We start from the raw sequence: 144179 nt of genomic DNA, 5'->3' as shown, positions 1-144179 counted from the left end.
GAGGTGTCATACTGATTTCTAATCCTAAAGTTCATACTGCTAACAATGTAGTAGTATGTAGTAATGTAGTAGCCTGCAATTGACATCAAGATGAAGGTCATGTTTGACTATGGGAACAGTCTGAGCCTAATTATCGAAATCCTGTCCAACACTACAAAGCACTACAGAGCGCTACATACACTACAAAGTAGTGTATCTTTATCTAATGTTTAAATATAATTTTTTTTAAAAAGTATTGTATGAGAACTCACTGGTGTCCTCACTCGCTTCTAGTTATTCTAACTTTCTGATTGTATATTACCAAAACCAGGTGTTTCTTCTTTTATTCCAAATGCCCGTCGAGACAGACAGCCTCCCATCCTGAGTCTACTTCAGTTTGAGGTTTCTGCTTACTGAGAGCGAGTTTTTCCTTCCTGTTGTTGCCAAGCGCTTGTTTGCACAAGGAGACATTGTTGGGTTTCTCCAAATAATTCTGTAAGGTCTTGACCTTACTATGCATGCATCATACCCTGAGATGACTTATGGTTTAGCACTACATAAATAAAGCAGAATTGAATTATTTATAGCAGCCGGGGGAATTTGAAGCAAGGAAAATGGTGGAAAATAAATACTGAAATAAAATGTAGCCGGCATGGTACTTTTGCTGTGTAAATGTTAAAGCTGCGGTGCTCCTCATGACTATCAGTTTCACTCTCACGTTGGAACTAGATGCCTTAGCGATTTGTGTGCAGGAGACGAGGAATCTGTCCACTGGCAGCAGACAGATGTAGAGTACGTGGCTGTAACAACTGAACAAAACTGCAGATGAATTATTAATGCACATTTGTAAGCTTGGATAGGCAATGTTTATGTGGTCACATCAAATGCACGTCAGCTCTGATGCCTTTCGAACACGGTGCCAGTTCATAGGTTGTGTTTTCATGAACTGTCTGACGTTTTGTGTATGTTACCCATGGTATGGTTTACACTCTCATTTTACACGGCAGACGCGTGCACTGATGTGGGTTCAATGTCCACACAAGTTGTGGCCCGTCCTCACGGCAGAGCACTGATGAAGGTGGTCAGGTGGAGGCCGACCTGTCAAACACAGAAACAGTTTAGAGGCTACATCTGTCACACTTGTGTCAGAGCACTCAATGCGCAGCGGGCGAGAGGGAAATAAGGGCGAGAAGCCATTTTACAGCACAATGCCCCGCTGTTTATACACCACTCAGAAGCTGTTCAGCTGGATTGTGACTGGATTTTGACAAAATTATCAAGGACCAATGGCTACAGCTCTGAACATTTATTTTAACCCCCCCATGCTTTGTTCAGTGCCAGAAGCCACCGAGCTGAAAAGGAGAATCATAAATCACAGGCTACTGAGGTGAGATGTTAGCTAAGAAAACCCAAGAGTAACAAATGAGGAAGATATTAAATGTCAGCTGGTGTCTTGAAAAAACACGAATGCTGGAAAATCCCCTCAGTTTACACATCAAAGTCTGTATAAAAGCTTTCAATGACACTACTGTATATCTGATAGTAAATACTCTAGTGCATCTGACAATATATATATACACACACATACATATAAAGCGCCTTGAGGCGACTTTTGTTGTGATTTGGCGCTATTTAAATAAAATTGAATTGAATTGAATTGAATTACACTCGTACACGTGAGCACATGAATTTCCCAATGCATCTCTTACACTTGTTGCCATGTTTTTTCCCCCAAAACTGAACTGATTAAAAAAATGAAATTAAACTGAATTGAAATAATTATAATTAATTAATAATATAATTATTTTTTTAAACACACACATAGTCTTCTGTACCTGAAAGTATTTCCTAAGATACAAGAAAGACATTCCCCTGTCTTACTAGTTAGTAGTTAGTTACTAGCACTTTTAGTAATGGTTAGGGTTTAGAAACTGTTTCCAAAACTCCAGCAGATTCAGGAGGTGTGTGAATTTATTTATTTTTGTTATATATTTGAGGTTTTATGTCCAGGAAACAGCAGTTGTGAGAGTTACAAGCTAATAGACGGCCATGAGATCTTGCAAAATACTTTGAAATGCCAAAGTGATTATTTATTATTGTTTTTAAATATCACGAGAATCATCAAATTTTAATAAAAATATGCAATATGAATTTTCATTTAAATCTTTACATGTTTATAAACTCTTTGTATAAACTAATATCTAGGAGTGCGTTCTAACACCCCGTGTGTCAAATAGAGTTCATACCGACTGCACAGTGACAGCATTCTCTGTGATTCAGTGTTTTTGTCTGTGTTTTAATAAAACTCATCTTGTGATGTTTTATTCTAAGAACACTGATGTGCTGTTAAAATCTAAAGCCTTGTTATGTTTTTATTCCCCCTACACTGGATTGATATGAAACTTTAATGATCTCTGTGTCGGAAACTGGGTCATTGCAGCAACTGTGACTGCACTATAGAAACCGGCAATCAGAGTACTGTGAATAGTGTGAAAGTAAAACCTGAACATATAGCAATGTACATAATGAGCAAGATACGTATTAATTAACGTAGACTGTGTAGTATGTGCAAATCATGTGTTAATTCCCATTTAGCCTGTTACAGATTGTACAATTAGTAAGTGGATTTTTTTGTTCTTGTTCATTGTTTGTATTTATTTATATTTTCTTTCTCTTCTGTATTCAGACTTTTGCTGTCTCAAACATTCACATCTTTTCCACCTCTGCCTCTCTCAGATCTGCATGAGATGTCAACCCTCCCACAAGCTGTGAGGTGCTCTCTATCGGTCTTTCTTTTTGGCTTGTTACTTCTTTTCTTTTGATTTGGCTAATCTCTTTCATATGGCTTAATGAATTCATTGCTGCTGAATATGGATCCATGACCGCCCCGACATGTGCTGTCAAACTACATTTTATTGCCAAAAGTATTCACTTGTCTGCCTTTACATGCCTATGAACTTGAATGACATCTCATTCTTAATCCATAGGCGTTAATATCATGCTGGCCTACTCTTCTGCAGCTATAACAGCTTCAACTCTTCTGTTAAGGATTTCCACAAGGTTTAGGAGTGTTTATGGGATTCTTATTATTTTGGCCATTCTTCCAGAAGCGCATTTCTCACTCAGGTCAGATACTCAGTCTCTGCTCCAATTCATCCCAAAGGTGTTATACTGGGTTTAGGTCAGGACTCTGTGCAGGCCAATCAAGTTCTTCTATACCCAACTTGATTATGCATGTCTTGTCTGTCCATGACGTGTGTCTGGGACACACTAATGTTGGAACATGAAGGGGCCATGCCCAAAACTGTTCCCACAAAGTTGGAAGCATGAAATCGTCCAAAATGTTTTGGTATTCTGAAGAATTAAGAGTTTCTTTCTCTGGAACTAAGAAACCAAACCAGCTCTTGAAAAACACGCCCACTCCACCAAACTTTACACTTGGCACAATGCAGTCAAATAAGTACTGTTCTCCTGGCAACCACCAAATCCAGACTCATCTATCAGATTGCCAGATGGAGCAGTGCGATTCGTGACTCCAGAGAACACATTTCCACTGCTCTGCTCGAGATTCCAGTGGCAGTGTGCTTTACACCACTGCACCCAACTTTGCATTGCACTTGATGATGTAATGCTTGGATGCTGCTGCTTGGACAGAAACCCACAGAAACCCATTCCATGAAGCTTTCTATGGTCTTTAGAGATTGACTGCAGAAAGCTGGCAACCTCTGGGGCACTATACGCATCAGCATCTGCTGAAGCCACTCTATGATTCTATGTGGTCTACGACTTTGTGGTGGAGTTTCTGTTATTCCCAATTGCTTCCACTTTTTTATAATACCACTAACAGTTGACTGTAGAATACTTGGAAGGAAATGTCACAATTAAACTTGTTGGAGGTGGGATCCTACCACACTGGAACTCCTGAGAGCAACACATTATTTCACAAATGTTTGTAGAGGAGTCTGCATGCCTAAATGCTTGATTTTATACACCTGTGGTCATGAAAGTGATTAGATTAGTGAATATTTATGTGATGAGTGAATATTTCTGTCAGTATAGTATATATAAAATCAGGGCTTGACCATCTTGCTAGATGCTTAGAGATAAGTAACTATATTTTAGGTCTTGTATCAGAATCCTGAACAGCCTTTGGACAGGTGCTGCATTTTGGATGGCTGTGTGTCAGGAGATAGAGTGGATCATCTGTGAGTGTATGAAAAGCATGATGAATGATGCATGCAGTGATAAAGCACTTTAGAACTCAAACTGAATAGAACAGCACTGTATAAGTAACAGTTCCTTCACCATTTTGTGGACTATATGAAAGCACGCCTGACTGTGAATTACCCACTATTTTGTGGACCACCGTTATAAAGCTTCAATATTTTTGACCATAGCATCATGTTTTTCTTTTAAAGATAGGTCACAAGCAAACAGTGGATTTGAAACAACACAGAGAACACTGCACTTCATTTCATTCACTCTGGGCCTCAGTCACAGAGGCCTAAACCAAATCAATTCGGTTTCAATTCACTTTTATTTATACGCATCAAATCAGAACAACAGTCACCTCAAGGCACTTTATATTGTAAGTCAGACCCTACAATAATACATAGAGAGAAAAATCCAACAATCATATGTCCCCCTATGAGCAAGCACTTTGGTGACAGTGGGAAGGAAAAACTCTCTTTTAACAGGAAGAAGCCTCCAGCAGAACCAGGCAGAGGGAGGGGCGGGGCCATCTGCCACGACCGGTTGGGGTAAGGACAAAAGACAGGCCACAGGACATGCTGTGGAAGAGAGCCAGAGATTAATAACAAGTAATGATTCAATGCAGAGAGGTCTATTAACACATAGTGAGTGAGAAAAGTGACTGAGTTAGAAATACTCAGTGCATCATGGGAATCCCCCAGCAGCCTAGACCTATTGCAGCATTACTAAGGGAGGATTCAGGCTCACCTGATTCAGCCCTAACTATATGTTAAGCAAAAAGGAAAGTTTTAGGCCTAATCTTAAAAGTAGAGAGGCTGTCTGTCTCCTGAATCCAAACTGGAAGCTGGTTCCACAGAAGAGGGGCCTGAAAACTGAAGGCTCTGCCTCCCATTCTACTTTTAAATACTTCAGACATAGCCAGTGATCTCCTGGCAAACATCTGTCGCTAAGAAAAAATGTGTATTCCTAAAAAGTTTGGCGACCGGTTGCTGAAGGGTGTTGTCAGTTGCTAGGTGAAACTGGTCACAAAGAGCTATACATACAAAAGACATCTTTGAGATTGCTTTGACGACTAGTAGACTGACATAGTCGCCCACAGTTTGCATGGAAGACACCAACTTATCTGCAAACACTTGCCAACTGAATGGTAGTGAAACTCTGAAGAGTACTATTCAAACTATTCAGTCTAATAGATTAGATCATAAAATCTTTAGGAAAGTGTTTGCTGAGCTATTAAATCAATTGAGAAATCTTTTGGCCACCAGAAGATTCGTCCCTTGCTGTCCATTAGAAAAACGCTTGTTTAAGGGAATTCTTGATTGGCTACTTCCATCTTTTATGCACAGGCTTCAGTGGCAAAACTGAAATGGAGCAACAAAACCCAGTAGACATAGACAGTAGTTCAGTTAGCTGCGCAGTTTTCTTCAAATAGAACTTTGAATTATCTTTCCATTGTTACAAACCAGACAGAATGGAAATCACAAAGAGGTAAGAGACAGAATATGGCAAGCTGTAAAGAGATGTTTCTACATGCCTTCCCCTGCTGATTTTTGAATGATTATTGTGGATTCTGTTTTATTTCTTTTTTGTGAATAAGAAATATAAGCACAGGCAGTTGCAGGTAGCACAGTGTGTTCCAGCATCCATATTTTTTAAATGTATTCCATGGCCTTTTCTCTCCCTCGACATGCCAGAGCTGCATCCCATTTGTGCTCCGGGACTTCCCTATTGACAAAATAAAGATTAGGTACTGATTTCAGGCTTGGATTTCATTCAGACCCAGGTCAACTGGTTCAAGATCCCACTGGTATAAGGAAAAACAAAAACAGAAAAACACTCGATAGCCTTCCAGGACAAATGGATTATTTTTGCCAAAAAGAGGAGCAAACTACCTGTTAGAATTTGAAATGGTTTTTTTTTACTCATCCTTTTCTCGTTATTTAAACTTATTTAAGGGTTATAAGCCCAACAGGAGAAATATGCTGTGATCAGCTGAACTCAGGGTAAAAGAAGTGAAGGGTCCGACCTTCTGTGGGAAAAAGAACATGGAATGATAGACAGGTTTTTTCCCCTCCTGTAGGCTGATTGTAATGACTGCAGAGTTTCCTCAGAATATTAACCCAGTCAACAAAGATATGACCTTTTGCAAAACTTCAACAGCAACTGGATTTCCTGTTGGCAGTTCAAAGCAAAGGTATAGCTGCTGATGTTTCCTAGCAACCATTTTTTCAATGTCTCGACTAACTAAGACATTTCGGGTTATAACACTGCAACCCAATTAAGCTGATTGGAAATAGCCATCGCTTAAAACTTAAAAGGACCTAGAAGTTCAAAGTTAGCAATGGATTTGTCAGAGGATGGAACAACTGTTTGGAGAGTTTCTGTCATTAGTGTCGGGCAGCAGCTTAACCGGAAAGGATTTGAAAGTTTGAGGCAGGATTTTTAAAAGCTCGGGAACTGGGTGAGGAGGGGAAAAAGTTATTTGATTGAACTTGAGAAAAGAGAGAATTGCACTGCCTGCTAGATATAAATAATTAAAACTGTCTTTGCAGCAGATATAATATCAGAGCACTCTATTATACACACACAGGCTGCTGCTGGCGCTTTGGCACAAACACCTCAGACATGGTAAATAGTCTGAACTTATACTACACTTCTTATTAGCTTCTAGAAAGCTCTTTACATTGTGCGTCTCAGTCACCCAGGGACAGTTCGGCATGTGGAGGGGATCAGACGGCTAACAATCCAACCCAACACTGAAGCCACAGTTTCTCCATATTGGGTCGCTGTATCACTCTCTCACACACCTTTGCGTTTCCCTGCATCATCTCCTCCTTTTATTGTTTTCTATTCAGTTGTATTTTTATGTAGAGTACTAAGCAAAAGTCTTGACTCACCCTTCATTTCTTTATGTTGGGAAATAGCTCCTGCGATTTATTGAAACATCTGAAAACATAAAAGCAAAGTCAGAGTTTTGGATAATTCTAATGAGTTTTTGACTTTCCTTTCTTGGCAACAGTTTTCTGACAGCCAGCCAGCAGACAACAGATGGATCAACTGAAGGGCCAGATGCATCTCTCAGGCCATTTTTGGATCTATTTCTTAAGGTCATGACTTTTGGATATACTGTTTATCTGCGGTAAACAGTTTTTAAGCTTTACACTTCATATTTGTCCTGCACTTGTCCAGTTTCCTCAGTTTTTTTAATGACACGCTGCACACCATGCTGAGATTAGGCAACCTTTCAGCTAATAGTTGTTTGGGAATCACCTTGTTGGTACAAAAATGCTACGTAACTAGTGATTTAACTAAAGAAATGGGAACAAAAGATTTGCAGTTTCTTTTAACTTGACGAAGCCAAGGCCTATTGACTTCTTGTTAGTTATTATGGTAAACATCAGCCGGGTTTTTCTGTTTGCCATCATGAAAAGAAATTGTTTGACAACACTCAGACCTAAACATTCAGATGGGATGTCATTTGGTAGGATGCTCACTAAGGCTACCAACCACTGAGGCTCAAACCTGCACTGGAGGAGTAAAGGTAAGGCTTTAGATCCTAAGAACAGTGTACTACTTGCTAAGCATGGCGGTGGTAGCATCATGCTCTGGGGCTGTTTTGCTGCCAATGGTACTCATATGTTACACAAAGTGGATGGAATAATAAGCAGGACTACCTCCACATTCTTTAACTTCACCTCAAATCAGCAGCTAGATGGTTGAAACGTGGACTTAATTGGGTGCTCTGACAGAACAATATTCCAAAAAACATCGAAACGTGTTTTGGAGCGGACAAAGCAGCTAACATTACGAAAAAGCCACGACCTAAAGCCTATTTAAAATTTGTGGGCTATGCTAAAAGCTGGGTCCTTACCAGGAAACAAGCCAATTTAAATGAAGCCTACCAATTCTGCCAAGATGAATGGTCACATATCCAGCCAGAATGATGCCAGAAGCTTGTTGATGGTTACCAGAAGTGTCCAGTCAAGGTGCAACGTGTTAAGAGACTTTTAACTAAATATTAGTGGGAATGTATGTATATATTTGAGCCTCTATGTATACTTTTGACCCTGTGTGGTTTAGGAAAAAAAGACAGTCAACTTAAAGGTGCTAAAGTTACTTTACTCACTATTTGAGGCTAGCTGTAAAATGATCCAGTCTCCATAGACTCTAATGTTAAAATGTCATACTTCAGCCATGAAAGTAACGTTTAGAGGGTGTTTTGGGTCTCTGAAGCTAATTTCCTCCTTTATAACAACCCAACTGATCTAGACATGAATATTAAGGCTTCAAATTGAGTTCTTGAACCAATGAGTGATGTTGCACTGGCTGTCTCCATCTTTTACAAGCAGTTTATGATGATTACATTAAACATAGTTCACATAGAACAGCCAACTGAATCCCAAATTTTCCGTGCCCATGGTATAACACGAGTAAGGTTTGTATGACTGGTTTATGGTAATAGCAAGAGCGGATATTTTTCCTTAGCCTGGCACTGCAAGACAAAACAACAAATACAGATTCATCTGCAGATTTGTCTCAAACCTCTGAGTTACGTTTCAATATTCAGCGGGCGTTATCAATGGGTGCAGCTGCTACGGATGCAATAAGAAAGACCTTCAGTCATGACATATGACGTAGCAAGACTGCTGTCAGATTTGTTTGGTTATCAAGCTGCCTGTTCGTTTGAGACTAAGTAAAATATTGCTTTTTTTGTATGTGTTTAAGTTCTATTGTTAAGCTGTAAATCTGAACACAAACACACACACAAAAACAATCTAAATTGCTCATCTTTAAAATGTTACTACAGTCACTTAAAGCCGCTCTAGGACAGCAGTAAGACTTTTTTCCAGTTAAATTTGGCTCTAATACAACTTGTAATTTAATTTCCAGGGAAGCATTGTGTGTTGTCGGCTCTTCGCAGAAAGTGAGCTGATAACAACTTCTCATCAGCCTTTCTTTCTTTCTTGCAAGCTTTATTTGGTTTCTACATCCCACAGCTAAGTGCTTCTGCTGTTAAGATCTCAGACTTGGCCTCGTGTTTCCTGTCATTTCTATAGGATCTCCACTTGCAGCTGTTGCACTGTAGTAATGGAAACGTACTAGTATAGCTGCTCCACTCAGTCCCTGCTGGCTGCAGGCCTCATTAGAGCTATGGAGGGCTCAATGGTCTGTCACACCACATCTCTCTGCCAATTTATCGAGGAGGTAGGGGTGGCCTTTGTTGCATTGTTGTGTGTGAGAGAATGTGTGCTAGGGTATCAGTGGGTCACTGTGTTAGAGATGTTCATTGTCTGCCTCTGTTTACTGTCTTCATTTCATCTTGTATCAGATCCTTTGGCCTTCATTCACACACAGAAGCTCAACAGCATCATCACACTAAATATTTCTGCATGTTCACCAATGTTATGCGAATGCTTTAATGGGGAAAAATAAATTGAAACATGGGATGAAAATGCCAGTAAAGTTTTAACTATGGCAAGCATAGTTTGTTCAGTCTCCCCATCCATGCTCACAATAGATGGTAATTTATGCTGTGGGTAAATAAACTGTTGACTTTTTACTTTCGTCTCTTTTGCAGCCTGTCAGAAAGTCCTTGCATTTTTTGGGGGGCATTTTTTTATCTTATTAGAATTCCCTGCAGGCATAATCCAAGGACGCTCTTGTTCTCCAGGTGGATCATTTCAGCTGTCAGACCACATTCCTGCAGGAAACATTGTAAACAACACGTGAGTGGAGTGACAGAGAGAACTGCTTCCATGACAGTCAGGAAAAGGAGGAGGTGTTTGTTGTTTAAAATTAGAAAAGCCCAGAATGCATAAAGGACAATGCAGCATGCATGCACTGGTATACATATACTATGCTTTGAATTAATATCATCCTACTACTAAACAAATCTCTGAAACTCATGAAATTTTAAGACTACAATGACTGAGATGGCTCCTGACTTCTAGCAAGAGGGTAGATATTTTTAAAGACACAAATGCAAGATGGTGACGCTTGAAACACAACGCATTATCGCACGTTATTAGGGCTCATTTTCACCCCGGTGTGAACTCGATGACTGCTTTTATATGTCTAGACTAGCTTGTTTTGATTACCAAGGATAAAACAGGTCATCATCATCAGCCAGCATGCATTATCTTGTCAACCTATTTAGATCTTTTACCTTACAAATAAGAGAGAGACAGGGCTAAGGCATTATAATGACAGTCATCACAGCCTATGGAACAGGTATCTAACGTGAGAAATCCTTTCATCCTTTGCCTGAGTGTATAACCTCCGAAGAAAGCTGGGGCACTAACATATCTGGTCCAATTGTAAAAAAACAACAGCAAAAAAAACTGTAAACAAAGGACCCAGTACTTTACAAATACTAAAACAGAGAGCTCAACTAGGTTAAGACCTTCGCAAGTGTTAAAATGAAGTAAATACAACCTTAGATGAATTACAAAACATGACGTTTTTACACAGTCTTGTTATTTATTTGACTAAGACTAAGCCTAAGCGAAGCTTGGCCCAAATTGGATCATACAGCAGGACAATGAGGAAACGTACAACATGATGGCTTATGAAAAAAAAGAATCAAAGCTGAGCTATTTTGAGGTACTGCAACTTTCTTTCTCTCGAAATAATGTACAAGTTTGGCCATCATCAGCAAACATCTGTAGAATACTGTTGAATACTATATAAATGGCCAGTGTCACTTTTCATAGAGTGTATTAAGATACAACTAAACAAGCAAACAAAAAACCCAGCCAGGTACAACAGATAGTTTATAGCAGACCTTTTTCTACAGCTACGTCTTTGCTGTATTATTCAGCACAACTAATAAATTGTCAGCCATGTGTAATGTAGTTAGATTCGCCCTTTAATCATTTCATTTTGTTTGTGAAACACTGTTCTGTGTACATATTTCTACTTTAGCTAAAGAGATTTGATGACCCGACGAGCAGTCACGAGATTACAGTGTCACGGTGGTAATGATTTACTTTAATGTGGGGAGTGACAAATCAGAAAAAGCACATTTAAATATTTTTTTCCCTCCCCTCCTCCCGAGTTATTCCTGTAACACAGCAAAACACCCACAGCTGCCTTATAATATCATTTGAAGTGTTCCGTTTATTTCTGAGGAGGAAATCTGTTTTCGTTTTTCATGGTGTTGCCGCTGCTTAAATGTGAAGCAAATGACTGTCACATCCAGCGTTTCTTGATCTTACGTGAATATTTTTATGTTGGTATTCCGTGTTTCAAGTGCAGAAAGCAGAAAATAAATAGAGTGACTCTGGGTAGGAAGTTGTGCATACACTGATGGAGAAAAAAAAGGACAAATACAACCAGGAAATCAGGATTTAATAAAGTGCGTTTAATTGTTTACGGCTATCAGTGAGTTTGCTGGGTGGTAAAAAATGACGTCACTACATTTTGAATACCTGTGTAGGGAAAAACAATAAAAAAAAGAAAAGAAATATATATGTAGTGTATGATTGAATCTAAAAATGATCAAGACTCAATCAACTGTGTACAGCTTGGTGATTATTTAAAGCAATAAAAACACATGAAAGGTTCACCTCTGAAAAGCAGCTACTTTTTTTCTACAATATATATTTATTTTTATAATGGTTACACCCAAACTCCTTTCCACCCAAACCACCAACTTGCCATGAGATCATAAAAGAGATGTTTTCATACCAGAACCTATTAGCCTGTGCATTTCCCTTTAAGTCTTATGTTCAAAAAATAAGTACAGTAAGATTAATATTGCGATCATTCATTAGACAGGAAGGGGGGGATCATATGAGTTTATACTTCTTCCCTTCCTTTTTGAGCATAAAAATTGATTTACTTATATACAGACTGTTAATATATTGGGTACTCTATTATATTGAATGTCTATAAATGTCAACTGTACTTTATTGTTTTAAATGTTTGAAATAGAAAGATGCCTATCCATCTATGTAACTGCAACTATGTAACACACTTGAATCTCCAGCTGAATGTCTGTGGATGAGCTGATTGTGGGAAATGTAGGTATCACATTTTGACACGGAGGAAGAATGTGGAGTTGAAAAAATAAAGAAATAAAAAAAAAAATCAATATTTCTGGTTCTGCTGCATTTATTTATTTTTTCCTTTTTCCACCTGTCGGCCACGAGTCCACTAAGTGCAATGCTAAATTGGTCGAGTGCACCCACACTCACAACAACACCCACAGTTTACAGTGCGATACTACCTTGTCTCATTAAAAAAATATCTTTGCAATAAAGCTATTAGTGGTCGTTCTTTACATAGCGATGAAAATCAGTGGCTTGAGAATATGTGCACACAAATCACAAAAATGAATGCCAGTACTTTCAAAGACATTCTGTTTACATCAGGCAGGATATCAGAATCACGCAGATGCCACTGAGAGCACAAACAGTGTTGTAGCTGAGGTACAAGTCTCTCTGTATGTAGGTCAGAAGTTGAGCACAGTCTGGAGAACAACTACAGCACAGACTTTTTCTGACCTGTGGGGAGTTCCTTCTTTCCAAGATGAATAGAAAAGTGGAGAACAGAAGAGATGGCATGATCAATTATGTATTAAATGCTGATTTACAAGACTGGCTTCAGTAAAAATCTTATTTGAAAACATGCTTTTGTGTTGCTGCAAGGTATGTTCAATAAGGAAGATCTGTAATCAGTCATCTGCCTGCTTTCCTGGGTGTTTGGCTGCTTTTCTGTTCTGTACATCACTGCTGCTTTCCCACACTGTCAATCTCATTACTGACATCATTATTTTAGTCCAATCATCTTTCTGCCTGCCTTCTTTGGGCCAATCAGCCCTCACTTTGCATGATTTAAATCTGTGCTCTCTGGCATGCAACCCACCTCCTCCCCATCTCCACCTCACAGACACCTTAGTCAGTGCTCCATCCAAGCCTTGGTCTTCATCTTCACGACCACTAGCCTCTGGGGGGTCCTATCTTAAATTACCTGAATTACTACCTAAATCATGTTCAGTTCTTTCAAGTGATCTCTCCTTATTGAAATGCCTGGATCATTGTCAGTGTTCAGGTTAGTACAAAAGACTTCAACAGAAGTTTTTTGCTGTCTGAAACAGACATCATGAGGCAGGAGGATTGTAGACGTGTCTCTTGAAAATAGAGGGAAAACTTGTTTTATATGTTCTAACATGTGGTTAATGTACTTAAGGGGTTAACTTAAACCAAGGCATTTTTTCCTTAACCTAACCTGCTAAAATCAAAATGTCTGAAATTAAAGTCTAAAAAATTGCTGTTTAACACAGGACATGAGTGCCTGGTCCTCGTGAGAAAGCTGTAATTTCAAAGTTGAGCCATTGTTGGTAGATAAAGAATGGCTCTGGGTATTGGTTAGATCTTACCCATTTCACAGCAGGCAACTATTTTTGCTCACTCTTTGTCTTTCTTGCTTATCAGCATCCCCTACGAGGCCATAAATTGGTAATAGCAGCAGGTATCCAAGTTGCAGAGAGAAAATTGCTAGCTAAAAAGGAGACATGCTAGTTTCCTTTCAGTCACTGTGCTTATTTCTAAAAGCAGACACAACAGCAAGTAAACCATGTTTTTTTTGTGTGTGTTTTTTAGCAAAGAAAAATTGATGAAATCCACTTGACTATACAGGTAGTCAGGAAAACACTGACAACTTTTTCCCTCCCTTCAGGTCAAGACTCTGGTTTCATCTTTGAAAGTATGCTTTCTTTTCAAGCACACATCAGTAACATCACTAAGTCCTCATACTTCGATCTTTGTAACAATGATTGCCTCAGTCCATCTCTCTCACAGTACTGCCATCCTTGTTCACACCTTGCTTATGTCCTGCTTTGATTACTGTGACTCTCGTCTTTCTGGTCTTCCTCTCGAGTCCATACATAAACTTCAATTGGTCCAGAACTCTGCTGCTGGACCATCACCAGAAGTCCTTCCATTAGTCACATCAAACCTGTCCTTCAGAAGCTTCAGAACTATATTGTACTCATTTAAAGATTCTGCTTATCACCTTTAAGGCAATCCATAACTTTGCAGTGCATTAAATCTCTGAAATGCTGCATGTCAGCGCACTCGCTCGTACTCTCAAGTCTATCCCTTCCCCCTGTTTGACTACCATGAACCACAGACCCTCTCAGCTGCCCTCCCACCAAATATTAGCAACAATCACTCTCTCCATTTTCAAATCCTGTCTCAAAATGTCCCTCTTTAAATTTATTATTATTATTGTTAATATTAAAGGACAATGCATTGTAATATTAATATTGATAATATTATAAGTATTATTATTGCTACATTTATAAGTATAGTCATGACAAACCTTGAACTATATAAAAGCTATATGGGAATATGTTTTGCATGCATGGACACATTATAAGTATTGGTACGTATAAGTACGCTAATGGTATTATTAAAGTCTGGCTCTCTTCCACAGTGTGTCTTTTGTCCTGTTTACCTCTCCTCTTTTCCCCTCCCTCCAGCCCGTAGTGGCAGTTGGCTGCCCCTCCCTGAGCGTGGTTATGCTGGGGATTTCTTCCTGTTAAAAGGGAGTTTTTCTTTCCCGCTGTCGCTGAGTGCAACATGACGCCCCTGAACAAACACAAGGGGTCATCTGATTGTTGGAGTTTTCCCACACAGGATCTTTACTTAACCATGTAAAGTGTCTTGACGTGACCACTGCTGTGATTTATAAATTGAACTGAACTGAAGTAGAATGTGTGCAGTTACTTCCAGTTGCCTCGTGCTTTATATAGTCACTATTTAAACCAGTTTAAAATGCACAGAGAGATTGCTTTTGTGAAATTTATAACTGGCATGTTTCAGTGAAAGGATTTTCTATTTATTTAGCAATAATTCAGCATACGACTGCTGATCCTAACAATTGCCTGCACTGAGGAATGGTAGCCTAGTCAGATCACATGCTGGCAAAAAAACAGTTTGCCTTTTTGCTAGCTGACATCACCTGAAGGAGTCTTCTTCAGTTCAGATGAATGTTTTCCTGCTGTGAATAGAGTTTGCTGTGCCCAGTCTGGATTCTGCTCATTATGCCTTTGTCTCTTCTAATAATCCCTGTGTTTCTTGATTTTAAGCCAATTTTATTTTGTACTCAGTATAAAAGCCTTCATGTTGTACTTTTGTCCCAGTTAAGTTGCCACTGTTTGTTTATCTGTTTCCATTTAATACTTTTTCCTTCTGATACCTGAAGGTGTTCTGCATTTCCCACCTTAAAGCCAAGGCTCAGTTAAAAAAAAAAGGAGCGCCACCTGAGGAATATACTAGGAAGAAAATTCAACATAGCATTGCTTTCAAAGATAATGGCTATCAAGGCAATAGTCAGCTTTCTCTGTCGATGTCCTCTCAATGTACAACCAGGCTTTCTGCTTCAGGCTCTGGTTGCACTCACACAAAAAGGTGTTTGACGCATCATTTCACTCTTCTTTCAGGCAAAATGGACAAAATGAATGCCGCCTACTCCAATCAGCGACATTGTCAGATGAACAGGTGATAGAGATATATAACAAACAAACAAAAAAATTACATCAAAATGAAAGGCTGTTGCTGCAAATGGGACAAGTTAATATATTTATTTCACCAGTCGATACACTCTCAGCACCGCTGTTTATTTGTGATGTGAGAGCTGCACTTGCGAGCTCTGAAGACATTAAAGGATACTGAATGTGTTCAGGTCTGACGCTCTCCCATAGTTTCATGAAGAAGATGTGGAAATCACATTGCTTTGTTGGAAAGATCAAAGTGAAAATAAACTATAAAATATTGTGAGCAGAGTTAAATATCTTTGGTGATAAATAGCCTACAAATGTAAATGATCAATTTGCTAATCTTGTGTTCCAGCAGCTGCAATTCCCCGAGTGTAAGAAAGACTTAGAAGCAGATTAGGACCAAGCAGAAAAATATTTATGCATTTTCTACATCGCCGATTATGCAAATCCCTGTGACAAACTGTTTACAGCAGGGATTCATTCAATGCTTTTCGTAAGATGCAGCTCGACAGGTTGCATATATAAAACATACTCCTTTTGCAGAGAATCTATGCAGCACTTAGAGCAGGCTGTAAATAAAGGAATCAGTGAAAATGTGGCGTTTCCAGTCGGTTTTGAGTCTGAACCTGCTACAAACCAGGTGATGTGTCAACATATGTTAAAACTCTGACATTAAACTCCACAAACCTCGGTAACCCATCATTCTCACTTTGTAGCACATCCTGGTTCCAGAAAGGAGGTTAAAAAAACAAAAACAAAATACCCCGTTGAGTGTAACTATAACGCTTAGATGGAAAACTGTGTGTTCAGTTTCACAATAACTGATCAGAGTTAATTCAATAAACTCTGAGTACTTTTTACTGTGAGTCAAAGAGGAAAACAAAGAGACTTTATTTCAATCCAGTGGGCAGATGAACCTGAATGCCAGTCCCTGTTTGTCAAAAAAACAGATTACCAATATCAGCATCTGGAATCCTGATAAATGTACTTTAGATTTTTAAATCTAATTCTTCAGCTCTAATCTGACAGGGACAAAATGTTGGCAAAGACAGTTTGCTTCTGATCTGTGATATTAATATTGATTTTGGTCATTTGCATTGCCAAAGATGGTGAGGTTTAACTTAAAAAAACAAAACAAACTCCTCCCAAAACAGGTTCAGACTGTCTGCAGCTTGGATTCAAAAACTCACTTTAGTCTATAGTGCTCTTTTAAAACTGTAAAAATGTTTTACACTCACTGAAATATCCACATCATCTCCAACAAGAGGCATTTATCCGATTTCTATGAACTGATCACTGATCAGTGTGTTACGTATGTATCTAAGCTTCATACGGATGTGTTTTATTTCAACAGTGATTGATGCAGTAACATACAGTAAGTGTTTCAGAGGATGGACACTGTAGATCTCACCCTGAGCTCATTATATATCCACAATGATCACTGTTTCTGCCCTCATACTGACGACTGCAGAGAGTCCTGTGTAAAATCAAGTGCACCTCATGATCGAGTAGCCAGTAAAACCAACTTTAGCAGCAAAATCTTGGAGGAATCAGTAGTTACTGTTTTCACTACCTTATCGTGGAGGAATTTTGGCCTGCTCTTTTTCCTGCTTCAGGTCACTGAGGTTTGCAGGCATTCATTATGCCTATAAGATTGTGCATATGCATTATGCACAGCTCTCTTAAGGTCCCACCACAGCATTTCAGTCGGGTTGAGGTGTGGACTTCGTCTGAGCCATTACAATACGTTGATTCTTTTCTTTTTCAGCAATTGTGTAGATTTGATGCTGTGTTTAGGATTGTATGATATAATTTGGCCCAACGGTGACCGAGAGATGGCCTAACATTTGAGTTTAGAATATTTTGGCTTACAGAAGAGTTTATGATAGACTCAATGACTTTAATGTGCCCAGGTATGTGGCTGCAAAACGAGCATAAATCATCACCCCTCCACCACTGTGCTTGCCAGTTTCTATGGGGTGTTTGAGCTAAAACATCTAGTGCTTTTTTCTTTTTTTGGTCAAACATCTCTATTATCCCATCTGTCCAAAGGACATTGTTCCAGAAGTCTTGTGGTTTGTTTAGATGTAAATTTGCACACCTAAGCCATGCTGCCAACAAGCCATACTTGTTCATTCTTTCTCTCATTTATTTAACATTTAACATGCTAAAGTTAGTCTGAGGTGTAGCATTTTGAATTTTTGCATTCTCCCTCAGCATCACATAATCTGAGCATGTGGTGAATTTGCTGGGCTGTTCTCTCCTTGAAGACTGTGGCATTATGTTAACACACACTGGAATGCTCAAGCTCATTGTGCGTGTACTTTGTTTTGACAGGACAGCCATAAATCTTGTGAAAATCTTTCTTTTTCACGTGACTCAAAACACTGAAATCATAGATACAAAGATCTGTGTAAATTTGAGATTTGATGTTAACTGTGTGACTAAGAGGAAACAAAAAGAGAGCTGCTTCAGGTGTGGCAGGAGTGGAGGAGTAGGAGAGAAAGCCTGCCACCTAGCAGGTTAGGTTCGAAGACACTGCTACCATGGTAACTGATGCAGAGGTTAAGTTCACTCTGTGGGAAACAGAAAACCCCCCGAGTTGAGTTTCTCTCATCAGAGAGTTAACAGACTCTTTCTGATAACCTAAACCTGCTTTCTGGAACTGTGTAAAGACCCAAAATAAATAAGAATCAGGTCAAATTGAAAGTCTGTCTGCTCCATCCTACAAACACAGCTGAAGAAAAAAACTGTATTGAGCTAATAACAAAAGAAACATTGGAGACTGTCACAAATAGAACAATAAAACAGATGACATTATGTGGACATCACTCTCCCCAGACCTCATACAATACTGCCTCTGGATATCAAAGCTGCCTGTTAGTTTTTAATAAGCACATTCCTGTCCACGGTGGGTCATTAGGAGCCTGAAAACAATAACAGCAGAGTCCAAAGAGTCCTTCCACATCCGGAGCAAAAGACAGATCCACACATGGAACGAATGTGTGAATATTTCAGTCAGTGCTGACACATGCAGTAGGACTGAAAAGCTGTATGCATAACTAAAAGAAAACCCTGAAGCAAGAAAAAAAAAGAAAAACTTTGGAAAGAAGCCGTTCAGCCTTGATAAAAAGTAAAAGACAATGGTTTGGCAACAATGCAATAAAGAGAAGGTTATTGTGCCACGGTAGGAATGGAGAAAGGCAGGGCAGGTAGCTGTGATGTGACAAAGATGAATATTTCCCAAGTTCCCTAGCTCAGAGTAAATGCGGAGCGCTGACAGGCCCTGAAGCAGCTATGGATCTGAATCTAGTTAACCTCAACAGAGACCTCCTGTCAGAGAAGCAACTGTGGTCGAGATAGCCATGGAGCTGCTGCTGCTGCTGGGCCGAGTACGCCTGTACCAACAATCATCCTGACATCCCCTGGCTGTGTGACCCCTAAGCTGTGAAGGGTCCTTACTGCACACCGATCAGGCTTTCCATATATAGCTCACTGGAGCCCTGACTGACTGTGTCTTCACTGCACATGCATGCTCCATGAGAATCTTCACACAGGTGTAACTTGAAGTCCCCTCATCTGCAAAAGCTTATGAAAATCCCCAAAGATCAACTGTTTTTTTTTCTTTTTAATGTAAGTAAACAATGACAGCAATATTGGGACTAATGTGTTATTACACAGTGTAATCTGTTCAGTGTTTGCTCAGCTCACTATCCATTATTCTTTCTTTCATTACTTCCTTATTAAAACTATGAATAAATAAAGCTGATCGACCTTTTTGTCATGTGGGTTCATTTTGATGACAGATCACAGCAGGATTTACGTGGGCTAGATTTTGCCGTGGCTGCGTCACAATAAAAGCCGCTGCATCATCAGTGTTTCATAAGGCACTGTGACGTTCAGCGTACTGACGGTCACATTATTAAGCCGTGATATGGCGAAAAGAACGCGAACAACAGTGAAGCTGTTATCAGTAAATAGCCTCGCTGTCCCTTTATTCTAGACCAGGGGTGGGCAATCTCAGTCCACGAGGGCCGGTGTCCCTGCAGGTTTTAGATCTCACCTTGGGTCGACACACCTGAATCACATGATTAGTTCGTTACCAGGCCTCTGGAGAACTTCAGGACATGTTGAGGAGCTAATTTAGCCATTTAAATAAGCTGTGTTGGTTCGAGGACACAGCTAAAACCTGCAGGGACACCGGCCCTCGTGGACTGAGATTGCCCACCCCTGTTCTAGACGATCTGAATCAATTTGGAAAAATTGTCGGGTAGTGATAAAAATCAAATGACAATGTTTTTGGTTTTTTTATTTGCCAGCGAATGCAGGGAACAAACAAATAAATAAGTCTGCCATGTGCGGGGAAACACTCATATTTGCTTTCATACTTGAAAGGTCAGACAGCAGCTTAGCTTAGCTTGGAAATTGAATGGGAGGCTTGCTTGACTCCATCCGAAGGTAATAAACGCTCCCTAATTAACGTGCCGCATCTTGTTTGTTTAATCTGTACAAAAACCAAAGTGTAAAATCAACAAGTTTGCACTTTTCTTTGCACCACGCTTTGTAGTTTGGGTGATATTTAGAAGCTCTACTATCCCTGGGACACGGTCACACTTGCTGTTTCCCCTGATTTCCATGCACAGATAAGGGAGTGAGATTTGTCTTCTCACCTATCTCTCACCAAGAAAGCGAAAGAAAAAACATATTTCTCAAAATGTAGATTCCCGTGCTCCGCCTTCTGTGATGCAGTGGGCTTTAATCCATGCTCTCTCATCTTCTTCCCCTTTACGGCTTACCAAAACCTCTCCATGTGTTCCTTTTCCCTCTGCCCATGACTTCTTATAATCTCCCCCATTTTCTTTGCTCTTTGTTTGTCTTCAATCATCCATCCCTGCTTTTTTTTCCTATTCTGGATGGGAGGCTAAATTAGGGTGTAATTATAGTTGCTGTTGGCTGTGTTGCTCTAATGGATCTGAGCCTCTCCATATACTCAGTGATATTCTGGCTGAATCCGAATGAGAGCACTAACTCGATTTCTCTGCAAACACCTTAAACAAATCCAAGACTGGGATTGGTACAAATGAGACACACTAAATATTCCACGGTTGCGACATTTCCAGCGATTGTCAGTGTTGCAGCGGCAGCAGCAGCTGCTGTTGTTACAATCACTTCTGCTGTGATGTTTGCATGCACAGTGCTGTATTTGGTCCCACGGCGCAGCTTTGAATAATGAAGTAGTAAGAAAAGTTCATGATGAATTATTGTCGTCTGCGGAGCGGATTTCGTGTCAGGTCATTAGAAGTACAGTATATTTTCATAAATAATGCCAGTCATGCATTTGCACAGGCACACACACACACAAACACACACACACTGATGCTCATTATCTCCTTAGAGCTGTCCTCGTTTTCATTCCTCTAGCAACAGAGGTTTGTGAAATCTCTCCTGGAAAAGCACAGCTCCACAGAGGGCCCACCGTGACCCAGATTCATTTTCTCAATTGTTCAGAGGCTCGGGCTGATGCTCGGAGCTGCAGGTGAGCTGTAGGTAAACAATTCCTCTTCTTTAAACACACGCTGGCATCTATCTTCTTTGCGCATCTCCTCATCCGGAACGGATGGAACAGGGCCTTTTTGATAAGTGGCATCATTGCGGACAGGGGTGACTTAACATTGCTTTGTCAGGAAATTACAGTGATTGAGCCTAACGAGCTGAAGGCAGGCAGGCAGGTGTGAAGGCATCAGCGGGGGCTGGTTTTGGGTTAAGCGACAGGAAAAGACAGTCACGACTGATGTAAGGTAGAGATGGAGTGAATTCACAAGGGTTTAGCACACAGCCATGAAAACTTTAAGGAGCACGGAAAAATAGTCGTAACCTCGACTGTTCTTACAAATACCCCACTGTCCTCCCCCAAGCAGCCAAATCCCAGGAGTCTCTTTAGTAGCACTGCTATGGAATTGACTTTCTTCTATAGAAAAAAAATAGGAGGGAACAAGAGAGAAAGACAGTAATGCTGGGAAAGACTCACACGGAAAGCAGAACCATAATGCACGCTAATTCTACCATCAAGTGAAACAAATACTGGAAGGATCCAAGCGTGCACTCTGATAATGCCCCTGCTCCGCACTGAGATGGAAAATTATAGTTTTCATTTCCCATATGGCTCTTTGTATCTCCTAAGTGCTGTCCACACCATGTTACAGATGAACTGTTAGTCTGGCTGTTCTTGGCAGCAGTGTGGCAACTAGAGCAGCTTCTGATGGAATATTTAATGCAGGGAGCTCTAAGAACCGACTCCTCACATGTCCTACTACACCACAGCATGCGTGCTATCTTCTTCTTCTTTTTGGTCACTCTCTCCACACTGACTAACATGAGGATAGATCCACATATTTCAAAAGAAAACAGGTCTGGGTGTGTTTTACCAGCAGCATTTCGTATGTGTTGCGTGATGCATAGCGGCGCTCCGAAAATATGCAGCTGTTCGCTGAGATAGAAAGGAAGAGACGGCTTTAAATGAAAGGCTGGAACCGGAGAACCAGAGGGGAGGTGTTATACAGGAGCACGAGCCAGGTCCTGATGAATTATGTACTGCTGAAATGATTTCAATTCCCATTGTTTCCTGAAAAGAGCCACAGCACTGCACAGAAGAGAGACCCTCACTCTCCACTGTCAGATAAAAAGATGCAAAGGTAACGAGACAGACAAGGAAAAGGACAGAGGAATTGAGAGGAAGATGGAAGGCAGTTGGAGAGGAAGGCATGTTAGGTATGTTTATAAACTTAAGGTGTAGACTATGCGTTTAATTGGCAACTGTGCCGGGGATAAGAAGCAAGAAGGGGGGATAAGGTCAAATGAAGGGAGCAGGAGAGCCGAGGACAGGGGTGAATGATACGTGAAGGCTAAAAGGTTTTACTGAAAGCATGTTAGAGACGGAGCGTTGAGGAAAAAAAGATGGATGGTGAGAGAGAGAGAGAAGTCCATTACATTAGAGCAACCTGTTTCCCAAGGGAATGGAATTTTTTTTTCACCAGCTTGAATCCCCGGTCTCCGCCGAGAGGGAAGATGCACCTTCCACAGGAATTTTGCTCAAATATTTTTTAATTTGTTTTTGCTCATTGCAAACATTACAATAAAACACAGCGAAATGAAATCCAAATACTAGACGCGAAGCCTTATTACCAGGAGGCTGTAATCCTAACACTCTCTCCTACAAAACACCTTTATGTGTTGCTCATTTCCAGCACCAGTTTGCTTCAACGACTCATTTGACACAGGATGCAATTTTTGCCTGATTATGGCTACCGGGAATGTTTCAGCAATTCGGGGTGCGTCCTCAAGTACTGCGCAGAAATGAGAAAATGTACAGATGTATAATAGATATCTGATGGCAGCTTAAACTACATTAACTTACATTTTCTTAAATGTTCACTGACAGTGTATTTGATGTTCACCCATTTGAAACAGCTAGAACATGTGCATTTAGAGCACTTGTTTAAAGACCAAAAAAGATCGATGCCCTGGCTACCAACAAAAGTTAAAAGTGACCCCTAAAACCTTAAACTTTCACCAACCAGCTACTGCTAATCATGACTCAGTGTCATGGAAAGAATAATGTGGGTGTTTGGATCGACCCAAAGATGCACTCCCACTTACTTGAGAGAAAATAGTTTGGCCCCACCTGCATGTTCATACACTTTACTTCGGGGTGATGATACACAAACAAAACTAACTTTTCTAGCCGATGCCGAGGTTATCTGAGCATAAAATATTCTAATGCTTCATCATAATGCTCCTCTGTGGATATATGTAATGAATCTTAGAATGAGCGCAATTGCTCTCATTCTAGAAACAGAGACGGCAAGCAAGATTTGTTCTTGCTCACAGCAATTGTGGGTTATTTGTTAATTAGCAGGGCTATAAAAACTGTTCAGAGAGGTAAAGATGTGTGACAAAGTTCTAAGTGTTATCTGCAGTCGTGTTTAGAAGTTTACATACACTCATCGTGGGCATGAATGTCATGGTAATTTGGGGATTTTAATGATTGTGAACCTTTTCCAAACAAAATGACTGTACAGCATACATCTTTAATGACTTTAAAAGTTGGAATTTTAAAAAAATTCTTATACATACACGTACATACATACATTCAGTTTAAGCTTTTAATAAGTGGTGCTGAAAATTCTACAAGGCCAAGGCCTTTAAACTTCTCACTGGTCCTCATGATTGACTCCAGCTGCTAGTTTCTCAAATCCTAAAAAGGATTCGTTTGACAGCAACAATTGGATTGACCAATACAACACTGGGGAAATTCCAAGAAATTCAGTGAAGCGATTCTAAGAAATAGAATTTAAAATCTGCACAAGTTGGGAAGGTTTCTCAACATTTCTAAACAAACAACAGAGTCCTAAATCTTCAGTTAAAATGGGTACTAATTATATCATAATCTGTCACCACTTTGCCAAGGTCTGGAAGAAGGCCCAAAGTGTCAGGAAGAACCCAGGAACTAATAAGCTTGCCATGAATTGGAAACTGCAGCAACACCATTTGCAGTAAAGCGAGTTTTACATCACCATGGACTGAGATGATGTTGACCAAGAAAGAAGCCCATGCTCCAAAACTAACACCTTCAAGCTTGGCTAAAAATTTGCAGCTGCTCACATGGAGAAGCCAAATGCCTTCTGGAGAAAAGTTATATGGTCAGATGAGACAAAGATTGAGCTATTTGGCCACAATGACAAGAAGCATGTTTGAAGGACTGAAGGTGAGGCTTTACTAAGAAAGTTGCACCAGCTGTCAAGCACGGTGGTAACATCATGCATTGGGGCTTTTTCGCTGCCAGTGGTACTGGTACACTGCACAAAGTGTATGGACTAATGAACAAGAGGGACCTCCTAATCTTTTAGCTTTACCCCAAATCAACAGCTAGGTGGTTGAAACTTGGAAACAAGTGGGCGTTCCAACAGGACAATGATCCAAAACATATATCATAACTGCAAACATTAAGCTTCTGGAATTGTCTTTCCAAATCCCTGACCTCAATCATGTTGCAAAATTGTGGGCTATGCTTAAAAGCCAGGTCCATGCCAGGAAACCAACCAATATGAATGAAGCTTAGTAATTTTGCCAAAAAGAGTGTTCAAATATCCAGCTAGAATTATGCCAGAAGCTTGTTGATGGCTACCAAAAGTGTTTGGTCGAGGTGCAAATATTGGGGGTGTATGTACATATTTGAGTCTGTGTGGATTAAATGAAAATCAAAAGTTCAAATTTAAAAAAATAATAGTAATATTGAGCAGGCTAGACAACATCAAGCTGACTAAATACGATAGGCACAGTACCAATATGATAGCAGAAAATGCCTATAGTACGTTCTATAATCTCATCTTATCTTATCTTTGTTTAGTTATGGCCCTATCTAGACCTACTTTGGCTTGAGAGATGAAGGGCTAATTTTATAAAGTACTCTTGGACAGAATAGATAAAATACTAAAATTTTCCTGTAAATCTTTGGCTCCCTTGGGTTGGAAGGCACTTTATGGTGATGAGGAGACTGAGGAAGAACACAGAGGGAGAGGAGGATTCATGGAGAGAGCTGTAAGCATGCTTTCAATATCTCTGATGAGTGCTTTCAGAGCTGCCAAACTGGCAATGCACTCTGGTGCCGTTTTTGGAAAAAAGGTTGCGCGATCTGTCTTCTCACTCCCCCCCTCTTTCAATCACTTCGCCCTGTCTATTCTACTGCTCTCACAACAGCAAAGAAGCTCAATTTTCAGGACTTCATGTGCAATTGGAAGAATCAGTGTGATCACACATCAAGTTAATGCACCGCAGTCGGTAGAAAATAAAATATTAATGCAAAGTTATTTCCAAATTTCTGTTCCTCCCTTCTAACATCAGTTAGATTCATGATTAGTTCGGGTGATCTGTAACAGACGTACATAGCTGCATCGTAAAAAAAGGACTTTATGACTGATGATCCAGTAAAGACAAAAAAGGTCCTATCCATAACTCCACTGTCACTACTAATTTTTTATTTTTTTACTTTACCAGAAATAGAAAAAAAGCTGGGACCTCTGTGATTAAACTGAATTCATTACGACAAGTGTTTTTGAAAGCATTTTTAAAGGTTAATTACTAAAACCAGCCTGTCCTCTCAGCTGTCTCCTGGGCTGATGCAGAGCTATGAAGTAATGTGCGGCTTTTAAATTCCTTGGGAAAACCATTTGAAAATAGGGAGGCTGATGCTGAGCCAAACGTAAAAAACAAAACGCAGCTTTCTTGTTTTATTAAATGGCAAAGCAGATACAGCAATATATCGTGTATTTCATGTGATGTGTTTATCTGCAGAGACTTTTTTCACAGATTTGTTTTCTTGGAGGCTCAGTCATAAATCACCTGCTTATAAAGAGATGCAGTGCAGTGACTTTAAAACAGCCTGGCTAAAAGAATATTTTGTGAGCTGAGAACATCTCTTTAGGGCAATTCACAGCACATCTGAAAATACCACCTCCCAGAATTCTGAACTGCATGAACACAGGAAATGCACTAGCTTAAGGCATTGTTATGTGGAGTGCTGTTCATCTGGGACATAATCACTCTATAACACCGCCACATTGTGTCATCCACTGCATAAACCTTTGGATAAATTCACAATACATTCATATTGACACGGATGGCCTGTGCAAGCAACACCTTTTACCAACTATTTCATTAAAGATTCTATTAGAAGATAATGTTTCAGGTGAAAATGTAGTTTTTCGTCCTAGTTGCCTTTGTGTTAATTTATAACCATTTATACTGAATAGATGGTATGCTACACACATCCCACAGGCCAACGGGAGCCATAATGAAGATGCAAGAAGGTCAACCAAAGCCACAGACTGTACCTTTGGAGGGTGAGACAGGTGCTGAGAAGCAAAGGTAGGAATGAGATCCGAGATATCAATACATATGCCCAACCAGTCAACAGCTGGAATAATAGCTATGATTAATAATAAGGATGATTAATGTTTGTGTGATATTTAACGGTGGAATGGGTGGCAGTGCCAGGTGGCAGAAAGGTTGCCATCTATACTGTTTGATGTGTAATATATGCATGCATCATATGGATCTAAAAATGATTTGTCATTCTTAGATGTATTTAATTATTTTGGCATTTTAACCATTACTGTATTCAAAAGTTGCCATATTTAGAGGAGTAGGTGGAACACTATCTATTTTCTCCTACTGTCATAGTAGCTATCTTGGTTAGCAAGATGCATCCAAATAGGCCTGCTGTATAGCTGCACTGCACAGGCACAATTAGGCTAACCTGTAGGCAAAACTGTAGTAGATTTTTTGGGATAATTAGGGGCAGATGCAAGTACGAGTAAAGTTGAGATGAAGCCTAGCATACAGCTAGCTGCTTTGGCTAGCTGTGTTGGCACACAAGTGGCAGGCTAATGCTGATTTTTAAGCCTATTTTTAATGGATGAGCTATAAAAAAACATCCACCATACAGTTAACTTAAAGTAGGCAATTAGTCCAAGATCTTTAAACCATTTTCAATATTGAACTTCTAGTCTGAAACTGTGCATGTGCTTGACTTGGACTTCCATGTTAGCTTATTTTTCAGCCCTGGATGTTTGTGCTTGGGGAGAGCAGTGGCTTACAAACTGGCAAAACATGGCAACTTGTATTTTCATGCAGTAAACTAAACCTTAAAAAATGTAGCACAGACTCTCTACTAACGCTGTATAAATGAGGTCGTAAAGGTTCAACTAAACCAACTGCAAAACCGATACAGGAGTTAGAGGTTCAGCCTTAATAATATACAGCTAGAGCTCCAAATCAATATGGCTGTCAGCTGGCAAGGATAAATATAGATATATCGCCTGATTGATACACATCAGGTCTACTATTATTTCATTTTACAGATTTCTAAATTACAAACTGTGCCACTCTTATGCACTAATGCCAAATAGTAGCAGCTGCGTGCCTTTCTCCTTTTGTTCTGTTAGACCAGCTGTGTGAGAAATAATATTTATACATACCACTGCTGAAAAACACACCCCAACTCAAAATCGCACTTGTACGTCTCAGTTTTAATGAAGGCACACAGCCGCAACAGCTGTTGCAGCTGCACTACGTAACCCCCTTTTTCCCTGCCACCTTAAACTTTTCCTTCCAACCTGTAGAGGTCCGACAAATGAATATCTGCCTGCATTTAGATGCTCTTACAAAAGCAGATACTAAATAGTAGCAGCGCTGATTCATTTGTGTGTTTGTGAGTATGTTTGGTTAATGTGCTTCATGCAGAGATACCACGAACCATCACCAATCATATCAGTCTGTTTGTTAATTTGTTTTCCTGGTTTTTATGGAGGGTTTTTGTTATTGTGATTATTATTAAATGATAATTGGAATGTACGGCTTATAATTAACTGATGTTGGAGGCAGCGTTACACCTTCTGTTTGTAAGAACATTTTACAAATTTATTCATTTAAAAAAAGTTGCATGTAGTTGTCCTGCTCACTTTTTCCGTGTCTTTGTTTCTGTTTCTGAAATTGACCATGTTAACAGTGTCTCTATGAACTGTGCCAGCATTGCCTGCTACAGGAATTAAATCCGTATTGGTCAATATGAGATATGCATTTTATTTAGCTAAATACACGATGTAAATGTGGTTTGTTTGTGCAAGAAATGCAGCATTTTTGTGAGTCCTCAATAGATCATTGCATACCGACAGTCACTTTTTTTCTTGCTGCACAGAAGGAGCAGATGCTTTGGGACTTCAGGACATTACACTGACTTTAGGCCACATAAAGTGTATCTAAAAATCTATTAAAAAGAAAAATCTTTGTCAGTACAATAATCTGATCTCTTAAGCCGTCAGTAATATGCTGGACCCCCGAGCTGTGTCAGAAAAATTGACCAGTGCTTGTTCTGCTTCATGCTAGCTCTCCCCTGGAGAAACAGGCTGTTTGCAGACATCCACAATCTGATGTGCCACATTGTGAGTGACATGCTGTGCAGTGGAGACCAAGCTAACAGGACACAACCAGACAGGATAGTGTATTTGCTAGTCAGTACAGATAAATCAGGACCTGTTGCTGCTGCAGATTCTCTGTGTGTGCTTTAGATATGAGGCTATCCAATACGTACTGGGATTTATATTGTTTTTTCTATGCTTATTGAGTACTCAAAGTGCTTTTTACACTACAAGTGGCATTCATGTATTCATGCAGTGCTTTATTCTATGCAGTTTAAGCATCTTTTATCTAAAATAATCACTTATGAGAATGGATGCATCAGCATCTGTGTCTTGCCCAGGAGACATGTGGGCTGGAGGAGCAGTGCTGACCCATGAGGCAACAATATGAGCAACAATATGCAAGATATGGTACCCTATTTATCCTTGTTGCCATGAGAAAACCCAGACAAATAGGCTACATGCACGTGGGAAAATACAGGCTACTGGCCTAATATATCATATTACACCGATCAGGCATAAAACTCTGACAGGTGAAGTGAAAAATACTGATGATCTCCCAACTGTTTGTGGGCTGGATATATTAGGCAGCATGTGAACATTTTGTCCTCAGAGTTGATGTGTTCATGCAGGTTCGGATAGAAAAGTGTCAGAATACACAGTCCAGATTCTGTTGATGTGGACGTAGCATTTTCAGCTGGAGAAACGTTTCATTGCAGCTAATTGCAGGATTCTCCAACCTTATAAACAGTATGTTTATATATTGACTTATAACTATGTACACCCTATGATGTAAATGGTATTTCCTGACGGATGTGGACTATTTCAGCAGGATACGATGCCCAAAAATAGTTCAGGAAATATTTGAGAAGCACAACAACGAGTTTGAGGTGTTAATTTGTCCTTGAAATTCTGAAGATCTCAATTCAATTGAGCTTCTCTGGGATGTGCAAACACACGGACGCTTCCCCTCACATCTTACAAGGCTTACGGACCTGTTGCTAACTTCTTGGTGCCAGATACCACAGCACACCTTCAGGGCTCTAGTGGAGTCCATGCTTTTATGTGTCAGGGCTGTTAAAGAGGACCAACACAATATTAATGCGGTGGTCATAATCTTGTGCCGATTGGTATGTGGTTAATTAAGACGTCTGATACGTTGACATGTTTCAAAATAAATGCTAACCTAATTTCCCCAAATTATGCTACGGTTATTTTGTTGTTTGATGATTTCATAGAAAAAAAAATGCTAATGCTAATGCTACCCAAGCTGAGATATTTTTTATTTACTTAATTATTTACATAAGTCAGCCTAACACTAAAGTAACACGAAGAGGAATAAAACAAATTCATAAAGTATAATTTCAGGATAAGCGACTGGGATAATAGATGGATAATAGATATGTACTGAAAATAAATGGCAAAAAAAAAGAAGGCATATGAGCATATGAGTATTGCAAAACCTCCATTGGTGGGGAAAAAAAAGCTCTTTTTGGAGTCCTTGTCTCCTTTTCTTCTGCAGTTGCTTGCTGGAACAGCTCGAATGCTAAAATATGAAATATGTCACTGATTCATCATTTGGATGCAGCACAAATTAAATTATCCAACCGCAAGCCAGAGATGTGAAACGTACCTCCAAGGGCCTGGCTTCATCAGCACGACTAATATAACTTTATAATAAGGTCATATGATGAAATTAGTGTGTGGTTGCCTGGTATATGGAATTATTCACTGGCTCATTTTTGCCTCTCTATCCTCTACTTAAGTACACTACTACTATTAATGGTTTATATTTGTATCTTGCAGGCTGATTAGCTCTCTGCAGCCCTCTACGTTACACTTTAATTATACCTAAGGTCTACCAAACTGTGCAGACAAAGGTCAGATGCACACACACTCACCATTCTGACATTACTGAAGCATAAAACGAATTACATCCTACATGTGCTCACTGACACAGGTGGAGGGAGTATTTTCTTTTCCTTCCTTCCCTCTTTTCATCTCTCATTTGCTTTTATTCTCTCTACTAGAGTAACACACGTTCCCTCTCTCCGCCTCCATCTTCTTCCGTCTCATTCGCGATCGTTTTTACTCTCTCGCTCCCTCCCTCTCATGTTTATTTCATAGAACCCTCCAGCATCTCAGAATAAATAAATTATACATTTCATTATGCACTCATTTCAAAGCTCCTTTCAGGAAAGCGACTAAGCTCATTTGTCCCTGAGCTTCTGTTTATCCTAAATGACTGCATCAGACATGATCATGAGCATCTGGGAGCCCTGACTGTCCGTGTTCATTTGTCTTGTACTAGACCTAATTCCCATAAAGTTCACATTCCTTTGTGCAATATCGCAGCCTGGTGCTGATCCTGGGATTAGATTCGGCAAGTAGACAGGAGATATGGCATGTGGAAGCTCACACGAGAGGAGCGATCACATAAACCGAGCTCGGTGCAAGTCAAGTTAATGCTTCTACCTGAAGCAGGTAGTTTTTCTGTTTTTTAGGGGTTTTTTCAAAGTAGTCGGTTGAGACTGATTGATAAATATTTCACGACGCTCTCTACCTTCCATTTATTTACATCAGCTCGTTGGAGAACATCCACTTTTTTCTTTTGCTCTTCAGCAGCCTTCGCCGACCCCGCTGGGTCACGCTCCTCTCCAAGTCGTGCTCTTGTGTGTTTTTGTACACTGCTGTGCCACGTTGGTGGACCATGTGTGTCGGTGTACTGCAGCTCACCGACTGACGTTAGCGATGTCGTGTACTTGGCCCTTCTTCTGCTGCTCACGCTGAGGGTCAGTTTGACCTGTGGTGGAGTTAAATCTTAGAGCATTGTCACCCACTCCCCCCAAAAAGACTTTCTCTTTTCATGCATATTAAGAGCTTCATCTCTACACACTTGTGTGCAGCTGCACGAGATACACAGGTGCACATATTGTGTTCTAAATCATGTAGATTTACACACGCGCACGCCTGCATGCATTTGCGTAGACACACACAGACACACACATAAGGTTTGGACACAATCTCCACCCCATATGGACCCTCACGGCCATCTGCCCCAGTGTGTGCGTGCCAGGCGCCATTCGCTGAATCTCCTCTCCCTCTTTCTCTATTGGACACAGTTCTGCCCCACTGCAGTAGGCCTCAACATTTTAGCCCTTTTTTACATGAACTGTGGTAACCCAACATGAGAACTAGCTACACTTCAGCGAACAACCTCCCCGAAGAGCAAGTCCCAAGAGCTGTGGATTTTTAAGCTGCTTCCACTGCAGAGAAATGGCAAAAAGCAAACATGGAATTTATTCTTGGAAGATCTCCCGGTTAGGATTGAGCAATATGGCTGAAATCTGTACTGAAATATTAATAGGAATATTACTGATATGATAGGATATATATAAGTATAGTTTTTGCCAATGGTTTCAAAATATGAGATAATGAGAACCAATGTTTTCTGCATCACAACATCAAAGAAAAAATATCAACCGCACATCACTTACTAACAGAATTTTAGTAAACAGTCACAGCAGGCTCAAACCCTACACACTTTGAAAAAGTGCAACTACATTGCTTGAATTTTTAATCTATTTTATTTTTTTTATTTGTAATTTCAACCTTCTTGGATTGACACAGGTATGACAGTAATAAATATCTGGTATTTGTTAAAGCTCTGTGTTATAAACCAGGGTTATGGGTGTAAATGACAGCCACCCATCCAGATCATTGAATCCAGGTGTTCCAATCACTTCTGTGGCCAAAGGGGTATAAAATCAAGCACCTAGGCATCAGAGTGCTTCTACAAACATTTGTGAATTAATGCGTCAACAACAACAAGTCCAGTTGGGAAATTTCCTCACACAGTCAGCTGTGGCCCTAACATCAAGAACAGTGTGTAGACAGCTTCATGGAATGGGTTTCCATGGCTGAGCAGCTGCACTGCAGCCTTAAATCATCAAGTACAATGCAAAGCGTTGGATGCAGTGATGTAAAGCACACTGCCACTGGACTCTACTGCAGTGGAGATGTGTTCTCTGGAATGACAACATCTCCACCGCACTAAAGTTTCTCCATCCATCGGATTCTCCATCTGGCAATCTGATGGCTGATTCTTGGTCTGGTGGTTGCCAGGAGATCAGTACTTGTCTGACTGCATTGTGCCAAGGGTGCAGGGGTAGGTGCGGGGTTGTTTTCAGGAGTTAAGCTCCACTTCTTAGTTTCAATGAAAGGAACTCTTGCTTCAGCATACCAAGACATTTTGGACAATTCCATGCTCCCAACTTTGTGGAAGCAGGTCCAGCAACCTGTTCCAACATGACTGTGCACCAGTGCACAAAGCAAGGTCCGTAAAGACATGCATGAGGGAGAACTTGACTGGCCTGCACAGTCCACACTGTAGTAAACACCTATAGTTAAAACATCAACATTTTTCTTAATTTTTGAACCTTTATTTTCTTCACCAATAAGTATTATATATAATTATAGTTATAATTATGATTAACCTGCAAATGCTACTACATCTGTCAGAGTCCGTGCCGTAATGAATTGTTCCTGCTCTGTAGCCACATTTCTTTATCCACTGTATTCAGTCAAGACCTTTGTTTGTGATGCCATTTCTGGGTATTTTTGTCTTTTAAGCTTTTCTTTTTTTAATATGTACAGTACCTGATCCCATTCTGACAAAGCCCCAGTCTTCTGGGTGCTGCACCAGTGATTTCTCAGGAAGAGTATGACTCATAGACTCCTGAAGCAGGAACCCCCAGGGGAGCCAGTCTGTTAGGAAGGCTGTTCCAAGGAGCTGATAGGCTCACCTTAAAAGTGTCATGCTATCTTCAGACATGTCACCTCTTCCAGAAAAAGCAACCTTTTCACAGCCTAGTGGCGTCTTTTCAGAGAGAAAACAAGTGCGAAAACCCAGGGTTATTTTCGAGTTATTTGTTCTCTGCCTCTCCTTTGATCACATGTCTCTTTCTTGTGTAAATTACAAACAGACTGGAGTCCTCCTGGGACAGAACAACAGTGGAAATAGTGACGGGGGGATAATATGTGTAAGAGAAAGTTATAAGGTTACTATGACCTCATGGGCTAAATTTTTCATTAGATTTTGATAGTGAATAAGCAGGAAGGTGTCGAATAGGCTCTGGATCTTGCATGAATGGCATTCCAAGACAGCATGAGATGCCTCATAAAGTAGAGAACAGGAGGCATGCAGTGTATGAGGCTACTCTTTATTACACATGTCTCTGGATCTGCTCTCTACCTCCTTGTCCTTTACAGGGCCTCTGGGAGCTAATGCCAGCTGGTAGTAGGCAATATATATTCAATATGATTACTATGTTCAAATGTGCATGAAAAAAAAACCGTCCCCTTTTCCGCCTCAGTCACTTTTGTTACTGTGGACAGGTTCAATCTCAGCTGAGACATTTTTAGAACAACTCGAAGAGTATAGTGTAAAAGCAAAAGAGACAACCAGTGCACATGTATTAGGATTTGAAAATGTGTGAGCAAAAAAAAGGGGATTTCATGGAGCACAAGGTTCAAGGTTGACTGACCCATATATAGACCCCACATTTACCTGAAAGAAACCTATTCAACTCTGTCTCTTTAAGGCCTTCCTTTGTAAAAATCTATGGTGGCTTTGAGAGGTCAAATGCACTGCAACATAAGCAAACACCAGAAAATAGACAAACCCTACAAAAGCACACAAAACACAACGGAAGTTGAATTAAAAAAGAAAAAACGTGTATGTTTTAATCACATGATTCATAAATTATATTCTCTATATGTAGATGCATGTTTGCTATTAGCCGTTTACCGTTAGCTTGTTACTTCTGCATGTGCAGCATCTTTTCTATTCCCATTGTGTTTTGTGTGCGTTTGCAGCCATTTCTTTTTAATTTGCTGGTGTGGTAGTTTTCTTAAAATGCTGTGTGTTTGACCTCCAGCACTACTTTACCCGCCTCCCTCTTTCACTTGTCCACACATGGAAGTCTGTGCCAGGATGATGTGAACTGACCATTTAGAACAGTTGGAAACCTGAGCTTTAGTCTCTCAGAGATTACTTCAGCGAAAACTGATTTCACATCAGTCAATGTGAGCATCTAACAATATTACAGTATATAACAAAATTAAGTCCCACTTGTTTTGCACATGCAGCCTAAAGGCTTGTATTTCTTTATAAAAAAAAAAAACTTTCCATGGGTAATTTTAGTTGTGTGCCATTGTTCCTCAAATGCATCTTGCAGTTAGTGAACTTATTGGGGGAAAGCAGTATAATGATTGAAAGCAGCACCAAGCCAGAATATACACGTGTGATAAATCTTTGGCTTTCATGCCAGCACTAGATCAACTGCATATTTCACAAAGATAAGTTTCCCGAAATGCTCGTGTGCCTTAAAATTGAAAAGACGATTCCTTCCCCAGCACACCACTGACCTCAAACATGCTTCAAAGATAAATCTGAACTGTTTGAAGTCCAAGAAACAGCAACCAGTATTGCCTCAGAGGCTTTCCCTCCACAGTCACCAGGCACCCTCTCTTTCTCCTTCATCATAGTGTCTCGTTCAGGACAAAATTCAAAGATTATTCAATGAGAATTTGAGAAAAATTTCTACAACCGTCCCGCAGACAAGCGCACAAAGAGAACTTTGCTTCCTGTACTCTGAAAACACCCTTCCAAGTTCCACACTAATGATCTCAGTCATCAGCCAGACACTTGATTTTTCGAACTCCTCTACTTTCGAGGGAGATTCTTCTGAGAGGAGTCAACCCACTGTTTTCTGGCACAGCAGTGTGGCAATAAAGGGGATAACCCTCTAATGAACTATTATTTTACACTTGCAGCAGGTTACAGCTCAGTGAATCCGGCAGACTCTCGTTTTCATTATCAGATACCACAGCCTTGATAACAGGATTTTTAACTCGCTACTTTTAGAAGCCCTTTAAATGCAGCAGCTCAATTTATGGGCAGCTATGCATCTCTTTAGTGAAATAAAATCAATATGCGGCAGATGAACTCCTCCACATTCTGTTTCCTGCATCTGACTGGGGTTCATCTGTGGTGAATTGATTTTAAATCACTGGACATGATTTACAAAGGTGCTCAGCTTCCCATTAAAATCTTTTTGTGGCTCATACTGTCTTGTGTAAATCCAAAGAACTCAAAGATATTTTTGATATTCTTGTGAACGAACCTTAAACGCTTCAAAAGTTTCAAAAGTAGGCTGCATACACAGCTATCTAGCCAAATACAAAATGGAAAAAAAGAGCACCCTAAATGTCTTTTAAACAAAGCTCTCTGTGTTGTCCAGGAACAGATGCAAAAAGGGCAAATTTGACTTGCTGTATGCCATCAATCACGTCTTTTTTGTTATCAGTGTAAAAGAAAGTTAAGCATACACAGTAAAAAGACACAGAAGCCTGTGATTGCCAAATGCCACTCAAAGCCAGGGACTCCATGCTTCCTTTACCCTTTACGCTTCATTGTTGATACCCTCGCACACTTCCTATCAAATACAGCCAAAAATACAGCCAAAATCTTAAAAAGAAATTGCTGTGTAGCTTTTCTTCTTCTGGTGTGGAGCAGATATTGTCACATCACTACACAGAGAATTGGTTAGGGAGGCGAAGTCCCTTCTGAGCAGCAGGGACTAGAAGGCTGGTGGGGGATAAAGGAAACAGTGACGGGGGGTGGTGTGACAAATTCACAGCAACGTTCGAAGAAATGTTCCACAGCACAAAAGCACAGACAATGCTGGAGTAACAAAAAAAAATCTCTCAGCATTTGTGAGTGGTCTAGCCAAAGCTTGGACTTAAATCTGTGATCTCAGTGAAGATCACAGTTCAGTGAGGTGCCTCATCCATCTGTGAGAGAAAATAGGACAAACGCACAAACTCAGGTGGGCAAAGCTGAGAAAGACAAAGGAGAAAGTGCTCATTTGGTGCTACTGATATGACTATAAAGTACTGGCTAATAAACAGGACCAAATGCTAAGCTAGCAAGTAATAACGGTTAATAACTCAATCCTACATTCAGCATTACTGTCACAAGGCATTTTTGTCTCCATGTTCACATGCAGTATCTGTTTATTTATGCCTTGTTAGACACGTGATAGCTTGTCTCTAAGCTTGTAGCCTTTTGTTTCTGTCACTCCTTTATGCTAGCTATAGAGGAATTGTGGCAGGAAAAAGGTGCAAGACAGAAATATTCTTCATTCAGAGAGGAGTGACAGATCAGCAAATCCCAAACCCACTTACCGACTTGAATCAGACACATTTCCTATATAGTCATGTTCAGACAAGGTAGTCTGCTTTGGTACCTGTCATAGCTCTGCATATCACACAAAACAGGGAAGTGTGTAGGAAGTAGAGCAGATAAAAAAAGAGCGGGGATGATCTTATATACGACTCTTTAAATGTTTGGGCACTAAATCAAACTTTCATCCTCAAACCATTTGGCAACACTATGCAATGTGGCCCCTGACTGAGGGCTAGATTAAAATGGAATTTCAATTGTATTTGACATTACAATGTAATTTTATTTACCTATAAATACTAAATAAAGGTAGACACACTAGAATAAGTGGGTAACAAGTCTGGCTTTTACAGGAAACAAAGAAATATTGATAGTATAAATAAGTACTATGTAATTAATTTTAAGTAGTGTTCAATTTCATGGTAATTTTGCAGAAAAACAAATAATATTTGCAGATCTTACATCGTAAAAACGCTTAATCTCTCTCTCTCTTTTTTTACATCTGGCATCAGCTGCTGCTCACTGGGTATTTTCTCTTATTCTCACCCTTTTCTGTAAACCCTGGAGTTGGTTGTGTTGGAAAATCCCAGTAGACCAGCAGTTTCTGGTGCCTGTATGGCACCAACAACCATGCTACATTCAAGGTCACTGAAATCACCTTTTATCCTGTTGCTCAGTTTGAATTTCAGCAGGTCATCGTAACCATGTCTACATGCCTAAATGCACAGAATTGCTACCATGCGATTGGCTGATTAGATATTTACTTAGAAAAGTCTTTAAAAAATTATACTGTAAATTTGTATCACATTCAGTGACTCTTTGTGTTCATGCTATGATACTCCAGTGGATAGCAGGTGCACTAGACAGATGTACCTTTTTTTAAGAGCTTTTTTTTGAAAGGGAAATAAAATATGAAAGACATTTTGTGGTTATAACATGCACGCAAGCACAAGATTCTGATGGCGTCTATGCTACTTCTCCCACAGCCTGCAGCACCAGTCACACAGGATGAATTTTTCATAAGCTCTGACTAAAGACTGAGACAGATAAAGCGGTATATAACTAAGAAAATGTGTATAAATCGCTTTTTACTCTAGGCCATTTAACTTAATTTGCTCAGGCAACACTAACTTTAATATCAAAATAACAATTAAAAACCCAAAAAACTTATTTAGGCAGACGTGCTGTTGGCCCTGGCTGGCGTTAGGAGTTGAACTGCTGACAGGATGATGAATATTAATGTTCAGTTTGGCAGGTTGAGTCTTAGACTGATGTGGAGGATTAAAGTTTGCCGGGTCCCGACCTCACGACCATGCCTGGCTTGCTTATCTTTGTACACTGACTGTTAAGAAACTTTGGATTCTTGTGCTTGAATTATGTCACTGCTCGGACCTTGGGTAATCCACAGGGAACTCTTTAATTGCGTAGTATTGATTGCTTTATGCAGCTAAATTAAATTACTAATCTGCCTGTTTCGATTAGCTTTTCTTTACTGCTGCTGGTTGGACAGGGGGGGGAAACTAAGCGTTAAAGCTCTTCCTGTGAAAGACTTGCTTATAAATTGTAGCTCTAATTCATGCACATAAAACATAGGCGAAACACAACGTAACTAACGTTCTGACATTTGGTTGATCCTAATCTGTAAAAATGAAATTCCACATCTCCCGAGAGCCTCATTAACACCAAGAAAGAGTTAATGAATTATTACAGTAGCACAGTCCCATAAAGGCCTTGATTAACAGAACAGGTTTAATACTGGTGTATACTCTGATGACTTCTACTCTTCCAATTTACCCATTCTAAAAACCTGTCCACTTTTTATATGAGCACAGATATGAAGCAAGTACTGCTATCAAAGCTGTACTGCAAAGGTAAGATATTGACGTTTTTAATCTGTCGCTGTTGTTTGTGAGTTTTTTTCATGTGAGATACTGGACTGTGTTCAAAGCCTGACTAGAAGCTTTTCTCTTTACAAACAAAACCCAAGGCTATTTCATTGAATTTGGGCTAAGTTTGAAAAAGTATCATGAAAAGGGAGGTGACTATAACCAGATATTGTAGGGAAAGACAAATAAAGTACAATTCACTGAACAATGACTTCTGCCACTCGACTGGCATCTAGAGCCCTTAATCCAGCTATGCTTCTGTGGTTTGGTGAGCTGTTTGAAATTTGAAAATTGTTCAAAGTGTGCTTCTCTTGCTGGCAGAAGGGGTACTGTGTGTTTGTAGTAAGCTTTAAAACTGCTTCTGAGCACTGGGACTCTGGCCCTGTCCCAAGAGACATCCTTTCAGTACTGAACAGCACTGAGTTATAGACTTATTGGCTGATCTGCCCTCTGCCTTCCCTCATGGTGCACGTTGGTCTGTGCTTGTTGCAAGTGCACAGCTTTCACATCTGGACCTTCTATTTCAACCAGTCTGATAGATCAGTTAGGAATAGAAACTCACTTCATGTCATAACCTGCTTTGGTTTACCTGGAAAGTTTTTTCACTATTCTGCAAAATGTTATTTTTTTTTAGTTGTGCATGAAAGTCATAGTTAGATCTAAAAGTATTAGGATTGGACAATTAAATTATTTTGTAATTTTGCATACAACCACAGTGGATTTTAAATCAAATATACAGATTTGACTGAAGTGCGAACATTTCAGAGGCTGAAAAGTATCTGGACAATCCATCCATCAGTTTTCCTTTGTTCCTGTTTATCCACAATTCAGTCACATGGGCAGCAGAGAAGCCCACCTCTTCCAGACTCAGTCACCGAGTCATTCCCAGGCCAACCTGAGAGATATAATATCTCCAGCGAGTCCTAGGTCTGTCCTCTGTTGCTCCTCCTGGTATGGCAGGCCTGAAACACTGTGCCTCAGAAGTGCACAGGTAGCATCAGGCTCCTTATCCTGGGAGCCCGCGCTCCCTGGGTGGGACCAGGATGAGCTGTCGGGCACTGGTCGAGACCTTCCTGCATGTTTCTGGCTCAGCACACTGATGTCCACTGCAGCTCGGTCTTTGCTTTTGGTTGTGGTCACTCTTGCTTTCTGGGCTCATGTGGGTTCTCATCACCACTCTGTACTCTGATGTTTGGTCTCAGGTGGTTCGGGTGACCCTGATTGGAGTGGGGATGTCCTCACATATAAACCACCAGACTACCTATAGTTTCTGCTTGTTTCTTTATCCTGGTTTCTGGATTTCATTGTTGTGGATTTTGCTCTCTTTGAATGGAAATGGATACTGTGGATCTTCTGCACATGTTCACAAAAAAAATGAAGTAATGATGTATCTGAAGAATATACAGTGACAGATGTCAACTTGCTTGCTCTTTCATGTACAGGAGCAGCACACCTGCCAACACTTTACTGAAGCCAACAGGGGAAAAATAAAAGATCCAGAAGTACAAACAGAAAGAAACATTTCACAAAAATATTTTTCTTATGTTTGGACTGAATATTTTGTAAGTACAGTTTTAACAGAGTTACTTAGCAACAGCAAAATAACAGCAGAAGCAGAGGTTTTCCAGTTAAGTCAACATTTCAGTGGATTTTCCTTGGTACGGGCTCTGTGTGAAAGTTTTCTTCAAAAATGGCATTCCATTCAAAATTAATATGTGAATATTTTTTGGACAGTGTGATTAAAGAGTGCAAGTCACAACTATAACGGTGCAGTTAGGCATAAATGCCATGAGAAGATACAATTATTCTATGCCTTGAAAGATGGTCTGATTAGTAACTGCAGGAAAGTACACGTGTTCACAGTGTGCAGACAGGGTTATTATTTGTGTAAATTAACAGTATAATTACAGTAATCTGTTTATACTGACAGATGATTTCAGAAAACTCCATCATCCACTAATTAAACATGAATTATGTAAAGGATACCTGATTAAGTATGATGAACAGTGTGACTGGCGTTGAAAATACGTTTTAATAATACATGCGCACTGTTGCAGCTTCTTGAAAAATTTACCTCGGGTTCCACACTTGCGACTAATTGCTGCTCTCTGGCTTCTGCTTGTTTCTCATGAATTCCCACCTACGGAGGGGCCACACTTACAACAACAAGCATGCTATTCAGTTTGATGACACAGTAAGGATGCTTGCAAGGTGCTGATGCCTCAGTGACATTTGTCTTTGTCCTTGTTACTTGAGTTGATGCATGCTGGACTGCTGGTGTGATTTCCAGTAACATGAAACTCTGTGGTATGGGATTGCTTTCATATCACACAGCCAGCCCTGCTGTCACACAGGATAATTAACCAGTGTTCTCTATAGTCTTGGTTTTTATTCAGTAATATAAAATGTTAGCTCAGCTGTGAAATCACAAATCTTTACAACTTAAAAAGCAGAAACGAAATGCATTTATGGTTGACAGTTTAATACATTAATACTGCTGCAGTAAAAGTAGTAAGGGACAACCATTTGTCATTAAGTAATACTGTCAGAGGTACTAATGCCAGTACCTTTTGGTTGATTGGTTGAGAATTAATGTCAGTTTATTTTGTGTGCACTAAAATAACAGACTGTAGGAATCATGGGATTGGTGCAAGGGCATGAAGTATGAGAACATTGTTAGGCTTAATGAATACTGGAGAATGAGTATTAGTGTTAGGAGGGGAATCCATCATTATCTTTATGGGGGCTTTCTGTGTGGAGTTTGCATGTTCTCCCTGTATCTGTGTGGGTTCTTTCCAGGTACTCTCCACTCCAGGCTTCCTCTAACAGCCCCAAAGACATGCAGGTAGGTGGGTTAGGTTAACTGGTCATTCTAAATTGTCCATGTGATTGTGAATGGTTGTCTGTCTCTCTGTGTTTGCCTGGTGTCTTGCCCTGTGGTAGCTGGAGTTGGCTCCAGCCCACCCGTGACCTTGAAAATGGATGGATGGATAGAGTATCAGTGTTCATACAGTTTTAGAAAACTAATAAAAGAAAAGAAATGTTTTCAAAAAATGTAAATAGACAGATGCTTTCTGTCTACCCGAAACAATTATTACGATTTTTAAGTCCTCAAAGCCAGCTTTGCAGGCCCGGGTTCAGACGTTGCTTTCATCAAGAGGCAGTGTCAAATATATGTGGAGGAATTGGTAATGTAGGCTAATCATGGTTATGTTTGTGCTGTTTTTTACCCTTTCCCTTAGCCCAGGGGTGTCAAACTAATTTTACTTTCTGTCAGTGTAAAGACATTTGACCAAACATTTAATCCCTGACTTTTCTTAAATATAAGAAAAAGAAGAGCAATTTCAACAATAGATCTCAGTTTTCTACATGAAAAATGTTTGAAATAATGGAAAAACTTCTGGTAGCTCATTGCCCAGACTGCCCTGTGTTCATAATAATGTTCTTTTGTACTAGAAAATTTCAATAGCAGATATTGTAGATACTGGAAAAACAGGTATTTATCCATCCATCCATCCATCTTCATCCGCTTTATCCGGGTTGCGGGGGCAGCAGCCTAAGCAGAGAAGCCCAGACCTCCCTCTCCCCAGCCACCTCCTCCAGCTTATCCGGGGGAACACCAAGGCGTTCCCAGGCCAGCCGAGAGATATAATCTCTCCAGCGTGTCCTGGGTCTGCCCCGGGGCCTCCTCCCGATGGGACATGCCCAGAACACCTCACCCAGGAGGCGCCCAGGGGGCATCCTTGTCAAATGCCCGAACCACCTCAACTGGCTCCTTTCGATGTGGAGGAGCAGCGGCTCTACTCTGAGCCCCTCCCGGATGGCCGAACTTCTCACCCTATCTCTAAGGGAGAGGCCAGCCACCCTTCGGAGGAAGCTCATTTCTGCCGCTTGTATCCGCGATCTCGTTCTTTCGGTCACTACCCACAGCTCGTGGCCATAGGTGAGGGTAGGGACGTAGATCGACCGGTAAATTGAGAGCTTCGCTTTTACACTCAGCTCCCTCTTCACCACGACGGACCGGTGCAGCGTCCGCATCACTGCAGCCGCAGCACCAATCCGTCTGTCGATCTCCGGCTCCCTTCTCCCATCACTCGCGAACAAGACCCCGAGATACTTGAACTCCTCCACGTGGGGCAGGAACTCATCCCCGACCCGGAGTGGGCACTCCTCCCTTTTCCGGCTGAGAACCATGGCCTCAGATTAAAAAAACAGGTATTTATTATATAACTATTTGGTGTTGGGTTTTATTAATATAAAATCTGTAAAATGTATCAAAATACAATTAAAAGTTCAAAATCTTTACATTTCACATTTTTAAAGGTCTTCCACTAGGCTGTATTGGAGTCACTGTTTCTAGCAGGGGGAGTTGATTCTAGCAGGTCTTGTGTTTGACACCCATGAATTAGCGCCTACCGGTCACAGTCGACAACTTCTTCGTAAGAAAGTAAATCTAGTTGCTGAAAACAAAGCCATTATCTCTGCTTCTCAAGCAACTTTCTTAATCATTTTGGGTTTTCTTTGTTTTGTTTTTTGTTTCACTTTTGTTATTCAAGATAACAAAGGACCATACATCCTCCACAAAACTACAAGTAATAAGGTAATAACTGGGTAGCAAGATACTGAAAACTTACACTGACTGGGCTGCATGAAGTTCACTGTTTGCTGTTTTGATAGTGGAAAGTCTAGAAGCACTGACTGGGCCAAAGTTTCGGATGAAACAAAACGCAGGATCTTGCTTAAAGCAATGAGCTTACCATGTTAAAAAAAAAATCTTCTTTATCTACTAGAGCAGAGGTGGGTAATTAATTTTCCCAAGGGGGTACATGACAAACCGGGGATGTTATGGAGAGCTGCACCACTAAGCTGAACTAAACTGTGCTCAATATTATATTTATCTCTTTATAGGCCTATTGGTGCAGCCCTCTACACCAGTCCCAGTTTTTCTTGTGGTGCCTTGGGAAAATTAATTGCCTAGAGCATTGATCATGAAGTTTTCATCTTTACATATAAAGTTTGTTAGATTAAACCTACAAAGATAAAGTGCTATGTATGAAAAAAAAAAAAAGTTCAGTTCTTGTGTAACCTGGCATACCTCGGACTTTTCTCCACCTTTTCTTTCCATAGGAATGGCCTCTTGGGCATGCACCCATTTTTTTCTATTTCTTAAAGACACGATTTTTACATACTGCTGTAGAGAATTTATTATTATTATTATTATTGTTATATTATTGTCATTTTATTTTTTTAGGCCTGATATGTCATCCTCTACCTTGGTTTTTAGCTAATAGCAGTTTAAAGATCACATTCTTGGTGTAAAAATATTCCAAAAAAATTCCAAAACTGTCAAACTGTGCTACCTGTGGTATTTTTATAGATGCAACTATATAAATGGGAATGTGTTTTTGCAACAGAGTGCTGCAAAGTGCTGAAAGATACAAGTTAAAATTGTTTCTTTGCTAAGTTATCTGTTATATGTAGACACAACACTGTTTCATTCCTCTTTTTTTGGTTGAATAATTCATAGGCTAACATACAAAAAAACTATTCCTATGAAAATTTGCAGGTATCAGAACTGCAGTGAAAATGAGTGACAAAGCAGCCAGTATTGGAGAACTATTGCCCATGAACACTTAGAAAAAACAAGGAAATCTTGCTACTCGTTATCCTGGACAAACCCCCAAACTGTTACACCCCAAACAAAGGGGAGGAGCAAAAATAATAAAATCCGGGAAAAGAAAGAAGTCAAACAGGGTAGTGTGTATGAAATATATGCTTTTATTACAAAGGTGCCAACAAAAAAGATGGATATATAAAAATACAAAGATCTAAAGTAATCTGTACTATATTGGTTTTGTAACAAATTAGATTGAATAGCTGTGTGAAATGCCTGTGTCTGAATGATCACTGATGGTACAGCTACTTCTTGAGGTTCATGTTCCTTTAAATCATTGCTGCTATCACATTTGGATGTATTTCCACCACTTGAGTGAGTGTCACATCTTATAACAATGTTAAAGTCCCAAAGGTATTGGTTCACCAACTAATTCAACCTCCCTTAAAGACAACACACAAAGTCTTTTACCCTTTATTTGCTCTTTTTCCCTCTTTTCTTCTCTCACTGTCTCCTTCACAGTGACTCATCCTTCTACAGACACATTTTTGCACACCTCTAGCAGTCACAGTTAACAGTGGAGGTGTCAGATTCTTCACTGAAGTTGTTTTTTTTGTGTGTGTGAGAGTTGGCCTCGGTGTAAGTTCCCACTACTGTGAAGGCAGAAGAAAGGAAAACACACTCTGTGCATCTTTCCTATAGAATAAACACACATTGTCAGGTAATGATGATAATGAGAACAATTGACACTTGACTAAGAAGGCAGTCTGATTTACGTCTGGTTTTGTATCTCATCTCTTATTTATTTATTTCAGGATGTGACTGGAGGTTTAAAGACCCCCTCATTTGAAGCAGTTCTTTAGAAGTGTGGGGCCCAGCTTCTGAACAGTCTTATCTCTGGCAGTCAAGACAGCAATGCAGGCAGTTTGCTCATTAGTGCCTCTATCAGAGGGGGAAAAAAGCAAGAGTGATGATGACATTATAGCAATAAGACAGGCAAATGTTTGAGAGAATACTGCGTCATTGACCAGAAAAATGCAAATGTGTTGCACTTACAGCATTGATGGTAAAAACAAAGTATTGGGAAAAAAAACAATGGCTTACTGGCTACATTTTTATCTGTTTTCAGTGAAGAGTGGAAGAGTTCTGGGGAAGTATTGGCATAGTCAGATCGATTTATTTATCCATGTAATCATCTCATAATATAAAACTGTTGCTGTCTCTGAAAAATGTGCTTGTCGAAGGCTTGTTATTTTTGCTGGAAGTAGTAGTTTGACCGTAAAGCCAATTCTTCTGGAGCTCTTAGGGATTTCTTTTTTTATTTAAATGGTGCAGTTGGTCAAATTTGATGGGTCGATTTTGGTCTTAAACATCCACTGACAACTGGTGCTTTTGAATCTTTGATTTTTCACACAAGGACTTTATTTGCATATCCAAGTGCAGTCAAATGAGAGACTGGACAAAACTGTGTATTCTTAACCCTATTTGTCTGATTCACTGTGCCTTTGGTAACAGGTATGCACATGGGATTTCATTCAGCCTAATTTGTTTCAAGCAGTGCTGAAGTCTTAAAACTGTCAGACGTTTGTAGGAAGATGAACCAGGCATCCTATTGCTTCTCATTTGCTTCTCTTCCTTATCGTCTGTCTGTCTCTGTGTCTGCGCACATTTCCAGATTTGATTTTGTAAAGCGCTTTTATGTGTTTGATTTTTTGTTTGTTTGTTCAAAAATTCCGATTGTCTGTTTTCTAATCAAACAAACACTTCTAAACATATTTTTGAAGCAAATGAGCCCAATATAGAAAAAAAGACGCTAAAAAAATCTTAGAGCTGAAAGTCATTCACAACTGTTTCTTTACAAATGTTTTCCCATCAAAGTAATATTCAAGTGGTTATTGCTGCAGAAGACACTGCCTGGTCTGTGCCTGAATGCCAGCACAGAGCAGAACAAACAATAAAAAAATGAAATCATCCCCTGTGTAAAGACAATGTACTAATAATTTCCAGTCTTGTGTTCTTAGCAGCACTTACTAACAAGCGTAAGTGTTTTAACTATGAGTGTAACGTTATGCTCCGTATGTTATGGGTGCTTGTGATGACAATCAAACAAATTAAAAGGGGAATCTTGCTGACCACCTGGCCTTTCCCAGCAAGATCGAAAACTTGGCAGCAAATCCCGCAGCATAGATGTAAGAAGATGAGAAGTGCCAAGGTTTTATTTATTTATTTATTTATTTTATTTAAGCAGATCAATTAAAATGTAATAAAATGGAATCCAATTTGGAAGAGTCTCTGCAGACCTCTCTAGACAGGTGGTTTCCTTGAGTAAATTCAGCTGCTCATAAGATCAATGATTTGTGTGTGTGTGTGATGTTTCTGCGTCAGTTATGAAGAACGTCTATCTGCCTCTCTCTTCTTCAGTTTTTAATCCGGTGCTATTAAAAGTGCTGCTGCGCACAAAAAGATAACGGATGTGTGACAGGGTACAATAAATGTTTACTACACCGCAGGTCATGCAGAACAGTCAGCAGTCTGATGCTGTAATCGTGCCATGCCTTTCCTCACATAACATTGGTGTTGCACATGACCGCAGTGCCGTGTATTACATATTCGTATATATGAAGTTCATGTCCTTCACCATTCTGTAATAAAGGCTGAGGTTAGGTGGTGTGCTGAGGGCTGTGAGAAATCTGAGAATGTCTCTTGTTTGGTAATGTTAGGGCAGCTAATTTAGTATTATAGAGAGAGTAGTTGTCACCTATTTTCTCATTATAGAAAGTGTTTATTTTTATGTATAGACTGAAATTTCACAGCAACAGTGGTCTTGGGGCACTTTTTGTAACCCTACAATTTCACATACAGAACTCCAACAATCTCATTTCCCTGTGAGCAATTTCTTGGTGGGGAGGAAGAACTTCCTTTTAACAGGAAGAAACCTCCACCAGGATCAGGCTCAGGGAAAGACAGCCATCTGCCACTACCAGTTGGGTGGTGAGGCGAAAGGGAAGGCATAACAGATGAGCACAGAGAGACAGCAGACAGCACAAACTACAGGAAAGAGAAGACACAAATTTAATATTGGGCTTTTCCCTCTCAAATCAGCCAATTTTTGAAACATTTCCTGCTCGACCATCTCCAATTTGCATAAAAATTTGATTGTGCAAAGTTTGAACATATTTAACGAGTCCTGTGAAATTTGAGTTTTGTATACTAAATAGTCTGTAGGAGCACTCGTATGTGGGACATTGGCCTGAAAGTGGGTCACTTTTGTTTTTATTGTGTTTTGAACTTATAGTATATAGGAATTTAGAAAAGCATTTCATATGTGAAGCTAAAATTTCATGGCAAACATTATAAAAGTCCAGACAAAACTTTAGGCAAATCGTAGATGGTTTAACAGAAAACGTTCTAATAATTTTATGATTTGAGATTTGAGTGACTCAGATCTTGAAAATGAAAAAATATGAATATATTTAATTAAATATTTCTAATGTATAATTACAGTACCATCTGAAAAATCCAGTATTTTGCTCTGTTTGGACTGGACCATGTACTATTTTTTCTGTTTTTGTGGTACAACTGAATATGTCATATTTACTGAATTCCACATTAAAGTTGAATGAAAATGGCATTTTCTTCGTTTCTGTGACTGAGAATTTCATAAGACATAGTTGTCTTTTGCTATGGTAAGTTTTTTATTAGTGTGGGCTCAAATATGGGACTTTACACCAGTGCTAATGTAAGTTTGAAGTCTATTCTTGATAGTAGCGCGTGCCTTTCTCTTGAACCCAAACTGGGAGCTGGTTCCACACTAGATCTCGCTGACAGCTGAAGACTCTGCCTCACGTTGTACTTTTGCAAACTCTGGAAACCACAAGAGAACACGAGGAGAAGAAATTTAAATTCAATTCTAAATTTAACAATGAAGAGAAGCTTCATTGGGGAAAATGTGACCAGCTTTTTGGATTAACTGAAGGCTTTTCTGTCTTTAAAATCTATCTGATAATAATAAAGGAAGTAGTAAATGCATGATCTAGTTCTTATTTTTACTCTGAGAAATGATGTTTCTAATTTTTTACAATATTGTGTAGAAAAAAAGTCACTCCCAGAAGTCTATTTCATGTGTGATTGAAAAGCTTTCACTGTTGGAACAGCATGCAGCACTCCATGACTAACTCTGATGTAAGGAAAAGTCCTCGTTTACTTATTCTAACCAGTGCAGTGTGTTTCCTTTAATCCCAGTGATGTATTCTAGTCTCTGCGCTAAAACATTGTGATCAGTTTTATCAAAGGCTGCACAGAGTTAGCAGGACAAAGACAGAGATGAGTTTATTTATCATTAGTAATCTTCACTCATGCCATTTATAAATTCTGCACCTCTACAGCAACTCTGTAAATAAACCATTCCTCTGATAGTGATGAGTCTCCTGTAACCTCCTTTTTATTTCAAGAAGTTTTGAAATTTAAAGTTAGAAATCAGTCCACAATTACATAAACCAGATTAATAATGTACAGGCTTTATAACAAGGTTGAATTAGAGCCAGCTTGAAAGCCTGCAGGGTTTAGCCTATTAATAATGATAAATTGATAATTAATGGTAAGACTTCTTTGAGCAGTCTTATACGGCTGATGTCCAATAGACATGCTGATGGTTTGATGAAGTAATTATTGAGTTTAGCTCAGGGGGATCAATAGGAGAGAAGCATTATACATATACATTAGGACTGTCTAAAAAAGCTGTTGAGTCTTGTTAAAACATCTGACAGCTGTGAGAAGGTTAAGATGATGACACATTTTTTTTTATTATCTAACAATTTTACATTTTATTCATAAAAAAGTTCATAAAGCTATTACTGCTGACAGCTGAAGGAATACAAGTTTCAGTAGAGTCTCTGTCAGCCTGGGATTGTTCTTGTTTTCTTTATCAGTGATGACTTCTAGGAAGTTTTCATTTTACAGCTTTTTATATAGGCTCTTTACAATAGGTTGCCTTTCCAGGAACTTGACTTGGGCCTGCTCTTTAGTGTGTATTTGTACCAGGAATGATACAAGATAACTGACCTGTGGGGGAGTAAAGTTTAGGTATCTGCTCTCCATTGTGTTGCACATGGAATAGTGGAGTAACTTACTTAAACTTGGTCCTAATACACTGCTCAAAAATCAATCAACATAAAGGAACACTTTGAAATCACATCAGATCTCAATGGAAAAACATTATGCTGGATAAATGAAAATGATAATGATGAAACTATGGAGGGTTAAATTAGAAGTAAGTCCATTTTGCTATAATTCCATTGCAGCAACTCACAGTGATACTCAGCAGTTTGTTTGACCCCCACATGCTTGTATGCATGACTGATAATGTCTGGATATGCTCTTAATGAGATGACGGATGATGTCCTGGGGGACATTCACACCAGTGTCCTCCTGGAGGTCATTTTGTAGGACTGTAGCAGCGATCATCCTGTTCCTCCTTAAACAAAGGAGCAGATACTGGTCCTGCTGACGGGTTAAGGACCGGCTGTCCTAGACTAACTGCCAGTGTCCTGGAATCTCCTCGATGATGTTAAAACTGTCCAGGGATTCACAGCAAACCTTCTGGCAATGGCACATATTGATGTGCCATCCTGGAGGAGTTGGACTACCTGTACAACCTCTGTTCGGTCCAGGCATCACCTCATGCTACCAGTAGTGACACTTAAAAAACAGTTAGAAAAGAAAGATGAGAAGGTAAAAAGTTTGTAACCTGTAAAGCCATTCCTGTTTTTTCAGCAATATTACAATATACTTGAGATATTCAATATATACTTGAGGAGCATTGTTTTTATCGTGTCTGAAGACAAACTCTAAAGCACCCTTAACAGTGGTTTATGTCTTAATGCTAAGCTAGTTTAACATGCTATAATCTTAAATAATATAGAGTTATGACAGTGGTATCAAACTCGTTATCTTACCATTAAAATTTTTTAAGCAAAAACAGGAAAAGTATTTAGTCATCACGAAATTTTAGTTGAAATTCAAAGTCATGTATTTTTGTTTGAGAGTGACCATTTGAATGTTTTCTAATTTTGAAATAATCACTGACAGCCGGCCTGATTTGCTTTTCAACTCCTCGCCAAAGAGGTTTATTGTGAGCCATCATGTAAGTCAAGATCAAGAATAATTGGCATCTGGAAATAGCTGGCAATGTCAAACCCATTTTCATTTGCAGATCTCCTGCACTATGAAGTCACTCTGCAGGAGAGTCAGAGTGAGTGAGCTGATAAACGATTGAGTCATAACTATTCAGCTCACAGGCTCAAGCTGGCTTTTCAGCACATCTCCATTTGAACCACCATCTACCAGTCATTCACTTCCCAGCTCTTCATTGATTCTCTGCTGTAGGGCCTAGTGGTCTAGGGGACTAGCTATCATGTCGCTCAGCCTCTAATGAAATGAGATCAGATAATTGATGACAGTCACATCAAGGAAATAAGAGTGTCGCAGACTTTTAAACCGCAATCATTCTTCTATGAGACACGAATGTCTGTCTGTGTGAGTGTGTGAATAAAGAGAAAAGCACGACTGGTCTTTAGCCATTTGAGACGCCTCTGGAGAAATAAAGTTTGTCCAGTTGAAGTATGCAGGTAATTCCAGGTTTAAGTCAAATTCATTCCCACTTGGTTGTTTTGGCCAGCAGTGCTGTTAGCAAAAACAGCATTACATCAAACTAACTAACAGCTGAAACACCAGAAATAGCTAGAGTATTAGTATTAGCTATTAGCAAAGGTAAGAGTGACAAAAGCAGCGAGACATTTACCACTTGAATTGTCAGACTTTTAAAGAAGAGAATTTAAGGCTAAACAATGATCTAAATTGTGTGGTAACATTCAGCTTTGACATCAAGTATAGTGACAGTTGTATTAGCATACAGTGTTCCTACAGATTTGAGGATTTTGGTGCCATTTTAATGGGAACTAAAGTAATCTAAATCAAAAGCTAGCTCTAGTCAGCGGGCTGTGTCTATTGTAAAGTTATAAATATAAAGTTTAATGCAAACAAATATGCATCCTTTTATTTTTTTTATTTTAAAAGACTGAGGGGAACACAATGTTACATTTTTACACATCTCAGTTAAAAAAAAACACATGGACAAAATTCAAAAGGAAATGAGCCACAGCTGGCCATGTAGAAATAGATAATGTTATCCGTCTGTCTGTAATGGTGTTGTGGAAAAGTATACGGTAGCAGAAAAATGCTTCCTACTAAAATATAGTTATTATAAACAAGCAAGTCATGAGCCATCAGCAGGACCAAAATAATGAGTCCAGAAATCTTACCAAGTAAACACCCACAGCTGGTGGGGATCACTGTACGTGTTTGGACCGAGTGTCCAGTGCCCAGTGGAATTTCAAAGGCTGAAGAACCCATAGGGATATTCTTAGTGGGAAGTGGAGACCGTGTGTCTGAGAAGATAACTATTGACCTTGTTGGATTTTTAATTTGGTAATAGCAGGATGAAGAGGAATGCCAGGAAGATGAGGGCGTGGGACATTTGGTCAAATTCCCAAACTGATTCCCTCCAACTGGATGGTGAAAACAATATAAGCTATATAGAACATATATAGCAGAAAAAAACCTCAATCACTGTGATTTGCCGAGTATGATTTTATTATAACAAGAAGAAGTATTTTTGCTAAAACGCACAGACTGTTCAGCATTTATCAGCTGCATCAAACTCTAGACATAACTACTAGTTCAACTACATCTATTTGTAGTCTCTCCCCCAAAAATCGAGACAATTGATTGGCTCAGTGTTGATGCATATTTTATGTGTTGTTTAATGCAAACACAATAAAATCAGTACAGCCTGATATGAGACTATTAATCAAGCTATATCAACTATTCTTACTCTATTGCTAAATGACTTCAGAGGTAGACAAGGCTACTGAACAACTTAGCATTTGTAGTTGTAGCCTTGAGCTAATATTATTACATTATAACCTGTGTATTTCCCTACCAGGCAATAGATAGCTGAACACAGTTCTCTGCCTTGAGCTAATGAGGTCCCACCAGAGTCAGTGTGATCAACATTAAGACATAAAGCAGCAGCATTACAATGCTCTCAGAGGAGGTATAAGCGCACTTCTCTGTCTTTGCTCCCCCCCCCTCTTCTGCTCACTTCAGCTCTCCACCTCCTTCTTTTCCCTTTTTCCTTGTGTCCTCCTTTTTGCTCCTTTTTTTTAGTTCTTAATCAGCAACCCCTTGTTTAGCTCCTCTTGTCATTGTTGCGCTCTGTCTTTGTCATGGGATTCATTTTATGTAGTTAGGCACAATGAGATTCCACTAAATCTGGGTCAATTTTCTGTCTGAAGATTAATTTTACATGAACCTATTTCTAGAGCTCGCCGACACACTCGTCCATGCACGCAAGCACATGTACAGCAGACACACACGCTGCACACTCACCTATTCATCATGCAACCAGTCCTACCATCCCCCCATGAAGGACGCGCACACACACACACATGAACACATAAACGGGGCATCCTTATTTTGCTGTTTTACCATGCAGGCAAGGAAAGAGGCGAAAGGCATCACGGTTATGATCCTCCAGGAGCAGAATAATCTGCTGAGAAGGGGGAAGCGGACGATTTGGATGTGTAGATAATTAAATCCTGGCCTGTGAGAGGACTAATGATGAGATTTTCTCAAAGCTGCTCGACCTTATCGTTTTCATCCGAGCCATGAAAACAGCACCGACTGCGAATCATGTTGGCACTTTTATTCATCACTCAGCAGTTCACTCTTTGAGAGAAACTCTTCTGAGACATGGCAAAGTCTAGATATAGCCCAGCGTGAACCTGATGCTCTGTCCCAGAGCCGAGAATAAATATGGACCAGCTGGAACCGCCACACTCAAATCAGATTGCTTATAGGCACCTTTGACGTTTAGCTTGAGAGTGTGTACAGATGGGAGGCGGGATCTTGCTATAGCTTCTTTTTATCGTGTGCGTATAGTTTGCATTCAGCAACAGGCAAACTAGAAATCAGCATTCAGAAGAATTATGCAGAGATGGTGCCTTTAGTATTTTGTCTTTTGAAACTCATTTTTAAGTGGAACAAATGAAACCTATTGACTCCGCAATAAAAGATTTTGTTGTTATATAAGATTGTCATTGTCGCCTTTTACCCCCTTTTATTCTTTAACTAAAAGAAGGGAACTTTTGCTCAGGTTTTTACACTTTTTCCAAGCAACTCAAAGTCTTATTGGTTATGTAACAATTTTCTTCTAAATCAGCCCTTTTATTAGACTGAATCAAACATAATGCTCAGGTAAAGGCTGGAATTTCTTTTGATCTGATGCCTCAGACATAGTGGTGCAACTGTGTTGTCATTTTGTGGTTTGCTGGAATTGGTTTTCATTTTCCCGTGTGTCTACCACAGGGAATGCTCTGCTTCTATTTTCCTCATGACATTATTTTAGATTTTGTTCGGTATAGACAGTGTGGGCTATTTTTACCTGGTGCCTTGGTGGAGTAGATCTAAAGCTGGTTGATCGATACCATAGAATCAAACCATTCACAGGAAAATGGTTTGTGGGAATCTTTTCTTCTTTCTTTCTCTTTTATTCCCTCACAGGAGGTCCATACAGTACGTGACGAGGTGGGCGTGAGTGACCAGTCTTGCCATAACTCGGCATGCCATGACAACAATGCTGAGTGATACCCAGTATATAAATCATTGAGGAAAAATTGTAGTATTAGACATTAGCCTGTCTGGAGACAGTATTTGTATGTAATGAATTTTAGGTCATCCAAATGTGATAAAATAGCAGCAAACAAAATCGTCAGTCACAATTAACAGTTTATTCTGTCCAAAGTGATCAGTTTTCTTGCTGGTTGGCTGTATTGCACAAACAAACAGTCTAATCCATTACAAATTAGTAAATACATTCTTTTCAAATGAAGTCAATTTCTACAACGCCAAATGGCTATAACAGTCACCACAAGGTGCTTTAAATTGTCAGGTAAAGACCCTAAAACAAAAGAGATAAAATCTCAAGAATCAAATGACCCTCTGTGAGCAAGCACATGGTGGCAGTGGGAACGAAAAACTCACTTTTAAAGGGAAGAAATCTGTGGCAGAACCCGGATCAGAGAGGGACAGTCACCTGCCGCAACCAGTTGGAGGTGAGGGGGGGGAAGACAAGACAAAAGACAAGATGTGGAACAGAGTCAGAGATTAATAATAACTCATTTTTCACATTTACTGCCAAATGAATATGTTCATATTACATGGTCAGTAGTAATCATGGCCATAAAAACCATGCGTGCATGCCAGTTGTGTTGACTATACTATTATTAAGAATAATTATTGTTGATAGGAAGGCCCCAACCATACCTTACTAATGTGGGAGTCAACCACTAGGACCACTCCCTCCACTGACCAATTAGATCATGATCTTCACCATCTAACAGGTTACAGTTATGCATTGGCACGTAACATGTGTGACAAAGCAATATTTCAACTTGTCGCAACATTTTGTTTTGTCTAAAGTTCTTTCTTTATTATTTTGCACATGTAAAATTTATCAACATTAGAATCGTATGTTAATGACGTCCCTGTGGTTCGTAATCAGTCCTAACCTAGCTTAAGGTAGTATACATTGCAGTCCCAACCAGTACTCACTTGAGTAGCGATTCTTCTAGGAATCGAAAAGTGCTCACAAAAGCACAGTTTGGGTGAAGACCCAATAAGTTATCACTATGAGGATGTTTCACTAAAATGGGACCAATATCATAGGACAAATAGCAATTCCTATTAACTGTGGATGGACAGACGGACAGTGGAAGCATCGTGGTTTGGGCTCATCGGTTCTTCGGCCATTTGAGCTAAAACCTTTAACTCAGTCAAAGGATTGTGTCCACCTGCCAGCTGAAAATACCCAGTTGGAAGGGCTTGAAGGCATTATGGAGACTTTTTTAATAGAAATGTTATGAAACAGAACATTGGTTGAAATGATGTCCGTGTTTCAACCTGACAAAATCCACTAAGCATTTTTTTTTTCCATATCTATATTACAGTATCCAGGGATATCATCTGGCAGACTGAGTACTACTATGAGCAGTAGGTCATTTCATTATAGTTCAGTCATTTTTCACTTGTACAAGTAGGATTTAGGGTTTTGTCTCTGCGCCTTCTCTAGCCGGGTAAAAAGTGACAGTAGTAAAAAGTTGAAAAACAGCATTTTCAAGGCTGAGCATCATCAAACTTTCGATGACCAAGAAAAACACCATGGGTACACCTAAAGCAGAATTGACACATAGCACCTGTGAAGCTACTGCTGTTTTAAGTGCAGTGTAAACACATTATGTCAAAACCTCAAAAAAAAAAAAAAAAAAGCGAATCTACCAGAAAGTATGATGCAGAGTGAAATTACAGCAGAAAACATTTTTTGGTAATAAATCAAATCGCGTTAGCGGTGAGAAAACACTCGCTCACACCGAGTAACTGAATAATGTCAGGAAAAAACAGTTCAACAGAGACATTAACTGAGAAAGATGAAGTTCATTAACCCCAATCCAGTAACAGCTGTGGTTTTTAAAAATGAATGATTCTGACTCTAATATGTAGAAGACATCCAGGTTATCCAGACACGTTATTACACCGCTCCATCTGTCAGCCTCAAATGTTGAATAAATAACTTTACCTCGGTTGACCTATGAAATAAGGTTCAGGGTAAAAGTAACAGCATATAAGTCACTCTGAAAATGAAAAACATTATGCATTGTTTAAAGGTTGTATTATAAATGATTTATCAGTCAAAGGCAATTGAGAAAAAAAAAGCACTGTGGTTCAGTGCGGGAAATGGCACATCCTTTGAAACAGAAGGTTGAATTACAAAATTACATGGTACGAACTCGACATCGGAAACTCAAAAGCAAAACTCTCTGCTTTTGTGTGCATCACTATAATTTAAGCAATTTATTGGCGCTCTGCTCTCTGTGAAAGATGAGTCGTCCGCTGCCTGGTGAGACGAGCACATCGGGTGCAGTTTTAAACCTGGTGATAACTGGCCTTTCAGACAAAACTGTGAGAGAAAAACACAGCCCTGCAGTTAAAACCAATAATACGAGGAAATAATCACCTGTTATTAACTTAAAAAAAACCACAACAATAATAATAATAATAATATTAATAATAATAGTAATTAGAATGACAGGATAATGACAGCTTCTTTTTGTACAGTTAGAGTGTCAGCTATTGTAGTGCGAGGAAAATGATTTATAGCTGTCCAGAGAACTATCATCAACTTTTGACGTGGGCACTGAGGGTATGTAATTACTAATGAATACTTCAGCATTTGTTATTTAATGACTTGTTCTAGAAAATACAAATAAACAGAGAAAAATGACCAAAGTGACATCTTTAAATGACATATGTTAAAAAAGTGGCAACTCTAAACACTGTATAGACTTATTAAAGACGGATGGCAGCCGTCATGTACCGAAGCTTTGGGATTTTGGTCCTCACCATCGTTGCAATTACTAGCCTGCAGCGCATTTTCACTTTGCTCTGGTATGGCACAGGCATGGATGTTTAATTTATGCTGTTATTGTTATTTTTAATGTCTTTGTCATACCAGTGTACATAGTCAGATGGTACATCTCTTTTTTTTTTCCTACAGCATATACCAATAATTTAGTTAAAATAAACAAATAATTACAAATACAAATAATATTAATACTGAGAGCAGTTTTAATAAAATAAATACAGTAAAAATGAAAAAATAAAAACAAATAGAACATATGTGACTGAAAATATAAGCTACCTGTCCTACTTGGTGGTTTGAATGCCTTAAAGGTTTACTTTAAAAATATTTACCTGTTGGACTAAACATAATTGGGCTAGCTCTTCCCTTCATCCAGCCTGCATGTGAAGAATTACGTAGCCGGATCAAATAAGTGTAAAAATATGTGCGGTATCAACCTCCTCCTGTAACTTTAGGGGGAAATGAACTGATTCGTTTGGACAAACTCCAAAGCTCATCAATTAGACTCCATAACAAGCCTTATTTTGCTGACCCAATATGCGGTTTAAATTAATTTAATTTGCTGAGGGAAAACAACTGAATGGCAATTATGTTGAACAAATCAACTTTAAACTTTGTTGATGAGAAAAAATAAGTAAATACGAGTTTTGAAGACAGCAAGTGAAAAAATAATTAACTTCAGCCTCTTCAGATATAATCTATGCATAGTAATGAAAAGAAGGCATGTGTTTGCTAAAAACAATTAGGCTATAAGAAAGCACTGAATTCCAGCCTGGGTAGATGCTAAATTTTAAACAGGGACTGTTTACAAGTTAGCGTCTTCATCTTCAAATTTTTTGTAAATTGTGTATAAACTGTATACATAAGTTATGCTATGTAAGCTATGTATACACCTGTGTGCTACATAATGAAGAGTTGAATAACAGTTAAATGGTCTGGTGAAGGTGAGACAGAAAGTTTTATGATTTCATAACATGGCACCCTCTCAAAAATAACCTTCACAGAGGGTGAGGCTACATTATTAGACTAATTACTGCCCAGACACTGTCAGTTATGATATTCATAATGGGTACTGCAGAGAAAAGGGTGTGAGAGGGAGATGAGAGATAAACGGAGGTAGCGAGGTGGTTGCAGCATGGGTAATGAGAAAGCCTTATAACTTAATATCTGTATCACTCTCATGAGGGGAAATAAATCCTTCATGATAGTGACAGACAAACGTCTAATATGCTTTTGTTCATCTGCTGGAGATGAGGTGTGCTCTGTGTGGCAAAGAATCCAGCTTGGACATCCATCAATGACTCTATTAGCATGGAAAAGGAGATGTAGCTGGTACGGGCACGATGAGTGTGATACTGCATATTATTACAGTAACTTTATCAGAGAGGTCTTGTCTTAGATTGCATTCTCATATATATTCCTCCTTAATCTATCTTATTAAAATGAAATAAGAATTAATTTGGAGCTCGGAGGGTAAGATGGGAAGGTGAATCTTATGTGGGAGATGAGGTGGGCTTGGCTTGGATTGGCTAAACAAGAAAGGGGGCACGGCGTCTTGGAGGAATGACACAGGGGAGAAAACTGAGAGGGAGTGTTAAGAGGGCTAGATGAATGCAGGGAGAAGAGGCCATGAAGGAGAAAGCGAGAAGAGGAAAAGATCAGAGGCAGGTTGGGGACATGATTTGTTCCAGCTGCACATGATTGATCCGTTCCAATAACCAGGTGTCTCTGTGCAATCGGGCATGTTAAACCACTGTGCAGTGTTCTTTCCACTGTCTCTGTGAGGCCTGAAAAATGGAAATCTACAGACAGTGCTTCTGCTGTCTCTGCTTTTATACAACTACTGTTCAGAGTTGGCAGTTTTATTAGCTACTCTGTGTTTTCCCCTCAAACTGTTAGCTTGGTGCATCCTCAGACTAACATTAAGGGTTTGTAAGACTCATTGAAGCACATAGCATGAATCAGGGCAGGAGATAAAAGTAGTAACACTGTTAACAAGGCTGATGGAAAGCTAGGCTAATAACTGTCAGCTCAGATGTTGAGACCTTTAGTGGTGAGAGCCCACATTGAACTGGTTTGATTAGGTCTTGGTTCTCAGTCTTCAAGCGAGTCAGTACAGCACTAAATCCTTCCAGTTGCAGAAGATATTTCTTGATAATCATTCTACTGTAATTGCTTCTTCTTGAACTACACCTCATGTTTAATGTCAGCCTCTTTCCACCAACAAAAAGAGTTGCTTAAATCTCCATCATGTTGATATTTTCCAGACAGCAGATGCATGTCCTATAATAATATATGAATTTACAGTAAACTAACATAAAATGTCATGTTGTTATGTTGCCTAGCACTCTCAAAAACAATGGACCAAACAGTACTGTAGCTGCATGAGAAACACACAAATCAAAGAGCGAATAATACTGGTGACTAAGACTCACACCATACTGGAATAACATGAAATCAAAACATGAATCTCACCAGTTCAAATACAAAAATCAATTCGTCAAATTTTTGATCACCAAACATAAACTAAGACCTGAACATATTAATTAAGAATCAAAAAACAAAACCTAAAACTAATGGACTAATACTTGAATCATGAGAAAGACTAGGTGCAGCCATCGGTCACCTTAGCATTTTTATTGCTTGGTGTTAGAATTTAACTTTGTGTTGTCTTGCCAGCTTGCTCGGTAGAAATTGTTTTGCTGTTTTGGAGAAGCAAATGGAGATGAGCGCACACTCTGTCAGTCTAAAATATGCTAGAAGTGGCATCGTTGTCTTAAAATGATATATCAACTAAATTTGGACTCATCAGATTTATAATGTGGGTAGTGTTTCTGGACAGGTAATATGAATGAAAAGCAATTTCCCAGTCTTACATATAGTATCTCTCATTTCGTGGTTGTCATATTGCATCAAGTGTGTTATCATCTTCTCCAAACAGAAGCACTGGGTCTCTTTGCGGTACAAAAAAAAAAAAAAGTCGCAAAAACACCTCAGAAACACCTCATTTCAATAACTAATTACAGCCAAGTCATCCATCAGTTACACAAACAAGCAGGTGTTTCCGATTGAAGATTTATCATAATTACAATAAAATAATGTGGCTGTGGCTGCTGAAGGCTGAAACCTCATCAGTTTCCAACAGCCCTGAACATTTTGAGCCATCAGCACACACATACAAAGAGCCAATGTGTTTGCTGAGAGCATTAGTGTAGGTATGGGTGATTGCCGCCAGCGCACAGCTCCGACGTGATATATTGAATGAGTGATTTTCTGCAGACCCACATGTCAAGAGACGATGCCTTTTGGGGAGTAACACAAAAAATAGCTGACGCACAAGGGCTGTTTCTCATTCAGTCATTCAGAACTGAAGTTTTACATGTTCTGCTTTTGATTCCCGACTGCCAGAAAGACATTTTTCATGTACTGCAGTTCTGTAGCAACAAACAAATGGGATCCGTAGGATCTGCAGCCTATTGAGATTTTGCTGTGAACAGGTTTTGTTGGATCAGCTTTTTTTTTTTTTGCCAATAAGATTAAAGTAAGTACAGTCATACCCACACACTCATTCCCTGAGCCCAGGATTTATTTTGATCATGTTCTTGCTTATATAGTGTAACAGCACCTCTTGACATTAAAATCCACGGTACATTCACGGTTAACAGGCCTTCTTAACCTCCAGACCTCCAGCCGGAGAATGGCACCTCGGGGAGGGGCGCTGAGAAAATACATCGCCCACGGCATTCTCAGCATTGATCAGTGAATAGCTATCAAAAGCTTTCTAAAATATGCTTCTGGCAAGAGAGAATGTGGGGGGGGGAAATTGTTCTATACAGTCGGGAGGTATCTGTAGTCTCTTTCACACACTCACCCCTGTTAATTTGACAGTATCTGATCATGTTGGCTTCTTTTTGAGATGCACAGCCTGGCAACTTTCTTACTAGGTGAGAACTAGTAATGTTTACATATCATTTCAATTTTTCTTTGCGCATTAGCTGCTTTTTCACTCACTATGAGTCTTCGTACCATATACTGACTTTCCAGCTTGCTAGAATTGTATAAACTTTGTTTTTGCCTTATACACTGTATTTCCAGTATATGTGTGTTTCAGTAATCTTTGTCTAGCTAAATTTTAAGACATGAAGGATGACTCGAGAATGTCTACTTATCAAAATAACATCCCAAGCTTACATACAGGTATTAAGAAAACTGACCAATTATGTACATGTCACTTAATGCAATGTCAAAAATATTCTACAAGTACTGTGGCCTGTTCTGTCACTGTTGTGATTATGTTGTAATTGAGGAACATTAATGCAGAAGTGACCTGTTTTTGCATGCCCTCACTTTATCAAATTGCTACTCATCGCATGTCTGGGAAAGGATGAAATTAATGGTAAATGGACCGCTACTTATATAGCACTTTTCTACTCTAACAGAGCACTCAAAGCACTTTTAAATGGCACTGAAGTAAAACAGACACAGTCTTTAGGTTCCTTTACTGCTTTGGCTTCATTGAAATTCTGCAGTGACAAGAAATAATCAGTAAGTAGTCCCTGAATCTGTAAAGGCAAAACTCTCATGTGTTGTGCATGTTAAACAAAGTAAATAGAAACCATAAAACAGACAAAGGCTACATTTAACACCAGCACTGAGAAACAAACAGAACCTACATGACATCAAAATGCATGGGAGGAACCCGCAACGCAATGAGATGCATAAAAATGACAAGGACAATGCATTCAAATATGGTTCCAGTGCAACGGGTGATTTATATGTTTATTGTTAGAGGTTGTGCTTCATATTCATTCTCATTGGTCTGTTATGCATGAACTGCTGCTCGCCTCGTCTTGAGCTTTCAATCAGGCCCGACTGCTCCGGTATGTGGTTTGTCATAATGTTTGCACATAGTATCAAAGAGAAAAGAAAAAAAAGAGTGAGAGCCAGAGAATCCCAGATAGAAACAAAACAAAACAAAACAAAAAAAAAAAAACAGAGACATGTGAAACACGAACATGACGTTAGAGGAACAAAGAGGGTTTGAACCAAACGCAAGTACGCCAAAGCGGTGCATTAAAACAGCACAAAAGGAAAAGACGGAAGTAATAATGCAGCTCGTGGCCTCATAACACAGTAGAGAACAGGCAACTTAGCGAATCACAAAACGAGTATGCACGATAAAACCTTAAGGAACTCATTTAATCTCCTCTGTAATTGTGCTGCAGTTAATTGCATGAGCAAAGCAAAAGAAAGGAAAGAAAACAAAGGAAAGCAAAGGAAATCACAAAATGTAAATAAAGCTTGGAGCGCTGGCGGAAATTGATCAAATTGCTGTGTAGATTCCAGGAACAATCATTATTTTCCATTTAGAAAGAGGAAACTAATGGTCAACTGCTCATTTACTAATGGACCTTACCAACACACAAACAGAAAGGAGGGTGGAGGAACAGATTTTCATTTGTTTCAATGCATTTCTACTGGCCAGCCAACACTGTTTGAAGACACACACCTCCTACTAGATACCTCAGGGTGTTGAATGAGCAGGTTTAATTTCTGATAAAAGGTAACCTTTCTAAAAAAAAAAAAATGTCCATAGGTAAAGAAGGTAGCATGCACAAAGCTACCTGAACTCTCTTTCCAGTGATAACAGAATTGTATTACAGGGAGAACATTTTTCTAACAACAGATGATCTCTCTTTCTACATCCCTCTCTCGCCCATGTCGTGTCGAAACAGCCAATTGTCTAATCAAAGCTGTTTTCCGTGTGACTGAATATGAAATGTGATTATCACTGCTGAGAAAATGTTGTGTTTGTGAATGCATGCCCACGCACTCACCCAGCATGTCCATGTGCTAGCGTTCATGTTTGCTGTTGTCATCAGATGCTGCCCTCATTGGGAATGACGATCAGGGAGGGCTCAACAGCCAACTGGAGGTTTCTTTTTGTGTGTGTGTGTGGTGGGGGGGGGGGGGGGGGGGGGGGGGGGGGGTAAGATCAGGGTTATGGCTGAGAGCACCATCACTGTGCTTACCTTCTATCTTTGTCCTTCATTAATTCAGAGGTTGCTTTAAAAATCCAATGAGTTTGAATGTCTGCAGTAATAGTAGGTGAAGTAAAAACACTGCATGTATCCCACAGTTGATTTGACATGCCAGCGCTATCAAAGGTGACTTAACAACATCTACACCTGAACATACGTAATGTGGAAATACCCTGTGGTTGATCATGTGACCCACGACATGAAGGGATTTGCAGATTACACAGTTGCTAATGATAGCTGCTGTGACTGTACAAAGCTTTCCAAAAGCAACACTTGGCTTTTGTTTTTGTTTTGTTTTTTTAAATCACGACAGCCAACATTAGCAAGTCCACAAAGTACTTCTATTTTTTGAATGACAGATCTTCTCTTTTGGTTACAGCCTAAAGGCTTCCACATCACTTTAGTTTGCCCCAAACCAGAACATCATACTAAGCTACTAACCACAGAAAGACCCATATAAGTTGCCTAAAGCCAGTAAAAAACCCCAACTGCCTCTGAGTGTTAAACTAGCTAACTAACACAGCCATCAGGAAAAATCGCTTCCATGAAACGGTGTACATGGTCTGCAAAAATGCTTTGGTAGATGTTACATGTCGAAGTAAAATCCACATGGATGGTGGATCCAGTGTTTCCCAGCAGAACATTGCCCAAAGCATTACACTTCTTCCCATAGTGCATCCTGGTGCCAGGTGTTCCCCAGGTAAGTGACATATATTCACCCGACCATCCACGTGCTCTAAAAGAAAACATGTTTCATTAGACAGGGCCATGTTCTTCCATTGCTCTGTGGTCCAGTTCTGATGCTTGCATACTCATTGTTGGTGCTTTTACAGCTATGCAGCCCCATACAGCACAAACAGTGAAGCACTGTTTATTCTGACACCTTTCTATCAGAACCAGCATTAACTTTTTTGGGCAATCTGAGCTACAGCAGCTGGTCTGTTGGATCATACCAGACAGGCCAGTCCAACAGATGGGCTCGCCATGTGCATCAGTGAGCCTTAGCCAACCATGACTCTGTCGCTGGTTCACCACTGTTCCTTCCTTGGACCACTTTTGATAGATACTGCAGAGCAGGAACATCCCACAAGAGCTTCGGTTTGCAAGTTTACAATTTGTTCAAATCCTTACACTCGCCTATTTTTCCTGCTTCTAACACAGCAACTTTGACCACAAAATGTTCACTTGCTCTTGAATATTTCCTAATATATCCCACCCACAAACAGGTGCCATGATAAAGAGATAACAAGTGTTATTCACACCACCTATCAGTGATCATCATGTTGTGCCTGATCCCCCTGCCCATTCCCACTCTATTTCATTCAATTTTCAAGTGAACCACAGGAAGACCAGCTGTGTTTTAGGGTAACTATGGGGGTTTTGACAAATGACATTAAAGAGATGAATGAATTACCAGTTTGGTGGTTTCATGCAGTGCACACTATGGTTTCCTCTACAGTGAATAACTACTTAATTTAAATAAAGGCTAAGCCTCACTCTATAGCAGACATACAGGCATTCCCCACTTCAGTGTTTAATTTCAGCGCAGCAGTTTGGTGGTGGCGGCTGCGGTCTGTGTTTTTCTTGGCCAACAGGTGGTCTTCTGGTATGGTGAGGCTTGCTAAGGACAAATGAACACTTACAGACTGGCATCTCCAGATGGAAGTGACGTCTAACAGTCCTTGCTTGATTTGCATTTTCTCACTTCATCCATCTTCTCTTTCTCTGACTGAGTCTGTTAATTAATGCATTTTTCTTGTTTATGTTTTTCTTCTCAGCGACCATCTATATTTAAATAAATAATAATAAATAATATATAAATAATACATTTGCACAAGTCTATAGTACCTCCTATATGTCAGAAAAGAATTATTAATTATTATTTGACACCCAAAATTACTAAGTTATTTAAATACAAGTATTCATACTGCCATTTTTTATAAGTACTTTTCCAATTCAGTGTTCAGGGAGGGTGGGGCCTATGCCAGCTGACACTGGACCAAAGGTGAGGTACAGTCTGTATGAGTTTCCTGTCTATTCAATTTTATTTATATAGCAACAAATTACAACAACAGTTTTCTTAGGGTTTATATTGTAAGGTAGAGACCCTACAATAATACGCACTTGGTGACAGCGGGAAGGAAAAACCTCACTTTTAAGGGGAGGAAATCTCAGAAAGAGTCAGGGAGGAACATCCATCTGCTGTGACCAGTTGGTGGTGAGGGAGGGAGACGGGATAAAAGACAGAAGAAAGCCAGTATCCATCACAGGGCTAAGATAGAGAAAAGCAGACAACCACACACATTCACACTTACAGCCATGTTTGTCTGTGGAGCAGCCTGAGAAAACCAACAAAGGAACAAGTCGGTTCAGGCAACTGCAAGCCAGAACCGTCATGTCGAGCCCTGTCACCTATCACCGAATGCTCTTAAATGATTTCTTCAGAGCTTCCTTATACTTACATGTTCTGGTAGGCTAGTATAGAATGACCCCTAAAAGAACGTGAGTGTTTTTCAGAAATACCACATAAGGTTTTTGCATCTTTAAGTTGAATGAGTCAGCATGAGGCTTGACATAATCCACATGTCGATGTAAAGGCTGGTGGTGATGCATTTCACACACAAGACAGCAGTCATGGAAGTCATGTGTACACCAAATTCATCAAAATCTTGTATTTAATATATAAAAATAATCTGTGGGTAGAAACAATTTTGATCAAGGACAGCTTGGACTCTCTGTGGACTGTTTCTTATTTCATTCTGGTTTGGGGTTTTTTTTTGCTTCCCATCGCTCACTTTTTGTGTCACTTGTTTTCCATCCAATTAGTCCTTATACATTCTGGCATCTCTCACTCTTTGATTTGCCAGATTGTTCAGTCAAGTAGTTTTCCTTTTGCCTGTTCTTGGTCGATGCCTTTTCTATGTCAGCTTTATTTTTGTTTTTGGATTTTTTTTCAGGATTGTGTATTCTGGCTGCTCCTTCTCTGTATCGACTGCTCTGCTAACTTGACATCCACTTTATGACCCTGCGCTGCAATTAAAGTATTTCTTTTCTGGACTTTTCCTATGATCCCTGCATGTGAGCCAATCCCCTAAACTCTGGTTGTCACAGTAAGTGTGAACCAAGCAGTGAAGCTTTGTGATATGAAAAAACACAGAGTTGAAAGATGCTGGGGGGGATAAATCTCTTTGGACTCCTCAATATGAATGAGGTCTTTTATAACACAGTATTTTTTTGTACTACTGTTAAAATAAAAAAAAAAAAATATTGATTAGTGCATGTTTATGGTTATTTTTATTCCCATGGTGTTTCGTCCTCAAGATTTCATCATCTTTTCTCTTCCCTCTCTGCTTCTCCCCACCAAAAAGAGAGAAAAAAAAAGTGTTTTCATTCCCCTCCAGTGATGCTACTGCACTCCCTACTCTAGGGACTGCCTACTAAACTTCGACTCACGATCGATCCCAGATAAACACATTATATTCTATCTCTAGCACAAAATGCGATTCCTAGCCCTTTATAATGACACAGTGCACAGGGACAAAACAAAACTGCCACAGATAACAAAGTGCGCTTGGTGTATATCCAGCAGGTTTACCATTTAGGTCATGATTGTTAACACAGTCTGTGTTTTTCCTTGCCAGGCCAGAGCAAACTGAAATAATGATGCGGACATCGAAGGCAGTCCTAATTTTCTGTTTTTTTCCCCCAGATCTGAGGTGATGTAATGTAGAAGGTGCTTCATGTTAATTACCAAGCATGTGGCTTTAAAGGTTAGCCAAGAAAAGGAAGACCTCCATCCTCAAAGCCAGCTGGAAGTTGGACTCGGATCAAACACTTACTGCCTGCAGACGGTGAAAACATGGCCTGAGCTATTAAGTAATTCCCAAACAAACAGGCAATACGTGGTTGCAGTACCTGTGCGTATTGTGCATGCATGTTTGTGCAATCTTTCAGTTGAACCATTGACAGCACAGTGATTATTGCAGAATTATCTTTGAGCTATAAATTTCAGTTTCATCAGAGTAGAAAGAGCTGCTTGTGTGCAGAGTATCCCAGCGCCATGCCTATGTGTTTGCAGATGAGTGGGCATGTTGTTTTGGTTGGTTTGTGAGCTTGAGGGCTCCAGCCCTTTTTCCACAGTCTGCATCCAGATAGCGTTTGATCTTAATCCAAGGCTGAGAGCTTTCCTGTTGGCCATGAGGATGGAGGTCTCTGCATCCCCAGACCTGTAATTCATTGGGCATACGCACAGATTTTACACAGATAACACAGCTGGTGATTCAGAGCTTTTAAAAGTCAGCCGTAGATTGCTGAAATAGTAATTCAATGCATTCTTGAGTAAATTAGTGTTATTAATAGCACAGTACATTTCCTTCTATGCCTTTGTAGTTGACAGTACGACTCATGTGGCAATATGTAATCTGTAGATTGCTATGAGCAGAGCTTAATGACTGACCTGGATCCACGATTGGAGCTCCCATCAGGCATCATTTCAGTGGCTTAAACCCCATCCCAGCTGCTGCCTCACAGCCTCTGGGCATGGCCATACTCACACTATGAACATAAAGTATATGACTGGATGGGGTTTGGATGATAACAGCCAAGTTAGTGACAGACAATAAATCATGCAGCAGATTTATCTAAAAAATGTTTTTTTTAATTGAATTCACAGTGTTCAGAAACCCATAACAATCAATATGTTTTGCCCTTGCAGGAGGAGCTAAAACACAGAGTGAAAAAGGAGTTATGGCGTGAATTTGTGGCACAGGGTTGACAAGTTAGAAACACACAAAGAAGGTGAAATTTGAAATAGGCCAAGACTGAAAGCAAGTGACTTGTGTGACTCTCACCTGCTGGTGAGTATTTCCAATCTTTTTATAGCATGTACTCAATGGTGTAATTTCCAGGGGGGTTATGACCCCCCCCAATAATCAGACCCAGCCAATATAATCCCCTCCCCAATAAAATTATGAATTATCTTGCATAAATAGGCTGTTGATTTTCTTTACTCATTTCAGTTATTACCAGCAAAATAGTTGCATGTTTAATCATCTGGGAATTTACCCAGATTTACTTATTTATTTAGACAGAGATCTTGACCCCCCCCCCCCGTTCAGCACAAAGTTACACCCATGCATGTACTGTACAACACTTGAAACAATGACATACTAATGATGGTATTATAATAAAGTGAAACCAACATCATGTAGATATATATCTTAATCAGACTGTTAATGATTGACTGCACTTTGTTTTTGCAAAGAAAAGAAATAATGTTGTAACCTCTTAAATACCTGCCCATCATGTACTATATATTTTTGTTTTGCCCTGCGCAGTAGTGAGATGTTGCAATTATATTCACTAAAGTTAATGGCTAAGCAAAGTTATGGGAAAATGTGATTTGCTTATCCAATTAAGACTTACGATGCAGTTCAATTCAGTTCTATTCAATACAGTATTCTTTATCTCCCCTCCCTTGCCACAAGGGGGCAGCACTGCAGGGAGCTCTGTACATTTCAATTGCATGTTTGACAAAACATGTTTGACTTTTCACCCCCCCCCCCCGAGCCTGATTCTGCTGGATGGAGTTTTTCCTTTCCACTCTCACCAAGTGCTTGTACATAGGGGGTTGGTTGACTATTGAGGTTTTCTCTGAGGTTTTCTCATTACAATATAAAGTGCCGTAAGGTGAGTGCCATTGTGAATTAGGGCTATGTGAATACATTTGAATTGAACTGGCTTACATCAAACACCAGCCTTCATGAGACAACGCCAAAGGGGATTTGGGTTTCTGGCTTAACCAATCAGTAAGCTTTTCCTTACCAAGCAAACGTGTTAACCACTACACCATCATCTTCACCAGGTAACAGGTCTTTTTCTGCATAAAGAATGATTTTATAAAGGATCTTTGTGTGCAGTGATGTGGCATGTAGAAAACCACCAGCGACAAAGCAGCTACAGAGTGATACTGACTGGAATGACTAAGTGAATGGAAATCTCACACACACACACACACACACACACACACACACTACCAAACACATATCTGCAGTATCTCACACACACGCGCACACCTTCAGACACCAAGCTACTTTTTGCACAATATTTAATAGTTTTGCACAATACTCAGTATTTTGCACATTTATATTGCACTGTATTGTGTCTGAATTGTCCTGTTCTATCTAGTGTTGCACTGTCTTGTCTTGTTTTTTTTGCAATTTTTGCACATTGAACTTTATGTAGTCCTGTGTTCATCTGTTATATGTAGCACCAGGGTCTTGGAGGAACATTGTCTCGTTTCACTGTACCATCTCTGTACTGTACCATTGTACATGGCTGAAATGACATTAAAAGCCACTTGAATTGACTTGACTATATAGATAACTCTTTGTCTCTGGTTCCATTCTACAGGGATTTTATAGTAGTCAGACATCAGAGCAGGTTTAATGTAAGGACCAAAGTGGAGGAAGAACGATGGTGTTACCTCTCAATTTCCAGCTGCTCTTATTTGTTGCATAGGATAGCAAGGCCAGCTGTGAGAGGAAGGAAGTAATTTAGGCACCTGCAGTGGATTGAGGACCTCCCTCTTCTCTCCCTCTTGTGGCATTGCTTTCTCTCTCTCCCCCTTTCTATTTATCTGATTTTCCCCGCAGTGGTTATTCTCATCCCCAGCTCATCCAACAATCCCCTGTCTCATGAACTAAAATGATATGCGCCCTGTTACATAGTAGAGCATAAGCAAATACAGACTCGGTCCCAAACGTGGACATAAAATGCTACAGTGTAGGCCAGGAAGATTTCCTGCTCTCGTCTGTGGGGAGAATAGGAATAAGAAATGTTTGAGATAAGATCCCTCGCTCTTTCGCTGACTTTAATATCTAGCCCCAAACTTTGCTTTCTGCTTCACTCCGTGTCAGACGAAGGGAAGAGAAGTGTGAGTAGCTGTGAAAGGCTTAAGTGACTGACACAGTGAAAGTGCTGCAGAGTGCTAACGCTTTGGAGGTGATATTGAGAATGTGGGAGTATGAAAGTGAGATTAAATGGAACAGGAGTATTGGAAAAGAAAATGGACAGAGGAAGGAAGAGCAAAAAAAAAAAAAAATGCCCATTTATGTCTTCCTTTATATTTGCCTTCTCTGTGCTCTCATATGTGCTTGAGCACGTACAGTGTGCATATGTGCCCATGAGTCTGCATGTTTTTACGTGTTAATATGCCTGTATGCACAGGCATCTGCACAGACGATTAATGATAAATGCGATCTGTATTTGCAGAGCAACTTCTTAGGAATCTACCCCACAAGATAAATATGGCGTTCTCTTCCACTGTGCACAAATCAATGCAGGAAAGGAACATTAAAATATGGATTAAGGCTTTAAAAAGAATATAAAGACAGATTAGGCTTTAAGGTTCATACCCAAAAGAAGGTAAAACAGATTATACTGGTTGCAATGGAACATAAGAGTTTTATTGCATTTCATAAGCATGTGCTACATTTTAGTCCCTTTTTATGCATGCATAATTCATTTCCCATCCACAAGTTAGAGAAAATAAATGATTAGGTCCATGCGTCATCTCTGCCAGACAGCACCCATCTGTGCTTCGATGGGTAACGTTACATTAGTGAGGGTATGTGACAGTGTGGGCTGGCGTGTCTGTATTTGTGCATGAGGGAGAAAGAAAGAGCAAACGAAAAAGGAAAGCAAGACAGAACACACTGCCAGGGAGCATGCAAAGCTTGAGTGTATTTTTTACTGGCTTTCCCTTAACAGGAGAGATAGTCTGGATGCTGTTGGGTGTAAGTCGTGTCATTAAAAGTTTCGCAGGCACACTGGATAGCTGTCAGAGCCCATGCCAATTAGTGCCACTTTAGGTGTCAGTCTGGTAGGCAGGAGAGACGAAAGGCGAGGAGGCTGAGAGGAGCACTAGGAGAACCCTGCTGACTGAGCGTTCCTGCTCAGCTGAGCATCCTACAAAGCATCGGCTCGACTTGATACAAACAGAATTCGAAGCCTTTGTTTCATCCACATGGCAATTTTCATTTTTATTCATATACTGTACATGTCAATGCTAAAATTAAATTAAAATATAAAAATCTCTCAAAGCTCTTCAGCTTTGAGCTGCTGCTCCTTTTGACTTTAGTATTCAGCTTGAACGAACTGAGGCAAAAGCAACAATGTCCAAGAGTCACAAAAGACAGACGATCCTTTCTTTGTTCTCAAATAAAGCTCGTGGTATATTTTAGCTTATCTTAATTTGTTCAAAGGGCACATGAGAGTCACAGACAGGATTATACCAGTAATACAAGCAAGGACGCTGCAGCCACACTGAGACCTCAGAGTTACAATGTGGTCTGGTGGCTACGCTGTAACATCTGAGTTGTCTTGTTTTTAAGATTAATGCAAAGTATCATGTTACAAGAGAGTAAGCAACAGTAGGCAAGAGTGAACAGAATAAAGAATAAATTAAAATTTTTTTAAAAAAGAGCAAATATGCGTTTTATTTCTGTTGAACCATTTTTTGTGAATGAAATATTTCAACAACTGCTCAGTGCTTGTACGCCAGTTCTGCAACAGATTATATTGTGATTACTTTAGCGACCCACTGACGTTTCATAACCAAAATCATTTCTATCTACAAATCTACTAAACCTAGACAAAACCCTCAAACTATTAAGATTAGAGCAAATGTTCAGTTTGGTAGTCATTTTAGAGAATTTAGGGTATAAGGTCTCTGACCACTTGCAGTCCGTTGCTGTCCTCATTGCAGTGGCATGCAAGTACTTTTACACAAAGGCAAGCAAAGCTCAGAAACACATCCCTGCATCTTGATTTTAAAAAGAAAAGTATATTAAAATATTCAAAGGAGTTTGCAAAGAAAAGCGTCTGGACTTCTTTAAGTTGCTTGAAGACGTTTCACCTCTCATCCGAGAAGCTTCTTCAGTTCTAAGGTCAAATGGCCGAGAGTCCCAGATTTAAACCCAGTGGGAGTATCCCCCCAAGGAGGGACAAAGGACCCCCTGGTGATCCTCTAATCACATGCGCCAAGGTGTGAAAGCGCTTTCACACCTTTCACGCTAATGGGACTCTCGGCCATTTGACCTTAGAACTGAAGAAGCTTCTCGGATGAGAGGTGAAACGTCTTCAAGCAACTTAAAGAAGTCCAGACGCTTTTCTTTGCAAACTCCTTTGACTACGATGACCTGGATGACTGAGAACCTTCACAGACATATATTAAAATATATTAATAATAATAAAAAAATAAAAAAAAATCAGCTGAATTAAAAGGCTTGAGGAGTGCACAGGTTAGCTGTCATTATCTACAAGTGGGATTAAAAAATATGAATGAAAAATTAATGTGGCGTGTTGGCAAAACACCTTGTTAAACATATTACAGTCAGTCAAACAAGTGATTTTTACTTGTAAAAGTGCTGTTGAGCCTGCACCTGGCCAACTTGCTTATTTTATTAGACCAAACATGTTCAGAGCTGCTGTCTCCTCTCCATCATTGTCACAGCTTTTCTTTCTAGTGTTCTAATGGAGTTACTTTTAGCTTTTTCACACTCCATCTTCTCTACCTCACACATGTTGGCCGAGGTGGTTAGCAAGAGGAAATTCATCTGTTACCATGATAAATCACTGCAGCTCATTTACTTGCTAGCTGTGTTTCCAAACAAAAAGGTGGGTCGTTACTGATCTCAGAGCAGTGACAGCAGAGCCAGCAGCAAGTTGTCTTGCATGCCGGTCTCCCATCAGTTTACGATGAAAGACCAGAGGTTTATTCACTATGTAGATGCGGAAGCAGCCAGAGAAAAGCTGCTGGCCTCTCAGCTTGCCCAGCTCAAGTCACTGTTAACAGGGAATGGACACGCCCATAAAATAGAGACAGCTGCATTTTTCTTATGAGCATAAAAGTGCAAAAATGAAAGGAGAGCGGTCGCTTTGCTTGGGGCATTTTAATTTACGTGTATTTTTAAGATTTGACAAAGCAAGCACTGATTGCCTTGCTTGTCCTGATGAAATGCCACAGAGTGACTTTTGTGCAAAATTCAATGCAATTACTGGGCAACCACTAATTTTTCCCTCCTTGCAAGGAGTTTGCTGCCCTATTTTTATTCTAGTGCAAAAATAGTATTCGGATAAGTTATAAATAGTCCACAATTAGATATCAACCAACTAATTTATTAGTTGAATAATTTTGTAATCACAGGGCATCATATTCATATTAACTCATAAGTATAGACAGAGTACAACAAAAATATTCTCACTGATCCTGTCGGTTGCTATATTTTGTTCATTTTTGTGCAATTCAATTCAAAATGTCAAAAACTAACATATCAAGCTTCAATAACAAGCTTGAAGAAAGAAAAACAATGTTTGGGGCATTAGTCAGAGTAAATAGACGGATTTTTTCCCCCTCAAACAAAATAAAAATGGCTCAACAGCTGTGATGAGATTAGTACAACTGTAAAACGCCACTGTTTGTGATGGCTTTCTTGCCATTTTATTTATATTTAAATAAGTAAGACAGTGTTTTTGTGTAATGTTATGTTTGTGCAATGTTTTTATAGCATAGCTGCCAATATAGTATCCTGTAGCATTGAAAACTTTATTAGTAAGTTAGAAATTCTACTATTAGAAATCTATTTTTTCCATTTCATTAACCATATTTTTCCATGACGGAGTACTTAATAATAGAGAGCATTAAAGCTGTGGTTTTAAGCCTAGATGGTGTGTGTTTGTATTATTTGACCCACCAGAAAACTTTTTTTGACTGCTTAGAGAAAACAGTTTTGCTTGCAGCTTCATGGAGATGTTTGGGAAAAGCAAAATTACTGAGACTCACAAAGAACTTGCAGCAACAGATGCTTGAGCAGTATCAATTACATACAGGTTTCTCCCAGAGTATTGATGTAAAAATTGTTTCTGCCTGATGAAAGGTTACAAAATCAAGACAGCACTGGAATCAATTCAGCAGTGTCTTTGTTCTAATTATGCTGAGCCTTCTGCTGGTGTCACACAGATTTGTCCACAGGCTGTGTTAGTTAATTTGTACTCTACAGTATGTCATATGATAAGAGACGGACTGAAACTGTGAGTGGTCCCATTAATTAAACTGCCTTCCAGCTGTCCACTGCTCTCAGAAAAGTTTCAAGTATAGCAATTTAACTCAGAGGGTGCCCCTCTTTCGCTTTTGTAGTTTTGCATTTCCCCATAAATCATCTCATCATTGTGATATGATTTTCTCTTTCATTTAGCACTAATATTTTTTTTCTTTAGACGTAGCCATTTGTCAAATCTATAATGTTTTAAAGATGCAGTGTTGTTTTTACTAACATTTTACATCTCTTATTACTCAGTTCTTTTTTATTACTCGTCGTAACATTCATTCATCAACGAAGGCAGCAGAGAAGAACAGACATCCATCTCCCCGGCCACCTCCTCCATCTCATCCACGTAAACACTGAGGCATTCCCAGGCTAGCTGAGAGACAAATCACTCCATCACATCCTAGGGATTCCTCAGGTTCTCCTCCCAGTACGACATGCCCAGAGTACCTCCAACTGAGGAAATGCCCATGTGGTAACCTAGTCAAATACCCAAACCATGTCAGCTGCCTCTGTCTCTACTCTGAGTGCTACCCAAATAACTGACTTCTTATCACATATGTATTTGCCATGACAGTGGAAAACACCAGGTGATAATATATACAAAGTGCCAGGGCTTCAGGGTCCACAGGCAAATCCAAGTCCTCTCCTCAGCAGCTTCTCTCGTTCACACACTCGTTCAGTTTTTAAAGGGACGGGTCCAGGGGAGATCTATACACACAGAAAGTCAGTAACAAATCACACGGTAACTCACAGATTGAGATTTGCAGACTGCAGGTTGACTGACACTGATGGCTCAACGATCCAGCGAAGAATAACGCAGGTCCGCCATCTTAAGAAGCACTCCTGATTACTGGAATCAAAGGCAGGTGCGATAATGAACACAGGTGTGTGGGCAAGGGGCGGGAGCCCGCAATGAGCACCGCCCCGGCAGAGGAGAGAGAGAGAGTGAAAACAAAAACATGTTTCCTAGAATGAAGTCAGCTGGCGAGGCACACGGACCATGACACAGGGACCGTGACACTCCAAGTCCACAAAACATGGTCGCTAGCAGGTAGCACAGAAGCCAAATAACAGAACACCATTTGGGTTCAGATCATCCAGAATTTTTCTCCCAATCACACACCTCTCATCAATACTTACTGTCATTGCCTACATAAGCACATAGGTCCCCCAATAGGACAATGGAGTAGCCAGATAGGTCACCCTCCACCATCATACCCAAGTACTCCAAGAAGGCTAGGTCATCGGAACTGTTGTTCGGTGAATAAGTGCAAATGATAGTCAGGGTCACATTCCCTTACCCAAAGGCACAAGGAAGTAACCCTCTCGTCCACCAGGAAAAATCCTAATCTACAGCCAGTGAGCTGGGGGTATACAAGAATACCAACTCCTCAGCACCACCAGTTGCCAAGAGAAACTCCAGACTAGAACAGAGTCCAGCCCCTCTATAGGAGACTGGTTCCAGAGCTCAAGACAGGCACTGAAGTGAGTGTGACTATATGTTAGGGTGACCAACCGTCCTCTTTTCCCCGGACATGTCCACTTTTCACGTTCTGTCCGGGGGGATTTTCAAGATTGATAAAAATTTTCCTATATTCCAACAGAGGACCCATGTGTGAGACGTCATCCGCGAACTCCAGTTTTGTGAGCGCTTGTTCTGCGCTCACAGACGGGACTGACAGCGTGCAGCAACGCGTCTAATGATGTTTAAAAGATCCCAAAGCGCAAGTGCATCTTTTCAGACGAACTGCAAAAGAAATTTCCCTCGTACCAACCATAGCTGGACTGGCCATCGGGCATACCGGGCATTTGCCCGGTGGGCCGACGGTGATTTTTTGTTTTTACGGGCCGATGGTTTTGTTGTTGTTGTTCTTGTTGTTGTTGTTTTTGTAACGGTATAAACAATGAAAGGTGGTGGATTGGCCAGATGCTGGCCGATGTGTAAAAATAACTCAGTTACTTGGTGGTGTCTATGGCGGAGCTTCCACAGAGGTCAGCAGGTGGATGAGGGAAAGGGGAGGCAGGAGGAGGAGAGACCCGAGGCAGCCGCCGGTCCGAGTGTCAGGTGAACTGAACTTCAGGTAAGAAGTTATAACCTGCAGTCTATCGGGGTCAGATATAAACCAAGTTTAGGTGTAGTTTATTTTCGTTGTGCTGACATTTTACAGTCACATTTTACAATAACTCGTACTGCGTGCTAGCTAGCATGACGGAGTTTCTATACAGCTGGGCGGGTGCTATGATGTTACTGATAGTGATATGATATCGGTTTGGATATGAGAGGGAAACATGAAGATGAAACCAGGAGATGTCCTTACTGAATCATCAGAGCTGAACAGGTGATGGAGAAACAGGTTTACCTTTAAGGTGGCATGAATGAGTTGAAGGGAAGTTATGAACTGTTTCTGAGAGACAAATAACACCAGGATCCTTTTCTACGTAGCTGACAGCTGGTAACTGTGCAGGGGCGGGTCTAGCAAAGTTTTGCCTGGGGGCAGGTAGGGCATTAACAGGGAAAGGGGGGCTCAAAGAAATACTTTTCTTTCTTATTCTCATTTAAAATGTCTAGCTTTTAATAAATAATTTCCTGAATCTTACAACCAAAGTTTTCATCTGATGTAAAATGTATAGAAATCATACATATACCAACAAGACAGTGCACATCACTGTCACAACAGCGTTTGTTTTCATTCAAAGGCTTTATGGCTTTTCCTATAATACCTGGTGGGCCGGTCTCTAGTCAAAATGCCCTGGTCAATCTTTTGTGCCAGTCCAGCCCTCATACCGACCCAGTACTGGTAATTTTTCTTATGCAGACGAGGCATTATTTCTGTACCATTATTTAATTCCAGAGGTTTTTAAGTTATTTTTTTTTGCTCTAGTTGACTTGTAAAAGCCTATATGACATATTTTATTTCATAATTCATTAACCGCACAGAGAAGGCATCGTTTAAATATGTTAAATATGTTTCTTTAAGCAAGTTCTTCATGACTGAGCTAAGTGTCCTCTTCTTTGGAAATCAAAATATGGTCACCCTACTATACGCACTAGCTTAGGGCTCTTTCCCCGCTGGAACGGTGATGTTCCATATGCCAATAACCAACCTCAACATCTGGGTATTAGATCACCAGGTTCTCCACCCCTGACCGCCATCTGATACACATGACAGCCAATCCCTATAGCATCTCCTGCAGGTGGTGAGAACACAGGAGGGTGGGCATGTTGCCTCTTTGGGTTTGCTAATAACAACCCCTGGTATTACTGGGACTTACAAAACCCTCTACCACACAGTGCCGATTCACTTTGGTTGTAGTAACGTGTATATAGAAAATCTTTGTGTGTGTGTGTGTGTGTGTGTGTGTATGTGCATTTTTGCATTTCGTAAGAGAGACAGATAAGGAAGCAGGGTGAAAATATCATTTAAGCTTGTCTTGCTCTCAATGATCATGATCTCTGTGATCTGTATTTAAATGGAGCCAAATTTCTGATATATTTGTTCTCATTTTACTTATCTGTAAGCGTCACTTGTAAGATAAATAGGCCATTGTGTTAACCAGTCATAATTATTAAAGTGGAGTGCTCAAGTGGCGTCTTTCTTTGCTCTGCATTCTGTACAGTATATTTGAAATAAAACAACTGAGTAATCACCACCACCATCACCACCTTTATACTGTGTCATTTCCAGGGACTCTAGTGTGTTTGGACAATTCACTCTACGTAGTTACGTACAAAGCCAAAATATTCTAATATTTTCGTATCTCACAGTATTTTCAATGGCCTCAGCTTCTTCTGAATCCAGTTTGACAAATTATATGTTGTTTGTAGGCAAACCCTTGATTGTAAACCAGTTCAAAATACCTATAACACAACACTTTGTTAATAATAAGAATGTACTTGCAACCTCTGGTCACTAGGGAAAACAGTGTATTGGCGAATGGTTGCAAACACTGACAAAGTGAAATTAGTTACGAAGAGATTTTGGTGCTGCACAAAGAACCTCCTTGAAATGAGCTGAAATAAGCTTTCTGGCATGCCCTTACCTGGATTATTAAGAGAGTGCTCACAGTTAATTTGGTCACTAGTGGACTTCCTCAGTAGTTTGCATGAAAGATGCCGAATTGTTTGCAAACACTCACCAACTACTCTCTGAACAGTAGTGAAACTGTGAAAAGAGTGACACAAATAAAATAGAGTGTCTCTTTGCCTTCAAAGTAAAAGTTGTGCTTTTGAAAAATGTTGGTTGCAGCGGAGTGATAAAATTTTCACTTTGAAGGTAAACATTTTCTGTTTCTGATTTGACTATTTCAGCTTTACTACTCAGTGGTCGGCTTTCAAGAGTTTGCAGTGTATATGCAAACTACTGGTGTCTTACTAGCAACCGGAACAATTGCAAGGAGGCTTTCGGTGCAGTGTTGTGTACCTCTTTGTGACCAGTTTTACATCCAACATACATTTTTTGTTAGAGACTGGAAGTTTCCAGGGGGTCACTGATTATTCTCTAGGTCTGCTAGACTGATTTCAATCGATTTAACAATGACTGGCATCAACTTCCAGCAACAACTCACCATCTGGTTGAGGACTATATGTTTTTCCCTCAGGACCAGCACTTGCCAGATGTTTGACCAAGCAGATTCGCAACTGTGTGACTAGAGCCTTAGAGGTGTAAAAATGTTTCATTTTCATACAATTAAGAAATACATAAATAAGAAAAATGTGTTCTGAGTATGCTGTAAAAGATACAAAAAGGCAGCAAAAAAAGTAACTAGATATTAAATATGGCTGCCGAGGAACAGCTGCTGCACTACTCAATGATTTCCAGAGTAAATTCAGGAAACAAGCCACCAGTGAGATAGTTTAATTTAGAGCTCTGTTTTGAAGCTACTACAACTTTATTTATTATGAGTTGAAACGTTTTAAATATTTCAAAAGGTTAAATTAGCTAAACACAGCCATCTCCATATCTTCTGAATTGTACTCTCTGGACATGAGGAAGGAATAACGGTGCCCTGGTGGTGCACAGCATATTGCAGTATGTGAGTAGATGGCTTATTGATTTCAAATATTAAATGTCAGGACCTAAAACATCAATTCATTTGGAGCGTGTAGACAATGCACATCGGTACTAGAGCCATCTCTGCACCGAAATTCAGTATTTTGATGTATGTAAATAATAGCATTTCCATGAGCTACCATTATAATATTTTCATTTTTTTTAATGAAGAAATTACTTTAGCAATTTGAAAGAAATGTGCTGCCTTGCTTTTGTATTTGTACACCAGCATTATATTTGAGTGGAATATTGATTAATTTTGCATTTGTGTGTTGTTGCTTTGCCAGCTAAGAGTAAGACTAAACTCTGGTGTTACAACTTTAAATGTCCTCAAAGTGGCTCAAACAACCTGAAGCTGTATTTTCCATTTTTTAAAACTCAGCTGATGTCTTGCTGCAATAATAATAAAGCAGCCCACTCAATGGCACTGATGTGAACTCCTTTGAGACACACTGCAGACATTGTTGACGGCCATTGTGTGCTAGAACAACCTCATTTAAAATAAATGTTTGTTATCATGAATATTGCTCAACTCTTGGGGGTTCCTGATTAAATTTTTAAAAACCATTCTTCTGCCAAAATGCACTGCTCATTATCTGGCATTCCTCAAAAAAATGGCCAGTGTGTGAAAAAGAAATGATTACTGACAACATGCTTCACAGAGAAATTTGGCTTGCCGTCAAAATGATAGCAACGATTAGAAGGTAAGTAAAATAGATGAGATGCATGTACTTGAAATACGACTGTGCTTAAAAAAAAAAGTGTTTAGATGTGGAAGCACTATCCATAAATCTGTTAGAAAGTTCAGGCGTTAAACATGTAAGAATCACTCAAAGAGAATGATTGGGAAGTGTCTTTGAAGTTTGTTATTTTATTTAAATAAATGTTTATTATCCACTTTGTGATTTTCATTTAATTTCCTGGATGATGTGAGGCCAAACTTTTGCTTTGGATTATTAATCAGTATCACAGCTACAATTCAGGCTGTACTGGTAGGCAAAACACAACATAAGGGAGAAGAACAAGTTTGAACATTAGTCAGGAACTTGAGATTATAGCAATGTGAAAGCACTGACATATAAATTAATTGTATTACAGGATGACAGGATTTCAGAGTCATATTGAACACGGAGGACTATAATAAGACAAGTCATCATTCTGGTGCTGAAAGAAGTGTGGTTGTAGAACAACTACACCTAAAGCATCATGGCTTAAGAGCACATTTAATGTAGATTTTTGAATATAGTACATGTAAAGACACTTTACATTGAATGTCCACAATATTCGGTATGTCTGTTCCACTGCTCATTAATGCAAATATCAGATCAGCCAATCAATGCATTTAGACACGTAGACCATGGTTGAGATGACCTGTTGAATTTCAAACTGAGCATCAGAATGGGAATAAAAAATTTGATTTAAGTGATTTTGAACGTGGTTGCATGGTTGTTGGTGACAGACAAGCTGGAATGAGTGTTTCAGAAACTGCTGACCTGCTGGGATTTTCCCACACAAACATCTGGATGGTTTGGTTATGAATGGTCCAAAAAAGAGAAAATGTTAGGGGGTTAGGGTTGTTGATGTCAGAGGTGGGAAGAAAATAGCCAGACTCCTTCAAGCAGATAATAAGGCCACAGTAAGTCAAATAACCTCCCTTTAAAATCAAAGTATGCTGAAGAGCATGAAGAGAACATATGTGAGACTGCAGGAGACATGGGCTCACCAAAATTGGACAAGAGAACGTCTGAAACCTGTTGAATGATCTCATGAGTCTTGATTGTTTTATTGTTTCTTTTGGCTTGGGTAAGAATTTTGTGCACGCAACATGAAAGCATGACTGGTGGTGGTGGTGTGATGGTGCAGAGCAGTTTGATAGAGCCACTTTGGGATCTGGTGGAATGAGAGGTTTTGCATAATGGATGTGCAGCCAACAAATCTGCAGCAACTGTTTGATGCTGTCACGCCAATATATACCAACATCTCTGAATAGTGTTTTCAACATTTCGTGGCATCTAAAAAGGAGTCCGACCCTGTGCTACCAATGTGTACCTAATAAAGTGGTCAGTGAGTGTACAATATACTACAAGATTAAGACCCTAGTAAGAATTCCAAAGATTCCTTATGACCAAGTGCTTGGTGAAGGAGTTCTGAATGGAAAATCAAACATTTCTACTGTAGGTACACTCATGATTTTCGCTTGAAAAATATATTTGCTTTTGAATATATTACAGCAAAGGGGGATTAATGAGTGCCATTTATATGCACAGGTAAACAAAGTAATTCCCCTTTGTCGGCCAATATTAATGTGACACCTGTTAGCACAGCGTACAGGCAGAGAGATGGCATCTGGCTCTGCTTCTCTAGTTATATTTTTTCATTTTTATTTGTTATTGTTTGACATTTATTTCATAGCTGACATTGAAGCCCACACCCTTGAATCCACACCACAAATAACTATGCAGGTCACGTAAGCTCTCCTTGGTTTATGTGTTGCTTTCGCTGAAATTGTGCAGCTGCACCGGCCGGGGCAAAGACAAACCGTGAACTAACGTTCTTAGACGTGGCTTGTGCCATCTATTGTCAGAAAAAGAAAATGAGTGGATTTGAATCACTGTGACAGAATGAAATGCGCACCAGGAGCAGGGATTAAGCTGATCCCCACCAACAAGAAAAAATAATGATCACAGGCATGGAAATCAAATACAGAGCACGAATCTAGTTTTTTTTTCTTCCCTGAGGCAAAATACACACTCTCTCTCTCTCTCTCTCTCTGACACACACACACACACCACTGCCTTATTGGTTACTACTATTAAAGACCACAATGTAGGTGAAGCTACTGTAAGAGGAATGGCGCCCTCTCCGAAGAGGCCATTTTGCTGCTGCCTGCTGTTCATCTTTGCACTTTCGACTCATCCTTAATAACCTCTTAGACGCTATGTAACAGCTCCTCCCTTGGGAAACGTCACCAGTTCTACTCTTGTGTGTTTGTGGGAGGGAGAGCATGTATTCAGAGATGCATATAAACCACTAAAACAAAGCACTTATCTATCTATCCTCGGCAGTCGCTGTGCCAAGTCAATGTAATACTGTATTAATCCAAAAGACAAAAAAAATGCAATTGGTAGATGATAGTTATTGTAAGCCATCCCCGTTTTAGATACACATTGATCATAATGATACAGAAATACTACACTCCAGCTAATGCACACACTTCACCACCACTCCTGACTTCAAAAAGAGCAGCTTCACACCCTCTGCAGCCTCTCTATAATGGACCAGGCCCCCTTAAGTGATCTCTAATGGAAGCTCTTAGGGGAGGAGGCATTCATTCATATTCCATTCTGCAATACCACCACCACCGCAAATGGGTCAAAGAAAATGCCATTGCACACAGGCTTTTCGACTCTCCAGGGAATTGCTATGGTCAAAGAGGATGAGGCTTGCTGGTAATCCAGATTACTCCCCTTCCTAACATCCCCTCCTTTTGCCAATCTACATTAATCCAAAAGAAACACACTATGGCTTAAGAACACGCCAGGCCATATGCAGTGGTGTTGACAAATGCTGCTTACACATCATGCCTGGGCAGGCTGAGAAAATCTGAATAGTTTGACATTTGGAAGTATGTTTCAATTGTACCTCATGTTCATTCATGGCCACTCGCTCTGCCAACTTGAGTCCATTCATCTGGGTGACTCAAAAAGCGCCGTACACTTTGTGCACTATGCAAATGCTTTCCTTGCAAACCTCCACTGTAATTTCTGATGAAATTAATCAACACTGTTAGGGTGTCATTAAAAGGAAGTCATTGAGAATTACGACACGCTGGAATGAGGGATCAGGGAGGGGGAAAAAAAAGAAAAGAGCAAGCCTTGCTCATTAGGCACCTGCAAACGAGCCCACTGATCACCCGCGCTATAGTTTGAACAATGTTGTGATTTGTTTTCTCCATTAACCAGCAAGCAGAACACGACTCAGACCTAATGCCTTGTAACAGACAAAACCACGGTGGCTGTTTGGCTAACGCGACCGCCGTCACCAGTGCCGCAAGAATACAAAATATCAGAAAGGGAGACAAAAGGCACATGAAATATTGATGCTCTTTACAACAACATCTGCTATGTGCCGTTTATGAAATATTCAGGGATGCACGTTGACAACGGGAGACGCGCGGTGGTTTGTCATGGACTTGGGTGCTTCATATTTTACAGTACATGTGCTGAGCTGTGGAACAGTAAACACAGAGCTACTGGAGTAGGAGAAGAAGAACAGGGAGGAGCACTGAAAACTCTCTTATGACACTAAATGCCTGGTTTAAGTGCAGCAACAGAAGCATTAACACTAAACTCTCAGAGGTAATTTACGCTGAGTGGTGCCATTTCATCTGCACTTTAATACAGACTTTGTTTATGGCAGAGTGCTGCAACAGAAAAATTGGCACTCTGAAGAAAAAAAATCTATCTATCTATCTATCTATCTATCTATCTATCTATCTATCTATCTAGCTATCTATCTATCTATCTAGCTATCTATCTAGCTATCTATCTATCTATCTATCTATCTAGCTATCTGACCTGCTGCTTTCCACAGATTCCCTTAACCACCCTTCCAGTTTCTTATGCCACCACACCTCCTTCATTTGGCCTTTCTCTGTCCTCCCTCCGAGTCTGTTCCCGGACCTGCTAATTCAAAGACCAAGCGGCACCTCATATGTGCGATCAGTCGGGTTTAACCAAACTCCCTTAGCCTGTCGACACATCCCAAGTTCAAAGAAGACAAAAGGAAGAGTGGCTGTGGGAAGAGTCAGCCCCCCTCCCTTTCAACTCCCATAAATCTTTTAATCATCACACTGACAGGAAGTGTTTTTTTCCCTTCCATCTCCCTTGATATGCCAGTATTTTCTGTACTCCTTCTCTTTCTTCTTTTGTCTCCAACATCTCCCGTGCTCTCTCTCCTCTCCTCTCCTCTCCTCTCGGCCGTCTTACCAAATAGCCAATCCTTCTTTTTCTCTCCCTCTCCATTTGACAGCGCTCTCCCTCCGTCCCACCCACCCCCTCGTTGTCTGCCTACCGTGGAGGCTTTAATGAGTACACTGGCAAGGTCTGTAAATTATTCAATAACTGGGAGAAGAATCTCTGATTCCCCCCTTCCCCCCCTGTTATTCTAAAAATAGATTTCCTTATGTTGGGAGTGAATCACTGAGAGCTATTAGAAATTAAGACGCTCATTGTTGTCTCCTGATGGGTGGAGATTTGACACCGTATTTTGAAATATTAGTTCTGCTGTGATTTCATTACTTTGCATTTGTCAGTGGCTCTGAAACTGTGAAATCAGGTTAAATATATAAGTTTGAAATCATACATTACATAACCTAGATGGAAGCCAGTTTTTCACATTACATCACCCCCACAGCACTTTATGTACATATAAAACAAAACTTTATATAGTAACTATCTGTGCTGAGTATTGTATTTTGGCTTTGTTGTACACTATTCTCTTAGTTATTAATTGTTTTTTGTAGTAATCTGAAATGAACTATTCTTTCTGTCCCTTGTGCTAACAAGTGAATTTCCCCAATGTGGGATTAAATAAAGTCTAAACCCTGTAAAACTGTATTAAAGAAAATAATAATTATATACAGCTGGCTTATAATTACAGGAAAATTAGTTCATTTTAACCATGATGAAAAAAAGCTGAACTTCTGTCATTATTTAGGAAAAAATCTCAGTGAAACCCACGAACTGAAGAAATGTGTTTTAAATGAAACAATGTCTCCATGTGGAACATTTGAATTACCAACCAGGAAAGTCACCACAACAGAGACTGAGGACCTTTTCTGACAATATGGTGTCCTCTGTTATCTTTGAATATTTAATTCTGTATTCATTTTTTTATTGATTTTGAATATAGTTGTATCTGGACATCTAGACCATGCCATTCTTTCGTAATCTTTCAGTTGAACACCAATTATCAATTTCATGTACTGTAAGTGAAAGACTAAATTAAATCATGACTAGATTGCAGCAGTTACCCACTTGGGAGTATTTTGGTCTCAGCACATTAATACAAATGTTACTTATTAGAAAGCAGGGTAGCACTTGAGTGTATTTGTAGCCTTGAAGATAAACACATGATGCTATAGCTCATTTCACAAATAATAAGTATTTTCAATGCCGCTCCTATGGCATATTTACCTTGTTGTTTATTTAAACTTTGTGGAAATAGTGTTTTTTTCTGAAACTTTTATTTCTCTACACTAAAATAACCACAAACTCTGTTAAAAGCTGTGTAATACGGGCTACTTACCACTTGAAAAGTAATCCATGATGTCCTTTATGGACACTGCAAAGCCTGGTAGTAAAAATGTCAGATTAAAAAAAAAATTAAAAAAAGAGAAGAGAGCTTCTGTCTTAACTGCGATAATTCCTTGGAAATTACAAATCTGTTGCCATCTGCTCCAAACCGTCTACATAGACAGAAATTCACATGAACTACTTACATTTACAGTCCAGCCAGAACCTCACAGAAATTCCTCCACAATGCTTAAACAACAGATCCATGACAGGAACAGTAATTAGCATCTTTGGAGTGGCTGTCTCAATTTGCCTGGAAAAAAAATAATCACATACAAATTTAGATTTTCACATCAATTTCATCAGTGTTCACTTTTGTTAACTAGGGGTTGACTCATAATTAGTGCTGTCAGCGTTAATCTCGTTAAAATGACGTTAACGCCATAACCGCATTAACGCGGCAAATCTCCGTTAGCGAGTTAAGGCGGATCGCCCCATGCAAGGGGCTGCACGGCACTAACACGTTAATGAGCTAACGCGTTGACTCCGTGCAGCCCTTGCACGGGGCGATCCGTATTTTTTTTGTATTTTTCAACATATTATTTCTGTAAATCTTCAAAACTAGAAATTCTTTTGAGGGGGGGGGGAATTATGGAGGCCATGTCATTCAAACAGAGGACATCAACCAACAGTTTAAAAGCATCTGGAATCTTATGGGGCTCCATGAGTGCACATTACATGAGTCACGCACATCTGTGAAGGTCACATTAATGTTGAAAGATACACAGAGATTTTCTAGCACCATAAGAAAATATAACTCAGTGAAACCCAGTGAGCCTTATACAATTTGTAATTAAAATATTGGCACGAAGATCTACACTTACCCATGAGGCCCATGGAATGCATAGAAACTCGTGATCACAGAGCTACGATGCTAATTAATTGTCCAATAGATGTGCTTGAATTTTTTTAATCCTTATTTAAGTCATTCTGGTAATTAGGTGCATGTTATATATATTTTTGTCACAAGAACCTGTATCCACCTACTGTCTGAGTATTTTTTCTTAACATGCCACATGCTACTGTTAGTAGAGAGCTCCAGGTGTGTGAAAAGAAATCCTACTGCTATGCAAAAGAAATGCCAGGATATTAAAGCTCAGCAAGGGAACTGACATTTGTAAGGGCTCAGCATTATCATCTCGGCTATTCACGAGTTATTGTACATACACACACATACACAGACACAGCTCTGTTCGAAAACCAAACACTCCATCATATGAAGCGTCAGAGGAGGATCAAGAGATGATGAAACAGCTTCATGTGCTATATAAGACACCACGCCTTTGATCAGATCCACAACCCCCACCTCGTCTTTCCCTCCTGCTGCTTCGCTCCTATTTCTCAGCTGATATGGGGAGAAAATGAAACACAACAAACAAATGAGATCGGGTGTGTTGACCTCACTTTGTAATCCACCATGAAATATGACTTCTGATGGGGGTGTAGTGTTAAAGTAGATTCTCCCCATGTGCGCAGAAGAGGCTGTGTCTTTGTTCATTTGGGGCCCGAAACTGTTTGGCTTCATTCGGGAAAAAGAGAAAGGAAAAGAATTCATCATTCGTGATTTTCTGACAAAACATGTTACCCTATTAATTTGTGGTTTTGGTGAGAGCTCAGAGGGGAGGAGATGGAAAAGTAGTGGGAGGGTGCCAGTATAACAAATAAGACGGTGGTGCTTGTGCAGAAGATGAAGGAATGCTTATTTTCTGCACTTCTTCCTGTGTCTTAGCAGCATATTTGCACACTTGTGATGTGCATGAATGAGATTAATTAGGTTTTGTCATTAAATAGAGTCTTGAATTCTCTGCATCAGCATGTGCAAATGTGAGTGATAATTGTGATTTCTCATAGAAGACACTTATTTAAGGCAAAGATAATCTAGGGAATTTCTTCATTTGTCAAAGGCATTTCAATTTAAAGAATCTTAAATCTAAAACAACATTTGGTGTCTTTTTATTGCATTCAGTTGAATATAAATGGCTTCCGTCTCAGGTTTTACTAGACTACTCATCATGATGGATGGCTCTCCCTGAGTCTGGTTCTGACAGATGTTTCTTCCTGTTAGAAGAAAGGTTTTCCGTCACACTATCACTAAATACTTGCTTATAGGAGGTTGTTTTATCATTGGGGTTTTCTCTCTATTATTACTGGGTCTTTACCTTGCAATTGAAAGCCCCTTAAAGTGACTGTTGTTGTGATTTGGGTCTATATAAATGAATATGAATAAAACTAAAGATTGATTACCATGAGGGGTGAATGTGATCACCATAAATAACATTTCAATCCCTTTTATTACATTGAGAAACTCTTAAGAAATAGGATGACCAAAGCTGACTGTGTGATTTGAAAAAAAGCTGTTGTTGCTTCAAGGCCTTGAAAAGTTTCATCTGCAAGTGATGGGACCTTTTGTGATGCACTCTAATGAGAAGCAAACAACACTCCTGTAACAGATAGATGTCGGGTTAGTGGCTCACATTTAAGGCTGCTGTCAATGAACCTGACCAAACCAGATCCTTGTAGTACTGAGAGGTCAATAGAGAATACTATCATGACCCACATATTGTTTTAATGGACTTGTATTTTGAAGCCTTGCCTTTAGCTCTGTTGCCATCACCATCTGGGTTTTTTTGGCCATATTTGTTGTGTTATTAGCTAATGCTAGGTAAATATTGGTGCACTCGAATTGGAAGACTTGCACATGCCTAACAATGCAAACTGTGAGGCTCTACCTGCAAACCTATTTTGCCTGCAGACCTACTTATTTCTGCTTTAAAGTTAGGCGTTTTTAAGTAATGAGCTACAACTTGCTTTTGGAGACTGACTCAAGCGGCTACTCAAAGAATGTTATTTTCTAGCCTTTGTTCAGTTGACCTTGTTTTTCAGACAGTCCTTTAAAAACTTGGATTCACTGATTGTTACGCTGGCATTTGTGCTTCATTGCAACTACCAATTTTAATCAGCGTTACTGTCCTCGCAGTAATATCTGACTTTTTGTGACTTTGCCACCTTTGGTTAATATCTCTGTGTTGTGACTGTGTTTCAGGTGACACAGGCAAACCAGTATAGGTGGTTATGTCCAGAACTACCTTTTCCATGAGTAAAGAGACGGATGCGGTTCATTTCCAAAAGGAAAACACAACTTTGTCTTGCCATCACTGTTTGTCAGATTCATTGTGTATATATCATTATCCCTTTCCAGGTCCTTGACTCAGAAACGTGACATTGCAGCAGAGAGGCATATGATTCTGCAGAGTTGCCTTCTGCCAAACTGAAGATTTGCAATTTGCTTGTTAAGGAATCTCGAAGCATGTTTTCATTTCCTCAGTAAGTGGGGCAGAGTTAGAGAGGGTTAACGAAACTGGAACTGCATCTGTTGCTCTCTTTCAGAATTTGAACCGTTCGCTCCGTGCTATCATGTGAGAAATCTCACAATAAATGGGCAATTTAGATTATCCACAGCTCTTTGTTTTTGAATTTGCATAGTAGAGCATTGCTGGGATCTATTAACGGGTAGATGAGGATTTCTAGGTTGCTGATAAAAGAGGATGAAATGAAATGAGAAAATAAGGCAAAGGCAGAAAATTAAAATTGCTCTGCTTTGAAAGCCCCGTCCATTTTTGAACGGTGTCTTCACTTCTGTGGAGTCAACAAAGCCAGTAAATCTGCTTTTTTTGTTTTTCGCTGCTTTTAGTGATAAGATGCATCTTAACTTACGGATGAAACAGAGTTAAATAAGCAGCCGCTTTAGAACACAGTTTTGAAAGTGCTGCTTTACACCCTGATCCTGGCGAGGCCATAAATAGGTGCTGCCAATATCCTGCCCGGGTTCATTGTTTTAGTTTCACTGATGACCTTGGCTCAAAGCAGTGTTTCACATTAAAATGCTCCTTTATTTGAGACAAGATCCGTTTCTTTCCCCGATTCCCCCACAGAGCAAAAGAGAAGGGCACTGATTACAAGTGCTGAGTTTAAAATGAGAAAATACTGAGCTAAAAACCACCAAATGACACCCATTGTCTGGTGCCCATGAAACCTAAAGCCAAAAATTTAATTTGTGCACAATAGCATTCGGGGAAAGTGAGAATTAATTGAAAAGCTGCCAAAGGTTGTGGTGAATCTGTCAGCTCATTTTGCACATTAGTCCTCAGAAGGATGCCTCAATTTTCACATATCAGTCTTGAGCTCTCAGCTCTGCTCTTTCTTTGCAGTGTTATCGTGGTGCTGGTTTGTGGTTAATGTTGGGACCAGACCTGCCAGGCATAAAATAAATAGGAATGTTATCTTCATAACCATTATATATATTAGTTTTAATGCATTTCTGAGGCTTAAATTTTAAGCAATGTATTGCAATATGCAGTAGTATCTTAAATATCATAATTCTTTAGGACTAGAATGAAAGAAGGAAAAGTGCACACACACATACAAATACAGTTTGAAGTGCCCTTTTAAACAGTACACTTCACAGTCAGCCTTTCTTAAATTATTGGAAGATTATTAGGACAGATTTTCATATCACCATTAAAAGTAGGTCAGTGTTTGTTTCATATCTTTCACTTCCAGGTGCTGTTTTTGTTCCTGTTAGTTTTTTCTTACAGGTGCAGCAGTTGGCGTTTTTCTACTGTGCTCTATCCTGTTATTATATTCTCGCTCTTGTTTCTTTTTAGCTTATTGTCTTTGTCATGAAGATTTCCATATATTTAATGTGTTGTTTGATGTGTTGACATGCTGAAAATGAGTTTCCCATTGGGAAAATATTTTGAGCTACAACCCTAATTCAAAAAAAGTTGGCATCATATTTAAAAAATGTAATTGTATTTTCTAATTTTGAACTTAATGGCAGCAACCTGTCTCAAACCAGTTGGGACAGGTTAACAAAAAGCTGGAAAAGTAAGTGATACTAAAAGGAAACTTTTTGAACTTTTTGCAAGTAATTAGGTTCACTGGCAGCAGGTCAGTAATATGATTGGGTTTAAAAAGATCTTAGAGAGGCAGAGTTTCATAGATGTAAAGGTTGGGCAGATATTCACCTACAAATTTTCTTTGTCAATGTAACTTTGAAAATGTCATCATCTACAGTTCATGATGTTATCAAAACACTCAGAGAATCTGGAAAAATCTCTGTCAATACTGAATGCGTGTGACCTTCGGCCCCTCGGGTGGCACTGCTTTAAAAACACGTATGGTTCTGTCATGGAAATCACTGCGTGGGCTCAGGAACACTTCCAGAGATCACTGTCTGTGAACACAGTTCACCGTGCCAACCACAAACGCAGGTGAAAGCTCTGTTATGCAAAAAAGAAGCCATATGTGATCATGATCCAGAAATGCTGCTGTCTTCTCTGGGCCAAAGCTCATTTTAAATGGACTGAGGTAAAGTGGAAAACTGTCCTGCGGTCACACAAATTTAACTTAGAAAACATGATTTTTGGAAAACATGGATGCTGCTTACATTAAGAGAAGGACTCACTGTCAATCAATCTCAGTTTAAATGTTTGACTTGATTTTAGTTTCTATTGTGAATAAAATATAGGTTTGCAAGATTGTACTCTGTTGTTATTTACATTTCACACAATGTCCCAACTTTTTCCCAACTGGGTTAGTACATTAGTATATGTTAAATAACTGTTTCCAGTAAATCATGTTTGCAGTGAGTTCATAATACAGAAATGTCTCATAAGCAATAAACAAAAGACTCCTCCCATCAGCCAGATGAAATGGATGCTGATCTTCACTGGCTAACCTGTCATATTTTTTGTCACAGACTGTCTCCTTCATTATGGCAAGGCTCATTATGAACCAGCCGGAGGGCATATATTACAAAGGAAGAGAAGGTGAGTTGACATCAGCCTGCTGCTTTGTGAGATCATCAGCTGTATTTGGGTTCAGTAGCTGTTCTGCATGTGTTTATTAACGTAGTTAAAGATCAGTGTTGGGAAGAAGATCAGAGTGAAGTGATCCCAACTAGGTGTAGGGAAAAGGGGTGAAATTAAAGGAAGCAGGCTGAGCTCACCCTGCTATTTTTCTTGTTGTAGTCCATTAGTAACTGGCAGAGTTAAGCCCTAGAGGTCTCTCTAAACCGATGAAAAAATATTCAACCAGCACCTTTTTAACCTTATGCTGTCAAACAATGAGCACTGTTTTTAACATTCGCCGAATCACTTTTTCTTTGTCACAAATCTTATTCGGTAATGTGATTTTTTTTTCAAAGGCTTAAACATGAAGGTCTTTCTCATGCCCAACTTTTATTCATACAGTAATATAAATACATACAAGGCAAATCTATTTTCTGGGACATTAGATTATGTGAAGGAAGAGATTAAAGAAAATACCCAAGAGTTACTACCTTGTGCTATCACCCTTGAGGATCTAGTGTGGCGTGTGTGATAGTCTAGAGATAAAAGGCCTCGACCCCTGAGTAGAACAACTCTGCCAAACGTTTTCTTCATAACAGAGGCATTTTTCATTGTTTTAACTGTGACCCTATGGGGAGCAGTGTTTATTATATTTCTGTTTATTTCTAACTACAAACTCGTCTGATGGTCCTGCATGTTTGCCAAAGCAGCAGCAACTGTTCGCTTTGATTGTTTCACTTCAGTTAATTTTACTTTGAAAAAAGGGATAGCAAGACAGAGCAGTTCCAGTGTGGAGTTTGGAAATTGTACATTTTAAGAAAAAAAAAAAGACTAATTAAAACAACCTAACGCCACTGCTGCTATCCTTTTCCTTCTTATACGGAGAGGTCAGTCGTGATGGCAGCTCCTACCCCAGGGAGCAGAGGGAATGTCCCTCGTCTTTCTTTAATTAAACAAGGATAAAAGTAGGAGTGTGGAAGAAAGGGGTTTAAAGACACTGTATATCATCATGTTACGGTGAACGTCACAGAAAGGCTCAGGTCTGCTTCAGTTTATGAACTAAATAAGTTGAAAGTACAGACATGACAGTTTTCACAGGAATCTAAACCAAGAACACATTTAATGAACTGATCATCAGCAAGTGTGAGGAAGCAAGTTTTGCAGTTTGCTGGTCGGGAGTATACAGGTGTGAATACACAAAGCTACATCCTCCACAGATGTGGACGTCCCAGCAAACAGTTATATTTCAAATTCTATTGGCCGGAGTTAGCCAGTTACGAATATAAGGAGACTGACCAAGTAAGCCTTTTCTCTCTAAAAAAGAACATGGTAGCATGGCTTAGGGTGACAAAGTCGCATCTGAACAAACCACAAGCCTTTCTGGAATAATGTCCTTTGGACAAACAAAGTCAAAAGGGCTCCAAGTTTGGCCAGATCTACACACAGCATATCAGCACAAACACCTTGTACCAACTGTCATGGCAGACACTCTGTAACACTCAACACCATGGACTCCTCTGTATACCAAAGTATTGTAGAGCCAAATGCAAAGCCGTCTGTCTGGTAGATAAAACCAAATTAGGTCATGCAACTGGGCAATGATTCAATGATTCTCCAGTAACTCTACGACAGAATGACTGAAAGAGAAAAGAATTAAGTTCAGACCTAAACCAGATTTAAAGAGCTGTGTATAAATGCATGCTTACAATGACCTCAGTGAAATGAAGCAATGCTATAAAGAATGGTGGACCAAAATTCCTCCAGAAATGTCTGAGAGACTGATAAAGTCAAGCAGGAAATGATTACTTCAAGTTATTGCTGCTAAAGGTGTTTCTACAAGCTATTCAATCATTTTGTGTACTTGGTCTTTCACAGAACTGCACAGAGTATTGTGAAAACGCTCTTTTTCAAATGACTGTATATATCAAGTTATTTTGTTGCCTTTGTGGGTGTAACTGGTAGCACATGGTGATGTATTGTTTCTGTGGCTGGTGACATCTACATACGTTTATTCCATAGAAAACATAAGCAATCAGATGGCGAGGGAGCTGGAAACCCTTCCCTTATAATCTAAAGCCAAGAGCCAACGCTGAAATCATTTCAGACCGATGGGACATTTGGGATTAACTAAACACAAAGGACTGTTTTTCTTCTCCTGTCTTGCAGCCATATTGGTTTTGTGTCTGCCAGCCTTTGAGGGGCTGTATGCCAGATCAGCCTGAACAGGCAAATATAGGCACAACTCAGCAGTTTGCCCCGGTGAATTTTAGGGCAAGACAAGTCCCTCTTAGTTTTTTTTTTCCTCTGGAAGTTCTTTCCTTGTGAAAGAGAAGTCCAAGCAGGTCACATAGGTCCACATTTCTATTTTCTGCAGCAGTAATAAAGATGTGCCCTTTACAGTTGGCTGCATTTGCAGTGAAAAACTTGCAATAAATGTTTAGTTTTATTGCCGATTTTTGATAACCAGAAATGATGTCTTCACCTTTTTATATGGCATTGTTTACAAAAAAAAATCCCATTCAATCAAAATTGACCACGGCCAGGTTAATTTACACGACAGTGTTGCAAAAATAGCCTTTCCCTTCCTTTTGGCTGCTTTCATTGTTATCACCTCTGGACAGGAAGGAAACAACCATTAAACTGCGCTCAGTCATTCAAGAAATTAATTAAAGGCAAATCCTTGTCTCTTTGGAATAGTACTTGGCACCAAACAGAAGACTAGCACACAGTCGCGGCTGTGTAAATGACAAGAGGAGCAGCTTTGCCATGTATATCACACACTCAGGAGTCTCTACGGGTCCACCTGTTTGTAGTAACAGTTAATTATAAACTTTCATAATAAAAAATAAGTTAAAAAAGAACAGAAAAACAAGTAATTATTTAATTCCTGGCTACTATAAAGCTTTTTTATTTTAATGGAGAGAGACAGAATATCAAGCAATAATCCAGAAAAAAACACATTACATAAAAGTTCTGAATTGATTTACATGTCATTGAGGGAAAGAAGTTTTTGATCCACAATTAAAACAAGACTTAGCACTTGATGGAGAAAACCCTGTTGGCAATTACAGCAGTAAGATGGTCACCAGCTTTGCACACATCTCAGGGATTTTGGCCAACACCTTTTTACATAAACTCTAAATCTTTTCGGTTTCTTGGCTTCTGCTTGGCATCCTTAATCTTCACCTCCCTCCACAGATTTTCTATAGGATTGAGTCAATAACTGCTCCTTTTTTGTCATGCTGGAAAAAACATTCCATCTTCAATGCTCTGGCTAAGGGAAGGAAGTTTGTAGTTTTGCATTAATCCACCAACTTTGTCATGATGGTCCTTACTCCATGAGCCAAGGTCTCACATGGAGCTCCAGATCACCAGCCTCGTGCAGGTCTGCAATCTTGTCCTTGACAGCCGTTTGGTGTTGTCCATGGTGGTGCAGAGGTTGGAGTGAAAGAAGCTGATATTGTAAGATCAGGATTATCTGTGATTGATTGATTGATTGATTGATTGATTGATTGATTGATTGATTGATTGATTGATTGTAATGTGTGTGCCATATGCACACAGCAACTCTGTTGGAGGCAGAATTCTGGCTGGATTGTAGGAGATCATATACTTTTGGTTGATACTTTGTTTCTTTCCTTTAAAATATAACTACCATAAATATTAGAGACTGTTCATTTCTTTGTAAGTCAGCAAACTTACAAATTCAGCAGTGGATCAAATAATTATTTCCCCCACTGTACATTTCATTAACTACCTTTTAGGATGCTATTTAGAAATCAAAGATCTCTTATAAATTTAAGACACAAGTCTTTTTTAAAAAAAAATGAGGAATATTTTTTTTTACATACGGCAAGGAATAACACTTTTATCTCTTTTAATATAACTTGGCAAGCCAATCGTAAAAAGGTGACTCTGTCATCGCAGAATTTATCATTACTGGATTTTCCAGCTTTTAGGCTAATAAAATTTGACCGTTGCTATCTATCTCAGCTTCCTCGTGTTATACAAGAAGTGCACAGAAATAGTTTCTCTTCTTCTGTCATTTTCATATCATTATGTATATTTTATAAAGCAGAAGGATGCCTAGTCTAGGATTTTCTCAGGATAGGAGCACAGAGGGGAGTTAAAACAAGGCTCTGTGCTATTTTAAGTGAAAATGCACAAAACCTTGAAAAGAGTTTTAGATTTAATAACAGTTTTGCAAAATGGCAAAACGAATATTTTGACCCTTTCTCAGAATTCTATACATTTTAAATTGGATTAGGTATTTACGTAACTTTAAGGCTGCAGCTTGAGCAAACAATTATATGTGGCTTTATCTGTAATAACAGAGTGCATCCAAAATAAAGCAGAATAGAAAAAGAAAGGAGTATGCCACAGAATGCTTAAATGAAGTATAAGTGCATTAAAAGTGCATTTCATCTGATGGAGTAATACATTGTAAGATTAATAGTACTCTAGTCCATTGGCCTTGGTCAGGGGCAATCATATTTTGAGGGGGAGGTCGAGCCCTTTCTTAAAAGTACTTTGCTAGTTGTTTGATTGCCTTTTGCTTTACCGAGCAGAAGATTACATTTAAGAATCCGTGTCTAGTTTCAGACGAGCTTTTACAGGCCATGCATGCGATTCCACGCTGTACCTAAATTATAAAGCCCCTGAGCCCTATTCAACAAACATCCTTGATCCTGCCCTTCAGTGGTGATGATATCACCTTAAAACTGATTTGGGTGCCGAAGCTTGGAATTGAATGACGTGCAGATAAAATCTAAAGGGATAACAGGATGTTTATTCTGGTAAACCTGCCACAAAGGAGATAACAAGCATCAAAGATGTTGCTTGTTTTCAACATGATGATGAATGAATTCATTTGGCATAACACATAAGTAAATTAAGATGCATTTCTCACATAAACTAACACACACACACACACACACACACACACACACACACACACACACACACAAATGGCATGCATTTGAGTATTTGCTGTTAAAATAAGACTTCTTAAAACAGATGGATAGTATAAACTAATATATTATACAGCAAAAGGAAAATTCGGTGTTAATAAAATAGAGGCATGGGGCTGTTCAAAAATGAGTTTATCCATTAGATGTTTTAAAAATTTATGCTAGATGTATTAAATGTCTTTGCCTGAAGTGAGTAGAATTGGATTTTTTGCTATTACTGAATGGTGCACATTGTGTAGTAGACATATGCTCTTTCTTTCTCTCTTTCTTTCTGTAGCGTGACCCTATCCTCTGCTAAAGTCTGTACTTTTCCATAAGATAATATCTGCAGCTTGCAAAGGGTTCATGAGGCTTCTCCACCCCAAACTTATGCAAGCGGCTCTATCTCCTTTCAGTCCAAGCGCAGTTTATCTTTGCATTGTGAAAAGCATTGAAGAAGGAGCTGTTTCTTTATTTCAGCAGCAAAATAAAGGGCTCCAATTTACATGCATTTACATCGGGTTGCCTGGATGACAGATCTCAGCTGTGCTATAGTTTCCCATCCTGGGTCTCCCTCTCTTCATTAGCGAGGGTCCAAAACATATATTTTTCACAATATAAAACAAATTCACACCTGTTTTCTGCAGTATGAAATTAAAGCCGTGCACGCTGACTTGATTAGCTTCCACAAAATTCTCAGCGCACTTTTCTGTGGCTGGCTGAGTGTTCCCTTTAGCCTTGGGGCTAATGAAGCCTTTGCTTGCCTTCCCACATTTTGCACATCTTTCAATTTGAGAGGCTGATTATTCCAACTGGTCTGATATCTTTGGCCATCCCTAATATTCTTTTTCCTGCTGTGCACGTATTCACATTTCCTAGGGTTTTTCTATCTTCTGCTTTGTAACTGTTGATAAAAAAAAGAAAAAAGGGACAAATAACATATAATGAATTAAAACTGCGTCTTATAGAACACCATGAAAACTAATATGAGATCTTGACATGCCGCTACAGCTGAAGAAGAGGACGTTAGGCTTAATGTAGGCTTGTAAAAACAAATACAATTTTAGAGAATGCTATCTAAATCAAAACAGACTCTTTGCTATTGTCTGTTGGCATTACATCCCAAAAGACTTGGCATTCAGCAGTGTGAATCTAGGCATCTTATTGTCAGCAATAGCTTTCTTTTTATTAGTATATGTGTTGTGGGTTTTTTTGTTTTTGAAAATATGATTTTATTTCTGTCAAAGCCTGACAGTATGACTAATGCTCCTAGACAGTTTCTCAAGCTTCCTCAGCAATTTAGAGACAATCCTGAACCTAATCAAATTGGCAGAGATCAAATTTGAGGCTATATCTTCTGGGACACCAGAGAACTGAGAGGACCGCAAAAACCTCCACCTATCATTCCTTCCATTCACACTCACTGGCCACTTCATTAGGTTCACCTGTTCAACAGTTTGTCAGTACTTATGTCAGCCAATCACACAGCAGCGACTCAGTACTTACAGACTGAGCATCAGAATGGGGAAGCAAGGTGATTTTAAGTGACTTTGAATGTGGTTCTTGGTGCCAGACGGGCTGCTCTGAGGACTTCAGAAACTGCTGATCTACTGGGTTTTTCCCACACCACCATCTCTAGGGTTTACAGAGAATGGTCCAAAAAAGAGAAAATATCCAGTGAGCAGCAGTTCTCTGTACAAAAATGCTTTGTTGTTACCAGAGGTCAGAGGAGAATGACTTTGAGCTGGGAGGAAGCAACAGTAAGTCAAACGAGTTACTCAAATGACTTGTTACAACCAAAGTTTGCAGAAAAGCATCTATGAGTGAACAACATGTCAAACTGGGAAGGAGACTGGCTACAGGAGAAGAAGACCACACTGGGCGTCACTCCTGTCAGCTAAGAATAGGAAACAGAGGCTGCACTTCACACACGCATAGCAAAATTGGAGAAGATTGGAAAATTGTTGCCGTATCTGATGAGATTCAAGTTTGGCTGGAACATTCAGGTGGCAGGGACAGCATTTGGCATAAACAACATGAATGCATGGAGCCACCGTGTCACAATACTCCCAGGTAGGAATAGTGGCGTAGGGAAGTAGTAGTGTGTAGGGAATAGTTTCTTCTTAATCTGTGATTCCTTCATTACCAACTGAGCATCATTTAAATGTCACAGAATATTGTTGCTGTCCTTGTCCATCCCTTTATGACCACAGTGTACCCATCTTTTGACAGCTGCTCCCAGCAGGATAATGCACCATGTCACAAAGCTCAAGTCATCTCAAACTGGTTTTTTGAACATGACAGCGCTTCACTGTACTCGAATGACCTCCACAGTCACCAGATCTCAATCCAGTAGAGCACCTTCGGGATCTTGTAGAACAGGAGATTTGCATAATGGATGTGTAGTCGACAAATCTGCAGTAACTGAGTGATGCTATCACGTCAATATGGATCAAACCTTCTGAGGATTGTTTCCAGAACCTTGTTGAGTCGATGCCACGATGAATTAAGGCAGTTTTACAAAAGACCATCCACTGTGTTTATTATGATCAAATCTTACAGGTTAGTTGAAACTATATTCTGCCTGCTATGCGATAGGGTTTTAAAAAAAAAGTCAAATAAATACTTTGCACCATGACCTCCTTTTCTGGCATTTTTTTAATTAATAATGAAGCCTAGTAGCCTACCAGCTGAAAAAAAAAGTGGGATGACGTGGACAACATGATTTTGTAGACCCAGTAGGAGGCATATAAAGGTTCTCACTGTAGGATTTTTGATGTATTGCAAGTTTTTTTTGTTTTTATTGCCAATGTGTGAAAGGATTGTACCAAATAAAAAAAGCTATCTGCCTCTAACAGCCTGTGGACTGATTCTTATGTGAAGGGTTGAATTTGCTGTGAAAATCCAAATATGTGATGTTTATGCTCTCCTCTTATCCCCTTTCCTCAAATCCTACAGCTCCCCTACAGCGCCAGCAGTGAGCAACACTAGCTACAGTTAGCTTAGAAAAGAAATCCACTAATCAATAATGCCACTATTTTTCTTAGCAGCTGCAACCGTTACCTACATATTACACAGAGAAACATCGGTTTTTATAGACATGCTGACCTCTAAAATGCCCATTAAATTCAATTTAACTTTAAAGATAAATAATTTGCCAGATCGTGAGATGCACTTCTGAGCGTGATACAGGTTTTGACAGAGAGAATAAAAAAGGATGGCTGATGTAGGAGGATTTAGGGAGGCTGATGTTAGGACAGCAGTTCTGGATGTACTGCAGGGGATGAAAACAGAGAGGAGTTGTAGACAAAAACAGAAAGCTAATTCTGACTGAAGATTGGGGCACACAAGTCTGCTATCAGACAGGGTCTGATGCAAATGTAAAATGGTAATCTGCCCGTTCACTGAAGGCAGTAGTGCAAGTATTATTGCTTAATTTCTGAAGCTATAAATGAAACCGATAAATTGAAGAAAAAAAATGGAAATGGAGTAGTGAGAGAATCGTGCTGTAGGTCTTAGTAAGTGCGAGAGAAATGAAGTTTTCCCAAACCTTTAGATCAGGATGTCAAACCATGCTGCCTGGGACCCAGTTTGACCAACTGTATGGCTTTGCAAACTGCAGAAATTGCATTGAACTACATTGAACATTAATGACTCCGGAGTGAGTCGATTTGGTTTTGAATCATAGAGACTTCAAATGCTTTTGCTTTTTACTTTGCAAAACTCTACATGTGAAACTTTCATGCCTGCAATCTGTAAATTGTAACGTAAACGTAATGATGCTCTGAATGTGAAAAACTGAGCTGTATTATTTCAGTTATTTGTCTTAACGTCTTTCTGGTGTTTCCATTTTTGTAAACGGCTCGCTGATAATCATTCTTTACACTGAAGAGAAGAGAAATTTAAAGAGGAGATTTTTCCATTTTAGTTACTCAGCAATGGTTTTACTGCTCTGCCCCACCTCAGATCAAATTGAGCTATATGTGGCCCATGAACTAAAATGAGTTTGACACCCCTGCTTTAGATTATATTATTGGAGTACCTCTATAGTATTACGTCTAATAAGCTATTCAGTTACTATAAATCATAAAGGCAAATGTCCTTTGAAGGGCAACAGGTCACATTATTAGCTGAATATGATTTCTACTGCTGAATTCGAATGAGGGGTGCAATGGCTAGCCCTTCACAGAGGCCACTTACTGTAGGTGAGGATGGGGATGAGTTGGGGATGGGTGGAGAACAGGGCGTGGATGCAGATTGAAAAGACAATGAGACAGTGACTGTGTGAATATGTGTGGGAAAAGTGGGGAAAGGAAGGCGAGAGAACAGGTGAAAAACTGAGAGACAGTGAGGGGGATGAATCGAGAAAGGCATCCCGGAGTAAACGATTGGAGCTGTGCTCCCCTGTTGTATGCACCAGATGGTGTTCATTGATTATTCATTGCATGCGATGGATGTCACTGTCACCGCACACGGCTCTGCTCCATTCTGCTCTCTGCCTCAGTGCACCTGAGGGCAGAGATGGGGGTGGGGAGAGCTGTATAGGGGTGCATTAGACAGCATGTGGATGTTGCGTGGTTAGGATTTGAAATGACTGTACAGATTTTCTAAACACAGCACAGACACACACTCACACACACACAGACGCACAAGAATGATTGCCCAAATGTATCCGTGGGTATTTGCAGAAAGACATGATTTGGGATCAGAGGGATTGTGATATTAGTTTATGATTTGTCAGTGTTCAATGCTGATATGGCTGCAGGCATCAACAGATATAAATACTATCCCCATTGCTAAATGTAGTCAGTTTCATATTCATTTACAGTGCATCATGCTTAGTATCATAATGTCGGAATAAGGCATAAAGCTTGTGCCGATTTGAAGCCTATTCTAAGGGTTCAAACTTGTGTTTATAGAGATTTATAGATGACGACCATCACCAGACACACACCCAAAATGACTTTCAACCAGTGACACCAAAGAGTTTAATCACTAACACTCTCTCTCTCTCTCATAGGTCTTGGCCAAGCTGCTTCACTCCACCTCGCAGTGATGGAATTCACGATTGCTCTGTCACTCCCAATTTGCATTCTTGATGACTGAGGACGGGACGGCACAAAGATAAAATGTGGCAGGGAGTTGGCGGTGGAGACAAGTAACACGATAACGATTGTCAGAGAGATGAGAAAGAGCAGCGCGAGGTGTTTATGTGCCTGACGTAACCCTTAGAGCGCAGGTCAGGGACTGTACATGCAATTGAGGTGGACGGGTTGAGCATATAATTATGCATTGATGGGGATGGCGCGGCAAATTGCCTGGAGGTATTGATCTGGTTACATTTAATGCTGTTTTCGCCGCTTGTGTCGGGGCTTGAAGGTGTCAGGTGAAACAGAGTAATCAAGCTGTGCTGACAGGACTCCTGCAGAACAGCTGCTGACTAAAATGGATGGACACAGTGCTGAATTTGTGTCCAAATTGAAGATATTTGACAATAGCTGAGGCATGCTACATGAGCAGGCCCTTACGGTATTAAAGCAATTGCGATATTGACATCAGGATCTCGGCAGACAGCGGCAAAGTAGGGAAGACACAAAATGCTGCGCTGCTGTAATGAGTCTTTCGCAGGTGGCTCCATTTGAAGTCTCTTGTCAGAATCAGGCAGTGATTTAAAAACTATGTGAGTCTGTGAAATTGTACTCTGTCAGCGCCACTCTTAAATTTCAATCACCCACATCGTTGTGGTTTTGTTGGTTTCATTCCAAGTGAACAGCCGATACAGAATAACTCATTGTTCTGACACAAGCTGTCCTCAAATCATCTGGAAGCAGGGATTAGAAATGCCTGTAGTGAATCAGCGCCCGTGAGTCACCACTCTGCTGGATCGTACCTCCTCAAAGACTAATTTAAAGTCACTGAAGACCCTTTAATCACAACAATTTCAGTTGTTTGTCATTTTGTTGCAAAAATCTGACTCTAAATTACAGATCTAAACTATACTCACAATGTTGATACATCACTTTTGCCTGCCATAAAAGAAACACTACATTTCTTGAGTTTAAAGACTAACTCTTATCTTTATATTCAAAAAAACCGAACAGAAACGAGCGTTGTGCACAAATGATCCTGCTGTGCGACACTATATATTATTAAAAATCAGTATGTAACTGGCTAACAGGCTGGAGCTTGTTGCTCTTTGCTTCCCTGTGATGATTGGCCAGTGTCCCCGATGAGAATACTGGCACAACTCAAACATGAACACGAGTGTGAAATCTCCTGTGTGCACAGATGGCACACATTTTGTCGCCACAGCTTGTTAGTAATACATATCCACGCACAAATGCACGCACACATACGTGCAAGCGCGCACAAACACGTACCAGTAAGTAAGGCTTGACCCTTGGCATTAGATCGCCCATATTGTCTAGGCAGAATGCGGTATGTGGCGCAACTGCCGTCGCAACATGTGGCCACTTAAGTGTGAAAGAAACTGTCCTGTATGCTTGGTGAAGCACAGTTATGGTTAGTTGCACACCAGAGTACATTGAGAGAACATTTGCATCTACACACATATCATATACTCGTAAATATACAAACACACACTGGTACACTGCCCAGAGCCTTTTAAGTGGGGTATAGAAACGGTGGGAAATATGAAGAGTGCTTTGCTCATTAGTCCTCAGTAAGCACAGAGGCACTGCGGGGTTTAGAGGCTTCAAAGCAGACTTTTTTTGTGAGATTTGGAAGGATTGAGGAAATGTGATGTACAGACCCTGTGTTCTACTCATGTGCCATGCATGGAGATGTTACTCGTGTCTCAGTTTGGGTACTTCCAGCAGTGCAATTTTATGATGAGCACTAAGTACATAAGACACATATTTGCAAAGTGCATGAATCTAAACAGAGTAGTGCTTTCTCAAATGAACATGGAAAGTTGTGCACTTACTAGAAATAATTACACCAGTTGATGGTGTGCCAGCTGCTGCGCTGAGCCTCTGACTACCTCGAAAGATAGGATAACAGCACAGTCCACCATCAAACAATGCCACAAAACTTTCAGACAGTATAAAAGATAGGCCTAGCTACATTCATTTCAACCATACTCATGTTTACTCTACCTAATATCTATGAAAGAGTGGAGTGCTAAGATGCAAAGTAGTACCAATTAGCTTAGTTAGCAAGCTACATTCATAAACTATATGGGTGCAATGCACAAATACATATATTGGCTAACGAGTAATGGTGTAAAATGCTAGAAGGTCACTCACCGAAGCTGAAACGCAAGGTTCTTGAATGGTCTGTACTGTACAGCAAGCTATTGGTCAGGTGAATATATATTTTAAGACTATTCTGAGAAGCTATTCATACTCTTTCTAGCATCGATAGCATGATTTTTATGGCTATGCTAATTCAAAGCACTTTGTTAAGTTTATGCTTTGATGTCTTGGTTATGATAGTCAATATTTTTATATTCAAAAAAGAGTTTGCCTCTGCAGATTCTCAGGAATTATTGATTTCACAGAGTTTAAGCACGTGGTGGGACTTTTCAGCAACAAATTCAAAACTGCTGTCTTTCTCTGTCTCTCCCTGTTGTCAATTTCAAAGTTTTCTATATTTAACAATTCCCATCCATCACCTGTCTGTGACAGTGTAGTAGTGTAACAGCTCCTGGATTTAAAAAATAGAAAAAATAAGAAAAGGAATGGAAAAAACACGTTGCCGGTGAACATAATCTGGGCAGCATCACTGTTCCTGAAAAATGTTTTGGCACATAAAGAAAATTAAGAAAATTATTTAGAGGGAAACGAGCCTACCAAGCCTGCTTTCATGGTTTGATTTCCATACACTCTCCTCTGTGTGTGCACCCTTATGAGGACAGTGTGTTTAAGAAAATGCTAATCGAGGAGCTTTGTTGCAGAGCAGGTGTTAGAAATGCTGACAAGGACACAAATGTAAATAAAACTGGTGAAGTGAGGATCACAAAAGGGACATCTGAGTTCGTTTTCCTTTGCCTTTTTATTACACCATAATTAAAATGAATTGTCTTTATCGCTGTTGTTTTTTTCCCCTCTGTCTCTGTCCTATTCTTTATGGCTCTATTGATGTATTATTGGCTGTTATTCCAACCCACACCGGGCTTGTAACAAGTTTAGCACAGCGATTGCTCCCAGCTACAATGAAAATGTGAGACTGAGGCTTTATTTTTGTTTTGCTCTTCTGCCTGTGCCATGAATCTGAATAGAACTTTGTTTTTAAAGAAACAATAAGAAAAGGAATCGGTTTGACAAAACATGGGCTCACATGCCTCACAGTGATTACTTGAGTGTGATGCAGGTCCAAGGCCATGGAAATGTTAACAGTATGTTGGCTCCCTTGACAGATGAGGATTAATACATCCTAAAAGAAACTTTAACTATGTTAAACCTCGGTTACCGTGTGACACAGTGATGAAATAAAAGTGCTCTTTGCTGAGAAGCCTTAAATACTTTTTTATAATCCAATAGCTCTGTAAAACTAAGTCTGCAGATATGTCTGACCTTTTCTTTCCAAGTCCAGTTCTTAACACCAACATTCACATGCAGGTTGTGACATGCAGTTATTGCTTCCAACAGCTGGATCTCTACAAAAGGCTATTTCTGTTGTAGACAGTTTAATCTTACATGACCTGGTTCAATATACCATCCAATATGTTTATTCAATACAGTTGCCATTTTGGGTGCAATGTCATTTCAAAGATAAAAGGTCCCTTTGAGCTGCAATGAGGATTATAAAACTCTTCCCAGGATGTGAAAAAGGGCCATTTTTGTCCTCTCACAGACATGCACAAGGTCTCTTTTGCATGTGTGACGTGACATACCGGGTTATGGAAATGATGACATGGGCTTCTCACATATGGATTCATAACAGACCTACTGGCATTACATTTAACTTTTACTTGCTATTTCCAGTGTGTAAACCTAACTTTAAAAAACCTAAATATTTTACTGTTTTAACCAAACCATGAAGTTTTTTGGTGCCTAAACTTAACCTGTGAGTGAAGGTGAAGCAGTATTTGACAGTCTGCTGTGAGAACACGGTGGGATTATCCTTATTGAGCTAAATCAACTTATTTTTGTAATATCACACAGTAACAGGCCAGTGTGTGTGGGTATGACTGTAACACTGAGAGGTGCAGGTGATATCTGTTCAAGTGTTTTTTTCTGTATAAATATGTCAGCTGATGAATGAGTCACTAGTGGTGACGCATGGATTAAGCGTATTCAGTGATGTGCTTCCACTTCCAAATTATCATCTTTTTAAATAAGTTTATAGAATGTTTTCAATAGTTTTTAATCAGCATTCTCAGTTTACAAAGCTGCGTCATTCAGAGGCCATAGAGACAAAGGCCTCAGAGTCAGTTGCAAGGGTAAATTATGTAATGTGAGAATGGGAAAGCTGTACAAGCGCTACAACCTGTCAGAGATGTTTGTGCCACAAAACCAAGTTATTGCAGTGCTCTGCGGTTTTTTTTGTTTTTTTTGCAAGCCTCCTGTTGGCACGCACAGACTATCTTTCTATCACTGATAAGTGGTTTTGTCCTTGGGGGAATAAAACACCTTACAGCTGGCCCAAGCAAGGTCAAACCTCTCACTGTGTCCATCCCTTAGTCCCAAAAGTGCTGCTGCAGTGGTCATGGCATTTAGAGGGCAAGGTATGCAAAAGATAATTAGCCAAGTGCACCTTTTGATATGTCGTGTAAACAAGACATTGCAGTAAAAGTCACCACATGGAAACGTATTTCATTTACGCTGGTGTGGAAATGAAAAGACAGAGCAAATATGCAAAATGATGAAATTGAAGGCAACTGTCAGGTTCACAGGCGTATGTTCTGTTGTTGCTGGTGGGGAACTGGGACTATGTGCAGTACAGCGATGTCTCTTGACACACCAATCGCTGTTTAAAGATGCAAATATATTCATCTCCTGAGTGACAGCTCTTCGTGTCAAACACTGCAAGACCTTCCGCTGAGCATGTTTCTTTTTCTGCCTTTTTTTTTTCTTCTCCCTCTGTCTCCCAAATCCTATCTCTAACTCTTTCAGGGGAACAAAGCAGCTTGTGTTGGCCAAGCACTCGGAGTGAAAATAGAAGCAATCATTTATTCATTGATTGAAACATCAGAGGACTAAGAGGCAGTGGGAGAGTGGGAGCAACAAAGAGCGGGAAAAAGACAGAATGGTTGAAGGACAAGAAGTAAAAAGGAGGATGGGAGTAGCGGTAAGTGAAACTGAGTGGAGATCAAAGAAGGGGAGAAAATTCTTAGCGAACATAAAGTGGACAGTGTTGTTTGAAAAAGAAGACATTCCAACAAATAAAGGAAATGTCAAGTGAATAAAAACAAAACACAGATGGTTGTTATTTGAGCTGACAGTAACTTGTAATTTAAAGGAAATGCATAACTGACAGTGCCTGTTGATGCTACGGCGTGCCTCCCGTCTTGGATGAAGATGATCAATTAATCAAGAGTGAAACTTGCTTTGCTGGGAGCGTTCAGGTATATTGACATAATTAACAATAACCACCCCAAGGTCAAACTGTTTAAAAACCAAGGGCTACATCAGATAGCATGTTAACTGTTGAAGCCTTAACATGCAGGACTTGTTTGGAAGGGTTGCCAGGAGAAGGCCTCTTCTCTCTATAATGGACACAGCTTAGGTTTGGTTAAAACCGAACATCTGAAGCACTGTGGTGGAGTGATGATGGTTTGCACTTGTTTTACAGTGACGGGACTTGAGCACCTTGCAATTGTTGAGCCAACTATGAATTCGTCTGTATACCAAAGTATTCTAGAGTCAAATATAAGGGCATGAGTCCAACAGCTAAAGCTTTGAAATCATCATGCAATAGGATAATAAATCCAAAGCACAGCAGCAAATCTACAATAGAATGACGGCAGAAATGCTGTGGATGAACCTTCAGAGAGCCATGCATAAATGAATGCCCACAAACCCGAATGAACTGAAGCATTTAGTTCTTCACATGACTCTAAGTGACAATCAAACTAAACATGACTGACAATAGTTAATAGTCAGATTGTTTAGCAGCAACAACACACTTGGGTGTATTTATTTGAGCAACCATGAGTTTTATTGCTTGCAAATACCACATTTGATTTGGAAGAGCAAGATTATGGTTTTTTTGTGTGTGTGTGGTTTATTTAGGAGCCTCACTTTACTATTTTTAAGCACGCACCAGGGTCCGTAAATGCTCTTTTCCCACAATCCAAGTAAAGCGGGATTGTGTAATCTATGTAATCTTAATGAAGTAAAACCTACAAGGCAGGAAATAAGAGCATTAGCTGTGATGTAAAAGTTATGTCCATGTGAACGGTCACAGGCTTAAGCACCTTTAAGACATGCACTCTTTTCCATTAATTTGGTGGCATTTGAACATGTCGGCTTCATGTCTGAATGAGCACTCTGGTCTCTTTGCTGTAGTATTTGCATCAGCCGTGTTACTAGAGTTGGACTTCACCCAATGCTGGATTCATGCAGCAACATTAACAGGCACACAAAGACTCAACATAGCTTTTGTGAATCTTTTTGAGTTGCCCAGTTCACTTGAGAACACAATAAAACAGTAATAGCATGTCAATAATTACATTTCATCTCACTGTTTTGTAGGCTGAAACATTTTCCCCTCTTTTAGTAATTTTTGCTATTTTTAAAGGTCAGATCTAAACTATTTTGAAACAGAGTGATGAAACCAGCGATTTTATGTATTCTACGTCTAATAGGGACTTAAACTGTACTGTTACACAGCACCTGGTAGCGTTTAAAGGCAGCAATCCGAGCGTCAGATTTCTCTATTTTATTGACACGAATCATTAACTATCTCATCTCAGATACAACACATGTCCAGCAAAGCGCAAAAAGAGTGAAAAGCTTTTGTCCTCAGCAAGAGTATACATTTAAACAGCATTATCCTTCACTAGCAGTGGGGGGATACATGACATGAGACAGGATTTATCCTCTAAAAAAAACCGACTACATGATGTGAATCGAAAATAGAGGGACCTGGTTTCCAGTATACAATACTAGATACATTCTGTTGTTTCTTTTTTTTTCTTTTACTTCAGAGAGATGTGAGCTAGATAGATTCCTCCTACGCAGTCCAAATAAACAAATAGAGAGGCAAAACCGGTGGCAACAGTTACAGAGATACAAAAACGTTAAAAAAAATGATTGCAAAGAAATTGAAATAAACAGAATGAGAACAAAATCGAAGGAAGCAGGAAAAAGGTAAATATCTCTGCAAACCCCCAAATCCCAAAGGCATACTACCTTGTTCCCCCACCCACCCTACCACCCACCTTTTTTAATAGTATCATACAGCAAAAAAGACATTCAGAAGACCGGAGTGATAGAAAACACTCATGCAAAGAAAGCCTTTTTCACACATAGTCACCAACACAGGGAAATCATCTTAAACAACAGCGCTGTCAACAGTCAGTGCCTTCAGGTCTTTTAGTGGATGTTGTTATTGATGTTTTCTGTTTCTCTACAGACTTCTGATTTGCTACGGTACTTAATAAAAAGAATATGACACACAGCATCCATTAGGCTATCAAGTCTTCTGACTAGAGTGACCTCCCGTTTTTTTGTTTTTTTTTTACATTATGTCCATGGGACACGGGGATCCAACAGTTTATTATAACAGTCTTCGTTTCAGGACCCCCAATGACCAAAAGAAAAGTTCAGCCGGGAGGATTTCTGCAGAAGAACTGGAGCCTCAGGAATGAGCTTAGGTTGATATTCCATGATATAAAAAAAGGCGTGTGTTTTTTTGTTTTGATTTTTTTTTTGGCATCTGTTCTTATTCTTTTAAATCTGATATATTTATATCTACTTTTACAGTCATTTTCTATACGGCAAACAATTAAAGAGTTTCATTCCAAAATAAAAGACCCTTTAACAAAATGATGGCAGCTACTAAAATAAAGTCTACTAAGACTAAGAAGTCATGTTGCGACCTTTTATTTACAAAAATGTTTTGCTTTTGACACAATCATCTGCGATAATAACGGATACGGCTTCTTTTTCTTGTTTGTTATTATCAATTTATCACATTTTGGAATGAAACCCTTCAGTTTTAGATATTTTTTCATATGCACATTCACTCTACTTTGCATTCACTGTTGATACAGTCTTTCAGAAATTCTTTGATATCATAAATAGAATGGTCTTCCCATAGAGTCTCTTGGAGCAGATATATTTTTGTATATAGTGAGATTTCCTTTACAGACAATATGTATTTATGGTGTTCGATCCATGTGCATGGTTACAGTTCCTCTGAGCGGATGACATGGAAAAGTGTAACGTTGTAGAGAACCTGGTGACCATTGTTCCAAGCGTAGAGTGCACGGTCACGTGGGTTATAGTCCAACATGGAGATATGCGAGTACTTATTCTGGAAGGCAATGTCGATGTACTCGTAAGTAGAGGAGTTGGTGGAGTAGGCATAGTAGACTTTGGTGCCTCCCGAGTAGCCATTGGTCACATACAGCGTGCCACAGATCATAAAAGACTCGCCGGCACTCCGTTTGGGGTGGTTGGTGGTCCAGCTCTTGATGATCTGCAACGTGTTGGGGTTCAGCTTGCTGATAACAATATTCCCGGCATTCTGATTGGTGGCGTAGACAGCCCACAGTCCTCCCTCATCCACCATGAGGTCAATGTCAGAATGCCCCCCCCAGGCGTAGTGATACGCATTATTGAAGCCCGCGTAGTCAAGCTGCCGGGACTTGCTGATGGAGGAGGTGCGGAAGTCAAACTTGATGATGACGTGGCTCTGGAATTTGTTGAAGTAGATGGAGCCATTGTAGACTACCTGACCTGTTCCTGACCACGGGTGGGGGAGCCGGTGGGACGTGAAGTTGTCTGACGTCATGAAGTCATGCATAGACTTGTACTCCCGCACGAAGCGGTTGTTATGGTAGCCATCCATGTACCAGACCTAAGCATCAAGACGAGAGAGAGAGAGAGAATTAAAAACGCAGCACTACTTCAAAGCTAGAAATGCCTATCATCATCCTTCCTGCGTGCCTTTGTGAATTCGAGAGTCGAGCATGCACATCACACGCGGAATAAATCAAATCACATCGTGAACAAGCATCCCAATTAAGTTAGTGCTGAGACTTCCTTGAGGAGCAGGCGAAGCTGAAATCCATCTACTTCTGAATGCAAACAGTCAGGATGACAGCCGCAGGGTGGCATGCACCTGGCCCCGCAGGGATAATGCCCATCATTCCAGATAAAAGGCCTGTCTCAGCTGCTATGACCCAGCTTCCTGCTGGCCCCTGTGGAGGTGGGCAGAGAGCTCTCACTCCAGAGCCACTGGAGACTCAAATACTTCCTTGGTTACAGTGGGACTGATACACCTAAAGCCCTTCCTCTACCTGGTTATAGCTGCTGTCGTGATTAACTTAAAAATGATTCACATCAAGAAAGAAAGACTCCGCAGGGCCAAAAAAAAGTACTAAGGAAAGGTAAGAAAACCTTAAGATGAAAAGAATTGGGGCAGGCCTGTCTGCTTCCATCAATTAAACTCTGTTTTCCCTTCTCTGCCCTTTGACAGCGAGGAACATCTTTCATGGGTTCTGTTCAAAATGTATTAGTTTCAACCAAAGGAAGTTGCCTTAAGTCTGCTAAAAATAATCTTAGTCAGCAGTAAGCTTCAACCTTGCTGATAAAGAAGTTTGTACCATCAAAATTCTGTGGCCTGTGTTGTCAGAACTGTTAGCCATCAGAAACTGTAACTGTACAGATGCACAGCCGTGTGCAGCTGAAGTTTTTACTCCCTTTGCTCGTGTGCGTTCCATCTCTTATTGATGCATCTAATAAAGCGGGAGCAGAAAGAGCATCTTCACGCTGAGCAGACAAATAAACTTTCTTTATTTCCAACTTCTTGTCAGCTGAGCATCTTCCTGTTCAAATCATATAGATTTATACTTGGTATTTATTTTTAATGTGTTTTAGTAGTGAAGGCAGACCTATTTATTGAGCAAGCAGAAGATGCACTTTGCAAAGGGAAATCAGATGCAATCGACTGCTAAAGTAATAGAGACCAGGAAACAGACCACACATTTCAAATAATGTGGAGATGGAACTACTTACTTATAAATCACATTAGCTCAAGTTGACATACTGATATTACTATTTTGTTTTATTAACAATAAAAAGCCCAGTAATGTTCAGATTAGTATCAAGACATCTGGAAACATTTTATAACACAGCCCACGACTAAAGACATGATTCCCCTGTAATCAAATTAAATGTTGATGTATTTTATTTGGAACTACACTGTTACTATATTTACATGCAATTAGTTAAAGGTAGGTGCACTAGAATAGGGAGGTTAACAGGTCCGGATTTTACAATAGTACATAAAATTAATTTATTATACAGGAAAATAAAATAAAATATTTAATTATTTTAAAGGAAATGAGAAATAATTACATGCAAGTACATTTTAAGTAGTGCCTAAATTATGAGTTTTTTACAGGAAAGGAAACACAAATTGTGCTAAAAGTCATTTTAAGTACTGCGTAAGTAATTTCACATGAAAGGTTGTCAAGTTTAACCCACTCCAAAATATGGCCCATGCCCTGAAAAGTGCAGTGTACTTCCAATGTAAGGTCGGGAATTATATATATTTTCTTATTTTATTGTTCAGAAAAATTGCCATGAAATTATGATGTCCTTACAGTTACTTACATAATAAATTGTGTCGTAACATTGCTTAAGCATTACTTAAATTTACTTAGTGTATAATTATTTCATTGTATCCTCTGAAAACCTGGATTGCTACCTCCTTATTCTAGTGTACCTATTAAGTATCTGTGGGTAAATATGATATGAATATCAATATCCATTTAATTACAGTAGATTTATGCCTTTAGTTACGGGCTGTAATATAAAGTGTTATCAGATTTTGTTTCTGATGGTAATCTGAACAATACTGGGCTTTTTAGTGTTGGCCAGACAAAAGTAGCAGCAGCTGGATTATAAAGTGTTACTAGAAATCTGAAAATAGGCTTGAGAAACTGGAGCCAGTGGTTTCTTTATCTACTAAAGAAGGAAAAAATAAGAAGTGACTTGATAGTTAATGGACTCGTCTTCCTAAATAACACCTGAGCAGTTATTAGGTAAGTGCAGTTTTGATACCCAGCCCACACTGCGTGACTGTGCGCCACATACCCGAGTATCTCCTTCAGGAGCCAGAGGGTCAGTCATCCAGGAGCCAAACCTGGATCCGGACGTCTTGATGGTGATGGGGTCACTGATGCCCGTCAGTTTGCCGCATGCTGCAAGGAAAAAGCGAGATAGGAAACACCCACAGCAACGCCTATTTACACATTTAGACCGAATCACAATTTCTTGCAAAGAATTCATGTCATTTGCTTTAAATCCTGATGAATTTGCCTAAAGGATTCAAAGGGAGTCAAAGTCCAGCTTGTTGCTACGCCTCTCTCTTTGCGTGATGTACTGCACAAGAGGTGCTTATTATTCAGTTCACACATGCTAAAGCCTGTTTTACTCTCTCCATGTGGATGTGTGAAAAAGTGAGAGAAGGAAAGGATAGGAAAGGGAGAGCCTCTGTGTATTCTGTTCCTGCCTGCTACTTGTAAGCTGCTGTAGTGTTAATTAGTGCTGATTGAGGTGTTAAAGAATTTGACAAAACTAACACCGGGCTCTGTGTCCCTCTTGACTGAGAGTCGGTTCGACTAGCGTACCCCTTCTAATGAACACAGACAGGAATGAGAGACGTGATTTTACTAAACAGCAGCTCTCGCAGTGCATCTCTTCATTTAAGCTGCTTTCACACTATATTTTATAAAGACAAGAGTCAATGAGATGGTCTTGACAAGTTAATTTCATCACATCCCAAGTTCATTTGAACAGCAGGATGCAACGACGCCTTTTGTTACAACTCCATCATCTGTCATGCGCTTCATTGCTGTGAAATGTCATTTTTACTCTGCAGTCAGACGGCATCGATTTCATTTGTGTTTTCTCTGCTTATCTTTCTCCCTCGGTTACCTGCCTCCCTCTATCTCATTTCTATCACCCACATATTGAAACTTGTGGTTTTGTGTTAGTGTTTGTGCGTCTCTATGTGCAGCATATGTCGTGCCTGTGAGAATGCGTCGGCATCGCACCTCAGCGGCGGCTGAGAGACAAACACATGGTCACATGAGCAGCATCTACTATTTCCAGTGGGGGCTTGAGTCCCATTACGTAACCCTCAGTGGGATTAGAGACTGCATTAATACGTTGGCCATTGATTTATTTATTTCTTTTCTCTAATCATGCTTCTGTCTTTAGATGACACTACTATTGCAGTCTGCTGGACGGCCAGCTGATGGATCTGGATTCTGGAGTTGTGCGCAAGGTCTAATCCCCTTTTGGCCTGAATATGCCTGGACCGAAGTACAAGGCAAAGCAAATAGAAAACCTAATGGAAACTGGAGCTGATATAACAACAAAGCCCGCCATCAGCCCCAGAAACTTAATTCTGTTCATCTGGACGTAGCATTTTCAGTGGGAGAAACATTTCTTCAGTGTCAGTTGACTGAAGGTTTCCCCAACCTTATAAACAGTACATTTGCATAACGACTGAAACTAGCACCATAGATTAACAGCCCTTAGCCCAAAATGTGACGATTTAGAATTACTACTAGAGGTACCTACATGAACACACTGCTTCTAAGTCTGAATATTTACAGTTATCTTGTTATTCAAATATATTTGTAGCAGTTAGACCACTACAAGGGTCACTTACTGCCATTATATTCAAAGGGCAGAAATCAAACATTTGGATCAATATTTCTAAATCGGTAACAACTTTGAATGAAGGGTCTATAGAATAGAATAAAATCACCCTTTATTGTCATTGTACATTTACAACAAAATTGCAGTGGCCGGTAAAGAGAGGGAGCCGGCCGATGTGATAGAGAGAAGGAAGGTAGAAACTGCACATTGTGTGTGCAAGACACCAGGTGGAAGGGAAGCAAGGACAGGAGTGTCAGAGGTAGATTAAGCTGTTCTATCGTGGCAACGATAGGAAGCAAAATGGATCAGGGGAAGCCTTGAAGGGAGAGTATGTGAAGAATGTTCTGGAGGTAAAGAGAGTCAGACGGGATCATGGGTTTGAAGCTGGAAATCAAAGAGGTGATGTTGAATGTTGTCAGAGAAAAGGGAGAAAGAGAAATGCTGAAGTTGGATGAAGCTGTAAACGGTGTTCCCAGGGGGGAGAGAGAGGGGTGACAGGAGTAGACTTCAATGGGCATGTAGGTGAAGGGAACAGTGATAAGGAGATGTTAGGTAGATATGGTCTTAGACAGATGGTAGTGGATTTTGCAAAAAAGGCTGCAGTGAACATGTACTTCAACAAGAGGGAGGCGCACAGGTCACATAGGAATGGAGGAAGGTACACACACATGGACTATCTTACACAGAAGGTACTGAAAGAGGAAGTGACTGAAGGTAGAGATAATGATGAAGAAGGAAGAATGTTGTGCAGAGTTCAGGGAGGAGATGTGAGAAGTGAGGCTGGACACTAAGGAAGAGGAAAAGGACTTATATGGTTTGGCAAGGCAGAGAGACTGAGGTGAAAAGGATGTGCAGCATGTTGGGGTGATTAAGGATAGAAATGGAAATGCACAAATGAGCAAAGTGCTGAGAGAGAAAAAGGTGGATGGATGAGGAAAGATGGTTAGTGTTTAGTAAGGAGGAAAAGAGGCCCGATGTGAAGAGTGACATACCTATGAAGCTGTGGAGATGTCTAGGAGAGAGGGCCGTGGACTTTTTAACCAGATAAATATAAGTGCATGAGAGGATGTCTGAGAAATGAAGAAGAAATGTACTGATGCAAGGAGGAAACAAGGAAGACCTCAGAACAGGCTGATGAATGTAGTGAAGGAGGACACGCCGAGGGTTGGTATGACACAGGTGGATGTTATATGGGTATAGTATGTGAAGAAAATTTTTCGTACACATGTTTAGCAGGTATGGCTAAATCATAACACATAACATCTTCCTCCAGGTGTCATAAAGAAGTTATCTTGTTTCACAAGTCTATGAGTTCATTTAGGCTACCTAGCTGTAAAAGGCTAATAACATTGTTATATATATAGTCAGTCAGCTACACTGATCGTAATAATTTTAACCACTAATTAGCTATCCACTTAGTTTTAATGTGTGGAGAGGGAAAGAAGCCCCCACCGCTCTAAATTACAAAAAGATTTCATTGAAGAATTAGTCTTAAGAAAAGGAGGAGGGTTCATTAAGGGAAAGAGAGAAGGTGATTTTGGTGAGCTGTTTAAAATGACAGAAATAGTCTAATTTTGTTCTTTAAAGCTAGAATATAAAGGGAAACCAGTGGCAGCAGAGCAGGTAGCAGAGGGCTCGATGTGCCGGAGTGACCTTCCTGCTTCATTCATCAGCATTTCAGTGTGAAAAGACTGGATTTGCCTGAAGCTCTCAGTGCCTCCACAGTGCTGGGGCACAACACAAGGTGATTTATTTATTTGATTATTGCCCAGCAAGCTGGCATGTCCTCTTGATCGATGGCCATTGTGTCCCGGCAGCCGTTGGGCTGTTACTTTCTCCGGCACAAAACAGCTTGAAGGACAGCTCTGTGGGGACCCTAGTTACTCTCTTTCACTTTTCCCACTCGCCTTCACTTTATCACTCTCTCTCTCTGTCTCCTTCCCAATACCAGCTTCTATTAAATTCTCCTGTCTGTTAAAAACTTTGCTCTATTTTTTTTTCCTCTCCATGTTATTATTCAGATGCAAATGCTGCGAGTGACCTTCGCAAGCTTAATCTAAGTAATGCAAGTGTACCGGACTGTATTTGGTTGCACTACGCATGAGTGCGTCTGCAATCGTGTGAAGATGAAAGGAATAGCCACCCTCTGTTCTGCCTGAGCCAGTCTCTCGCTGGGTGACCTCACCTTTATCTCATCTGATCTTGTGCACGCACACACACACACACACACACACACACTTAGTCATTCCCGCTGGTCCCTGCTCTCCTATCTTTGGCAGCCTGACCATAGATGTGTGAGGGGTGGCATGTTAATTGAACTGGGAGTGAAAACACAGAAAATACTCCAGGCTGGTGGGTAGTGGAAGCAGATGTGGCAAGGAAAAAAAAAGAGCAGTGTATGCTGAGATAAAGAATGGCACGAGAAACAACTGGTGATCTGAGATTAGGTGTGCGTTTTTGTAGTCTCTTTATTCACTCTTAATCCCTTCAGAGCGTGTTGACTATCTGTTTTCATTCCTTTCTTTTTTGAAAAAGGACAGTCGCCAGTATAACCAAAAGCTTTTCTTTCTTTCTGTCATCTTCCGCTGTGCATAATTTGAAACAGGGACACAATATACCCGCGATGTGCCGCGTGCAAGTGTCCCTGCTCTCGTAATATATCTTAGTCAGTGTAGTGTGGGTGTGCATCTATTAGCACTGTGGGATGTGACAGAGGTGTGAAAAGATTCAGACAGGGGGTAAAAGCAAAAAGATAGGATGTGATGAGAAATCGCAGACTAAAAGATGAAGCAGCTCGGTAGCTCTCGTCATCCTTAACCATCCCTGGGTGCGTGCAGGTTGTTTAATTGTGTATTTTTTTAGCATCCTATTTGATTTGATCATCCAAGTAAAAAAGATTGCAGTGTGCCAAAAAAGTGTTAAAAGGTAGGTGTGTTGAAAAGAAGGAATCCAAAATATGAGGAACCCAGAACCCATTCAGGGGTTGTTTCTTTGCAGAAAGGGTGAATAGGATTTATAGACAGTACTAACAGCAGAGAACATGCATAGCCATGTTGTGGACTTCCTTATTGGATTACTTTCATTTTTCAAGAGTAGACCCAAGATAAAGACCCGCATGTACAGATTAGAACCATAAGATGCACTGTTGTTTTAATACCGCTGAATTATGAATTTTAGTGGTAGAGCGTTATAGCCACGTGTGATCTTCTTATCATGTGTTCTGTATCGTGTCAGTATGCCTGAGGATCTCTTTCTAGCCATTCAACGTACTCGTGTATGTCAGTGGGCTTGTTTGTGCATGCATGTGTTTGAAGCAAAGTGTGTGCCAACAGCCAATAACTGTCTGTGCCTACCTAATTTTTGCATGCATGCTCGGAGTCTCTCCTCAAGATTTGACACTCTGTTGTGGAGCTCCTCGTAGTCATAGGCCCCCATCTCCTCCTGAAGTTCGCTTAGAACTGACGTCAGATTCTGGACCTCCTCCTTAAACTGCAATACCAATTTGGCATCGGCTTTGTACTCCTCCAACACTGGTATCAACGGTCTAAGCTCCTCCATTTTCGCTTTTATGGCCTGAAAGGGTTAGAATAAGCTCGGTTGAGTGTCATGCGCGGCAAAAAGGAGAGCCCGCTGTCCATAAAAGAAAAGAAAAGAAGGGGAAAATAAACCAAAACACCTGTCTGAACCTGACTACTCTAACTCTATCCTGCCTCTTCTCTCATCTCGCGACCCCCGCCCCCTGCTTTTGCGTGTTCCGTGTCCTGTGTTCTGTGCGCGTGAGCTGCGGTGTTCTGTCTGTGCAGGTGTGTGTCTGAGCGGACAAACCCAGAAAATACTCTCCACCCGCTGTGACGAGCAGAGCAGGTGGCTCCGTCCCGGAAAGTGACCAGCCGATAAAAAGCAAGCCCTCGGTACACCGACAACAATTGGGAAAGCTCTTTATTGGTCATCATCGTTTAAAATGCAACATCGTATTAAGGGTTACATGCTTTTACATGTCACACACAACAAAGTGTCTCGAATTGTACGTCTATAGTTTTTACGTAAAGATTTGTTGAATAACCAAATATGCATTGACAAAAGCCAAAGGAAAATAAATGAAAAACAGCAATTAATAATAATAATAATAATGATAATAATAATAATAATAATAATAATAATAATGTATTTACGTTTTAAAAAAGCTTTTAGATGGAAAACTTTGACAGCAGTAACATGCAGGAAGAGATCAGTGGTGGGTTGGTTTGGGAGAAGGGTGGGGTTTCTTAGTCTTAATGGTGCTAAAGGTAAATTAACTGTTTGACGCCCAAATGCTCTCAGTACTGTGGCCCAGTTCAGGGGAATCTGGAATTGACCTGCCTCTTCTTCACCTGTGGCTCTCTTTACATGTCTTAAAGTTAGCCCTGCAAGCAAGAAAATGACAAACTGTTGACAGGGGCTAGAGCTTGCTAACCTATCTAACAGACACACAGACAAACACACTTAGTATATGCAATTAAGACATGTTACAGAAAAAAAAAATGCACACATGCACTGAAAGGCGCTGGCAGCACGGGACTGCTGAGCATGCATGATTGACAGGATTGCAGCAGTGCGGGTGGTGATGGTATGAACAGCCGTAGGAACACAGGCACGCTTAAATTAGTCTCAGTAACTGCAAACAGGGCTGGGTGTTAACCATACTCCATAATCAGAGGTGGCACTGAATTTTTTGTGACCTTTTTTTTTAAAAATGTAGACCTGTTATCACTTATGTGTTGCTCAATAGAAAAATAAATGTCAAAACTGTTGATTACTTTACAGTTATGAAGATTCCTCACTCCACAGTCATCAATTATAGTTCAATTCAATCTTATTTATACAGCGCCAATTCACAATAACAGTCACCTCAAGGCGTTTTATATTGTAAGGTAGACACTCTGCAATAATACAGAGAAAACCCAAACATTCAGACTACCCTCTATGAGCAAGCACATGGCAACAGTGGGAAGAAAAAACTCCCTTTTAACAGGAAGAAACCTCCAGCAGATCCAGGGTCAGGGAGGGACAGCCATCTGCTGAGACCGGTTGGGGGTTGAGGGGAGGAAGACAGGACATAAAGACACGATAAATCCCTAAAGCTCTAGTAAAATCTAGTAAACACTCCTGTACCCTGTTTGCAAAAAAGGTTCATTAACATGTGGACACTAAACCCTAAAGAAAATCTCCTTGGAGGGTTTAGTGTATACTAGATGTTGTCAAGGAGGTTTGTCCCAGTGTGCAGAGATCTTTGTGCCCATCGTTCACAGTGACTGTAATTCATGTAAGATATCTTCTTAAATCTCCTCCAAGCCCAGATTCTCTATTTAACGTGATTTTTTTAATGAGTTGAAACAAGAATATGAATTATAGCATTTTGTGTATTGATTTATTTTGCCTCTTTAATTATCCATGCAGATTTCTTGGGATGCAATATGGTGATTTAGGCAATTCTGAGTTCTCTCCACAGTGGAAACACTCACACATGAAATGGGTAAGGCGGCTGGCTTCTAAGTGAGCTAAAGAAGCAGCTATGAAGGAATGGCGCTTGGATCGATGGCTCGAGAAGCGGATCTTTTACCTTGTATTGCTTGGCGATGTTCTGCTTATGGTTCTCCTCCACCTGCCTAAACTTGGTCTCCAGACCACGAAGCTGAACTTCCATCTTCTCTACATACTGCAGGTCCCTCTGGGTGCGCTGGTCCAGCACCTGGATGGACTGGGTCATGTTCTGGACCTGTACGAATGAGCAAGAGTGGTTGAAGAAACAATCTCCGTCTGCATTGTAATTAGAATAGGAGACGCAGAGAAAAGGCAACAGACTTTACAATATGTTGCGTTCGGCTTGGCGTTCGTCTCACAGTGATTCACAAACTCTGACATCAGGCCAACTAGTCAGGGGCCTCAGACACATGGCGCAAGTGTAGGATGCATACTGTTCAGACATTTGTTTTCTCCAGATCTGATGTGGTCCAGAAACATGGCTCATCTTTTATTCATTAGGAGGTATCTGCTGTTGTCAGTAGCTGTAACTGTAGTGCTGGCTGCTTACAGTATATGAATGAGCAACTTAACCTGCAGGTTTTTATGAATGTGCTTCTGTAAAATGGGGGAAGCTCCCAGTGTATGGGCACTCAGCTGACTGCATCATTAGATATCATCTAATTACAAATAAGCTGTCTCTTGTGATGCCTTGGGTTTTCGTGAGCTCATTAGAGCAAGACTCCTATTCTTGTCCAGCAGGCAAAAGACCACAAACATGAGCATATAGATATATATATATACATATATATGTATATATATATGTGTGTGTATGTGTGTGTGTGTGTGTGCGTGTGTGTGTGTGTCTTTGTGTGTGACAAAAGGTCAAAGGAAGTAAAGGTGGGTCCCCTGGGTCACACTGTGTGACTTTTGATGGCTGCAGAGGAGTTAGGTGATAATTACCTTCTCCAGCAGCTGTCTCAGTTGTTTGGTACGGGCATCTCGTGAGCACATGGACTGCTGGGGTGCCACCACAGTGCAGACACACCTTCCCTCGCTATCCTGGGCTGAACTGTACACCTGCCACGACTCCTCTGGGTTTGCTGGCAACACCTGAAAACAAAGGCATATATAAGGGGAAGGGAAACAATAAAAAGACAACAGGGTAATGTTTCTTTTTTTGGGGGGGTGGGGGTTGCCACGCAACAACCTCCTCATGTTTATCCATGAAATGACAAACGTGGAAAATTTACTGCTATTTTTTCTTCTTTTTCTTTTATCGCTTTATTATATTTATCACCATCAGGACGCCACACCTTTAGGCTCCACCCATTCTCGCCACTATCACCTGTGTGTTTTAAAGCAGCCAATGGTTGACAGCTGAAGCCTGTCCAGTCATTCAGGGTTGGGTGTGTGTGAAACCTCAGAGTATAATGTATGACGTCAAGAACATCCCCCCCCTTCGCCTTCCCTCCCCCGCCCCGATAGATAACACTAGTTATTAACCTGCTGACGGGACGACGGCGAGGATGGGGGAAGGGGGGTGACTTTGACAAAGCCATTCATCAATGCATCAGCGAGAAAAGAAAAAAAAAAGATCACTGGAGAGACCTGCTGATTAGTGAGAAGGAGCGACTTCACGTGAAAACCAAAACGGAGCAATCAGCCACTGTCAGTCTGTCAGTCAGCTGCAGTTTTCTAGCAAAGGATGCGCTGACAAAGAGAACCACCAGCAAGCGCCCATCTTTGTAGTACTCAGTGTAGTAATCAGCACTGTTACACAGCTCCCTGTAAGAAAACAACTAATTGTTAACTAAACCCCCCCAACGTGTGATATGTGCAAAAAAAAGAGCCATAAATCATTAAAGCAAAAATGATTACAAAAAATATGACATTCAAGATTAAACTCTGTTCCCCGAGTTTAGTGAATTTAATATTTACACAGAACAGCCTTCAGCGTTCATTGCTCTGAATATCGCTGCAAATCATCCACTTATAATATTACCCTGGCACAAACACAGCTCCGAGAGTGCCAGGAAGCCTGACAGGGAAACGCTTCATTTTGACTCTCATTCACACACACACTCACACACTCACACACACGCACACACAGTGAAGGATAGAAAGAAAGAATGAAGGCTCCTGCTGTTACAGAGCGAATATATAAGACTCCTTTGAAAAAAAAATTTCCACGCCATTCATTTTGCAACACCGCGTCTCTTCACATTTGCATCCACATCAAAACTACCAAATGATAACTTTTCATTAGTGCGGGATGCTCATATCAGCAGTAGCAGAGGGGCAACTGGAGCAACATCAAACGCAAGAAGGAACGAATGTATTACGCTCTCTCCAAGTCTTTTATTTTCTTACTCTTGCAGGCGCGTGAATTTCTGCTCTAAATTAGAAACCAAAGGCACCCACGAGAGAAGCTCTGTGACTATATCTGGACTGGATTTTAATTGCGTTCATCTAGAGAGGAGGGAAATTTATTTCTTAATTATTATTAGGATTTATTTATTTATTTTCCCTTTTTTCCTTTTTAAGCCAGTCACTGGCAGTAAACAGTGAAACTCACTCCTGTGCTCCGGTCTGGGTACCCTCCCTGCGCCGCCGTGAGCCTGGTGGTGTTGAGCCCCACCAAAGAGGGGAGGGTCTGCGACATCCAGTTGGTAATCATCGCCATGGTGCTCAGCACGACGCCGATCTTCAGCAAAGGCACCGACATCTTTTGCGCTCTGCTATTGACTTTTTCTTCTTCTTCTTCTTTTCTATTTAAGTCGTCTTCATTCTACAGACTCCAGGGAGAAACGAGAGAGGCGAGTCGCGGTGCCCAGAGCATCTCCGTGTTTCACCCGGGACTCCGGCTCGGCTGCTCTTTTTTGGACATTTCCACGGAAGCTCCGGTGGCAGAGCGAGACTTGGTGGGTCGGGACGGAGAGCAAAACTGCACGGCGCGATCCGGTGCACGGATAAAGTGAGAGGAGGGGGGCTAAAAGCAGCAGCTGGAGACGTCCTCTGGATAGCTCCTCTGCCCGCGTTGTCCCGCACACTGCCGCCTCTCCGGTTCGCCGTTACTATTTCGTTCACGCCCGACGGTCCGCCTCCTGCCTTGCTGCGCTCTGTGATTAAGTGCCACTGACTACACACACAGGCGGCTCCAAATGGATGTGAGGAGGAAGGAGGAGGTACTACGGATCTATCTATATCACCAGACGCAATGATGTCAGCCAGGTTGGGTCCGTTCGTGGTAATATCTGGGATTGCGCCTGAAGTCGCTCATAGTTGGGTCGACACTAACTTGTCCCCTGAGGGAATGGCAATGAGCAGTGCGACCGAGGTCGGCCCACAATGATGCTGAGGGATTATTTATAGCAGCAAGCAATGTCATTTCTTTCTCCACAGCCCACCCCTCAAAAAAGGAGGATTAAAGGCACTTGGACACAGGCGCAAACATCATCGCATCCTGTAGGGTAACCATTGTTAACTAAAACAACCACTGCAGCAGTAGTCGAGTGTGTCACACTCACACACACGCACACACACACACATAAACGTAGGGTGTCGCACTGCAATGGCAGTGATGTGGCAGGGCTCGGAATATGTTTTATTGATGGGATACTGGAGGCTTCAGCCCAAAACAAAGGATGAGCCTTTGATTCGTGGAACTCTGGCGCCACCGTGCAACAGATTCTGGCATTGCTGAAAAAAAAGATAATAATTTAACTAATAATAATAATAATGATAATACTAAATCTTTAAAATGCAAGCAAGAAAAAAAAGACGTTTACAGGAAAGCGGTTGATTACTACAAAAAGAAAACCATCCTTAGTGTTTTTATTTTTTCCTCATCTATTGATTATTTTTAGGTCTTCAAATATTTTAGGCGTGTTTTCAAAGCCAGTCTGATTTTGTCTTTTTCAGCAGGTGTGTTTTATTTTAACAGCTGGCTATAGCTGCTCAGATAATACCAGGAAACTTCCAGAGCCTGAGTCTACACCAGCAGATCTATGGGGCAATGCTCCAGCCTATGGGCTAAATTGTAGTACTGCATGATACATGAGGTCCCCCGGAATAGCAAAGAGAGGTTTGGGCTATTTCTGTCACCTCCATAATGCATTTCACTGGTGAACTGAAAAGCTGAGAGGAAAGTCTGCGCTCTCTGCACCTCTGTGTTCCTCTTACTCTTTGTCTGTTTCGCTCTCTGGCTGCTCTTAATCTCTCAACACTTCTCCCTGACCTTTGAGGTGAGAACTCAAAAAGAGGCGGCTTCAACGTGTTGCAGGGATCAGCTTCACTCGGGTCCTCACCTTGTGTGTTGCAGTGCAGTTCAGCAAAGCGCAGCAGGGGGTCTCTAACAGCAAAGCTTTGTAAAGCATGGATTTATTTAGGGTTTCAGGCTTCACTAGTGTGGATTCCACATCATTCCAAAGCTAGTGACCCCCACATTTAGTAGGGGCAGTTATTTAATATACAGTGATCGGCACTGAAGCAAGAGGAAGGCCACATGTGCTCTTTTAAACTCACCGATCAGTCGTTGACCTGCCAGAAAGTCAGACAAATCAAAATCTTTTATTAGAACTCCTCAGTAGCCAATCAGTGCTTTACACATGCCTACAAGACCTCAAGTGGATGGATGTACTGGAAGCATTTGCACAGTTTTAGTTATACAGGTTAATGCAATAACCCTACACAAATACAAATTTGATGGAGAGGTGTTACTCGAATTATATATAATCCTTTTTATCTTTACAAGAATGTGGTTTGTGTTTTGTGGGTTTGCCTTCATTAATGTCACTTTGCAATACAAGATGTGTAGATGTACCACGTCAAATAAAGAAGCGCATCCGACCACAACAAAAATCACCAAATTGGAGACCCAGAAGTTACCAGAAAACATTTAAAAGCTGAGCATTAGCAGAAAAGGTGGTCTTCCACAACCACATGCTGCTGTAGTTTGTAGTGAGCTGATGTTTATATTGCATGCCTACAGCAGGATAACCACTCTGTCACATTCAGTATCCAGTTTAATAAAGCAGTGAAGGGGGAAAAAAAATCACATTTCCAGCCTGCAAGTGCACTACAAAATGCACCGTACCTCCACCTACTCTTCTTCTGCTCTCACTCTCTCTCTCCCCTTTGCTTCATCGCTCAGCCAGCCATACTGAATAATAAATAGCTTCAACCCCGGCTGCCAATCACACCACGCATATTGCAATTCAGCTCAACTCCATCTCTGTGTTCTCACATAAAATCTGATTGATTTTTCTTTCTTTCTTTTCCGTACATTAAAAATCCTTAACGGTTTCACAAGGTTTCTTTTGTTGGAGCTTTTTTTTTTTTTTTAGCAGAAAGAGGCAGACATGTTGGCAGCTTTCCACTTAAATGAGAAAGAATAGCTGTGTTATTTTGTGTCAGAGTGGTTGTAAGAGTGTGCGACATGTGTTGATAGTCTGTTTTTTGTAGGATGATCATTGGATGAGAACTGACTGTTATAACTGCTTCATCTGTTCTTCAGGATGTGGGTTTGCAGCTCGGGGTTGAGCCACTAGGTGAGGAACAGATGCCGTTCTGGCTGCTTACTATTCTCCTCTATGTGAAGGCTAGTCAGTCGCCAAATCCTTCGGCAGAGTGGGGGATAGAAGGTGAATGAACGTGGGCAGATTTAAAAAAAGAGAGGTCGTCGCTAATCAGGCATCCCCCCGCTACTTTGGAGAGATGTAAAGAAAAGAGCTGTGGCCGCCCCACGCTGTCTCAAACTGCGTGAGAAGCAAGGTGGTTAATGTGGCCATTATGAGGGCGTCATTGTTCGGCATCACAGGTTGAGGGCGTGCTGCTTGGGTGGTTTTTTTCCCTTTTTTCTTCTTCTGATGAGTAATCTGGCAGTGAAAAGCTCTCTATCTTTTAGAGTCTAGATCCACCTCTCACTGGATATATTTTGGCCTTCAAACCGGGAGGCGATGCGGAGAGGCCCGGCTGTCCAACAGCAAAAAATGGACTGCAGGTTTCCAAAGCAGGAGTAGAAATAGGGCCTGTCAGTGTATTTTGTCTTTGTGGTCTTCTGGAAGGGAGCTGACAGGTATTTCTACAGGCTAATATGGACTTACCTTTGAACAGATGACACACACTTCTCAGGCCATCGTGGAAAAACTGTCACTGTAACTTGGGGCCGCGCATCGCCACGTGGGACTTGAAGAGAATGTCATGAAAATCGCCATGATTTTCCACTCCCCTCCCACTTGATGGCTTTCATCAGACTGTCCAAACTGACCCCGATTTGTCAGCGTTTCTGTGCACTCTGCAGCTGAGCTGTAATGTCCGGCCCCATATTTCGAACTTGTTGCCTCAGTACAGAAAAAAAAGACTAAATGTACACCAGTACTAACTCTGTGTAAGGTTATAGCTTTGATCAAATTACAAATCAAATACCAGCTAAATGTCAAAACCAGGCTTATGTTCTCTGAATTAAAAAAGAAAAAAAAAGTTTGCCTCACAGCTCGCTGACATTTCTCATAAAATTGTGGAAATCAATTGCTGGCATATTTCTGTCAAAGTGGTATAACGCCAATATTGTTCTAACACGTTGTTGCCAGGGCCAGCGGGGCTTGCAGCAACCTACTTCTAACACATTGTATTGAGTCTGTCGCTTGGATTATATCACGGATACATGTTTACTGATAGTACCTCAGTGTCACTCTGTCACTTTTATTTGTTTTCTGTGGCCTCTAATTAGCAGCCGCAATTGAATTCACACAACAGAGAATTCCAGAAGTATCACTTTGTGCTCGCGCAAAGACAACTAAATGCTCAAATTCTCCACGGCACGGCCCTGAAATAAATAAACCCACTTCCTCACTCTCTCCCCAACCACCAAAGCCTGTTGTTTGTGATCATTTACAAAGCAAGCAATTTGCTGCAACAGTATCTGCTTTATGCATTCCTACAAATGGTGTTTAAGCACACCATGAAGTAATTCATAGTTCCAGTAAAGAATCCCACATCTGCACTTTAGTGATGGGCAGTGTTTAAAAACTACTGAGCTGAGTGGCTTTACATTGCTGGACTCAAGTGTTTGCTTCCCTTCACAAAGGCACCAGCAAGTCACACTGTGGTCACAGAGCATGCTCAGAACACCTTCTATGAGACTCTGCATTTGGTTGTGGAGCCCCTCTTTTAAGAGCATCCTTCAACAATGGCCTCCCCCCACCACACACACGCACACACATAATGCTACAGGCAACCTGTTCTGTCGTACTAGGATGGTGCTGCAGCTGATTAATCTGACCAGTTGATGATGAGGAAACTGACCGACCGTGCAGTCCTCTCCCTCTATCTGGCCCGTTTGTCTGAGGCACTGAGCGGGGGGCTCTCCTGGACCTGCCCGCGCCCTGTCAACCACAATGTATTCACATCGTGTAATCCCGCCCGTTAATCTGTTTAAGCTGGGGTAGGTTGTAGAGGGCTAATTCACCGGGCTCTTTCATGCGAGGTAAAGCGGGTAATCTCTTACTGGATCTGGGGCCAATTAACCGCTACTTCGAGCTTTTTTAAAAAAAAAACAAGAGGTGGAAAAATGGCGTTAAAAAATTAAAAATCAACCTACTTGGGTGAGTTCTGTGCCCATGAAGATGAGGAGAATCAGAGTCAGGAGCTTGCTCGCAGGCTGCATCTCTTGCCTCCGGTGTGAGTAGACCAGCGGTCTCACATGCAGATCGAGTCCCTTTGCGTCCCCCCGCACAGCAGTCCTTTCCGCTCGGCTCTCTTCTCGCTCTGCAGGTCGCCCGATTCTTTCCTCTCTTTTTTTTTTATTATTCTTATTCCTATTATTGTTATCGCGGTTGTTATTCTTTTATCCCTTAGCAGCCCGGCGGCAGACAGCAACAAATCTGTTTGACGGAATCGTCTCTGTGCATATTCATTTCATATCTGGAGCCTATCTTCGGTGCCTCTCCCTTTCGGTCGTGGCCGCACTTATTTATCGCTGCGACGGACTGTGGTGAACATTGGGCTGAAGGCGCGCGAACACTTTCGGATACACACGCTATAAACCTTCACTCTGATATCGCCAAAAGTTTACCTCCCCGCCTCAAGCTTGCCGTATAAGCTCTCGATGAAAAAAAAAAAAAAGAAAAAAAAAGGAGGAGAGTGACGGCGCTGTTCATGGTCCTGAAAGCGGAAGCTGCATCGCCGAGAGAGGGAGATTTAAATTGGCAAGCGAGCACAAGGGTGGAAGGCTTTCCAAGATCATTTGCTGCCAGATAATCCATCACAGTAAAGAATTGAGATTTATTCTTTGCTGACTTTAATGCCAATCACAACCACTAATAGATTCGAGTAATTTAGTAATTTCACAATAAAGCACAGCTTTGACTGTCTGAATATAGGCCAAGTTATATAATAGGAATGTATAGGCACAGGCTAATGCATTCAGCATTCCCCTGTGCATTGTTCTTTCCTGACACAGTAGCTATTTATGTATTGTGTAGGCTTAACAAAGAAAAAAACAACAACAATGCTAGTAATTTAAAAGTCACATATGAAAACACAACCTGGGGAAACAGAATATGAAAAATGGGGTATGGATGGATCTAGCAAACGGGTTTGACCATGCATTGTTTTTATACATTAACTACAATTTCTTATATGCCTAGGCTTGGATTGGATATTAGGCCTATTGGTCTTAATATCCAATCACACATGTATATCCTTTTAACTTTTACAGATTTACAAGGGGAAGGAAAACCCATCTAAATCCATATTTTCTCAAATACATCCTCCATATTCCTTAATTTGTGTTTGTTTGTTTTAATTATAACTTATTTTTCTTGTATCTTCACCCCCAACTGGTGGCAGCAGACGGCTGCCCCTCCCTGAGCCTATTTCTGCCGGAGGTTTCTTCCTGTTAAAAGGGAGTTTTTCTTTACCACTGTTGACAAAGTGCTTGCTCTTGGCACCCTTATTTTATCTAAGCCTAGTGGCAGCTTTTTCCACAATAATATGTTCCACCTTTAAACTTAGCTCCTCTCCTCCCTGGGCCTGGTTCTGCTGGAGGTTTCTTTCTGTTATGAGGGAGTTTTTCCTTCCCACTGTCACTAAATACTGCTAAAAGGGGTCTTCTCACTTTGGGAAGTTTTCTCTTTATATTGTAGGCTCTTTACCTTACAATATAAAGTGCCTTGAGATGAGTGTTGTTGTGATTTGGTGCTATATAAATAAAGCAGAATAGAATTAAATTGAATTCAACTGAACTGAATTGTAAGCACTACACAAACTATCAAAACATATAACAAAATCTACTCTGTTATAATGAAATAAGCGTTTTCAGCTACGAGAAATTGGTAATACAAATTGCATTTCACTTTACCATATCAAGTTTCTACCAAACACCTGGATTCAGATTGAGTTGGCTTGACATATGGCCACAGGTTTCCTCCAGAAACAGAGTAACATAAATTTTGCAGGGTCTCTCTGCCAGTGATTTTCACATCATCCTCAGAGCGCAGTGCTGTTCGCAGTATATTGCAGCATTTTTATGGCTACCCACAACCATTGCCCAGAATGTGTTTATTCCTACAGTAGAGCACAGTTTTAATGAGAAACAGTATGTAACTGTCAGAAGTTGGTCGTATTCTTACAGCAGATTGTTACAGTGTTTACTGATGCCTTTCCATGTAAACATTGTAATGTTTAGCAGATTCAGCTGATACCGATTTCTCCACCACTGATCATTTATTAGTTGTTAATCACTTTTCTTATAATACTGGCTCCCAAAAGCAACTGTGACAATGATCTCTTTCCTCCATAAAGACGACATTTGACAACTTCCCCTGTACCCTTATTGAAGAACTTTGAAACCTCAACATGTATCAATAAAGCCCTTGTTTGATAACCATTAGAAAAGTTTAGTTTCCAAGGGTACCCCTAGTAAGTGATATAGGCAATGCTGACCCTCACTAATTTCTGATGCACACCGAGTCATTTTGTTCAGGAAGCAGGCCTGAAATACGACAGAAATAGCTCAGATCAGAAAAGACAAGCTTGGGTTGTTCTTAGCAGGTGCCCGAGGGGAAAGCCTTAGCTTTATAAAAAGATAAGTAGCCGAAAGGGCTCAAATCTGTTCCACCACTTGACTACTTGAATGTTTCTTCCAACCTGGGATCAGATTTATGAGTCATTTCAATTAAATCCACTGCACACTACATGCACTTGGGCCATTTTAATAATGCCGTCTGATTAGACTTTCCTTCGTAGAGGCAGTGCTTGATTGACAATTCCCTAATCCTCCCGTTAATGTTGTAGCACCTGTTAGGGTTGGACAGATCTTAATAATCTTTCATGGAGCCTGATAACTTCCAGTAATTCCAGTTTTAACGCACACTCACCTTCCACAGCCTTATCATGAGCAAAGGTTTCATCAGCCAGAATAAAGTGAAACTACCTGCGAGGAAGGGAGAGCACAGCCGAAATCCTCGGTTGCCACGTTATATGTGAATAATTTAATGCCAGGTTTTCGTTCTCAGTGGTGTTCATGTGTGTGTGCCCTGTGATAGGTATGCGCTCTCTTTCTGTGTGGGCTGTACAATACTTATCCCATTGTGAATGCCAACAATAGGCCTTTAATTGGGTGGTCATGTGGTTCCGAAGCTGTTCTGTTTCAGACTATGTGAACCACACATTACACTAACAGCTCCAGTGGCCTGGAGCTAAAATAAAATCTCATTTATTGACTTCAAGATGAATAAATGACTTCAGAAATGCCATCAGGGTGAATTTACATCTGTGTCCTCCACAGCCGATTCTTTTTTTGTCTTTTTTGGCTGGTCTGCATACCTGAGAGAGGTAATACAAGGTCAGACTGAGAAGGCTCTTCAGACTGATATCCCAACAGTAGGATATAGGTTTTTCCAGATAATGACTTAAAGTGCACTGCACCTGCTTCCATCAGATTTACATCAGATTTTGTTTTTTCAAGAACTAAATATATGCGCTTGCCACTGAGGGTGTGCCTGTGCACATCCACAAATGCATGTATTTTTGCTCTTCTAGTAGTGCTAGTAACTGAGTTTCAGCTCAGTCACATGAAGATTTGATTACGGAGCAGGGGAATGCAGTCTGTGAGTAATGAAAGTGAAATACTCCAGACATAAAGAAGAACATTTGTTTGTTGGCAGGAGCTCGTCCCTGCGTGGCAGTACACAGCCCACACACTGGACAGCAGGGGATACATCTCACTTGCACGTTGGCCAGTATTTAAAGTTTGTCTCGTAAGCATGAAGTCACAGCGGATATCGCTAAGCTCCCCTAAAGTCATGCTTGATGAAATGTTCTATTATCACGAGTACTGCAATAGCAGACTTTCAGTGTGCATGGGAAAGATCCCATTAAAAGATACACAGTGGTTTCTGGTTTGTTTTCATATTGCAGTTTTTTGGGGTTTTTTGCAAAAACATGAATGTAATACGGCAGCAGTTTTATTGATTCTGTGCATGCTAGATAGTGTGAGATGGAGCCATGGAAATGTGCTTCCCAACTTCCTATGTGCTACTGGAAGGAAGCTGATGATGAGGAGGGAACCGTTATGGGAAAAAAGCAATGAAAGAACTTGAATTTAAAAAAAGATAAGACTTTGATTTTTTTTTCTCAAACATAGCAGGGCTGAACAAGAATTGTTTATTATACTGCTGGTGTGAATATTTCTCCTCATGATTTATTTTCTGCCCATTGAGCTGAAAATGCAAATGATGGAATTGTCTTGTTTGCATGCAGATATATGGAAAATGTCTTCATTGCAGGTGCATTGGAGGGGAATTTGCTCTGCTTCTCTCATTTGCTTTTGGTCCTTGCAGAATTTAACGCCGAAAAAAAGCACCTGAGATTTGGCATCGTTATTCAAGTTTCACAGAAAAACTGATTAACCTTCAGGAATTAGTATCCATTTAAAAAAGGCTCACTTCTTTCATGAGGTCAGTTCTTTTCTCTTTTTTTTATTTTGTTCAGCTTCGGTGTGTGTGTGTGTGTAGGTGTGAGTGTGCGTGCATGTGTGTGTCTCATTTCATGAAAGAGACAGGGAGCGAGAGGCAGAAAGAGAAATTGAGTAAAAGAGCTCCAGTTTAAATATAGGTCCTAATAGAATTTGTGTCTTTCCTCTTAGGCAAGCTGCCATTACCTCCCCCTTTCATCACTTTTCTCTCTCCCTTTGCTCTCCTCGGGGTTGATGCCACAGATAACTATTAAAGATATGTTTCCATTATGTCCCAGTAAGGCTCTGCTCATTTAGTGTGCTGAAGACCCGGTCAAGATAGGTCCGTGACCTTGATCGGTTCTGTGCTAACAAGGAGAGCTCCATAAAACTATGATTTAACACCCTCCTGTGTGTTAATCTTAAGTTGGCATTAAAGCATTGGATAATCACTCTATCAACATTCAGCCTTCAGTCCTTGGAAAGATAAAGCCTGAGCTGTATAGAGGAAGGTAAAGAAAATGGGATGGGTAGGGAGGGGGTGGAAAAAACAACATCTATCTATCTATCTATCTATCTATCTATCTATCTATCTATCTATCTATCTATCTATCTATCTATCTATCTATCTATCTATCTATCTATCTATCTATCTATCTATCTATCTAACCTTCCAGTCTCTAATGCTGCCACAACTCCTTCATTCTTTCTCTATCTGTCTCAATGACTAGTAGTGGTGTTTGCCAGTTTTATAAGAAATCTAACATTTATCACTTTAAAGGTCACATTTGCATAAAACCAACACCTCTGTGAAGCAATAAATTGGAATCTCTTAGCCTCATACAACTAGCATCCAAGGCATAGTTTCCATTAAACGTGCAGATATCAAAGGTCAGTGCAAAAAAATATATGAAACGTGTAATGTGATTAATTTTTTTGTCTATTTTCACCGTCCACACAGATTTATGTTTTGGGCTTTGGAGAAAAAAAACAGTCATTGATGCTCAGTGTCAGTTGCAAGATGTTAAACAAGGTTTTAAGTCTGGAGGGATACAGGTGACCATCTACTGTGAAACACTACAAGTAATGATTGCACTACATGATTGGATAACCGGCTGAGGTGCATTAGACTGTGTTTACAGCATTAGTTGAGCACACGGTGAGGTCAATGCATTCCCCTTGTGGTGTTGTCATACCGCAGGACTATAATGTCACCAGACAGGCTGCTAGAGCCATTCACGAGCAGTTTCACTGATGTTGGGATGAAGTCAAAGGCATTAAAGTTCTCTTCCTGTTACCACATCTTTAAAACATTAAAGCTTTATGGGACATTTGTTATTGCTGAAGATTAATTAGATTGTTAACATGCAACCTTCTTGACATGGAAGAAGGTTTTCTTCTTGGATGGACGATCCATGGATAGGATGGAGCGGTCATATAAAGAGACTGGTGGAGACTGGAGGTAGCCAAATAAAAGATGCTAAACTTTTCACTGGGAATGACCAGTATAGACAAGATTAGTATATATAAGAGGGACAAGTTAATGAGGCAAAGCTGAAATGGTTTGGACGTGTGCAGAAGAGGATATATTAGATATAGTATGTTAAACATCGAGCTGCTAGGCAGGATAAAAAGTCATGAAATGCCTGATCTCATGAAGTTACAAAGCAGGACTGCTGAGTGTTGGGGCGCACAGTGTGGAAAAATCTTCATGCTATAGCGAGCTCCAAACTGCCTCTGGAATCAACATCAGCACAAAAACTGTGTATCAGGAGCTTCATGGCCTGGGTATCCATAGCTGAGAAGTTCCTGCATATACAATGTGTAGGTGGTCCAGTACCTTTGTTCGTATAGTGTATTTAATGAAGAGGATGGAGCTGGAGAAGAAGAATAGTTGGAATGTTCAAGAATCTGAGACTAATGTGCACATGTTAGTGACAGTTTTATTTACATAGAGCCAGATCATAAAAGTGGTAACCTTGGGGTGTTTAATGCAAAGACCCTAAAATATTAGAAATAAAGCAATTAGACCATCGTCTATGAGCAGCACTTTGTGGGGAGGAAGAACTCCTTTCTTAAGAAGTAAGCCCGTCATCTGAGAGCAAAGTTCTCTATTATGATATTATGCTACTGTGAGGTCTTTAAGATATAAAGAGATCATATTCCTTCAGGACTTTGTATTTGAGAAGAAGGATTTTAAAATCCACTCTAAGTTTAATAGGGAACCACTGAATAGATGCTAATGTGTGAGATATATATGCTCTCTCTTTCTAGTCTCTGTTAGTACTCTTTGATTTTAGTCCATTTCCAGATTAGAAGTAACAAATGCATGGACTGGTTTTTCGATAGACACACCTGAATATTTATCTGCTACAATACAGGTAAATATTTTAGCCAAAATTGTATCCACAGCAATATGAAAGACTCATTAGTAGTTATTGAAAATGCTTGACTGCACTTCTTTGTACCAATTTGATAAACCTTGTTACTAGTTGTTTGGTTTAGGGGCCAATTACCTTTTCACATAGGGCCAGGTAGGTTTGAATAGCTTTTTTCTACCTTAAATGAAATCATCATTTAAAAAACTGCATTTTGTATATACTCAGATTGTCATTACCTACCTAGTTTATTGCACAAAAAACACAATTTTTACAGTTTTGCCTCTGTATACCACTTCAGTTCATTTTAAATGAAACAGTCAACATGCAATTGAAGTGCTTTCCTCTTCAATTTATGCGAGTTTACCAAAAACAGTTGGAACAGTTCTTTTTAATCATATTGTTGGAAAATGACTGTAATTTCAAACTGTTTACAGCTTTTCAGTGTAATTGCCAAAGAGATCACAAAGCAAGTGAAGGAAGCTATCATTAGTGAAAAATCTGAATAAACCTACAACAGAGGTTGCAAAAAAAAAAAAAAGAGTTGACAAACAAACAATTTTTGTTCATTCTTAAAATGAATGAATGCAATGGCCAGCTCAGGAACACTAACATGCCTGAAAGACTACAGAAGAAAACCGATGTGCATAGTTAAGAAAAACAACTCCATAACATCTAACCAAGTCAAGAACACTTTGGGGAGTTGGGCCTGTTATCGCCAAACTCTACAATCAAGAGAAGCCTCCATGGATAGGCACATATGCCTGCCCGAACCAGGTCACTTGTGTTTACTGATGATGAAACTGCTGACAGAAACTAGTGGCTCCATAGTGTAACGCTTTACACATTTTCTTGGAAAGCAAACGGTTGCTGGAAACACAACTCCCCTTATGGGTTAGGTCAAGACAGGCATTCGGCATGAAGACAAATCCAACATGCAGACCTACCCGCTGCAGTGCTCCCTTATAGCATGGGAGCAGTTGAAAGCTGTTTCTTCTGAACTGCTGATAGAAGTAGCAGGATTAATTTGGAAGTGTATTTGCTGCTCACATTCAGCTAAATGCTGCAAAACTGATCAGACATGTCACAATGCAAATGGAAAACATGCCTCATTGTAAAAACAATACAGTTGCAATACAGATAAAAAAAACATTTCCACTTCACTTACACTAGCATATATTGCACACTGCAGTGACGCAATATTCAAATACTCATATGGTAAATGGACTGGTTCAGTGTTTTTCCACTCAGAACAATCAATGCAATTTACACAACTTGCCTCATTCAACCCCATTCATACAAGCACTTTTTCTATGTTCTTCCTTTGTAAATGCTTTCTATCTAACATGCACACACATTCACGCTCCGGTTACTCAAGTATAACTGGACCTATTAGAGCACTTCGCTCTTGCACTGCAGGCCTACTTGTTGTTCCTAGAGTATTTAAAAGTAGAATGGGAGGCAGAGCCTTCAGTTTTCAGGCCCCTCTTCTGTGGAACCAACTTCCAGTTTGGATTCGGGAGACAGACACTATCTCTACTTTCAAGATTAGGCTTAAAACTTTCCTTTTTGCTAAAGCATATAGTTAGGGCTGGACCAGGTGACCCTGAATCCTCCCTTAGTTATGCTGCAATAGACGTAGGCTGCCGGGGATTCCCATGATGCATTGAGTTTTTCCCTTCCAGTCACCTTTCTCACTCACTATGTGCTAATAGACCTCTCTGCATCGAATCATATCTGTTATTAATCTCTGTCTCTCTTCCACAGCATGTCTTTCATCCTGTTTTCCTTCTTTCACCCCAACCGGTCGCAGCAGATGGCCGCCCCTCCCTGAGCCTGGTTCTGCCGGAGGTTTCTTCCTGTTAAAAGGGAGTTTTTCCTTCCCACTGTCACCAAAGTGCTTGCTCATAGGGGGTCATATGATTGTTGGGTTTTTCTCTGTATTTATTATTGTGCTATCTACTGTACAATATAAAGCGCCTTGAGGCGACTTTTGTTGTGATTTGGCGCTATATAAATAAAATTGAATTGAATTGAATTGAACTGGACGTGAAAGACTAGATCAGCAGATTACGTCAATACATCAAATACTCAACATCTTTGAAATCCTTTATTATATATATGGAAATATGAACAATAAATTACACATCCCGTAATTATCAGGACATCTGTGCTTATTAAATACGTTTTTCGTCATGTTTTTTGTTGTTGTGTGAGCTAGATATCCAGTCAGGGAAATGTCAAAACAAGCCAAGTGAAAACATTTATCATCACCGAAATTAAATCATAAAGCATGTACTACTCCATTAGCTAACTCAACCTTGCAATACAAAACCAGTGCTGCATGTCTTCACTGATGATCATCTTGCATTGATATTAACTTTTCCCTGAGACATGTGCAGAGCCATTAGGACGTGCTATTTCAGACCTTTTTCACAGAATTTTCTTTTCAAAAATAACCACTCTGCCACGTGTCATGTTATTCATTCATTAATTCATTGCAGAAATTAACTAGTAGGCTTTGGCAAAATGTTTCAGTGACAGACAAAACTGACATTTGCAGGATGAAAATGAAAAATCCCTTTTTTGTTGTCTATGTCTGTGTGAAATTAGTGAGCCATTGTTTTAGAAATTACACATTTCAAGTGGTAAATCTGCCACTTTTGTCCAGTATCTACACTGTGTACTATACATGTCTAGCTCAAGGAGTGAGTAATTAAAGGGGTTTGGGTGGGCTTGCATAACAAGCTGTCAGACTTGCCACCACCTGCCCCTTTTGCACCAGTAAGCTGGGAGATAATGGAGACATTTAGTACATGCTGCGTGTGTAGGCTGCTGTGAGTGTCGCTAATCCAGCACAGTTTGCTATGGTAAACAAAGGCAACTCTGCCCTGGGGTGGAAAAGCCTACAGGCCAACCCTCAGGCCTTTCCATTGATTCACTGACTAAACACTGTGATTTCACTAATGTGGCATTTACGACAACAGCACAGAACCCAAAATTGACCGACATTGTGAATTTCACCCACCGTCTACGCTGAGCATACCTTTTTTCAAAACATCCAGAAACATTCACTGTGCGACATGCTTACTGTAAAATATTGTTTCTTAGTACTTCCAGTCTGATAAACCGCTGTACACGCTTCACAGCTACATCTGTCAAACATTGTAGAAGGTTTCGGCGTGTCTGTTTTAGCCGATTTGCGTTCCCATTCAATTCCAACCTTCTATTAAATACAAAGTTTGTGTATTTCTCTCTTCGTGTTTTAATTATCCGTTCCATTTATTTCTTTATTCCGTACACCCAGTGTCAACACTGCGATATTATCAACCCCTCTCAGACTGTGCAGTCTTTCACCATGTTTCTCTGCCTCTGAATAGGCTGCAGTGCTGTTCATGTGTGTTTTTGCTAGAGGGGGGCTTATGTCAGTGAATGACTGCTGCAGCTCAGATTTATGCTTTCTTTGTGTGTTTGTGTCCAAGTGTGTGCCTGACATAGCACTGTTCACATCCCCAGGGGGACCTTGCTGCCACAAGAATTCGTGCATCATAATACTTCAACAGTATACAAAATTGATGACCACAGGTTATGTGGGTCAGGCCAGAATGACGCAGCAGACATGCACAAGGGGGATGTTGACAGACAATGGCAGAGAGGGTTAGGCTGAACACACTGGAAGCTGTTGCAAACAAACAGAGAAACATATTTTAAAAAAAATAAAGTCATATAAATGCTCCAATGTGATGCGTAAAACAAGACAGGAGAGAATAAAGGAGAAGGGAAGTACAGCGAGAGCTCTTGATGTTAGTATTTTTGTCATACAGTACCATCCTTTGTTTGCTCATCACACACTGCATCCGTGTGTGCTTCTTGTATTCATGTCAGAGCTAATTACAGGACGATGCTGCCAGTTGCCAGATCAGTAGTTAGAGGACAGAGCAGCATCTCAGCAATGTGCTTTCCACCCTACTGAGTTGCCAGATTCCTGAATGTCTTAATTACGCTGTATAGGCTTGCAGCAATGCCTCACATTCTACGTGTCCTCAAAAAACAATGTCACTAGGATTCAGATTTCTAGAGTTGGCGTTCAACTCGGTGTGTTAAAACATTCATTTAAATGCTCTTAAATGTAGCTGTGAAGAATACAGCCATTAAACACTGAAGTTTTGCCCAACATTTTTATTATTATTTCAATCACATTTTGTAGATTTTCCTATGTATTTTTCAATAACTTTTACCAAATTCTGCATTCAGGGAGCAAAACAAAGATGTGATCAAAAGTAGTAGGAAAAGTTATGGGTCTGAGAAGCGAAGGGCCTGAATTCAGAATGACTTAAGCGTCGTGTTATGTATTATCTTATGCTGTGCTGGAGGACTGGTTGGTTAATAAACAGAGTGGTTAATATTTATTCACAAAGCTTTTAATTCTAGGACTCAGCAAGTGCATCAATATAGTCATAGCTAAGAAGAAGTATTTCACAAAGAAATTCATGCTGTATTGAATACATATCACAGCAAGTATTGATTACATGATTTACACAGTTCCCTTTAACACCCTCATTACTTCTTGTATGGTGATTAAAGCCGCTATAATCAATATTTAGTAGACCATTAAAGGATGTGAAGATTACCTATTTGTAAATCATTTTGCTTGAAGTGACAAATGCAGAGACAATAACTGCTTACACTGCATACAAAAGATGGATGTGGTTTATGGGTCTGAAAATGAAGTCAATATGGATGTGCCTTAAATCTGCATTCTTTCTAAAAGCCAACTGTTGGCAACTCTTATTGTAAAAGTAAAGCGCATTTGTACATAAGTCTATGTATGCTAGCTGTGCCCTCAGTAAATGATTTCACAGTGCTCCCAAATGCTGGTTTGAGTGTAGTTTTGTCAGACTTCCCTACTCCTACTGAATACAACTTGATTTGTAAGTTACAGTAGTTGGAAAAGCTATAAAATCATGAAACTTTGAGCTGAACCTTGTAGCCAAAACATCTTGAGTTTTTTTCCAACCAGATGAAGAGAGAGGTGCTTGCTGCACTCTGTGTGAAAGATGGATGTGTCCACAGTGGTTTCTAAACTCTGCATTTTGAAGCCTCATTGCTGGCCGAAAAGAACATATTTGGATAACTGCATGAGCCAAACATGAACCTGCATTAGCTGATAGCATTAGCTAAGTTATCAGCTACTACTAGTTAGCTTGAATATTCAGTTATTTTTCACAAAATATTCAGATGCAGTGCACAGCGACACATACCTGCTAATTAGTCCTAAGTAACAGGCTAATAAAATAGAGGAATTTCGCTCACCAAAATTGCAGCGCAAAAGAGATCCAGGTAAGGCTAAGCAGGAAGCTACTGGCTAAATCAAAGTGGTCCTATTACTAACTTGCCTCACCAAAGGCAAAACAGGTGAGCTATGAAAAAAAGAGCTCACCGTTCGTGTCAGGCTTTGATCATGTTAACTTTAACTAGATCTAACTGAGAAACCAAGACACGGCAACCTCAAATCGTCAATCACAAGATAGGCCCACCTTAAAGCACACCACACTTTATTCTCATTTTTGATGCTAATAGAGACCATAATTTACTAAATGAACATCATATCTATGAGAACTGAAACTAGCAACTAAAATTAGAACCATATGCTCAGGTCATACACTGAGGGATCCTAAGTCTGAAGTCTAATTTTGCAACCAAAAAGAGGTCACCCCTGCTGGTCGTTAGAAATAATGCAGAATTAAGGAATGAACAGAATCAACTTTTGGAGATTTACTTTCCTGGATGATTGAGAATGCATCAAGACGAAGAATTAAGGAACTTTTACATTGTCTTCATGTTTTAGGCCTTAAAGCCACACCCATCTTTTGATTTCAGTTTATGCTCAAGTGACATGTTTAGTAGTTCCCTGTCAACAATATATACAAGTGTTTTTTTGGAAATTATATCCACAGCTCGACACTGATTTTTTTAATAGATTAGTTTGGTTATATATCAGTATTGAAGCCGGCTGAACAGCAAATGCAGACAAGAAAATGAACAGCAAAAAGAGTAGAGAAGAAAAGCGATTTGGCATTCAAGGTTGCTATGAGGAAACATTGTCAAGCCGGTTGCGGTGATTTATGAGTTTGAATATGTGTGATTTGTTCTTGAGAGCAAAAACTGTGATATGAATGTGGCTCACGGTTTGTTCGTGAATGTTATATGCCAGGCCTATAGAGTTCAGTTAAACATTGTTTCAAAGCCCATCAAAGGAAGAATTTGGATTATAGTGATATATTCGCTACTCTGAGACATCACAGTGTGAGTGTTACAACTTCAAAGTGGTGACTGCAAGTTCCACTGGCTTGAACACTGGGGTGCCATAGAAACCAAAGCAAAAAGAAAAAAAATCCTTCTGTGTAAAAAAATAAAACCAGCCCATAAATCAGAGAGCACTGAACATCCTCAGTGAGTGTGATGTCTGAGGATAATCTTTCTAACATCCAAAGAGCTCTGACTTTTATCTGCATGCCCTTGTTCTTGGTTGTTGGCTTGTTTTTGACAAATGCCAGTCGCACCTGCAGGGGGTAGTTACAATCTTATGAAGACCTTTACAATGTTAATGCACCCCTGAGAAGCTTCTAATGTGCACTTTTTTGTTGAGTCTGTGTCTGGGGTTTGTTGACAGCTCTGTTATAATTTGTTGAGGCAGTTCATGGTCTTATAATGGATTGCAGGGGGTTAAAAAGGGGCACCCAATATTTTGTCCACCTATCGTAATAGTCTTTAATCATACTTAGAGGCTATGCAGAAACTCTGCCATTTCCCTCATTTTTATGTCTATGTGTACCTCTTTCTCTCTCTCTCTCTTCCTCTGTGTGTGTATATGTGTGTGATATAGTTTTCATCTTTTTGTGCTGTGTCTGGAGGGTGCCCAAGCAGGGAATTCATCATCCTAATACACCGTGTATAAGCACTTGTTAAAACCCCAACACTGCATTTTTTCAATATTCGTTATGGTTGTAATATTACTGCTCCGGGTGCCTGAGGCAATTTCTTCAGCCGGTCAAAGAGCATCATTGAAAAGCATGAAATCATGCAGAAGGCTATCTAGTGGAATTCCCAGATATGATAGAGAGATGGGAGTTCAGGAATACTGTTTTGCCTTGAGGAGAATATCAGCACATGTGTATCAATGGGTGAGTAACTGAATGGATTTTTATGCCAGTTTTGCAAGCACAAAACAGTGCATGCAAATCTTCATCAGTGTAACTGAGTCCATTATTACTGAGCTGAAAGCACTGTGCATAAATTCGGTGTATGTACCTTCATTCATTGTTAGGAAGTACACATTCATTATACAACTTCCAGATCACCTTGTAAGCCCATCTGGATAATGATCTCACACAAAGCTACAAAGCCAATAGCACGACTGTCTAAATGTTATTTCCTTTGATTTGTTTTTTGCCCTGTCTTGCCACACACACACAGACACACAGAGAAAGACCCTCCACACATTACCAATGTAATGAGACTGCTCGGCTCTGTATGTTAATGATGTTGTTCACTTTGTCGATGCCTCCCCAGACATTGTAGTTGTTTGTTTGGTTTTATGGATAATAACCATTAAAGGTCAGAAAAAATGTCATCCAAAACACTGGAAAGCCTTTCATCTGGGAAACTAGGGTTCAACTCCCATGTGGTTTGCCAGGATGATGCGATCCACCATATACAAGTGCCTGAAAAAGAGATATAGCCATATAAAAAAGTGGCTAAGGTACATGGAATATAAAATTATATGTGGTATGCAGCAAACAAACACAATCCAGAATAACTTATGTTTCCCTTGAAGCAGCACTCGGAATATGGTTTCTTTGTATGTATATTTTTTTAGGGGAGGGATTGTGTACAGTGAGGCATACCTTATCAATAAACAGTCAAAATCTGACAAAACATCCCTGTTTTCTCATTATTGTTCCATACTTTCTACTGGAAAAAAATCAAAATTTACATATTACTCAGATTTTAAGAAAAACAATTATTTGATTGCCAGATTTTGCTCCCTTACAACTGAGCCAGAATTCTGGCTCCCATAGATTAGCTTTATATGTATACAGCACATCTGTTCAAAAGATCAATTTCTTCCATTCCAACCTCTCCACCACCATGGGCAAGACCAAACAGCTGTCAGGGACAAGATATTAGACCTGCACAAGGGAATGACTGTAGAAAAAATGGCCAACCTGGCTGGAATTCCTCCTGTTGTTTAAAATCAATCCAAAATTTTCCATTTGTGGGAGTTGCCATGTTGCCCTTTTGGAGCCAAAGTCTGTGCACTAATGACTGTAAGTGCTGGACATGACCATGAACACGCCCCTCTGCACTTTTTCTGTAGCTCAGCTGCTCCAGTTTTGACGGTATCTGCCCATGGGTTTACTGCGACTGACAATTGGTTAAATTAAAAGGTAAGTATAACCATTTCTATATTATCAAAAAGACACACAGCTTAACATCTTATAGTTCTACAACATCTAACATCGCTCTGTAGCTTCTGTTGTTAATTCTTTTGTTAGATTAGCCATTAGCATAGGCACTGTGTTAGAGGCTTGTTGCTAGCTAGATAGCAATGCTACACACCTGTTACTCTCGTAATCTATATGTTTGAATGATTTGCATGCCTTAGTTTGCACACTCCAAGGAAGCCTAGAGTTACTGTTAATATCAGAAATGTCTAGAAATGCAATGTTGTCCTTTGAGATTTTAACTTAAGACTGAGGATGAAATGAAACTGAAGATTTAAACAGTTTTAGAGCCATTACGTTACAAACTTTCCTAGGTCAAGAGGTTTAGAAAAACTAGAACCCTTCTTTTCATCACAGCTGTCCTGTGCCAGATGTTCTGTTGACCCACTGAGAGAGGTGTAATTTCAGAAACATCAGGAAGACTGAAGCTCATTGCAGTGCTCAAGCAAGACACAGTTTTCATCAGCAGCTTCCTCAAAGGGATCCCAAAGATGGACAAACCCAGCACTTCATTAACAGTGTGATAGTCACCTTTGCTTTCAGTAATGCTCGAAGCACTCACATTATCCTCATATAATGCATCCTCTCTGGTTACTCAGTTACATAAAGCTCTGAATGACTTTATGGCAAATAATACACTATTGGCAAAACACAGTGTGAACGAATTCCAGATAAAAGCTTTTAGTTCAACATACATGTGAAGACCTTTGATTTTAAATCAGGTTTTATTTAATACTGTCAAAGAAAATCATGTCCTCTTCATGTAGCTGACTACATTCAGTGTTAAAAGCAGAAGCTGTGCAGGTCTGAGATCAGCAGCTGTCTGAAACACCAAACTGAGTTATTGTTTATGCTCTTATATAGTGACACTAGTTGCATGAATGATTAATCCCTTTGACTTTTTGTCTTTAACTTTATCAGTAAAACAGCTCTAGCTTTCACTGACAGTACATCATGTGGAACTTTAGCCTTTGTACTTTTTACATTAGTTCATTTTGGAGTTACTACAAATAGTGAACATATAAAATGATTTGTCTGTTGTCACTGGGTGGTGCGGAGGTCTGAAACTGAGGGCATCTCCTGTGATCACAAAGAGAAAAGAATCATGACGAACAGTTTTCCCCTTAAATTTGAAATAAAGCTGATTGTACTCTGAGTGAGAACCTGAGTGGCTCTCTCCACTCCGTTACATATTCCATATTCCCCGCGAGGAGATGGTGCAGCCCACACCCAGTCACAACAGTGTTGTCAAATGAACTATTTAAAAATATACATACATACATACATGCTGGCCGGGTCAAGGCCCTGCCACAACAAAGCAAGCTGCTATGGTCAAACTGCAAGACGGTAGGCCGACCTTGGAGATAAAAGTTACTGCTGAGCACAAGCACCCGCTCCCCGAAAGAGGGGCTGGCTGCCACATTCAGGCAGCAAAACCCAGTGAAGGTCAATCCAAACGACCATGTTGCTGCCACGCAAATGTCCAAGAGGGAGGCCCCCTTCTTAAGGCCCATGAGGTGGCCACCCGCAGGTTGAGTGGGCCCACATTTCAGATGTGTGGGGAACCCCCAAAGAGACATACACCTGCCAAATGACCTCCACAACCCAGGACTTAGACAGGGTTCTGCCCAGGATCCCAGAGTGGAAGCTCACAAACAGCTGGTCTGTTCGGTTGGGTATGCCATAGGGCAGCCTGGTGCCAAGCCGCCTCCTGG

General features: G+C 40.1%; 1 protein-coding gene and 1 long non-coding RNA gene across 4 annotated transcripts; both read right to left on the bottom strand.

Moving 5' to 3' along the window:
- Window positions 1–62942: 62942 nt before the first annotated feature.
- On the bottom strand, window positions 62943–74936 carry LOC102076213 (uncharacterized). Of its 2 annotated transcripts, none has more exons than XR_266490.3 (5): window positions 74855–74936; window positions 67452–67549; window positions 65120–65267; window positions 64639–64780; window positions 62943–63731 (listed from the first exon to the last, which is right to left on the bottom strand). It is a non-coding gene; the product is annotated as an uncharacterized LOC102076213 (long non-coding RNA). The 2 variants fall into 2 exon arrangements; XR_001224810.2 differs by having other exon boundaries at window positions 65149–65267.
- Window positions 74937–107722: 32786 nt separating this feature from the next.
- olfm1b (olfactomedin 1b) lies at window positions 107723–127754 on the bottom strand. Of its 2 annotated transcripts, none has more exons than XM_003449665.5 (6): window positions 127224–127754; window positions 120584–120733; window positions 119721–119876; window positions 117475–117694; window positions 112547–112653; window positions 107723–110303 (listed from the first exon to the last, which is right to left on the bottom strand). In XM_003449665.5, exons 1-6 carry the CDS (start codon window positions 127287–127289, stop codon window positions 109629–109631), a joined length of 1374 nt encoding a protein of 457 aa, XP_003449713.1. In that variant the 5' UTR covers window positions 127290–127754; the 3' UTR covers window positions 107723–109628. The 2 variants fall into 2 exon arrangements, with proteins under 2 accessions (XP_003449713.1, XP_003449714.1); XM_003449666.5 differs by lacking the exon at window positions 127224–127754 and adding an exon at window positions 122199–123053.
- Between the last annotated feature and the right edge of the window lie 16425 nt (window positions 127755–144179).

Source organism: Oreochromis niloticus, linkage group LG7 (genome assembly GCF_001858045.2).
Source record: "Oreochromis niloticus isolate F11D_XX linkage group LG7, O_niloticus_UMD_NMBU, whole genome shotgun sequence".
In the NCBI taxonomy this organism is placed as follows: domain Eukaryota; kingdom Metazoa; phylum Chordata; class Actinopteri; order Cichliformes; family Cichlidae; genus Oreochromis; species Oreochromis niloticus.
Note: the sequence above shows the minus strand (reverse complement) of the source record. Positions and strands in the feature narration are given on the sequence as shown.

Excerpts from the sequence above, each read along its gene's own strand:
- olfm1b (XM_003449666.5), bottom strand. The coding sequence starts at position 122,348 with ATGTCGGTGCCTTTGCTGAAGATCGGCGTCGTGCTGAGCACCATGGCG. Across the intron at positions 120,734-122,198 it reads ACCCAGACCGGAGCACAGGA|GTGTTGCCAGCAAACCCAGA; the intron begins GTGAGTTTCACT and ends CTTTGTTTTCAG. Across the intron at positions 117,695-119,720 it reads ACATCGCCAAGCAATACAAG|GCCATAAAAGCGAAAATGGA; the intron begins GTAAAAGATCCG and ends TAACCCTTTCAG.